General features: G+C 46.0%; 1 protein-coding gene and 1 non-coding gene across 2 annotated transcripts; both read left to right on the forward strand.

The window, feature by feature from the left end:
• The first annotated feature begins 459 nt into the window (after positions 1–459).
• st8sia1 (ST8 alpha-N-acetyl-neuraminide alpha-2,8-sialyltransferase 1) lies at positions 460–75,669 on the forward strand. Its single transcript, XM_078234693.1, has 5 exons — positions 460–641; positions 38,268–38,412; positions 38,927–39,036; positions 55,658–55,750; positions 75,195–75,669. Exons 1-5 carry the CDS (start codon positions 460–462, stop codon positions 75,667–75,669), a joined length of 1,005 nt encoding a protein of 334 aa, XP_078090819.1.
• trnan-guu (transfer RNA asparagine (anticodon GUU)) lies at positions 57,667–57,748 on the forward strand. Its single transcript has one exon. It is a non-coding gene; the product is annotated as a tRNA-Asn (tRNA).
• Positions 75,670–144,179: the final 68,510 nt, after the last annotated feature.

A 144,179-nucleotide genomic window follows, 5' to 3' on the forward strand; every position in this document is an offset into this window, starting at 1 on the left:
GAGTCCACAAGAGCTCCTTTCTCTCTCTCTCTCCCTCTGTGTGTGCCTCTCTCCATTGATGCAGCAGCAGTGCTTCCTGTGATTGCGGCAGATCCTTTGCAAACCTGAGCTGCGTATTTCTGATTTATATATTTAATTCTTTTTTTTTTGCACTGCCCCACATTACTGGCAGCGCACCGGGTTCGAAAGAAGACGGGGGGGTCGGGGGAGAAATCTGAGGCTGCCTTTGTTTCAAGGGACAGCTGTTTATTCTGTGCTCTAACTGGGCATGGGAGCTCTCCCCTTGCGCTGCCCCCCAGATTGCTGCATTGTGACCGGCTTTTCAGAGAGGCTCCATCCTTCAATGAGAGGACAGGGGATCATGTGAAACTGGACCACCACCACCCTCCTGACTCCCCACCCCTCAGCCCCCTACTCCCAGGCAGCTAGCCCCCTCCCCTCCTCTGTCCTGAAGCAGACATGCTGTGGAGGGGGCTCTGCCCCCGCTCCAGGCTCCCTGTCGGGGTGGCCCTGGGTGTCTTTGTGCTCTGCTGGCTGTACGTCTACCCCGTCTACAGGATCCCCGACGAGAAGGAGGTGATCAGCGAGATCTTGCAGCAGGCGAAGTGGAAAAGAAACCAGACAGCCATCGCCGCATTCAGGTAGGACAGGAGACGGGGGGGATGAGACAGGGGACATGGGGGGAGAGGACACAGCAGATGTAGGTTCATCAGTGTACAAATGAGACTGGGGGGAGCAGACGGTATCAGATAAAATAAAATACTCAGTCTGAATTAGATACAATAAAAAATACTCAGTCTGTATTAGATATAATAAAATACTCAGTATTAGATACAATAAAAGACTCAGTCTGTATTAGATACAACAAAATACTCAGTCTGTATTAGATACAATAAAAAATACTCAGTCTGTATTAGATACAATAAAATACTCAGTCTGTATTAGATACAATAAGATACTCAGTCTGTATGAGATACAATAAAATACTCAGTATTAGATACAATAAAATACTCAGTCTGTATTCGAGACAATAAAATAGTCAGTCTGTGTTTGATACAATAAAATACTCAGTCTGTATTAGACACAACAAAATACTCAGTCTGTATTAGACACAATAAAATACTCAGTCTGTATTAGATAGAGTAAAAATACTCTGTCTGTATTAGATATAATAAAATACTCAGTCTGTATTTGTTACAATAAAATACTCAGTCTGTATCAGGTACAATAAAATACTGAGTCTGTATTAGATACAGTAAAAATACTCAGTCTGTAGTATATACAGTAAAATACTCAGACTGTATTAGATGCAGTAAAAATACTCAGTCTGTATTAAATACAATAAGATACTCAGTCTGTATTAGATACAACAAAATACTCACTCTGTATTAGATACAATAAAATACTCACTCTGTATTAGATACAATAAAATACTCAGTCTGTATCAGATACAATAAAATACTCAGTCTGTATTACATACAATAAGATACTCAGTCTGTATCAGATACAACAAAATACTCTGTCTGTATTAGATATAATAAAATACTCAGTCTGTATTAGATACAATAAAATACTCAGTCTGTATTAGATACAATAAAATACTCAGTCTGTATTAGACACAACAAAATACTCAGTCTGTATTAGACACAATAAAATACTCAGTCTGTATTAGATAGAGTAAAAATACTCTGTCTGTATTAGATATAATAAAATACTCAGTCTGTATTAGATATAATAAAATACTCAGTCTGTATTATATACAGTAAAATACTCAGACTGTATTAGATGCAGTAAAAATACTCAGTCTGTATTAAATACAATAAGATACTCAGTCTGTATTAGATACAACAAAATACTCACTCTGTATTAGATACAATAAAATACTCAGTCTGTATCAGATACAATAAAATACTCAGTCTGTATTACATACAATAAGATACTCAGTCTGTATCAGATACAACAAAATACTCTGTCTGTATTAGATATAATAAAATACTCAGTCTGTATTAGATACAATAAAATACTCAGTCTGTATTAGACACAACAAAATACTCAGTCTGTATTAGGTAAAATAAACTACGCAGTCTGTATTAGATACAATAAGATACTCAGTCTGTATTAGATATAATAAAATACTCAGTCTGTATTATATACAGTAAAATACTCAGTCTGTATTAGATAAAATAAAATACTCAGTCTGTATTAGATACAATAAGATACTCAGTCTGTATCAGATACAATAAAATACTCAGTCTGTATTAGATACAATAAGATACTCAGTCTGTCTCTGATACAACAAAATACTCAGGCTGTATTAGATACAACAAAATACTCTGTCTGTATTAGATATAATAAAATACTCAGTCTGTATTAGATAAAATAATATACTCAGTCTGTATTAGATACAATAAGATACTCAGTCTGTATCAGATACAACAAAATACTCAGTCTGTATTAGATACAATAAAATACTCAGTCTGTATTAGATACAATATAATACTCTGTCTGTATCAGATACAATAAAATACTCAGTCTGTATTAGACACAACAAAATACTCAGTCTGTATCAGGTACAATAAAATACTCTGTCTGTATTGGACAGAATAAAATACTCAGTCTGTATTAGATAGAGTAAAAATACTCAGTCTGTATTAGATACAATATAACACTCAGTCTGTCTTACATACAATAAAATACTCAGTCTGTATCAGATACAATAAAATACTCAGTCTGTATTAGATAAAATAAAATACTCAGTCTGTATTAGATACAATAAGATACTCAGTCTGTATCAGATACAACAAAATTCTCAGTCTGTATTAGATACAATAAAATACTCAGTCTGTATTAGATAAAATAAAATACTCAGTCTGTATTTGATACAACAAAATTCTCAGTCTGTATCAGATACAACAAAATACTCCGTCTGTATTAGATACAATAAAATACTCAGTCTGTATTAGATACAATAAAATACTCAGTCTGTATTAGATACAATATAATACTCTGTCTGTATTAGATACAATAAGATACTCAGTCTGTATTATATACAGTAAAATACTCAGTCTGTATTAGACACAATAAAATACTCAGTCTGTATTAGATAGAGTAAAAATACTCAGTCTGTATTTGATTCAATAGAATACTCAGTCTGTATTAGATACAAAAATATACTCAGTCTGTATTAGATATAATAAAATACTCAGTCTGTATTATATACAGTAAAATACTCAGTCTGTATTTGTTTCAACAAAATACTCAGTCTGTATTAGATACAGTAAAAATACTCAGTCTGTATTTTATACAGTAAAATACTCAGACTGTATTAGATGGAGTAAGAATACTTAGTCTGTATTAAATACAACAAAATACTCACTCTGTATCAGATACAATAGGATACTCAGTCTGTATCAGATACAACAAAATACTCAGTCTGTATTAGATACAATAAAATACTCAGTCTGTATTAGATACAATAAAATACTCAATCTGTATTAGATGCAGTAAAAATACTCTGACTGTATTAGATACTATATGATACTCAGTATGTTTTAGACGCAATAAAATACTCAGTCTGTATTAGATACAGTAAAAATACTCAGTCTGTATTATATACAGTAAAATACTCAGTCTGTATTAGATACAACAAAATACTCAGTCTGTATTAGACACAATAAAATACTCAGTCTGTATTAGATACAAAAAAATACTCAGTCTGTATCAGATACAACAAAATACTCCGTCTGTATTAGATACAATAAAATACTCAGTCTGTTTCAGATACAATAAAGTTCTCAGTCTGTATTAGATACAATATAATCCTCTGTCTGTATCAGATACAATTAAATACTCAGTCTGTATTAGATATAATAAAATACTCAGTCTGTATTAGACACAATAAAATACTCAGTCTGTATTAGATAGAGTAAAAATACTCAGTCTGTATTAGATACAATAGAATACTCAGTCTGTATTATATACAGTAAAATACTCAGTCTGTATCAGGTACAATAAAATACTCAGTCTGTATGAGATACAGTAAAAATACTCAGTCTGTATTATATACAGTAAAATACTCAGACTGTATTAGATGCAGAAAGAATACTCAGTCTGTATTAAATACAATAAGATACTCAGTCTGTATTAGATACAACAAAATACTCACTCTGTATCAGATACAACAAAATACTCCGTCTGTATTAGATACAATAAAATACTCAGACTGTATCAGATACAATAAAATACTCAGTCTGTATTAGATACAATATAATACTCTGTCTGTATCAGATACAATAAAATACTCAGTCTGTATCAGATACAATAAAATACTCAGTCTGTATTAGACACAATAATATACTCAGTCTGTATTAGATATAGGAAAAATACTCAGACTGTTTCAGATACAATAAAATACTCAATCTGTATTAGACGCAGTAAAAATACTCTGTCTGTATTAGATACAATAAGATACTCAGTCTGTATTAGATACAACAAGATACTCAGTCTGTATTAGATACCATAATATACTCAGTCTGTATTAGATCCAATAAACTACTCAGTCTGTATTAGATATAATAAAATACTCAGTCTGTATTAGATACAATAAAATACTCAGTCTGTATTAGATACAATAAAATACTCAGTCTGTATTAGACACAACAAAATACTCAGTCTGTATTAGACACAATAAAATACTCAGTCTGTATTAGATAGAGTAAAAATACTCTGTCTGTATTAGATATAATAAAATACTCAGTCTGTATTAGATATAATAAAATACTCAGTCTGTATTATATACAGTAAAATACTCAGACTGTATTAGATGCAGTAAAAATACTCAGTCTGTATTAAATACAATAAGATACTCAGTCTGTATTAGATACAACAAAATACTCACTCTGTATTAGATACAATAAAATACTCAGTCTGTATCAGATACAATAAAATACTCAGTCTGTATTACATACAATAAGATACTCAGTCTGTATCAGATACAACAAAATACTCTGTCTGTATTAGATATAATAAAATACTCAGTCTGTATTAGATACAATAAAATACTCAGTCTGTATTAGACACAACAAAATACTCAGTCTGTATTAGGTAAAATAAACTACGCAGTCTGTATTAGATACAATAAGATACTCAGTCTGTATTAGATATAATAAAATACTCAGTCTGTATTATATACAGTAAAATACTCAGTCTGTATTAGATAAAATAAAATACTCAGTCTGTATTAGATACAATAAGATACTCAGTCTGTATCAGATACAATAAAATACTCAGTCTGTATTAGATACAATAAGATACTCAGTCTGTCTCTGATACAACAAAATACTCAGGCTGTATTAGATACAACAAAATACTCTGTCTGTATTAGATATAATAAAATACTCAGTCTGTATTAGATAAAATAATATACTCAGTCTGTATTAGATACAATAAGATACTCAGTCTGTATCAGATACAACAAAATACTCAGTCTGTATTAGATACAATAAAATACTCAGTCTGTATTAGATACAATATAATACTCTGTCTGTATCAGATACAATAAAATACTCAGTCTGTATTAGACACAACAAAATACTCAGTCTGTATCAGGTACAATAAAATACTCTGTCTGTATTGGACAGAATAAAATACTCAGTCTGTATTAGATAGAGTAAAAATACTCAGTCTGTATTAGATACAATATAACACTCAGTCTGTCTTACATACAATAAAATACTCAGTCTGTATCAGATACAATAAAATACTCAGTCTGTATTAGATAAAATAAAATACTCAGTCTGTATTAGATACAATAAGATACTCAGTCTGTATCAGATACAACAAAATTCTCAGTCTGTATTAGATACAATAAAATACTCAGTCTGTATTAGATAAAATAAAATACTCAGTCTGTATTTGATACAACAAAATTCTCAGTCTGTATCAGATACAACAAAATACTCCGTCTGTATTAGATACAATAAAATACTCAGTCTGTATCAGGTACAATAAAATACTCTGTCTGTATTGGACAGAATAAAATACTCAGTCTGTATTAGATAGAGTAAAAATACTCAGTCTGTATTAGATACAATATAACACTCAGTCTGTCTTACATACAATAAAATACTCAGTCTGTATCAGATACAATAAAATACTCAGTCTGTATTAGATAAAATAAAATACTCAGTCTGTATTAGATACAATAAGATACTCAGTCTGTATCAGATACAACAAAATTCTCAGTCTGTATTAGATACAATAAAATACTCAGTCTGTATTAGATAAAATAAAATACTCAGTCTGTATTTGATACAACAAAATTCTCAGTCTGTATCAGATACAACAAAATACTCCGTCTGTATTAGATACAATAAAATACTCAGTCTGTATTAGATACAATAAAATACTCAGTCTGTATTAGATACAATATAATACTCTGTCTGTATTAGATACAATAAGATACTCAGTCTGTATTATATACAGTAAAATACTCAGTCTGTATTAGACACAATAAAATACTCAGTCTGTATTAGATAGAGTAAAAATACTCAGTCTGTATTTGATTCAATAGAATACTCAGTCTGTATTAGATACAAAAATATACTCAGTCTGTATTAGATATAATAAAATACTCAGTCTGTATTATATACAGTAAAATACTCAGTCTGTATTTGTTTCAACAAAATACTCAGTCTGTATTAGATACAGTAAAAATACTCAGTCTGTATTTTATACAGTAAAATACTCAGACTGTATTAGATGGAGTAAGAATACTTAGTCTGTATTAAATACAACAAAATACTCACTCTGTATCAGATACAATAGGATACTCAGTCTGTATCAGATACAACAAAATACTCAGTCTGTATTAGATACAATAAAATACTCAGTCTGTATTAGATACAATAAAATACTCAATCTGTATTAGATGCAGTAAAAATACTCTGACTGTATTAGATACTATATGATACTCAGTATGTTTTAGACGCAATAAAATACTCAGTCTGTATTAGATACAGTAAAAATACTCAGTCTGTATTATATACAGTAAAATACTCAGTCTGTATTAGATACAACAAAATACTCAGTCTGTATTAGACACAATAAAATACTCAGTCTGTATTAGATACAAAAAAATACTCAGTCTGTATCAGATACAACAAAATACTCCGTCTGTATTAGATACAATAAAATACTCAGTCTGTTTCAGATACAATAAAGTTCTCAGTCTGTATTAGATACAATATAATCCTCTGTCTGTATCAGATACAATTAAATACTCAGTCTGTATTAGATATAATAAAATACTCAGTCTGTATTAGACACAATAAAATACTCAGTCTGTATTAGATAGAGTAAAAATACTCAGTCTGTATTAGATACAATAGAATACTCAGTCTGTATTATATACAGTAAAATACTCAGTCTGTATCAGGTACAATAAAATACTCAGTCTGTATGAGATACAGTAAAAATACTCAGTCTGTATTATATACAGTAAAATACTCAGACTGTATTAGATGCAGAAAGAATACTCAGTCTGTATTAAATACAATAAGATACTCAGTCTGTATTAGATACAACAAAATACTCACTCTGTATCAGATACAACAAAATACTCCGTCTGTATTAGATACAATAAAATACTCAGACTGTATCAGATACAATAAAATACTCAGTCTGTATTAGATACAATATAATACTCTGTCTGTATCAGATACAATAAAATACTCAGTCTGTATCAGATACAATAAAATACTCAGTCTGTATTAGACACAATAATATACTCAGTCTGTATTAGATATAGGAAAAATACTCAGACTGTTTCAGATACAATAAAATACTCAATCTGTATTAGACGCAGTAAAAATACTCTGTCTGTATTAGATACAATAAGATACTCAGTCTGTATTAGATACAACAAGATACTCAGTCTGTATTAGACGCAATAAAATACTGAGTCTGTATTAGATAAGTAAAAATACTCAGTCTGTATTATATACAGTAAAATACTCCGTCTGTATTTGATGCAACAAAATACTCAGTCTGTATCAGGTACAATAAAATACTCAGTCTGTATTAGATACAGTAAAGATACTCAGTCTGTATTATATACAGTAAAATACTCTGTATTAGATGCAGTAAAGATACTCATTCTGAATTTGATATAACAAAATACTCAGTCTGTATCAGGTACAATAAAATGCTCAGTCTGTATTAGATGCAGTAAAAATACTCAGTCTGTATTAGATACAATAAGATACTCAGTCTGCATTAGATACAACAAAATACTCACTCTGTATTAGATACAATAAAATACTCTGTCTGTATTACATACAATAAGATACTCAGTCTGTATCAGATACAACAAAATACTCAGTCTGTATTAGATACAATAAAATACTCAGTCTGTATTAGATACAGGAAAAATACTCTGTCTGTATTAGATACAATAAGATACTCAGTCTGTATTAGACACAATAAAGTACTCAGTCTGTATTAGATACAATAAAATACGCAGTCTGTATTAGATAAAGTTAAAAACTCAGTCTGTATTAGATACAATATAATACTCAGTCTGTATTCGATACAATAAAATACTCGGTCTGTATTAGATTTAATGAAATACTCAGTATGTATCAGATACAAAAATAATGCTTTGTCTGTATTGGATGCTCTTTATTAGAAACTGGTTGCTTTGCCAAAGAATTTTGCCTGACGGTGCAAGGAGTAGCCTGGGCATTTTATACATTATGGATGCAATTGTCCCAAAGTTGAGTCGCATTTCTGTGAAAACGGGAGTAAATCACGCTATTTTTTCAGTTGGAGTTTCAAAATGAATCTCCCACATTCTGTGCACTGCAATGTGCACTCATGTGATTCTCTCCGGTGAAAAGCCACTGTGCTGTTATGTACAGGAGTTCCAGGATTTTGATCCATCGACAGTGGAGGAATGGTGTCGGGGGCGATTCTCCAGTCTCGATTTTACCATCAAGTTGCGCCCCTTTCTGGGCGCAAAAACATGGGACAGTGTGGTGAGAAGCATGATCTGCGCCTGCCTCCACGCCGGTTCCGCATTTACCAAGACCCAAAAATGCGATCGGGACCGCCCCCAAACAGGTGAGGTGGCATTTGTATGCATTTAAATTGACTTCATGGGCCTGATTTTACCATTTTCATTCTAAGTGCCGAATCTGGGTGTAATGTAGATCCGACTGAGAAATCTGCTTTCAGGTGCCCCCGTACGCACTCAGCCATTTCCAGTCCCATTCGCGCTGTGGGTGGGGCTTAGCGTGGCCGAAACGATCGGAGTTCTGAACTGCGCATGCGCAGTTGGAAAAAATTTCAAAAAGCGCGCCCGTGTCAGATCGCTCCCGGGCTGCGGAAAGCGGAGAAAGCGGACCGGGAGCGAAAAGTGGTGGCGATGGTGCACACATACATCACTGCCCCCCTTATCCACCCCCCCCCCCCCTCCCACTACCCACACACATCACTGTCCCCCTTATCCACCACCCCCCACTACCCACACACATCACTGTCCCCCTTATCCACCACCCCCCACTACCCACACACATCACTGTCCCCCTTATCCACCCCCCCACTACCCACACACATCACTGTCCCCCTTATCCACCCCCACACTACCCACACACATCACTGTCCCCCTTATCCACCCCCCCCCCACTACCCACACACATCACTGTCCCCCTTATCCACCCCCCCACTACCCACACACATCACTGTCCCCCTTATCTACCCCCCCACTACCCACACACATTACTGTCCCCCTTATCCACCCGCTCGCTACCCACACACATCACTGTCCCCCTTATCCACTCCCCCACTACCCACGCACATCACTGTCCCCCTTATCCACCCCCCCACTACCCACACACATCACTGTCCCCCTTATCCACCCCCCACTACCCACACACATTACTGTCCCCCTTATCCACCCGCCCGCTACCCACACACATCACTGTCCCCCTTATCCACCCCCCCACAACCCACACACATTACTGTCCCCCTTATCCACTCCCCCACTACCCACACACATCACTGTCCCCCTTATCCACCCCCCCACTACCCACACACATCACTGTCCCCCTTATCAACCCCCCCGCTACCCACACACATCACTGTCCCCCTTATCAACCCCCCCGCTACCCACACACATCACTGTCCCCCTTATCCACCCCCCGAACTACCCTCACACATCACTGTCCCCCTTATCCACCCCCCGAACTACCCTCACACATCACTGTCCCCCTTATCCACCCACCCCCCACTGCCCACACACATCACTGTCCCCCTTATCCACCCCCCCACTACCCACACGCATCACTGTCCCCCTTATCCACCCCCCCACTACCCACACACATCACTGTCCCCCTTATCCACCCCCCCCACTACCCACACACATCACTGTCCCCCTTATCAACCACCCCTGCTACCCACACACATCACTGTCCCCCTTATCCCCCCCCCACTACCCACACACATCACTGTCCCCCTTATCCACCCCCCACTACCCAGACCGATCGCTACCCCTGCCCCCTCCCCTCCCCACCAATCGCCCACAGAGTGGCAGTGGACCCCCTTGCCCCCCACCAGAGATCCATCTGCCCCCCACCACCAGAGATCCATTTGTCCCCCCCCACCAGAGATCCATCTGCCCCCCACCACCAGAGATCCATCTACCCCCCACCACCAGAGATCTATCTGCCCCCCCACGAGTGAGCGATCGGGCCTCCCCGATACATCTTACCCACCTCTCTCCTTCCTCCCCTCCAGACAACGATCTGGCCTCGCTCCCCCCCCCCCCGCCAGAGAATGGTCTGGCCTCACTCCCCCTCCCCCCGAGAGGAACATCTGACTCGCCTCCTCCTCTCTTCGCACCAGACAATGATCTGCCCTCCCCCCCACCACCAGACAACGGTTGGCCCTCTCGCACCCCCCCCCCCCACCCCTGCAGTGATACATCTGATCCACCTCCTCCTCCTCCCCCGCCCCCCCAGCCAGACAACGATCTGGCCTCACTTCCCTCCTCCCTCCCCCAACCAGAGAATGATCTGACCCACCTCCCTCCTCCCCCCCCCACCCCTGATCTGAGTCAGAGAGCCGTTGGAAACACTGAACGTGCCCTTTAGAAGCTGGAGCGTCCCGTTTCACACTTTTATTTAGCAGGTCCCTTACGGCGCGGTTCCGGATTGGCAAACACAGTGGTAAAGGGGGAAATGCTGATAAAGTTGGGCGGGCAGTTCATTAATTCAATTTAAATGCATGCAATTCGGGCTCCAACTAGTGAGGAGGTCAGTGCCGAGCGTCCGACGACTCTCTGCCTGAGATCAGTGGGGGAGGGGGAAAGGTGGAGTACGCTGCCACTCTGCCTGTGATCAGTGAGGGGGAAGGAGGGGTGGGACCCACGATCGGTCTGGGTGACGGCGGTGGTGGGGATAAGGGGGTCAGTAATATTGTGGGGGTGGGGCAATGTCTGTGGGGGCCAGGGAGAAGCGTTATCGGGCCCGGGAGGGATGTGGGTGGGGAGCAGCATTTTATCTTTTTTCTCTGCGCATGTGCAGTTGGAGACGCCGATGGGAGCTGCAGGGTTTTGGGCACGTTAAGCCCCGCCCACAGGCTTGTGCAGCGCAATTCGGAATCGCTGATATATTTTTCAGGCAGAGTGCGTATGGGGGCGCCTCAGAACAGGTCTAAAAGTCAGATCTGAAACACTCCCAGTTTCAAGTCCGCCCAGCACTTCGAATCAAAATGGTAAAATAGGGCCCAGAGTGCCGAATTCATGTGAAAACTGGAGTAATTCATGCTGGTTTTGTTCAGTGGGAGCTCAGAGAAGAATATTCCACACTCGGGGCCTGATTTTACCATTTTCATTCTAAGTGCTGAATCTGGGTGTAATGCAGATCCGACTTGGAAATCTGCTTTCAGGCGCCCCCCCATACGCACTCCGCCTGAAAAAAAAATCGCCAGTCCCATTCGCACTGTGGGCGGGGCTTTGCACGCCCGAAACGATCGGAGCTCTGAACTGTGCATGCACAGTTTGAAACAAATTTGAAAAAGCGCGGCCGTGTCAGATCGCTCCCGAGCCGCAGAAAGCGGAGAAAGCGGCCCGGGAGCGAAACGCGGGAGCGATGGACCCCACACACATCACTGTCCCCCTTATACATCCTCCCCCTCCGCTACCCAGACCGATTGCGATCCCCTGCCCTCCCCCACCGATCGCCCGCTGAGTGGCAGCAGACTCCCCTGCCCCCCCCCGCCCCCCCCCCACCAGAGATCCATCTCACCCCCCCCCACCAGAGAGCCATCTGCCCCCCCCCCCTTCACCAGAGATCCATTTCCCCCCCCCGCCAACAGTGAGCGATCGGGCCTCCCACCCCCCACCAGAGATACATCTTGCCCGCCTTTCTCCTCCCCCCCCCCCCTCAGAGAACGATCTGACCTCACTCCCTCTTCCCCCGACAAAGAATGGTCTGGCCTCACTCACCACCCCGCCCAGAGGAACATCTGACCTGCCTCCTCCTCCCTCCCCACCAGACAACGATTAGCCCTCCCCGCCCCCCCCCCCCCCCCCACCAGAGATACATCTGACCTGCCTCCTCCTCCTCCCCACCCCCCAACCAGACAACGATCTGGCCTCACTCCTCTGCCCCCCAACCCCAGCCAGAGAATGATCTGACCCGCCTCCCTCCTCCCCCTCACCACTGATCTGAGTCAGAGAGCCGTTGGAAGCTCGGAACTCGCTCTTCAGCAGCTGGAGCGCCCGATTCAGACTTTTATTCAGCAGGTTCATTTTGATGCGATTCCGGATCGGCGAACGTGGCGGTAAAGGGAGAACTGCTGATAAAGTTGGGCGGGCAGTTTATTAATTCAATTTAAATGTATGCAAATGGATTTAAATGGCCGTTGCGCCCGTTTTGGGCGTGAAGTGGATCGCCGCCATTCCCGGGTTTCGGTAAAGTGGCAATCTGCGCGGGTGCGGATCGCGTTAATGGCCTCACACCTGACTTTACCACATTTTCGCGCCCGACGCAATGGTAAAATCGGGCCCTCTGTGCACTGCAGAGTGCACTAGAGTGAATCAAGTAAAACATCTGTGGGTGGGGCCTATTCCTGCTGGAGAGGCCGGCAGCATAGCGCTGAGCGGGCCACTGCGCATGCGCTGATCTGCCAGCACCCAGTTAGGTTTACGCGCAGTGGTCCCGCAATCGGGAGACCGGCAGTGTGGCACCACTGTGCATGCACCTATCTGGGCGCTGACAGATTAGTGCATGCGCAGTGGCCCGCTCAGCACTGTGCTGCCGGCCTTACGGGCCATTGCAGATCAGCCCATTGAAATCTGGAGTGAATCACACTAGTGCACTCTGCAGTGCACAGAGTGTGGGAGATTCAATTTAAAATTCCCGCTGAAAAAAACCAGCATGATTTACTCTCGAACTCACACAAATTCGACACTTGGAACTTTTTGGGGAGAATTCCGCCCATAATGTATAAATTGCACAGACTAGCCCTTGCACTGTGAGGCTGAGATCTTTGGCAACACAACCAGTTTGTAATAAAGAGCCCCACGTCTCCGCACATGTGGTTCTCCTTCTGTAACTTGGGTTATTTTTGCACCAGAATTCAAGTTGCCCGAGAGGTAAAACCAGCTGACAATTCATCGTGTATCTCGGAGAGGTTTAGGGCGGCACGGTAGCACAGTGGTTAGCACTGCTGCTTCACAGCTCTAGGGACCTGGGTTCGATTCCCAGCTTGGGTCACTGTCTGTGTGGAGTTTGCACATTCTCCCCGTGTCTGTGTGGGTTTCCTCCGGGTGCTCTGGTTTCCTCCCGCAGTCCAAAGATGTGCGGGTTAGGTTGATTGGCCATGCTAAAATTGCCCTTAGTGTTCTGAGATGCGTAGGTTAGAGGGATTAGTGAGTAAAATATGTAGGGGTAGGGCCTGGGTGGGATTGTGGTCGGTGCAGACTCGATGGACCGAATGGCCTCTTTCTTTGCTGTATGGTTTCTATGATTTCTATGATGTCACTGTGCCTGCCATGGCTAGTCTCGGGGGGGCGGGGGGCGGGGGGGGGTGGATTTGGCACCCTGACTCTGCACCCCTAACCCCCGGAACATTTAATTGTCCACCCTTCTCCTTTATGTCAAAACCACCTAGCTTTTTAGTTGCATAATGTCTCTAATTAAAAGATCAGGTAATAGGTGATAATTGAAGTTCTGCTTTTTTTCCCAGTAAATTAGAGATCTCACATTTAAATGGCCTGCTGAATACATGCATGTCTGGGAAATTTTCACCTAACTCATATTACACGTGAGGTGTCTGTTTCTGGGCCTCTTACAAAAACCTAATCACAGCATCTAGCACACTAAATGAATAAGTTACATGTATGTCCTCAGATACGGAAGCAGTCCATGTTCAAATGCAACACGATCTGGACAATATCCAGGCTTGGGCTAACAAGTGGCAATTAAGATTCACGCCACACAAATGCCAGGCAATGACCATCACCAATAAGAGACACTCTAACCACCGCCCCTTTACATTCAATGGTGTTACCATCACTGAATCCCCTGCTGTGAACATCCTTGGGGTTCCCATTGACCAGAAACTCAACTGGACTCACCACATAAACACGATGGCTACAAGAGCAGGTCAGACACTAGGAATATTGCGGCGAGTAACTCATCTCCTGACTCCCCAAAGCCTGTCCACCATCTACAAGGCACAAGTCAGGAGTGTGATGGAATACTCCCCACTGGCCTGGATGGGTGCAGCTCCAACAACACTCAAGAAGCTCGACATCATCCAGGACAAAGCAGCCCACTTGATGGGCATCACATCCACAAACCAGATCCACATCCCAGGGGGCGGCTCGGTGGCACAGTGGTTAGCACTGCTGCCTCACAGCGCCAGGGACCCGGGTTCGATTCCCAGCTTGGATCACTGTCTGTGTGGAGTTTGCACGTTCTCCCTGTGTCTGTGTGGGTTTCTTCTGAGTGCTCCGGTTTCCTCCCACAGTCCAAAGATGTGCAGGTTAGGTGAATCGGCCATGCTAAATTCCCCCTCAGTGTACCCAAACAGGCGCTGGAATGAGGCGACCAGGGGATTTTCACAGTAACTTCATTGTAGTGTCATCCCCAGTGAGGAGAGTAGTCAGTCATGTGGATTTGAGCCTACTTGTGACTAATAAATAAACTTTAAAAAACTTACTTACATAAACATCCACTCCCTCCACCACCGACGCTCAGTAGCAGCAGTGTGTACTATCTACAAGATGCACTGCAGCAATTCACCAAAGATCCTTAGACAGCACCTTCCAAACCCACGACCACTTCCACCTAGAAGGACAAGGGCAGCAGATACCTGGGAACACCACCACCTGCAAGTTCCCCTCTAAACCACTCACCATCCTGACTTGGAAATATATCACCATTCCTTTGCAGTCATTGGGTCAAAATCCTGGAATTCCCTCCCTAACGGCATTGTGGGTCAACTCACAGCACATGGACCGCAGTGATTCAAGAAGGCAGCTCACCACCACCTTCTCAAGGGCAACTAGGGATGGGCAATAAATGCTGGCTTAAACTAGCAAAGCCCATGTCCCAAAATTGAATAAAAAATATGTGGCTGCAGTCCAGTATTTAAAGGCCAGTCCCATGTTATACTGCTGACCGTACCATACTGTTAGTTGTGCCCCCCTCCTGGCTTCCTCCACCCCCACCCCCAACTAGGAGAGTAGTCAGTCACGTGGATTTGAATGCATGCATAAATTTTGTGCTGGGACTACCCTTCAATATGGAGACCTTGTATTGGAGCAGCACCTCTCACAGCCTCCACAGAGCATTTTACAGCCAATCAAAGTACTTTTTAAGTGTAGTCAGTATTGTAACATCAGAAAGGTGGCAACCAATTAGCACTCAGCAAGGTTCCCCCAACCAGCAATATGGCAATGACCAGATCATCTGTGATCTGTTACAGATAAAAGCAAAATACTGCAGATGCTGGAAATCTGAAATAAAACAGGTCTGCAGAGCATTCCAGCTTTTTTATGTTCTTACTTCATCTGTCATGGAGCTTGGTTGAAGCATAAATATTGGCCAGAGCACAAGAGAGAACTCCCCTGCACCCCTTTGAATAGTGGCCAAATGAGAGAGCAAGCAGTGTTGGATTTCACATCTTAATCGACAGACAGTGGGGGGGGCGATTCTTCCAAAAATGTTCCAAGTGCTAAATTGGCGGGAAAACTGGTGTAAATCACGATTGTTTTTTCAGTGGGAGTTCAGACTCGAATCTCCCACACTTTGCGCAGTGCAGAGGTCACAATCGTGAATATCATTAAAAGCTCGGGAAGGGGGCGGGGCCTATTCACGCGGGTGTCTGACAGTTTCGGCACTCTGCGCATGTGCACCGGCCCCGATCTGTCAGCCTGCAGCTTTCTGGCCAGCTTGTTCGCTGGCCAGCCCGGGACCCCCTCAGTGCTGCCCCTTCCGACACCCCCACGGCCCGATCGTGGCCCCCACGAGCATTCCTGGGCCAGCTCTGACCCACCCCCACATCCCCGAAACCCCCCGATCTCCAGCTCCCTCCCAGCAGTTTTGATCCCCCCCAAACCCCACCCCGGCAGGCCCCCCCCTACGGGAAGCAGACCCCCCCACCCCGGCAGCCTCCCCCCTACGGGAGGCAGACCCTCTCCCATCCGACAGACCACCCCCTGTCTGCCCTGACTGCTGGACTCCCTCCAGCCCCAAATGATCCCAATGGCAGAGTGGCAGCAGGATCACCCACCCCATCGATCGCCCTAGGCACTGCCCCCTAGGTCCTTCCTGGCTCCACCCCCTTGGCACTGCCTGATGCCTGGTGGGCAGTGCCAAGGTGCAGCTTCCAGACATCACCTGCACTTTCCTAATGTGGAAATTGTGGATTGCTGTTCTCCGTTTTCTGAGCAGTGGTTGAATTTGTTGACATTTTTTTTCCTGTGCAACAGAGAGAGATAAGAAAGAGGAAGAGTAACAACTCAAGAACATCTGAATTCCGGGTGGGATTCTCCCAAAAAAAATCTAAGATGCTGAAATCACGTAGAAACTGGAGTAAATCACGCTGGTTTTTTTCAACGGGATTTTCAAAATGAATCTCCCACACTCTGGGCACAGCTGAGTGCACCAGCGTGAATCATTCCAGAAATCTGTGGCAGGGCCGATTCCCACTGGAGAGGCCGGCAGCATAGCGGGCCACTCCGCATGTGCCAATCTGCCAGCACCAAAATTGGCACATGCACCGCAGCCCCGCACTGCCGGTCTTCCAATCGCTGGCCAGCCCCGCGACCCTGCTGCCCCTCCGATTCCCCACGCCCCGATCACTGGCCTCCTGGACATGTCCAGGCCAGCCCCCCCCCCCCCCCGCCACCTGCAGCCCTGACCCCAGCAGGCCGACACCCTGTCCCGGGCAGGTCAACCCTCCCCTGCCTCCGCCTCCACCTCCGCCCCCATCCCGCTGGCCAGCACTTCCCTTCCTCTGTCACTGATCTAAAGTGTAGAGTGGCAGCTGGACCCACCTCCCCCACCAATCTCCCCCCAGAGGCCCTGCCCCAATAGGCCCCACCTATAATAGACCCTGCCCCCTCTGTTCCCATCCCCTTTGCACTGCCCCATGCCTGATAGGCAGTGCCAAGGTGCCTCCTTGGACATTGCCACCTTACCTCTTGGACAGTGCCTGGGGGCTAGGCTGGCACTGTCAAGCTGGCAATGTAAGAGTTTTAACAACACCAAGTTAAAGTCCAACAGGTTTATTTATTAATTATTACCAAATAAACCTGTTGGACTTTAACGTGGTATTGTTAAAACCCTTACTGTGTTTACCCCAGTCCAACGCTGGCGTCTCCACAAGCTGGCAATGCACAGGGTGCGCCCCCCTCCCTTACCCCCGACCTTCTTGGCTCGGGCTGCCAGCTCACCGTTAGTAGTGGCGAGCTGTTGTAAACCCCGCTGGACTGAAACACTCCATGGAGGGGAGGTGGGGGAGAGGTTAACAGGCCCGAAGATTTCAGTCCGGGGCCCGCTAATTGTCAGGGACTGCTGGATACATTGGGCAGCCCTGTGCCGATTTCTGGGAGACCATGGAGACCGTGGTGCCTGGCATGGAGCCTGTGAAACGGCCTCCGCTAGAATCTCCCGGCCCGCTGCGCTACAAAAGCAGCAAAACGGGATTGGAGAATCGCCCCCCCAAGTTCGACTTCTGCCAGCCTTGTAGTCGCATAATTTAAAAAATATGTTTCACAAGATGTTGGTGTCACTGACTAGACCAGCATTTATTTTCCACTCCTATGATACTTGAGTGTCAGGGAGCTGTCTTCTTGAACCACTGCAATCCATGTGGTGTAGGTACACACACAGTGCTGTTAGGGAGGGTGTTCCAGGATTTTATCCTCGTGACAGTGAAGTAGCAATGATCAAATCAGGATGGTGAGTGGCTTGGAGGGAAATCTCCAGGAGGTGGTGTTCTCATGCACCTGTTATCTCGTGCTTCAGCGGTAGAGGGAGTGAATGTTTAAACCATGACAGTGAAGGTGTTGACCAATTTAATTTGAGCAATCAACCTCTATCAATTAATCCACAACAAGCACCGACATGAGGTGAGGAAAAGGTGTGTTGTAAGCTTTGGGAAATACAGGTCCAAAGTCAGCTGTTCCTCCCAAACATGTTACACTTACTCCCATGTTCTGACTAAAATTGCTCTTATACCATATCCCTAACAAAGGAATGTGCCAAATTTGCATTTGAGTGACTCACTGCTAGCTGCTTCAGCCCTTCTTCCAGGGGAGCTTGTTCCATAGATTGACCTCTTATTCCCTGAAATAACACACTAGAAGTTGCTGGAGAGTTGTACCAGAGTAATGACGCATGAGGGTTTGCTCAGTTGGCTGGATGGCTGCTCCATGATGCAGAGCGACACCAACAGCATGGGTTCAGTTCCCGTGCCGGCTGAGGTTATCTATGGCCCCACCTTCTCAACCTTGCCCCTTGCCTGAGATGTGGTGATCCTCAGGTTAAATCACCAATTGCCATCTAGGACTATGATAACTGTAATGTGGAAAGCTTATGGGTTTCAAAGCTATCATTGAGTAAGTGAGTTCTGCCACGAGCTGCGATGATTTACTGGGGCATTTTGTGTCGGTTCTGGACTTTTTGGTTAAGATCAAGCCCAAGATCAGGTCCTTTCTTGTCAGCTTGGACCTTGTTTGTCGCCCTTGTGGGGACCATGAATTGGATTCAACTGGAGTTTGAATTTGGTTTTTGGAGCAAGAAAGGAATGGATTCGGGTTTGCCCGGTCCACTCTGAGCATTGGCTTTATACCATTAATGATTTGCTTGATTAACAGAATTCTCCACCCTGTAACCACTGAGACTGGTCGAAACACTGAGCCAGTGAAGGAGAAACCCAAAGAGAAAATGCTGGAAAATCTCAGCAGGTCTGGCAGCATCTGTAAGGAGAGAAAAGAGCTGACGTTTCGAGTCCAGACGACCCTATTCTCAACTCCTCCATGCCACTCTCACCCCCTCCACTACCAGTCTCACCCCCTTCACTGGAGATGAGCGAGACAGTGGAGGGGGTGAGAGTGGCAGTGGAGGGGTGAGAGAGGCAGTGGAGGGGGTGAGAGAGGCAGTGGAGGGGTGAGAGAGGCAGTGGAGGGGGTGAGAGAGGCAGTGGAGGGGGTGAGAGTGGCAGTGGAGGGGTGAGAGAGGCAGTGGAGGGGGTGAGAGAGGCAGTGGAGGGGGTGAGAGAGGGAGTGGAGGGGGTGAGAGTGGCAGTGGAGGGATGGGAGTGGCAGTGGACGGGTGAGAGAGGCAGTGGAGGGGGTGAGAGTGGCAGTGGAAATCATAGAAATCATAGAAACCCTACACTACAGAAAGAGGCCATTCGGCCCATCGAGTCTGCACCGACCACAATCCCACCCAGGCCCCACCCCCATATCCCTACATATTCTACCCGCTAATCCCTCTAATCTACGCATCCCAGGACACTAAGGGACAATTTTAACATGGCCAATCAACCTAACCCGCACATCTTTGGACTGTGGGAGGAAACCGGAGCACCCGGAGAAAACCCACGCAGACACGAGGAGAATGTGCAAACTCCACACAGACAGTGACCCAAGCTGGGAATCGAACCCAGGTCCCTGGAGCTGTGAAGCAGCAGTGCTAACCACTGTGCTACCGTGCCGCCGTGGAGGGGTGAGAGAGGCAGTGGAGGGGGTGAGAGTGGCAGTGGAGGGGGTGAGAGTGGCAGTGGAGGGGGTGAGAGTGGCAGTGGAGGGGGTGAGAGTGGCAGTGGAGGGATGGGAGTGGCAGTGGAGGGGGTGAGAGTGGCAGTGGAGGGATGGGAGTGGCAGTGGAGGGGGTGAAAGTGGCAGTGGAGGGATGGGAGTGGCAGTGGAGGAGATGAAAGTGGCAATGGACGGGGGGTGAGAGAGGCAGTGGATGGGTGAGAGAGACAGTGGAGAGGGTGAGAGAGACAGTGGCGAGGGGGGTGGGGGGTGAGAGTGGCAGTGGAGAGGTGAGAGGTTATCACACTGGCTTGATATTCAGTAACGTATCTCGGTAATAACTTTGCCTTTGTGGAATGTTTCCTTTTGTATATTTCGTTCGATGTATAGTTCATAAAATCCCTACAGTGCAGAAGGAGGCCACTCAGCCCATCGAGTCTGCACCGACACAGCATCTTACCCAGGTCCGCCCCACCAGCACGGTGACACCATGGTTAGCACTGCTGCCTCACTGCGCCAGGGACCCAGGTTCGATTCCTACCTTGGGTCACTGTTTGTGTGGAGTTTGATTCCAGCCTTGGGTCCCTGTCTGTGTGGAGTCTGCACATTCTCCCATATCTGCGTGGGTTTCCTCCAGGCGCTCCGGTTTCCTCCCACAGCTTTATGAATCACAACCCCATATATTTATCTCGCTAATCCCCCTAACCCACACAATCTTGGAGCACAAAGAGGCAACTTAGCATGGCTAATCCACCGAAACTGCACATTTTTGAACTGTGGGAGGAAACCGGAGCACCCGAGGGAATCCCACGCAGACACGGGGAGAACGTACAAGCTCCACACAGACAGTGACCCAAGCTGGGAATCGAACCTGGGTCCCTGGCACTGTGAGGCAGAAGTGCTAACCACTGTGCCACCGTGCCGCCCCTGTATCTTCTTGCAATGCTGGAGTTTATATAAACATCCACTGTGTTGCACTCCAAAAAGCCAGGTGTTGAAGGATAAAACTGGAGCCAATCTTTATACATACTTTTCGATGCATTGGTTTACAGATTCCTCACTCAACAAACTTTTACTGTAATAAACATGCTAATATCAACACAGACTAAATATTACTAAGTAGGCAATTAATACACTAATCTACAGAAGATGTACTTTCCCCACTGACTAATTAACTGAGTTGAAAGCTCAGTTTATATGTTGCACCACACTCTCGGCAGAAATGTAGCCCTGTAGATCAAATCTTGTAGATAAAATCCCCAACTCCTCCCAGTGATTTAGCGCGCTCCCTTCTCTTTGCCACATTGTGGTGAGTCTTCTAGTGACCCTTTGAAAAGACCCTTCACTCAATCTCCTGAGTTTAATCAAACTGACTTCCAGCAGCAAGGAAACCTCTGGTAACTCCTTGATCTTTAAATCTCTACAAGTCCCATGTCAGGGAATCCATTCCCACCAGCATCCTGCTTGGTATAGCACAACAAGTCTTTTCCCCTCTGTTTCTCAGAGTCTCTCTCTCTCTTTCTCTTTCCCTCACTCCAGGGTCTCTCAGTCAGACTGAGTATGAGAGTCTGTGTCCAGCAAGACCAGTCACACCTCTTTTTTGTGTCTCGGTGTGAAAACTTGCACCTGAGTTTCTGTGACCATTGGACCTGTGGCTCTTTCCTCATGACAATTAAATCACATGGACCTGTCTTTCAGGCTGCACAGTGATTAGCACTGCTGCCTCACAGCGCCAGAGACCTGGGTTCAATGCCCAGCTTGGATCACTGTCTGTGTGGAGTCTGCACATTCTCCCTGTGTCCGCATGAGTTTCCTCCTGATGAGAGAATCATAGAATCCCTACAGAACAGAAGGAGGCCATTTGTCCCATCGAGTCTGCACTAACCACAATGTCATCCAGCCCCAATCCCCATAGCCCCACGTATTTACCCTGCTTATCTCCCTGACACCAAGTGGCAATTTAGCATGGCCAATCAGCCTAACCCGCACATCTTTGGACTGTGGGAGGAAACTGGAGCACCCGGAAGAAACCCACACAGACACGGGGAGAACATGCAAACTCCACACAGATAGTGACCCAAGCCAGGAATCGAACTCAGGTCCCTGGTGCTGTGAAGCAGCAGTGCTAACCACTGTGCCACCATGTCGCCCCGAAAGGTAGATGCAAAATCGGCAGGGTGCTCCGGTTTCCTCCAACAGTCCGAAAGACGTGCTGGTTAAGTGCATTGGCCGTGCTAAATTCTCCCTCAGTGTAACCGAACAGGGGCTGGAGTGTGGTGACTAGTGGATTTTCATAGTAACTTCATTGAAGTGTTAATGTAAGCCTATTTGTGACTCTAATAAATAAACTGTAAAACTAAGCAGCGTTCGATATGACATCACCATCCCCATTCTAGAAATTCTGTTTTACCTTAAATTAAAGAGACGATTTAAAACATAACCATCCTATCAAATTGCATTCCTAACATTACCACCAGTACAGTTAAATACAATTAATATACAATTCACAGTGTTCCTTCTCTTTCTTTAAATACAAATTAGAGTTTATGTGTAAAACCAAAATTTCAAAATAAAACAAATCAAAAATCTCCATATTCTATACTAAGACTGGAATTTTCCGGCCGTTCCTGCCTGCGGGGTTCTCCGGTCCTGCCGCAATAAATGGAGATTTGGCTGAGCGCCAAATTCGCCATCCTAGTTTGCAGTGGGAGCGTGGCATGACCCAGCCAGTAAGATCGCGCCCTAAGCATTGAATTGTGAAACTCTGTGACCAGTCACAATTTCCTCGTATTTGCATATTTGTTTTGCAAAAACAATCCAATGGTTGATTACACAGTATTCGCTCATTTAATCCTAAAGATTTCCTTTCTGGCGTTTGTTTTAAGCCAGTAAGGTAAATCCATATCTGTTTCTCACTCACACCTTTTATAGAGTGTGTGCTATCTCACAAGGGAATAATTAGCTACACAATGTTAGATGGGTCTACTTTGTTCAGGGCATTGATTGTAATGAGTCCTAGTTAAAATATTTGACAAATAGAATCCTACATCCACTATCTCCATGGGAAGCAGTGTTTCAACAGCCAGAATACTTTTAACAACCATTTCTGTTTTATTAGCTTACAAGCTAAAGAAATTGCTCATTTCCACCCATTGTGAAATATTGAAGCATCTACACTTGCGTTTAAAGTTTATTTATTAGTGTCACAAATAGGATTACATTATCACTGCAATGCAGTTACTGTGAAAATCCCCTAGTGGCCACACTCCGGCACCTGTTCGGGTACACTGAGGGAGAATTTAGCATGGCCAATGCACCAAAACCAACACGTCTTTCGGAGGAAACTGGAGCACCCAGGGGAAACCCACTCAGATACAGGGAGAACGTGCAAACTCCGCACAGAGAGTGACCAAAGCCAGGAATTGAACCCGGGTCCCTGGCGCGGCGAAGCAGCAGTGCTAACCATTGTGCCACTGCACTCGAGTCCCCCATCAGGAAGATTAGCATGAAAAGTACTAGTTTCATGTTCATTGGGTCACCTAAGGATAGAAACTTAGGTATTTTTGCAGATTTAACTTTATTTATGTTTTATTTGCCTTTAAAATATTCTCTACTTTAGGGAGGTTTATTGTTGTACTTAACTCAAACACTTCAAACCCTGAGTTGATTGATCAATTAAGCTTCGCAATTGCTCTCTCTTCTTTGGACATAACCTTATCTGTCTGTGATGGCCTAGTATGATCATTTGGGATGGGAGTACCGCTTCTAAATAAGTTTGTTGATTTAAAGCTATTCCAAACCTACTTTGAGGGCCTTGTGGTGCAGTGGGTAACATCCCTGTCTCTGAGCCAGTAGGTCCGGGTTCAAGCCTCACTCCAGAACTTGATGGACATGTTCATAACATGGCTGAACAAGTTGATTATCAGTCTAGAAACCTTTCCAATAAATGTATAGATGCTGCTATGAGCGGGAGAGATTCCTGGTCAGATGTGCTTCATGTGCTTTGGCGTCCCTCGAGTAACCTCTACCAGGAAAAGCGAGCTATGAAAACAGACATATGCGTGTGCTTTGTATACCTCACTAGTCATTTGATGTGGAAAGCTCATAAGTTTAAGACCTACACTGCTTAATATCTAAACCAATATACTTAAAGCAACTTAAAACTTTAGCTTAATTTTGTTAGTAGCGCATTTCTAAAATTCTTCAATACCGTCCCATAAGAAATCACAGAGTCCCTACAGTGCAGAAGGAGGCCATTTGGCCCATCAAGTCTGCACTGACCACAATCCCACCCTATTCCTATAACCCCACATATTTACCCTGCTAATCTCCCTGATACCAGGGTCAATTTAGCATGGCCAATCCACCGAACCCACATATCTTTGGATTGTGGGAGGAAACCGGAGCACCCGGAGGAAACCCTTGCAGACACGGGCAGAATGTGCAAATTCCACACAGTGACCTGAGGCCGGAATTGAACCCAGGTCCATGGTGCTGTGAGGCAGCAGTGCTAACCACTGTGCTACTGTGCCGCCCATCGACATACACCCACATTGGGCGGCACGGTGACACAGTGGTTAGCACTGCCGCCTCACAGCTCCAGGGACGCCGGTTCGATTGTGGCCTTGGGTGACTATCTGTGTAGAGTTTGCACATTCTCCCTGTGTCTGCATGGTTTCCTCCAGCTGCTCCTGTTTCCTCCCATAGTCTCAAGCTGTGTGGGTTAGGTGGATTGGCCATGCTAAATTGTCCCTTAGTGTCCAAAGATGTGTGGATTAAGCGAACGTGCGGGCTTACGGTGATAGGGTGCAGGCGTGGGTTTGGATGGGATGCTCTGTCAGAGTTAGTGCAGGTTCAATGGGACAGATGGTCTCTGTATGCACTGCACTGGAGGGATTCTGTGATTCTATGATCATGATGGAACCTGAACATTTTCCTTTATGATGCCAATAAAAAATTGCAGGATCGGCTTTTAGTTGAACACAGTCTGCTTTCAGCAAAATAGACCTCAGTGAAAACATGACACCCTGAAGGGATCTTTCTGATCAAAGACAAGCTTCTTTTAATTTTATAGCTCTTCCTTTTGCAGCTTCTCTTCTCTAGGAGGTGGGGGATGGAGGGGAAAGCTCAGAAACACTGCTGTCTAAGAAGCATTGCCCTGCAGAAATGTGGCTTTCACTTTGACTAATTTACATGCTGCGATTATGTAACCAATGGGAGGGAAAAATATTTTGACGATTGCTTTTGCAGCTACGATTGTCCACTGTAACATCTGTACCACCCTGTTGCACTTCCAAACCTCGAGCAAGTAGCTTCACTTTAGCCTAATCAATTCTGTCTGCAAGGTCTTTGTCAGTACAAATCCACCCATGTGAAAAAGCTGCTTGAGCCTTATCTCTCCAACTATCTAACTCCATTTGTTTTGCCTCTCTTTAGTTTATCCTCAAGGCGGTGTGGCACAGTGGTTAGCACTGCTGCCTCACACGCCAGGGACCCGGGTTCAATTCCTGAACCAAAACAGTTTGATTTTCATGTTTGATAAGAACATTTTTAAATTTGATTTGATTTGATTTATTATTGTCACGCGTATTAGCACACAGTGAAAAGTATTGTTTCTTGCGCGCTATATCGACAAAGCATACCATTCATAGAGAAGGAAAGGAGTGAGTGCAGAATATAGCGTTACAGTCATAGCTAGGGTGTAGAGAAAGATCAACTTAATATGAGGTAGGTCCATTCAAAGTTCTGACGGCAGCAGGGAAGAAACTGTTCTTGAGTCAGTTGGTACGTGACCTCAGACTTTTGTATCTTTTTCCCAATAGAAGAAGGTGGAAGAGAGAATGTCCGGGGTGAGTGGGGTCCTTAATTATGGTGGATGCTTTTCTGATGCAGCAGAAAGTGTAGACAGAGTTAAGGGATGGGAGGTTGGTTTGCGTGATGGATTGGGCTACATTCATGACCTTTTGTAGTTTCTTGCGGTTTTGGGCAGAGCAGGAGCCATACCAAACTGTGATACAACCAGAAAGGATGCTTTCTACAGTGCATCTGTAAAAGTTGATGAGAGTCGTAGCTGACGTGCCAAATTTCCTTGTAACTGTCTTACTTTCAGGACTTTTCACATTACTAGAGCCTTTCCATTCCCTGTGAACTTCTCTTACAGTGTAACAAATCTCCTGAATTGTAGTCGAAGATAGTTAGAATGCCTGCCTCAGTGCTGTCCAACTGTTCTCCGAGACCTCAGCCTTGATAAAAGCCTATCATGTAACACATTTTACATGCATGGAAAATTGAACTAATTGTTTCTCCTTCTAGAGCAGGAGGGTTACCATACAGAACAGAAGGCAATTTGGGATAGACTAATTGACAGGGACCATGAGGAGCATTTTCCCATGGGAATTGTAGCATGTGGGGCAGGGCAGACCATGTAAAGGTCCGTTGACCTTGGATGGGATTTTCTGGTTTTGGGGAAAGCGCGGCTAGAAAACTCTGCCCCATATCTTCAAAACATCTGGAGTGAATTCCTTGCATGAGCGATGTCAACCTGTAAGGTTGCTGATCAGCGAAGGTTTTACTTTGTGGATGACTGTGTGGTTCCTTTGCTGAAGCTCCATTGCTGAAGGGACTATGAGCTGTGGCATTCATGAGCAAGGAGTTCACGTTTTCACATCTCTCTGCATTCATCATTGGCAAAGTCTCCTCCATTACCATTTCCTGATGTCCCTAATCTCTAGCCATTGCTCTATGGTTTGGTCTATCCCTTTGGTCCTTACTGTGTTATTGTAGAAAGATTAAATCTGGTCGCCAGGTCTGCATAACTATTCGATCCATGACAACTGCTTTGTTAAAGTCACATGTGAAGGCAAGGCTTACAACAAGACAAAACAACATCCTCCGATTATCCTTACCGATTTCACAAATCTCATCATTGCAATGTGAATTTTCCGGTCAAAGTCATCATTATTATCCATCCTTAATTGCCTTTGAGAAGGTTGGTTTCTTGAACTGCTGGAGTACGTGTGGTGCAGGTACATCCAGGATGCTCTTAAGGAGGGAGTTACACAATTTTCACCCAGCGACAGTGAAGAAACATTGATCTCATTCCACATTAGGATGGTGAGCGGCTTGGAGGGGAGCTTGCAGATGGTGGTGTTCCCAGGGGCTCCTCTGGGCGATAGAGATTGCAGGTTTGTAGGATGTTGTTGAAGGAAGTTTGGTGAGCTACGGGGGTGAACTTTTTAGATGGTGCATATTGTAGCTACTGTGCATGGTGCTGAAGGGAATGAATGTTTAAGGTGCTGAATGGGGTGTCAATCAAGTAGGCTGCTTTGGCCAAGATGGAGTCCAACTTCTTTCTTTAGTTAGTGCTATTCAATTCCAAGCAATTGGAAAGTGCGCCTCTTGTGCCTTGTAGATGATGCACAGACTTTGGTGTGTCAGGAGATGAGTTACTCGCCATAGAATTCTCAATTCTTGGCTTGCTCTTGCAGCTATCATATTTATATTTGTACAGTAAATCATAGAAATCATAGAAACCCTACAGTGCAGAAAGAGGCCATTTGGCCCATCGCGTCTGCACCGACCACAATCCCACCCAGGCCCTACCCCCATATCCCTACATATTTTACCCACTAATCCCTCTAACCTATGCATCTCAGGACACTAAGGGCAATTTTTAGCATGGCCAATCAACCTAACCCACACATCTTTGAACTGTGGGAGGAAACCGGAGCACCCGGAGGAAACCCACGCAGACACGAGGAGAATGTGCAAACTCCACACAGATAGTGACCCAAGCCGGGAATCGAACCCAGGTCCCTGGAGCTGTGAAGCACTGTGCTACCGTGCCGCAGTAGTGGAAGCAGATATGATAGTGACTTTTAAGGGGCGTCTGGACAAATACATGAATAGGATGGAAATAGAGGGATATGGTCCCCGGAAGGGGGTTTTAGTTCAGTCAGGCAGCATGGTCGGTGCAGGCTTGGAGGGCCAAAGGGCCTGTTCCTGTGCTGTAATTTTCTTTATTCTTTGTTCTTTGTTCAGTTCCATTTCTGATTAATAGTAACCCGCAGCATGTTGATGGTGGAGGATTGAATGACAAGGGGCGTTGGTTAGATTCTTTCTTATTGAATGGTCATCGCCTGATATTTGTGTGGTGCTAATGTTACTTGCCACTAATCAGCCCAAGCCTGAATGTTTTCCAGGTCTTGCTGTATGTGGGCATCAACTGCTTCAGTATGTGAGGACTGTGAATGGTATTGAACCATGCAATCATCACTCCTGACCTTATGTTGGAGGAAAGGGCTTTGATGAAGTAGCTGAAGATGGGGTGGGTGGCAGAGTAGTTGGCACTGGGCCTCACAGCGCCAGGGACCCGGCTTCAATTCTGGCCTTGGCTGACTGTCATCGTAGAGTTTGCCCATTCTCCCCGTGTCTGTGTGGGTTTCCTCTGGGTGCAACAGTTCCCTCCCACAGACCATAGATGTGTAGGTTGGATGGATTGGCCATACTAAATGTGTGGGGTTACGGGGATCGGACAGAGTGGAGGGCCTGTGTAAGATGCTCTTTCGGAGAGTGGGTGCAGACTCGATGGGCCGAGTGGTCTCTTTCTGCATTGTGGGGATTCTATGGTTAGGCCCGAGGATACTACCTTGAGGAACTCCTGTAATGACAGAGTAAACTGCAGATCAACTGTCTTTCCAAAAATAATTGCTTGTTCATGCTCAATGTCAGGTTTCATTTGTCCCTTTTTCACAGAAGGTATCGATATCTCACTGGAAGCTACAGCAGTGCTGCTCAAACAGCTATTTTACATAGAATTACAACTCTCTTTAGTGACCTCAGTTTGCTGTCATTACCAAATGTAATGTGTAATACATTTATGTTCCTTAACCTCGCACTGATCCTCACTACTTAATTTGATTGGGTTCGTCATTATCTCCATTATCTTCATCAGAATTCTCTTCTTGTCATTTCAAGCACCATGTTTCTTTGCTTTAGGCAGGTTGTTGCATTATGATGCTTCACATTACACCCGAATCATCTATTAACTGGTTCGTGGACATTTTGGGGTTCATTAGCCTATAGTGCTGTTCCAGTTTAATCTTCGACGAACAGAAAGTAGAAGCAGGAGCAGGCCATTCAGCCCTTCCAGAGGGCTAGAATACAAGAGCAGGGATGTACTGCTGAGGCTGTATAGGGCTCTGGTCAGACTCCATTTGGAATATCGTGAGCAGTTTCGGGCCCTATATCTAAGGAAGGATGTGCTGGCCTAGGAGGGGGTCCAGAGGAGGTTCACAAGAATGATTCCAGGAATGAAGGGTTTGTCATATGAGGAGCGGTTGAAAAGTCTGGGTCTATACTCGATGGAGTTTAGAAGGATGAGGGGGGATCTAATTGAAACTTACAGGATACTGCGAGGCCTGGATAGAGTGGACATGGAGAAGATGTTTCCACTAGTGGGAGAGACTAGAACCAGAGGGCACAACCTCAGAGTGAAGGGACGCTCCTTTAAGACTGAGATGAGGAGGAATTTCTCCAGCCAGAGGGTGGTGAATCTGTGGAACTCATTGCCACAGAAGGCTGTGGAGACCAGGTCATTGAATGTCTTTAAGACAGAGATAGATAGGTTCTTGGTCAATAAGGGGATCAAGGGGTTATGGGGAGGAGGCAGGAGAATGGCGATGAGAATCATATCAGCCATGATTGAACGGCAGAGCAGACTCAATGGGCCGAATGGCCTCATTCTGCTCCTATATTTTATGGTCTTATGATCATGACTGATCATCAAATTCAATATCCTGATCCTGCCTTCCCGCCACATCGCTTCATCCCTTTAGTTCCAAGAGCTATATCTAATTCCTTCTTGAAATCACACAACTACTGAAAAAATTTCTTTTCACCTCAGTTCTCAAAGGTCCTTATGCTCAAACTATGACCTCAGGGTTACTTGCTCAAAGAGGTTACACTTTTGTTCAGAATGATGACATTTGCACTTAAGAACATGCACTGTGACAGATATTTCACAACAGCAGAACAAGCTATCTTCCTTGTAACCTAATGCAGCATTACTTAAATTTGAAACAGTCCCTCTTGTATAGTGCAAGCAGCGCTTGACAATGGATAATCCCCAGTGAGAAGCTGTATTTCAAGGGAAACTGAAGAACAGGAAGGGAAAAAAAGAATAGAAGAATATGTGATGATGTTAGATGAAGGGTGGGAGGAGGCTCACATGGTGCAGAAATACTGGCAGAAACTAGTTGGGCCGAATGGCCTGTTTCTGTCCTGGGCGGGATGGTGGTACAGTGGTTAGCACTACTGCCTCACAGTGTTAGGGACCCAGGTTCAATTCCGGCCTCGGGTAACTGTCTGTGTGGAGTCTGCACATTCTCCCCATGTCTGCGTGGGTTTCCTCCGGGTGCTCCAGTTTCCTCCCACAGTCCAAAGATGTGCAGGTTAGGTAGATTGGCCAAGCTAAATTGCCCATTAGTGTCCCAAAATGTGTAGATTAGATAGATTAACCATGGTAAATGTGTGGGATTATGGGGATAGGGCAGGGGGAGAGGACCTGGGTAAGATATTGGTCCTGATTTTACCGGCACTCAGCCCAAGGCTCATAAGATCGCGCCCAAGGCCAACGGAGAATGCCGTTCTGCGAGCCTCACCCGCCCTGATTCTGGAGCGGCCATGCCGGTAAAATCTGGGCCACTGCATCAGAGAGTCGGTGCAGACTCAATGGCCCGAGTGGCCTCCTTCTGCATTGTAGGGATTCTCTGATTCTATGGAATACTTTGCAATATTTTGTAATCTGTTCATTTGTATGTGTTCTGCAAACCAGACTAGTGGTTTGATGCTCTTGCTGGAATGCTTTGCAATCCACCCGCTGTAAAGATGGGATTGTGTGACTTGGCATGTGTGCATTTGTTCAATATCTTTCTGAGTTTTGCATTATTGATTTTTCTGTATAAAGTGCACCCTTTTTAATTACTCCTGTATCTAACTGAGATTGAGGGACAGAGAGAGCTTGAAGGGAAGGCAGATAATGAATAGAAGAGTGATGCATGAGACTGTATTAGCCAGCACACCCAGAACAAGGGTTCTGCGCGACCATCCTTGGGTCATATTATTGTCCAGTGAGATACTGGGGAGTGAAGGTGGTCTCTGGATTACAGAGCACTTGCGAACCACTTTTCTTGGTGCTGACAAATTGTACGGAGATTGGGGGAATCTGATGAAACTACATGTTCCTGTACACCTTCTCACCCTACAGCCAAGTCTAGTCACCTTGGCAATAAAGTTTATTTATTAGTGTCGCAGGTCGGCTTACATTAACACTGCAATGAAGTTACTGTGAAAAATCCCCCAGTCGCCACACTCCAGCGCCTGTTACTGGATTCATTCTCTCACCATTAACTGAGGGAGAATTTAGCACGGCCAATGCACCTAACCAGCACATCTTTTGGACTGTGGGAGGAAACCGGAGCACCCGGAGGAAACCCATGCAGACACGGGGAGAACGTGCAAACTCCACACAGACAGTGACCCAAGCCGGGAATCGAACCCGGGTCTCTGGCGCTGTGAGGCAGCAGTGCTAACCACTGTGCCACCGTGCCGCTTGTCACAGATGGCGGGAAGAGCATGACCAATAATGAGGTCCCTCTTCATTGCCTCCTGGGTCTGCTCCTCGAGTGAGTAACTGAGATGGATGGCTTACTGCCACTTACAATGTTAATGGTGAGAGAATGAATCCTCAAGGATGGTGAAGCTGTAGCCTCCATTCAGCTGCAGGTTGATGAAGCAACAAATGGGACAGTCAGCAGTCAGAATGTGTGATGCCTGGAAGCTGACTGGAACTGGATAAGGCCCAGGCAGTATGGAGGCGTGTGTGTGGTTTGTACCCTCAGGAAAATGCATCTGTGCAGAATAGTAACAAGTGCATTCTGTTTATATTTATCTGAATAGGGGTTTTCCAAACCCAAAAGGAAGTAAAACCATGCGAGTACCTCATGAGTACAGTCAATATACCTACTTTTAAATGCCTTTTTAAGGTAATGTAGCATTTGGCCACTATGTAAATCTGCAGAGTATTGTAGTGTTATGTTATAGGACTCATAATATAGAGATAGAATCCATAGAGTACAGAAGGAGGCCATTCGGCCCATCGTGCCTGCACTGACACAATCATGGCACGGTGGCACAGTGGTTAGCACTGCTGCCTCACAGCACCAATGTCCTGGGTTCGATTCCCAGCTTGGGTCACTGTCTGTGCGGAGTCTGCACGTTCTCCCTGTGTCTGCGTGGGTTTCCTCCGGGTGCTCCGGTTTCCTCCCACAGCCTGAAAGACGTGCTGGTTAGGTGCCTTGGCCATGCTAAATTCTCCCTCAGTGTACCCGAACAAGTGTCGGAATGTGGCAACTAGGGGATTTTCACAGTAACTTCATTGCAGGGTTAATGTAAGCCTACCCGTGACACTAATAAATAAACTTTAAAAACAATTCCACCCAGGCTCTATTCTGATAACCCCACATATTTACCCTACTAATCCCCTGACACTAAGGGGCAATCTAGCATGGCCAATCCACCTAACCTTCACATCTTTGGAGTGTGGGAGGAAACCGGAGCACCCGGAGGAAACCCATGCAGACACGGGGAGAACGTGCAGACTCTGCACAGACAGTGACCCGAGGCCGGAATTGAACGTGGGTCCCTGGCGCTGTGAGGCAGCAGTGCTAACCACTGTGCCGGTTCTGTTCAAATCCAATCATGGCAATTTGAAAACCTGAGTTCCAGTATAAATTAATTGTTTATAAAGCTGTTATTAAAAACCTCACCAATTCACTAACACCTTTAAGGGAAGGAAAACTGTGTCCTTCTTGTTTCAAAGTTTATTTATTAGTGTCACAAGTAGGCTTACATTAACACTGCAATGAAGTTACTGTGAAAATCCCCCAGTTGCCACACTGCGGCATCTGTTCGGGTACACTGAGGGAGAATTTAGCACGGCCAATGCACCCTAACCAGCACGTCTTTCAGACTGTGGGAGGAAGCCGGAGCACCCGGAGGAAACCCACGCAGACACGGGGAGAATGTGCAGACTCCACACAGACAGTGAACCAAGCCGGGAATCGGACCCGGTTCCTTGGCACTGTGAGGCAGCAGTGCTGACCACTGTGCCACCGTGCCTTTCCACATATGGGATGGGCTTATATGTGTCACAGTAGCTAAAAGGGCTTTCCGACATCGGAATAACACCCAAACTGGCATTGCCAGTGCTCGAGAGAACACCCACGTCCACATTCTCAAGAAGGCCGAGTGCTAGGCTTGCTGAGGGAACCAAATTCCCTTCCTAACTCCGTGTGACATCATTTCTCCCTTTCACAGAGAGAAACCACAATGACTGCAGTGGGCTGACTTGAACTGGTGACCCTGATTATCATTCTTTCAGTCTAAACCACACATTTCCTCTATTCATGCTCCCGTCCCTGCCCAAGAAATCAGGAAAAATCTCACCGTGCTGCAGCTTTGCTGTGAAGGGTTGAATTTACTGAAAGATTTTGTACCTAACAAAATGCAGCAAAAAAAAGATTTTAATTGTGAGCATTTTGGAGATCAGACCTGCAAAATTCCAAACTGGGTCAAAAAGCCAAACAGAATATTGGGGAATATTTTGTGTGCATTCCAAACCAGTGGTGTTCACTCCTTTGTGTCTCAGGCTCACAAAGTGTTCAGGAATACTGAAAATATGGCTGTGCCGTTATTCCGGTTCAGAGGAGGTTTTCAATGAAGGATCCTGAATGTTTAAGCAGAATCTTCTATTGACACTAACTGCCGCTGAAATGATATTTTCTGCAGATTGTCATTCTTTATAGACATTTGTCGGCTTTCAGTAGAAAAGTCACAACCTCAAATGATATATGTTGATGAGCAGAAACCCCATAGTACATGAGAATATTTATCCAGGGGTGAAATGTGCACAGACCAAACTGTGTATATGCAATGGATAAGGTACATGCTGGCCTGAATTTTACCCCCACGCCTGCCCCAGAATCAGGGCAAGTGAGGCTCTCGGAATGCAATTCTCCGTTGGCCTTGGGTGGGATTTTATGAACCTCACCCAAGCAAGGTTGTAAAATACCGGCTGTTATTTCTGATCCAGGAGCTAGTAAAAAACATCATTGTCAAGGGGCAACTGATTTATTTTAATTCTTAAAAAATTTTTTAAAGTTTATTTATTCGTGTCACAAGTCAGCTTATATTAACACTGCAATGAAGTTACTGTGAAAATCCCCTAATTGTCACACTCCGGCGCCTGTTCGGGTACACTGAGGGAGAATGGCCAATGCACCTAACCAACACGTCTTTCGGACTGTGGGAGGAAACTGGAGAACCCGGAGGAAACCCACACAGACACGGGGTGAACGTGCAGACTCTGCACAGGCAGTGACCCAAGCCGGGATGTGGGGGTCACTGGGGCCAGCATTTATCTCCCATCCCGAATGCGCTTTGAGAAGGTGGTGGTGAGCTGCCTTCTCGAACTGCTGCAGTCCCTGTGGTGTAGTGTGGCTTTTGCTACCAAATAAACCTGTTGGACTTTAACCTGGTGTTGTTAAACTTCTTACTGTGTTTACCCCAGTCCAACGCCGGCATCTCCACATCGTGTAGGTACACCCACAGTGCTGATAGGGAGGAAGTTCCAGGATTTTCACTCAGTGACATTGAAGGAACGGTGATACAGGTCAGGATGGTTGCGACAGGGAGGGAACTTGGAGGTGGTGGTGATTTCACGTGACCGCTGCCCTTGTCCTTCTATGATACAGGCTGCAGGTTTTGGAGGTGACTTGGTGAGTTGTTGCAGTGCATCTTGGAGATGGTACACACTGCATTAGTGATGGGGGAGAGTGGATGTTTCATAAGTTTTCATTCAAATGGAAACATGCCCCTCCATCATCACCCCAATAATCCTTACAATGGGTGGCACGGTGGCACAGTGATTAGCACTGACTGCCTCACAGCGCCAGGGACCTGGGTTCGATTCCTGACTTGGGTCACTGTTTGTGTGGAGTTTGCACGTTCTCCCCATGTCTGCGTGGGTTTCCTCCGGGTGCTCCGGTTTCCTCCCACAGTCCAAAAGGTGGGCTGGTTAAGAGCATTGGCCATGCCAAATTCTCCCTCAGTGTACCCGAGCAGGTGCCAGAGTGTGGCGACCAGGGGATTTTCACAGTAACTTCATTGCGGTGTTAATTAAGCCTAAATAAATGTTCCAATTACTTTTAAATAAATCAAGTCCACAAAAAAATTAAAATTTTACACTGCCATTAATTATTTAACCTGAATTTTCCTCTCCCCCCCAACATAACTGGGCATCAGGACAGTTAGTGAGAACTTTTAGTTTTTAAACTGGACTAAGCCAGGTGTAGTGTGTAGTGACAATAGTTTCCCAGACTGCCTCCCTCTAAGCAAATTGTCTTAGTTCTTTGGAGGGGCAAAAGGTTTTGAATCGAACCCTTCAGATAAAGTAGAAATTAATACAGTTGTGATGCAGGAAGACATAGTTCAAGAATAAATGGTCAAATAGGCTCTACTCAAATACACCAAGCTGTGTTTTTACCTGGCAAACTGTTGTATCCTGTGTAGGCAGGGCCAGCTGTTCAGTGAACTTGGAGCACCAGATTTTGTAGTAAGTTATAGGTGATTTGGTACTTTGATTATACATTTTGATCCAACATCCTCAAGAAAGGGTTTTATTTTCTGAGTGACTCCTCCTAAAAAGGCACCAGAAGCACAACTTGTAAACCTAAATTATGCCCTCAGACTGCCCAGTTCAAAGAACTGTACTGAAACACACAAGAAAGGAAATGGAGAGCGTAGCATTTTATTTGTGAAACTCTCTCAATGGAGCAAATCAGCGGTAAGCTGAAATTCTTCCAGGGTGTTTGACCAGCTAAAGACACAGCTATGTAGCACAACTATCACAATGTTACTTGCCAGTGAAACAGGGCAACCTGGGGGTCACAGAATCAGAGAACCCCTACAATGCAGAAGGAGATTATTTGGCCCATCAAATCAGCACTGACTCTCCAAAAGAGCATTTTACCCAGGCTTACCTCCTGCCCTATCTCCGTAACCCCATTCATTTACCTTGCTGATCCCCCTAACCTACACACCTTTTGACATTTAGGGACACTTTACCATGGCCAATCCACCTAACCTGCACAACTTTTCACATTTAGGAACAATTTAGCATGGCCAATCCACCTAACTTACACATCTTTGGACATTAAGGGGCAATTTAGCATGGCCAATCCACCTAACCTGCACATCTTCCGACACGAAGGGGCAATTTAGCATGGCCAATCCACCTAACCTGCAGATCTTTGGACCTTGGGAGGAAACCGGAGCACCCGGAGGAAACCCACGCAGACACGGGGAGAATGTGCAGACTCCACACAGACAGTCACCCAAGGCTGGAATCGAACCTGGATCCCTGGCATTATAAGGCAGCAGTGGGCCACCATGGGCCCACTGGGGCCACTGGGCCACCATGCCAGCAAGTCAGGCCAGCTTCTCCATGAGTTGTGTTTCACTGCCTTTCAAAGGAATCATAAATCATAGTCTGGATTTGGGAATCTTTTGAAAGGCTAAGTCAAAAGCCCTTACTCATGTCCCCTTTATGCCAACTTGTACCAACAGATGACTCCCCACCTACCCCCATACCCACTCATATGGTCCATGCCAACTCATGTCACTTCCATGCCAACTCATCTCATAGACACTCTATATGGAACCAGTGAACACACTAGTAACAGTGGGCATGTGTGGAATTGCTTACAGAATACCATTCATAATTTTCTCAAGCAAAAGCTGTTGCTACAACCCTATAAAAGTGTCAACATGCCAGACCTTTCAGGTATCAAGAAATTATTCGCATTTCACACCTCGTTATCATGTGCAAATAAGCATTGTGCCACTGGCAAAAGTGATCACAGGAAAACATGCTTGTTATAATAGCTTAAAGATGTCAATCTTCTCTCCAACTATGTCAACAAAGTATGTTAATCCTTTTATAAAATAAAGTAAATTTATTAGTCGCAAGTAAGGCTGCAATGAATTACTGTGAAATTCCCTGGTTGCCACAGTCTGGCACCTGTTCAGGTCAATGCACCTAACCAGCACGTCTTTCAGACTGTGGGAGGAAACCCACGCAGACACGGGGAGAACGTGCAAACTTCACACAGACAGTGACCCAAGGCGGGAATCAAACCCGGGTCCCTGGCGCTGTGAGGCAGCAGTGCTAACCACCATGCCACCCACTGGGAGCCTGGGCTCTCAGCCAAGCATGCATAATGAGTAAAAGTATCATTCCACCAAGCCATATTTTTATTTAACCTCCTCTGTAGTTTTTTTAAATATCCAATCCATTATCACTACTTCATCCTTCCTTTACTTCTGCACTGGCAGCGTCCTTTCCTCGAATGAAAATACCCAATTAGTACCCCAACCTCCTCACTAACATTTCATTTTGATCCCTAACCAGCCCAACTGGCACAGTGGTTAGCACTGCTGCCTCACAGTGCCAGGGACCTGGGTTTGATTCCCGGCTTGGGTTACCGTCTGTGCGGAGTCTGCGCATTCTCCCCGTGTCATGGGTTTCCTCGTACAGTCCGAAAGACGTGCTGGTTTTGTTCATTGGCCATGCTAAATTCTCCCTCAGTGTACCTGAACAAGCACTGGAGTGTGGCGACGAGGGGATTGTCACAGTAACTTCGTTGCAATGTTAATGTAAGCCTACTTGTGACTAATAATTTAACTTTAACCCTTTCATTGATTGCTTTTTTTATTATTCACGTGTTTATAAAAGGCTCTTGGGTTCCCTTTCTAACTTAGCTGGCCTGAGATTACCTCCATGCCAGGAGCAGAGATTTGTGAAATGTCCTGTTACATCTCCATGTATGATACCTGTTTTCCATTTGAAATGGTTTGTGTTTTGTTGTAGGAGGCTCCTCGAGCAATGTTGTGATGCCCAGCGGTTGTTTGCTGTAACAAAGCTGAACTCCCCCTTGGGAAAGAGCCTCAAGTTTGACGGAGAGTTCCTCTACTCGCTCCCCATCAACAATGAAATCTTCTCCATGTTTCCGCAGGTTAGCAGTCGATGTTTTGACTTCAGCCCTTATTTCAGTCAAAATGTTCTTAGCAAACGAAACAAGCCGGGAACGAAAGTAGATATGCAAGCTGTACATATTTACAGAGATGAAAGTTATCTCAGTTTGGGAAACAAAATGTTCCTAAGGTATGTTTTACGATTGCCAAACAGGCACTGTTCCTCGCATTGTGTAAAATGGATCTTAAATGAAAGGAAGTGTGAGGGAATTTAAACATGACATAGTGAATGAAGCACTTTAAACATGATGTAGTGCATGAACCATTTTATACCTGGTCTGGCGTTTAAGCGAGTTTAAATCTTATATAATGCATGAAGGATCTTAATCGTGGCATAACCTTTGAAGGATCTTGAAACAAAACTAACGTTTTGTGAAGGAAGTGGATTTAGCAATTCTGTGTAAAGCTATCAGGCCTTAAAGACCAAAGGAAACTGATAATCTAACAGGGGGCAGGGTGAATCCAGTGATTGAAAGCAGCTCTCTTTGTTGCTAGGATACACCATTGCAGTTGCCACTGAAGAAGTGCTCAGTGGTGGGAAATGGCGGAATTTTGAAGGAGAGTGGTTGTGGCAGGCAGATCGACAAGGCTGACTTTGTCATGCGGTAAGAGAGCTTTTCAATGTTTCTTGTCTGCAGTTAAGAATTAATTCCTCCTCTTGAATTTTAACTCCAGGCCTGCCTGTGTTTTGTTTCCTTCTGCGCACCCTAAAGTTTATTTATTTTGTGTCGCAAGTAGGCTTACATTAACACTGCAATGAAGTTACTGTGAAGTCCCCTAGTCGCCACACTCCGGCACCTGTTCGGGTACACTGAGGGAGAATTTGACACGGCCAATGCACCCTAACCAGCACGTCTTTCAGACTGTGGGAGGAAACCGGAGCACCCGGAGGAAACCCACGTAGATGCGGGGAGAACGTGCAAACTCCGCACAGTGACCAAAGCAGGGAATCGAACCCGGGTCCCTGGCGCTGTGAGGCAGCAGTGCTAACCACTGCGCCACCGTGCCACCCATTCAATCGGTTTGATGGTCAGAACCATTGAGGTGGGTCCTCCTGAACTATAGTGATAGTGGAGAGGTTGGTGTAGTAATAATGTCACTGGAATAGTAATCCAGAGGCCCAGGCTGTTGCTCTGGGGATGTGGGTTCAAACCCCATCACAACAACTAGGGGAATTTGAATTCAGTTAATAAATTTGCAACATGTAAGACTAGTCTCAGTGACGGTGACTATGAAAATATCATCGATTGTTGTAAAAACACATCTGGCTCATTAATGTCCTTTAGGGAAGGAAATCTGCCATCCTTACCTGGCCTGGCCTACATGTGACTCCAGACTCACAGCAATGCGGCTGACTTGTAACTGCCCTCTGAAATGGCCTAGCAAGCCACTCAGTTCAAGGGGCAATTAGGAATGGGACAATAAATGCTGCCGTTCCAGTGACACCCACATCCTATGAAAGAATTTTTTAAAAACTCTATGCAACTGTCTGGGGGGAGGATTGTATAACCGAATGAATGAAACCCAGCTAAGCCTGTTCCAAACCTCAAATTGGAAGTAAAAGTAGAAATGTCAGAAATCCCCATCAACTCACCAACTTTAAAATCAGCTACGCTGAAATGATATAGGCTGGGGGCAGCCTTAACAAGGTGGGAATGGGACTTCCACCACTCAGACACAGGAGTCTGGCTGGCAGTCAGGTAGTCTGTGCGGCACATGAACGCAGTAGTGACCACGGCTGGGACTACAGCGAGTCGCGGGAAGATTATGGATTGCGGATATCGGACTTTGAACTAAGTCCAGGAAGGGATCACGGACCCTAACACGGAGCGAGATGAGGGTGGGGGAGGGTGAGGTGTAAGAAGCACAAAGGGAGGGTGGAAATGGGCCAAATAAAGAAATAAAAGATGGGCCTAAACAAGGGTTAAATGGAAAAGGAGAATCAGAACAAAACATAGGAGCAGTGGTTAGTAAAATTGTTGAACTCAGTCAGTATGATGCCCAGTCATAAGATGTGGGCTGAATTTTGAGCTACTGTTGAGCTTCATTGGAACAGTTTGACAGGCTGGGGACAGAGAGGTCAGAGTGGGAGTCCAGCGTTTGTTGCCCATCCCTAATCGCTTGGCGTAGAGGGCATTTAAGAGTCAGCGGTGGGGCTGGAGTCACATATAGGCCAGACCAGGTGCGGACAGCAGATTTTCTTGCCTACAGGGCAATGAGCCAGATAGGATTTTACAGCAATCGATGATAGTCTCATGGCCACCATTAGTGAGACTGGCCTTCAAATCAAAATTTTATTAAGTGAATTTAAATCCCACCAGCTATCATGGAATGATTCAAATGAATACCTCTGAGGCATTATCCTGGGTCCTTGAGACTAGCTTAGTGACAATGCTACTCTCACTTTCCTGCGAGCTTTGATTCCATATTTGTCTCAACCAATGTGTTATCGCAAACCTCACTGGTGACTGTCATTCTGGAAATCTGGAAATGTCTTGCTGCATTTTGTCGCAGTCCTCAGGATTGCCTGTACCCTTTGCTTATGAGCGAGTCGCAAATTTTAAAATTATATTTCTGATTCTCCAAATCATGAAGTAAGTAGTGAACAACATGGCTCCTAGAGCCAATCCCTGTGGAATACCCTTCCAATTTTCCGCCAATCTGAGTGACTAACTTTATCCCTCCCTTCCCCCTACTTTCTGTCTTCTGTTTCGTAGCCGGTTTTACCATCCATTATACTATTTGCCCCCTTACTCTACCTTCTCTGGCCTTAGTCATGTGAGATTTCAGATTAAGGTCGGGATTTCCACCGCCCCCCTCTCCCCGCCGGGTGGGATGGGTTTTCCCACAGCAGAGGCGGCTCGCCATTGGTCACCGGAGCCAGTGGCCATTTGTGTTGCCCGCAGGCCATACCGCCGGGGAACCTACCATGGCAGGGAGGGTGGGGGGTGTGTGGTTGTCTTCAGCGGGAGTGGAAGGTGCCACCAGGTGATAAGGGCCAGAAAATCGCAGCCTTCGTCTTTTTTTTGTGAAAAGTTATTAGTTAGCACAATGTCTCGTAATAAAACAGAAATTACACTATTTTGTAGCTTGTACCACAAACAACTAATCAGTGAACCATTTTCCTTGCACGCTGAGAGTTGTCACTTGATTGCAAGTTTCTTTTCATTTTAATTTTTTTTTGTCCCGTGTTCCAACTCTTGCCTCTCTCCAGGAAGGATCATAGAATAGAATCATAGAATCCCTACAGTACAGAAAGAGGCCATTCGGCCCATCGAGTCTGCACCGACCACAATCCCACCCAGGCCCCACCCCCCTATCCCTACATATTTTACCCACTAATCCCTCTAACCTACGCATCTCAGGACACTAAGGGGCAATTTTAGCATGGCCAATCAACCTAACCCGCACATCTTTGGACTGTGGGAGGAAACCGGAGCACCCGGAGGAAACCCACGCAGACACGAGGAGAATGTGCAAACTCCACACAGACAGTGACCCAAGCCGGGAATCGAACCCAGGCCCCTGGAGCTGTGAAGCAGCAGTGCTAACCACTGTGCTACCATGCCGCCCACAAGGAGGAAATGACTCATGCCTAACACCCTGACTCAGTGGGTCGCATTGTCTCTTCTGAAGGTTGTGGGTTTGAGTCTCATTTCAGAGACTTCAGCACAGTATCCAGGCTTGGCATCCCAATGCAGTGCTGAGGGAGTGTTTCATTGTTGGAACCTGTCTCTTTCGGGTGTAATATTAAACCAAGGCCTCGTCTGCTCTCTCAGGTGGACGTAGTCTGTCCCATTCCATTCAACGAAGAGTCATTACAGCATAGAAGGTGGCCATTTGGCCCACCGAGACAATGCTGGCTTTCTAATTGGCCACATTTCCCTTCTCTACCCCTGTAGCTCTGCAGGTGTACTTTCTTCAAGTGTCCATCCAATTTCCTTTTGGAATCATTGATTGGTTCCACTTTCACCACCCTCGTTGTCAGTGGGTTCAAGTTTTAAACCACTCACTGCGTGAAAGTGTTCTTTTTCACACTTCCCCCTGCATCTCCTGTATAAAATTTTAAATCTGTGTCCCCTGGTCTTTGTATGATTAGTTAATGGGAACCACTTTCTGTTGACCTGCTTGTCATAATCTTGTACACCTCCATAAAATCTTCTCTCAATCTCCTTTGTTCCAAGGAGGTTTCCATTCTGGTAAACCTCCTCTGCACCCTCTCAAGGACATTCACATCTTGCCTAAAGTGTGGTGCCCAAAGCTGGACGCAATACTCTAGTTGTGGCCTAACTAGAGCTTTATAAACATTCAGCATAAATTCCCTGCTTTTGTATTCAGTACCTCTATGCGTGGTGCTCAAGATCCAATGACATACTTTGCTACCCACTCTCCGGAAGGGTGGGATTATACACCCTCACTCGGGTGAGACCGGAAATTCCTGCCCGAGGTCAATGGAGATTTCCGTTGTCGGATCCTCGCCCGCGCTGATTCCATGGCGGGCAGGGCGGAAGAGTTGCAGTCAATGTGGCCCACCACAGATCGATGGACGAGGTCCCTCTGTCCCAGCACACTCTTTAGAACCATGCCAGCAAGTGTCTCCCTATCTCTTTTGCAAAAATGCATCACTTTACACTTCTCTGTATTAAGTTCTACCTGCCACTTGTCTGACCATTTTTGTAATCCACCTATGCTCTGTTTTAGTCAATGGTTATCATCCCCAGTGTTTGCTGTTGCTCCAATTTAGATTTCATTGACAAATTTTGAAATTTGACTCCATTCCAATAGTCAAACCATTTATAGATGTCAAAAAAGCAGTGGTTTAGCACTGACACTTGGGGAAGACCACTGCTATATGCTAAATTCTCCCTCAGTGTACCCGAACAGGCACCGGAGTGTGGCAACTAGGGGATTTTCACAGTAATTTCATTGCAGTGTCAATGAAAGCCTACTTGTGATGAATAAATAAAGTTTAACTTTATCTGTTTGAAGGACAAAATAAAGTCAAACAAAGACCTTTCCCAATTGTCACCCAATGAACCTACTGAAGTGTGCATGTAGGTGGACTTCACATGGAGCAGGATCATGTTGGCTATGCGGCAGTTCAATGCAGTACTGTTTAAAGTATATTTATTATTGTCGCAAGTCAGCCTACATTAACACTGCAATGAAGTTACTGTGAAAATCTCCTAGTCATCACACTCCAGCACCTGTTCAGGTACACTGAGGGAGAATTTAGCATGGCCAATGCACCTAACCAGCACGTCTTTCAGACTGTGGGGGGAAACCGCAACACCTGGAGGAAACCCACGCAAACACGCGGAGAACGTGTAGACTCCACACAGACAGTGACCCAAGCCGGGAATCGAACCCGGGTCCCTGGCGCTGTGAGGCAGCAGTGTTGACCACTGTGCCATCGTGCCACCCACTGTTCTTCTGCAGCACTGACTGTGTTGATTGCAATTAGTGCAACCTACTTCTGTGAAGCTAGATTGTCCATGGCGGATTGTAATGAAAATAAATCAACGGCCAGGATGAACATTGACTATGAGATCAGTCATCAGGACATTGCCAGAATCTACTATTAAGGCACTTTGAAAAGCATAGAACAAGTTAGTCTTATTGGAAATAAAAATTGCCCTGTCTATGGGGGAAAAAAATGGGAACATTTTAAAACAGGCAGCTTATTTGCTATTGGCGCCGTTTGAACTTCGGAAGACCGGAAACTGAACTGGAATGGCCACGCAAATACTGTGATCAAAAGAGCATGTCAGAGATGGATTCGAATCCCACCACGGCAGCTGGTAGAATTTGAATTCAATAAAAAATATCTGGAATTAAGAATCCATAAGAGATGTGTGGTTGGTGTGATTAGGAAAGTGCAGAGAGCCAAGAACATCTGAAGGATGGCACAGTCAAAAGTTAGTCAAGGGAAGGAAGGTCAGCAGAATGCTGATCACAGTGCGCTTGATAACATGGAGAAATGATGCAACAGCTACGAGAGGAATCAGGCAACAAACTTCCTCTTGTACATTGTCTGGGAGCAATAAAAAAAATGAAACCAAGATATACCAGCGCAATGGGAGGTGTGGGGCGCAAAATCATTCAGCCAAAGTTCATTAGTCTGCATTGAAAAATCATAGAATCCATCGAATCATAGAATCCTACAATGCAGAAGGAGGCCATTTGGCCCATCGAGTCTGCACCGACTGCAATCCCAGCTAGGCTCTATCCCCATAACCCCGCACGTTTACCCTGCTAATCCCCTGGCACTAAGGGTCAATTTAGCATGGCCAATCCACCTAACCTGCACCCAAGTGGGTGAAGACAAAAGTTGGGAATTGGAAGGGGTACAAAGAGTTCTCTGAAATCCTTCCATTATTTGGCTAACATCGAAAGGGAAATGATTTGAGGCAAGCCTGTCAGAATCTTGCGCTGATGGGCTCAGAGCCTCGAAAGCTTGTGTGGCTTTTGCTACCAAATAAACCTGTTGGACTTTAACCTGGTGTTGTTAAGAATCTTGCGCAACAGAGTGTAGTGAGCAAGCAAGCCTTTCCACAGCTGAGGCACAGGTTGGGAATGGAGTCTTACTTACCTGCAGTTCCCAATGAGAATGGACCCGTTTGCAGAGTTGGGGTATGTTGTGGAGAGATGGGAAAAAGCCAGCACCAAGGAGATGGATATTTTTGTTCAGTTAACAACATGTTGGCAGAGGTAGTGTTGAACAGCAAGTGGTAATGACCTGGAACTCTCCCCGTATCAGGGTAGTGGAAGCAGAGGTGGCCAATGATTTCAAAAGGAATTTGGACTTTCACTTAGAGCAAAATAAACTTGGAGGGCGACAGAGATAGAACAGAAGAATGGGATGAACTGGATTGTGCTGCAGAAAAATCATAAAATCCCTACAATGCAGAACGAGGCCATTCAGCCCATCGAGCCTGCACTGACAACTATGCCACCCAGGCCGTATCCCCCTAACCCAATGTTTTACCCTGTGGGTAATCCCCTGATACTAAGGGGCAATTCTAGCATGGCCAATCCACCTAACTGGCACATCTTTGGACTGTGGGAGAAAACCGGAGCACCCGGAGGAAACCCACGCAGACACAGGAAGAACGTGCAGACTCCACACAGACAATCACGCAAGCCCGGAATTGAACTCGGGTCCCTTGCACTGTGAGGGAGCAGTGCTAACCACTATACCACTGTGCCGCCCCTTTTGGCATGTATTTGATGGTTTCCATCTGTGCCTTAGTGACTCTGTCTGATCAGTTGCTTGAATACAACTAGAATAAGTACATCAATAATTGGCCAGTCATTTAAAAGCATTCAATGGTCCCCAGCCAGTGTAGACTTTCTAAGAGTGTTGAGGGAAACAGCATGAACTCTTGTGAAGTCTGCCAGTGGGGAGCCTCTTTGGGAATGTGTGGAAAAGGCCATACACACATCAAAAACCTCTCACGACCTGCGGTCACCCAGAGTGCTTTTTTGAAGAACCATCACTATGATAATGTAGGAGATAAGGCAGCCAGTTGGTGTACAGCAAGCTGCCACCAACAGCAACGTGATCTGTTCTTTTTTAGGGATGTTGATTGCAGCGACAAGAATGTGACAGACCAGGAGGCCATTCGGCCCATCGAGTCTGCACCATCCAGATCCTACTCCCGTAACCCCACATATTTACCCTGCTAATCCCCCTGACACTAAGGTCAATTTAGCACGGCCAATCAGCCTAACCCACACATCTTTGGATTGTGGGAGGAAACCGGAGCACCCGGAGGAAACCCACGCAGAAACGGGGTGAAAACTCCGCACGGACAATGGCCTAAGCCAGGAATCGAACCCGGGTCACTGGCATTGTGAGGCAGCAGTGCTAACCATTTTGCCACCCTGCCGCCTGAGTCACTATGGGAATGCAGCAAACACCCCACACTAACACTGCAGCTCCGACAAGCTCCACGTTTGGTGTGAGCTCTCCACTCTGCCAGCCTGTCCGACAATTTTCTTCCCATTTACAAACTCAAAACAGAAGCCCATTTCGACTTCTACATCCCCTGATGTACAATCACCACTAGCTCAGAGACTGAAATGAAATGTCTGGAGACCTAGCCGTCTGTGATCTGGACTAGCTACACCATAGCCTTAGATAATTGTCAAAAAGCCATTCTGACCATAATGTAAATAAAACTGATTCAAGCCCCAGCTCTGTTTAGACAAACCAAAAACTGTGTTTCAATTCTCTTCATCCATCCAACACTTTCTGTTAATCATTAAGCAGACTATAAAGGGCCAATTTGTATCTAAGTGACAGGATATAAGTCTTATTTAGTATAAATCCCAGAGTGAAGAGGAGGAAAACATTCCAGAATTACCATAGAATCCTACAGTGCAGGAGGCCATTCAGCCCATCGAGTCTGCACCAACTACAATCCCATCCAGGCCCTATCCCTGTGAGCCCATGCATTTACCCGAGCTAGTTCCCCTGATACTAAGAAGCAATTTATCATGGCCAATCCACCTAACCCACACATCTTTGGACCGTGGGAGGAAACCGGAGCATTCGGAGGAAACCCACTCAGACACGGGGAGAATGTGTAAACTTCACACAGACAGTGATCTGAGGCCGAAATTGAACCTGGGTCCCCGGCACTGTGAGGCAGCAGTGCTAACCACTGTGCCACCGTGCCGCCCCTAATAGATTTAAGGTGATTGGTGGAAGAGTTAGAGATGACATGAGAAGGAACTTTCTCACCCAGGGGGTGGTGGGCTCAGTGACAGCTCTTTAAACCATGAGTCAGAAGATCATAGGCTCAAGCTACACTGCAGAGACTTGAGCACATAATCTAAAGGCAACAATGCAGTGCCGTACTGAGGAATCATCGAATCCCTACAGTACAGAAGAGGCCATTGGGCCCATTTAGTCTGCGCTGACTCTCTGACAGAGTATCTTATCTGGGCCCTCTCCCCACCCCATGCCCCCGTAACCCCACACATTTCCCATGGCTAATCCATCTAACCTACACATCCTGGCTTGGTGGTCATGGTAGAGTGGGGAATATTCCAGGCCACGAGGTTACAGTTTGTGGTTAAGTACAATTCTGCTGCTGCTGATGGCCCACAGTGTCTATTTGAAGTCTATCCCATTTAGTACAGGGGTAGTACCACACAATAACATGATGGAGGGTATCTTCAGTGTGAAGACGGGACTCCACAAGGACTGTTCGGTGGTCATTCTTACCGATACTGTCATGTACAGATGGCAGGTTGGTGAGGATGAGGTCAAGTATGCTTTTCCCTCTTGTTGGTTCCCTCACCACCTGCCGCAGTCCCAGTCTAACAGCGATGTCCTTTAGGATCCGGCCAACTCAGTCTGTGATGGCACTACCGAGCCACTCTTTGTAAGGAACATTGAAGTCCCCACCCAGAGTACATTCTGCACCCTTGTCACCGTTAGTGCTTCCTCCAATTGGTGTTCAGCATGGAGGAGCGCTGCTTCATCAGCAGAGGGAGGATGGTGTGTGGAAATCAGCAGGAGGTTTCCTTACCCATGTTTGACCTGTTGCCATGAGAATTCATGGGGTCCAGAGTTAATGTTGAGGACTCCCAGGGCAATCGCCTCCCAACTGCATGTCACGGTGCCGCCACCTCTGCTGGGTCTGTCCTTCCGGTGGGACAGGCCACATCCAGGAGTGGTGATTGTGGTGGCTGGAACATTATCTGTACAGTATGATTCTGTGAGACAGCTGTTGCTTGACTAATCTGTGAGACAGCTCTCCCAGTTTTGGCACAAGCCCCCAGATGTTAGTAAGGAGGACTTTGCAGGATCTGGTTTGCCGCGATTTTTAAATTCATTCTTGGGACTTGGGCGTCGCTGGTTGGCCAGCATTTATTGCCCAACTCTAGTTGCTCGAGGACAGTGGAGAGTCAACCACATTGCTGTGGCTCTGGAGTCACATGTAGGCCAGACCACGTAAGGATGGCAGATTTCCTTCCCTAAAGGACATCGGTGAACCAGATGGGTTTTTCTGACAATCGACAATGGTTTCATGGTCATTAGTAGATTCTTAATTCCAGATTTTATTTTTAGTGAACTCAATTCCACCCTCTGCCGTGGTGGGAATTGAACCCGGGTCCCCAGAACATTAGCTGAGTTTCTGGATTAGTAGTCTAGCCATAATACCACTTGCCCATTGCCTCCCCATTTAAGGCCATTGTCCTTTCCAGTGCCTAGATTGATGCAGGGTGGTCTGTCCGGTTTCGTTATGTTTTCTTTGTAGTCGTTGGATACAACTAAGTGACATTTAAGAGACATCATAGAAATCATAGAGACCCTACAGCACAGAAAGAGGCCATTCGGCCGATCGAGTCTGCACCGACCACAATCCCACCCAGGCCCTACCCCCATATCCCTACATATTTTACCTGCTAATCGCTCTAACCTATGCATCTCAGGACACTAAGGGGCAATTTTAGCATCGCCAATCAACCTAACCCGCACATCTTTGGACTGTGGGAGGAAACCGGAGCACCCGGAGGAAACCCACGCAGACACGAGGAGAATGTGCAAACTCCACACAGACAGTGACCCAAGCCGGTAATCGAATCCAGGCCCCAGGAGCTGTGAAGCAGCAGTGCTAACCACTGTGCTACCGTGCCGCTAACTCACTGCGCTGCTGGGAGAATCTAATGTTTGGAACCAAGGAAGCCTGGTAATTATACAGTGCCTTTCACGACACCAGGTGTCGATTTAGATCGGCACACTTTCGAATAGTGCCCCTTCTTACCGCAGGCAGAGCACAACACAGCTTTAGCGGGACACCGTTGCCGAGTATGCTTCGCTCCCCCACAGAAGTAACACCGCGGGCCGCCCGGAGCTGCTGCCGTCGTCTGGCCCGAGTGTGAGCACGCCATTACGCAGCATTTCGAACCCGAGGGACGAGGAGGGATTGGCGACTGCTCCTGCCACGTTGTCTCCACGTGGTCTTCAGGATACAATACTAGGCTTTTGGAGGCCGTCTCCAGCATCTCCGCTAGCTCTATTGCCTGGGTAAGGTCAAGGTTACCTTTCTCCAGTAGTTTAAGTTGAATGTACGATGATCCGACTCCCGCCACAAACGCATCTCGGGCGAGGTCGTTCATATTCTGCTCAGCCAACACAGCTTTGCAGTTACAGCCCCTGGCTAGCTGTAGGAGCTCGTTCGCGTATTCCTCCATCGTTTCGCCAGACTGCCGTCGTCGAGTGGCTAAGAGGTAACGAGCGTGTATTTCGTTGGGCGGTTTGATATAACGCTTCTTCAGAAGCTCGAGGGCCTTTGTGTAATCGGTGGCTGCACGGATCGCGAGGTAGACAGTGTCGCTTACCCTCGCATGGAGGACCCAGAGTCTGTCATCATCTGTGGTGACCGCTGCGGAGGCTGCCAGGTAGTCTTCGAAACACTTCAGCCAGTGGTCTAAGGTGTTAGAGGCGCCCACCGCACGTGGATCTAGTGTAAGGCGTTCCGGCTTCAGTAACTGCTCCATACTCTCTTTTTTTCTTCGACAAGAGTTTATTTGCAGCAAATAAAATTGATGCGCGTTATCATACATGAGGCTTGATGCTCAGGAAATAAAGGCTTTTATTTGCTGGAACAAAGCAGCTAACAATTATATACACGATCCCAGACTGAGGGGTCCCAGCCAGAGCAGGGACCTTTATACCTCTCCCAGGAGGCGGAGCCCGACTGGGATGTACCACAACACTACAATACAAAGGTGTAACAACCCCACCCTAACCCCAACAGCAACAAGTAGCACAACCCATCCCTAACCCAACAGCAACATATGTACATACTTGTAGTACTGGCCAGACCCTGGCTCAGTACTATCCAGTGGGAACCAACGATGGTTCACCACACAATGGATGATGGTTTCATGGTCGTCATTTGATTTTTCAAACCCAGATTTTTTTTAAAATTGAGTTTAACTCCCGCCATGATGGGATTTGAACCCAGGTTGCCAGGAGATTATGTTGGGTCTTTGGCCACTGACAATACCACTGTGCCGCCACTCACCCCGGTTCCACCAGCTTCCTTCCTACAGTGCTGCAGTCAAAGTGACCATTTATTAACAGAAGTAGTGGGCAAGTCCAATTATGCAAAAGGGTACGATACCAAATTAACATCAGAGGCTTTTGCAGCTTTAAAAAGAAAGTGGCAATGTAAAGCAACACAGCTTGCTTTGAATAATTTTTGTTTAGTCAAATCATTCCTTACTATTTCCTTCATTGTCAATTTATCAGATGTAACGGCTTTTAATACCCTGTGATAGGGACGGTATTACATATGTGACATTTGCAGGAAGTCACTGTTATACAGAAGTCTCAATATGTTACACTTAATGTTGTGCTATTGTTGATCAGACTTGGACCCTTCGGGATATGTGAGGTTACAAACTGGCTTGTCATTTCATGGTGTAAAGCTAACCAATTTAAACTGGGACAGCCTGTGTCCAATCTTGACATGGATCGTTCTGCTCCACTTCTGAACTTGTGGAGCCTTTTTCCATAGACACCTCAGGCAGGCCCCTTAACTAGTTATGCTCACCACATTTAAGACTTGCCTTGATAGACATATGAACAAAAGGGGAACAGAGGGATATAAACGGTTGGTCTAGAAAGGACAATGTGGTTGGTGCAAGCTTGGAGGGCTTGTTCCTGTGCTGTCCTGTTCTTTGTTCTTTGTTTAGCTAGGCATAGGTGCCAATAAATTTAGCAAAGAACAGGACAGACATTGAGCCTAAATTACTTTGATCTCTTCAGCCACCAACGAAAGTGGAGTTAGAACATAGAACATAGAAAAACTACAACACAAACAGGCCCTTCGGCCCACAAGTTGCGCCGGTCATGTCCCTACCTACCTAGGCCTATATATAGGCTTACTTATAACCCTCAATCCTATTAAGTCCCATGTACTCATCCAGAAGTCTCTTAAAAGACCCTATCGAGTTTGCCTCCACCACCATTGACGGCAGCCGATTCCACTCACCCACCACCCTCTGAGTGAAAAACTTACCCCTGACATCTCCTCTGTACCTACTCCCCAGCACCTTAAACCTGTGTCCTCTCGTAGCAGCCATTTCAGCCCTGGGAAAAAAGCCTCTGCGAATCCACCCGATCTATACCTCTCAACATCTTGTACACCTCTATCAGGTCGCCTCTCATCCTTTGTCTCTCCAAGGAGAAAAGACTGAGTTCCCTCAACCTAACCTCATAAGGCATGCCACCCAATCCAGGTAACATCCTTGTAAATCTTCTCTGCACCCTTTCAATAATTTCTACATCCTTCCTGTAATGAGGCGACCAGAACTGAGCACAGTACTCTAAGTGGGGTCTGAAGAGGGTCTTATAAAGCTGCATCATTATCTCCCGACTCCTAAACTCAATCCCTCGATTGATGAAGGCCAGCACACCATATGCCTTCTTAACCACCTCCTCTACCTGCGAGGCCGATTTAAGAGTTAAATATTGATTTCTTTTAAATGACAATGGATGATGGTTTCGTGGTCATCAGTAGATTTTTAAAACCCAGATTTTTTTAAAAATTGAGTTTAAAATCCTGTGATAGGGATGGTATTACATATGTGGAAGTCACTGTTATACAGAAATCTCAATATGTTACACTTAATGTGGTGCTATTGTTGATCAGACTTGGACCCTTCAGGATATGTGAGGTTACAAACTGGCTTGTCATTTAAACCAATTTAAACTGGGACAGCCTGTGTCCAATCTTGACATGGATCGTTCTGCTCCACTTCTGAACTTGTGGAGCCTTTTTCCATAGACACCCAAGGCAGGCCCCTTAATTAGTTATGCTCACCACATTTAAGACTTGTCTTGATAGACATATGAACAAAAGGGGAACAGAAGGATATAAACAGTTGGTCTAGATAGGACAACGTGATTGGCGCAGGCTTGGAGGGCCGAAAGGCCTGTTCCTGCGCTGTACTGTTCTTTGTTTAATCATAGAAATCATAGAAACCCTACAGTACAGAAAGAGGCCATTAGGCCCATCGAGTCTGCACCGACCACAATCCCACCCAGGCCCTACCCCCATATCCCTACATATTTTACCTGCTAATCGCTCTAACCTATGCATCTCAGGACACTAAGGGGCAATTTTAGCATGGCCAATCAACCTAACCCGCACATCTTTGGACTGTGGGAGGAAACCGGAGCACCCGGAGGAAACCCACGCAGACACGAGGAGAATGTGCAAACTCCACACAGACAGTGACCCAAGCCGGTAATCGAACCCAGGCCCCAGGGGCTGTGAAGCAGCAGTGCTAACCACTGTGCTACCGTGCCGCTAACTCACTGCGCTGCTGGGAGAATCTAATGTTTGGAACCAAGGAAGCCTGGTAATTATACAGTGCCTTTCACGACACCAGGTGTCGATTTAGATCGGCACACTTTCGAATAGTGCCCCTTCTTACCGCAGGCGGAGCACAACACAGCTTTAGCGGGACACCGTTGCCGAGTATGCTTCGCTCCCCCACAGAAGTAACACCGCGGGCCGCCCGGAGCTGTTGCCGTCGTCTGGCCCGAGTGTGAGCACGCCATTACGCAGCATTTCGAACCCGAGGGACGAGGAGGGATTGGCGACTGCTCCTGCCACGTTGTCTCCATGTGGTCTTCAGGATACAATACTAGGCTTTTGGAGGCTGTCTCCAGCATCTCCGCTAGCTCTATTGCCTGGGTAAGGTCAAGGTTACCTTTCTCCAGTAGTTTAAGTCGAATGTACGACGATCCGACTCCCGCCACAAACGCATCACGGGCGAGGTCGTTCATACTCTGCTCTGCCGACACAGCTTTGCAGTTACAGCCCCTGGCTAGCTGTAGGAGCTCGTTCGCGTATTCCTCCATCGTTTCGCCAGACTGCCGTCGTCGAGAGGCTAAGAGGTAACAAGCGTGTATTTCGTTGGGCGGTTTGATATAACGCTTCTTCAGAAGCTCGAGGGCCTTTGTGTAATCGGTGGCCGCATGGATCGCGAGGTAGACAGTGTCGCTTACCCTCGCATGGAGGACCCGGAGTCTGTCATCATCTGTGGTGACCGCTGCGGAGGCTGCCAGGTAGTCTTCGAAACACTTCAGCCAGTGGTCGAAGGTGTTAGAGGCGCCCACAGCACGTGGATCTAGTGTAAGGCGTTCCAGCTTCAGTATCTGCTCCATACTCTCTTTTTTTCTTCGACGAGAGTTTATTTACAGCAAATAAAATTGATGCGCGTTATCATACACGAGGCTTGATGCTCAGGAAATAAAGGCTTTTATTTGCTGTAACAAAGCAGCTAACAATTATATACACGATCCCAGACTGAGGGGTCCCAGCCAGAGCAGGGACCTTTATACCTCTCCCAGGAGGCGGAGCCCGACTGGGATGTACCACAACACTACAATACAAAGGTGTAACAATCCCACCCTAACCCCAACAGCAACAAGTAGCACAACCCATCCCTAACCCAACAGGAACATATGTACATACTTGTAGTACTGGCCAGACCCTGGCTCAGTACTATCCAGTGGGAACCAACGATGGTTCACCACACAATGGATGATGGTTTCATGGTCATCATTTGATTTTTTAAACCCAGATTTTTTTAAAAATTGAGTTTAACTCCCGCCATGATGGGATTTGAACCCAGGTTGCCAGGAGATTATGTTGGGTCTTTGGCCACTGACAATACCACTGTGCCGCCACTCACCCCGGTTCCACCAGCTTCCTTCCTACAGTGCTGCAGTCAAAGTGACCATTTATTAACAGAAGTAGTGGGCAAGTCCAATTATGCAAAAGGGTACGATACCAAATTAACATCAGAGGCTTTTGCAGCTTTAAAAAGAAAGTGGCAATGTAAAGCAACACAGCTTGCTTTGGATAATTTTTGTTTAGTCAAATCATTCCTTACTATTTCCTTCATTGTCAATTTATCAGATGTAACGGCTTTTAATACCCTGTGATAGGGACGGTATTACATATGTGACATTTGCAGGAAGTCACTGTTATACAGAAGTCTCAATATGTTACACTTAATGTTGTGCTATTGTTGATCAGACTTGGACCCTTCGGGATATGTGAGGTTACAAACTGGCTTGTCATTTCATGGTGTAAAGCTAACCAATTTAAACTGGGACAGCCTGTGTCCAATCTTGACATGGATCGTTCTGCTCCACTTCTGAACTTGTGGAGCCTTTTTCCATAGACACCTCAGGCAGGCCCCTTAGCTAGTTATGCTCACCACATTTAAGACTTGCCTTGATAGTCATATGAACAAAAGGGGAACAGAGGGATATAAACGGTTGGTCTAGAAAGGACAACGTGATTGGCGCAGGCTTGGAGGGCCGAAAGGCCTGTTCCTGCGCTGTACTGTTCTTTGTTTAATCATAGAAATCATAGAAACCCTACAGTACAGAAAGAGGCCATTAGGCCCATCGAGTCTGCACCGACCACAATCCCACCCAGGCCCTACCCCCATATCCCTACGTATTTTACCCGCTAATCCACGCATCCCAGGACACTAAGGGGCAATTTTAGCATAGCCAATCAACCTAACCCACACATCTTTGGACTGTGGGAGGAAACCGGAGCACCCGGAGGAAACCCACGCAGACACGAGGAGAATGAGCAAACTCCACACAGACAGTGACCCAAGCCGGGAATCGAACCCAGGGCCCTGGAGCTGTGAAGCAGCAGTGCTAACCACTGTGCTACCATGCCGCCTAGCTAGGCATAAACATGTAAATGAGGTGCAAGGATATTAGTGAACCAGGTGGGTTTTTATGACAATCGATGATGGTTTCATGGTCATCAGCAGATTCTTAATTCCCTTTTCTAATTGAATTCAAATTCCACCATCTGCCGTGGCGGGATTTGAACCCTGGTCCGTGGAACATTAGCTGAGTTTCTGGATTAATAGTCCAGCGATAATACCACAAGGCCATCGTTGGAAGAGGCATGGCCAACACCTGCAGTTGCGTGTGTCCCGGCCCAAGGGCCAAATTCCAATGAAACCCAGGCCTCTCAGTTCAGACACAACACCATGTCTATGCCTGAGAAACAGGCCTTGACCAAAATGTGCCCCGCCACCTTCTAATGAAACATGGATGGATTCTATCTTTGTTAAAGGGTGTGACCAAGTGAAGAACGTGCAATTCTAGATTATAAAACATACTTCAATGTCCTGTTCCTTCTCTCTTCACAGGTGTAACCTCCCTCCTCTATCTAATGAGTACACCAAGGATGCTGGATACAGGACACACCTCGTGACTGCAAACCCGAGCATCATTGTGAAAAGGTAAGGTGCAGTATTCTTGTGGTAACTCAATATTGATATTAACCACCCGAACTATTAATCTTAGAATCCCTACAGTGCAGAAGAAGGCCATTCGGCCCATCAAGCCTGCACCAACGATAATCCCACTCAAGCCCTATCGCTGTAATCCCAAGTATTTACTCTGCTAATCTCCCTGACACTAAATTGCAATTTATCTTGACCAAGGGCAACACGGTGACACAGTGGCTAGCACTGCTGCCTCACAGCGCCAGGGACCCAGGTTCAATTCCAGCCTTGGGTCGCTGTCTGAGTGGAGTTTGCACTTTCCCTCTGTGGGTTTCCTCCCACAGTCCAAAGATGTGTGGGTTAGATGGATTGGCCATGCTAAATTGACCCTGGTGTCAGAGGGATTAACAGGGTAAATACTTGGGATTATGGGAATAGGGCCTGAGTGGGATTGTGGTCAGTGCACACTCGATGGGCTGAATGGTCTCTTCCTGCACTGTAGAGGATTCTATGATTCTATCAGCCTAACCCGCACATCTTGGACTGTGGGAGGAAACTGGAGCACCCGGAGGAAACGTATGGGGAGAACATGCAAACTCCAGTCACCCGAGACCGAAATTGAACCCAAGACCTTGGCGCTGTGAGGCAGCAATGCTAACCATTGTACCACCATGCCGCCCAAAGCAGAATGAGTGAAGGCAGAATCTAGTTTCTCGGTTCTCCTCACTGCACTGCATTGCATCAAGGTTTGGCTGCCTTTGGGTGGATAACACTGATACCAATATCTATACTAAGGAGGACATAGATTATACAGCCACCCTACTCATCAGTACCTTTAATTCTGATCTGAAATGAGTCCAGCAGCAGTTAAAGTACCATGTTATTAATTATGAATATTAATTATGAATATTAATTATGAATATTAATTATGAATATTAATTATGAATATTAATTATGAATATTAATTATGAAGGGGCAGCACAGTGGTTAACACTGCTGCCAGGGTCTGGTTATCACAGCGCCAGGGACACGGGTTCGATTCCTGACTTGGCCCATTGTCTGTGTGGAGTTTGTACATTCTCCCCGTGTCTGCTTGGGTTTCCTCCGGGTGCTCTGGTTTCTCCCCACATTCTGAAAGACGTGCTGGTTAGGGTGCATTGACCCAAACAGGCGCCAGAGTGTGGGCGACTAGGGGAATTTCACAGTAACTTCATTGCAGTGTTAATACAAGCCTTACCTGTGACTAATAAATAAACTTTCCTTTGATGAATCGTCAACCATTTGCAACCAATTCCAAACATTAAGTGATAGATGGCAACCCCAACAATTCAGTGAGAGAAAGTAGTAAGGTGCCCTAGGGGGGCAGTTTCATTCTGAGGAATAGCAATTGCTTATTCATTTGTTAAACAGTGATGGCTGTTGGCACCGAGGTTTGATGTTGTTTAGGTTTTTCTTTTCTCTCGGGGGCCTGTATTTCCATCCCTGTTCTTCACGGAAGAGCAGCTTCTTCCCTGCTGCCATCAGACTTTTGAATGGACCTACCTCGCATTAAGTTGATCTTTCTCTACACCCTAGCTATGACTGTAACACTACATTCTGCGCTCTCTCCTTTCCTTCTCGATGAACAGTATGCTTTCTCTGTATAGTGCAAGAAACACTACTTTTCGCTATATACTAATGCACGTGACAACAAATCAAATCAAGCCAAATTTTGGGAACACAGCAATAGGAGGAGGCCATTCAGCCCCTTGAGCCTGTTTTGTCATTCAATGACATCAAGGCTGATCTGCACCTTAGCTCCAACTATCCGCCTTGGTCCCGGAACTGAGTTACTTGAGTGGGACCAGGACCAGATCAGCCATGATGTTATTGAATGGTGGAGCAGACTCGAATGGCCCACTCCTGCTCATAAGTTCCTTAATCTTTTGTGTGATGAGGTGGCTGAGAGGCTAAGGCGATGGACTGTTAATCCATTGAGCTTTGCATGCATGGGTTCAAATCCCATCCCCGTTGATTCTTCATCTATGGGTGGCACAGTGGTTAACACTGCTTCACAGCGCCAGGGACCTGCGTTCGAATCTCGGCTTGGGTCACTGTCTGTGTGAAGTCTGCACGTTGTCTGCGTGGGTTTCCTCCAGGGGACCCCGGTTTCCTCCCACAGTCCGAAAGACGTGCTGGTTAGATGCATTGGCTGTGCTAAATTCTCCCTTAGTGTACCCGAACAGGCGTCAGAGTGTGGCGACTAAGGGATTTTCACAGTAACTTCATTGCAGTGTTAATGTACACCTACTTGTGACACTAAGAAATAAACTTTGCCTCTGCTGTGAAAGTTTTAATTGATAGCCAGCCTCGCCAGCTTTGTGAGGGAGAGAGTGCCAGACTTCCACTCACCTTTGCATGAAGAATTCACCCCTGAATAGCAAAGATCTGACTGGAAGACCATATCCCTTCTTCTGGACATCCCCAGCACAGGAAATTGATTTCCCCCTATGTTGGAAGGGCAGTTGAGTTAATGTTCAGTTTCTCCGTTGATCCCAATAGCTCAGTTGGTGCAGAGTAGAAGAATCTCTGGTTCAATCGCTCATCTACACTGAGTAAATTGCTGTTGTCGAGAGCGATTATGGGACTCTACCGTTGCCGTAGGTTCCCAAAACTGCTGGAAGTCTGCAGTGATTATGAGAAGAGGTTGAGCATCGGTTGCTATGGTTTCCTGGTTTGCAGACTGCCCAGGATCAGACCTTCCTCCGGTGATTAAGTGCCAGTGGTCTCAATGCTTGAGTCTGAGCTTTGTGGCCTCGGGTCTGGACTGGAGAACGCGAGCCAGACTGACGCTTCAGTGCGGCGCTGAGGGAGTGCTGCACTGTTGGAACTGCTGTCTTTTCAATTAGTAATTAAACCCCGTGAGCTCTCTCAATGGATTTGAAAGAACCCGTGACACTCGGACAAAGAAGAGTACGAAAGGTTCCCTGATGAAGATGTATCCCTCACATATCATCCCTAAAGACAGCTTTCTGGTCACGCTATCGCTCTTTGTGGGAGCTGCAGTAAATAAATTACTTTCCATCCTTCCCCCATTACAACACAGACTGAGTGTACTTTATTAGTTGTAAAGTACTTTGAGTCATTCCAAGGCTGTGATAACCATTACATGAAGACAAGTTCATTCACTTGTTAAAGACCATAGATATAGGAGCAGAATTAGGCCATTTGGCCCATCGAGTCTGCTCTAATTTTCATCCCCAGTTTCCTGCCTTCTCACCGTAACCCTTGATCCCCTTATTGATCAAGAACCTGTCGATCTCTGTCTTGAAGACACTCAATGACCTGGCCTCCACAGCCCTCTGTGGCACTGAGTTCCACAGATTCACCACCCTCTGGCTGAAGAAATTCCTCCTCATCTCAGTTTTAACGGATTTTCCCTTCACTCTGAGCTGTGGTAAATGTACAGGGTTATGGGTAAGGGTCAAGAGGTGTAGTGGACAGTGAGGAAGGTTTTCAAAGCTTGCAGAGGGATTTGGACCAACTAGAAAAATGGGCTGAAAAATGGCAAATGGAATTTAACGCAGACAAGTGTGAGATATTGCACTTTGGAAGGACAAACCAAAGAAGAACGTACAGGGTAAATGGTAGGACTCTGAAGAGTGCAGTTGAACAGAGGGATCTGGGAATACAGATACAGAGTTCCCTAAAAGTGACGTCACAGGTGGATAGGGTCGTAAAGAGTGCCTTTGGTACATTGGCCTTTATAAATCGGAGTATCGAGTATAAAAGTTGGAGTGTTATGGTAAGGTTATGTAAGGCATTGGTGAGGCCGAATTTGGAGTATTGTGTCCAGTTTTGGTCACCTAGTTACAGGAAGGATGTAAATAAGATTGAAAGAGTGCAGAGAAGGTTCACAAGGATGTTGCCGGGACTTGAGAAGCTGAGTTACAGAGAGAGATTGAATAGGTTGGGACTTTATTCCCTGGAGCGTAGAAGATTGAGGGGAGATTTGATAGAGGTGTATAAGATTTTGATGGGTATAGGTAGAGTGAATGCAAGCAGGCTTTTTCCGCTGAGGCTAGGGGAGAAAAAAACCAGAGGGCATGGGTTAAGGGTGAAAGGAGAAAAGTTTAAAGGGAATATTAGGGGGGGCTTCTTCACGCAGAGAGTGGTGGGAGTGTGGAATGAGCTGCCGGATAAAGTGGTAAATGCGGGGTCACTTTTAACATTTAAGAAAAACTTGGACGGGTTCATGGATGAGAGGGGTGTGGAGGGATATGGTCCAAGTGCAGGTCAGTGGGACTAGGCATAAAATGGTTCGGCACAGACAAGAGGGGCCAAAAGGCCTGTTTCTGAGCTGCAATTTTCTATGGTTCTATGGCCTGGGTGGACCTGGGTAAGATGCTCTGTTGGAGGGTCGGAGTGGATGTGATGGGCCGAATGGCCTCCTTCTGCACTGTAGGGTTTCTATGGTATTCACCTGTCATCAGAATCCTGTTTTGCTGCTGTGCTTTGTAACAGTGCTGTGGGGTTTGATTTCCCGGTCCAGTCTGGTATCAGTGCTGGTTTACAAATAGACCAGATTTTGCATGATTATCACAACACTGAGAGGAGTGAACGAGGAGTGTTCAGCACCTGCCAGGGGTACAGAGTAAGATGTGACCTCTCACCCATGACAAGTTGCTCTGTGCTGTGGACATGAAAATGGGGCTGGCACGGTGGCACAGTGGTTAGCACTGCTGCCTCACAGTGCCAGGGATCCGGGTTTAATTCCAGCCTTGGGTCACTGTCTTTGTGGAGTTTGCACACTCTCTCCGTATCTGCATGGGTTTCCTCCGGGTGCTCCGGTTTCCTCCCATAGTCCAAAGATGTGCAGGTTAGGTGGGTTGGCCGTGCTAAATTGCCCCTTAGTGTTCTGGGATGTGTAGGTTAGGGGGATTAGCGGGGTAAATACTTGTGATTATGGGGAACAAGTCTGGGTGGGATTGCCCCTTAGTATCAGGGGGATTATGTGGGGTTACAAGGACAGGGCCTGGGTGGGATTGTTGTCAGTACAGACTCAATGGGCCGAACGGCCTCCTTCTGCACTGTAGGGATTCTATGATAATAAGATAGCAGTCAAAGCCCAAAATGAACACTAATGTCTCGACTATGTTTGTGAGGAATATTAGTTACTCCTGTTAGTCGAGTGATACAATACATAAATACAAGAACTTATAGATAATAATCACACCTGTGTATTCTGTATTTCATTTAACTATTGCAATTAATCATCTCCAAGTGTCGACTGCAGGACTCATTGGAACGTTATAATTTCTTCCAACAGTGACAGCTCTCTGTCAGCTCTGCAGACACAAGGGATGATGGGCAGCTGGACTGGCAGGAGAAGCAGTCCATGTAGGTCTTCTCCCAAACCATAGTTAGCTACTTGGAGATCACAGGGGGATGCATTTGAGGAGGTTCAGGTTTAACAGGAATGTGTTGGATTGAGGTCTCCATGTTTATCTGGACAGTCAACCCCCTGCATTCTATGCAACAAGTGACTGGCAGCACGGTGGCACAGTAGTTAGAGCTGCTGCCTCACAGTGTCAGGGACCCGGGTTCAATTCCAGCCTTGGGTCACTGTCTGCATGGAGTTTGCACATGCTCCCCGTGTCTGCGTGGGTTTCCTCCGGGTGCTCCGGTTTCGTCCCACTGTCTGAAAGACATGCAGGTTAGGTGCATTGGCCATGCTAAATTGCCCATTCGGCCGGAACTCTATCACCTCACCCGCCACAGAATCGGAGCGGGCGAGGGTCCAACAACGGAAAGCTCCTTTGACCTCGGGCGAGAATTTACGACCTTGCCCCACTGAGGCCATAAAATCCCACCCTGGTGTCCCAAGATGTGTAGGTTAGGTGGAGGAGCCATGCTAAATATGTGGGGTCACGGGGAAAAGACGGGAGGTAGTGTTGGGTAAGATACTCTGTCAGAGAATCGGTGCAAACTCGATGGGCCAAATGGCCTCCTTCTGTACTGTAGGGATTCTATGATTCTATGAAGGCAGCTCATCACCATCTTCTCAAGGGCAGTTAGGGATGGGCAACAACTGTTGGCTTTTCTAATGACACTTGTTTGTCTGATTTCAAGAAGAAATTAGAATCAGTTCTTGGGGATAAAGGGACCAAGGGATATGGGGGGAAGGATGGATCAGGATATTGAATTCGATGATCAGCCATGATCATAATGAATGTCAGAGCAGGCTTGATGCGTCGATTGGCCGACTCCTGCTTCTATATTTCTGTTTCTAGCTCTCACAGAGGAAATGCTACAATCACAAAGCTCACCCACACGCTGCAGGGGGACAGTAAATGCATAAGCACCACTTCTCCGCTAACCGTTGCAGCGTGTAATCTCCAGCAGTTCACACAGGCAAGCTATTCACAGTCCCGCACCTCACGTTTTGCAGCGCTCCCTCGATGCTAATTAACATTTTGCTCAGACAATGAAAGTCTGGAGGGGGATATTCCATGTCGCCGACTGAGTATCTCAACAACCCTTCACGCAATCACACACACAAGTGCTGCTGAAATCCCTAAAATTCACCAAACAGTTGCCTTTTGTGTTGTTTGAATGCAAACATTTTTCTTTTGGTGGGGGCGGGGGAAGGGTGTTTGGGGCAGGGAACTAAAGGCATGAATGCCCCCTGCCAACAATTGTTCATCCCTCTTGTTAGTGACTTCAGCCATCTGAGCCAATGCTTATTGATTCGGTTGCGAGGAAAATTCTCGTGTGAAGGAAAACAAGAGCTGGGGATGGGTCAGGGCTGTGCTGAATATTCCTTCCCCTCATCATCTGTCATGAAGCTTTAATCGCTCCGCCGGCAGTCTGACATTGTTTGCTTGACAACACACCTCTCAGTAGCATTGAGAAGGATGGTCTACACCTTAATCAGAAGGGGACCAATATCCTGGGGGGTAAATTTGCTAAGGCCATGCAGGGAGGTTTAAACTGATTCGGGGGGGGGGAGGGATCCTGAGTAGTGGGGCTGAAAGTGAGGGATGCATGGATGGGGACTGCAATGCACGGCATTGCAGAGGTGGGGTGGAGCAGGGTTTGAAATGTGTATACTTCAATGCCAGGAGTATTCGCAATAAAGTGGGTGAACTTGCAGCGTGGATCAGTACCTGGGACTTCGATGTTGTGGCTATTTCAGAGACATGGATAGAGCAGGGGCAGGAATGGATGCTGCAGGTCCCGGGGTTCAAATGTTTTAGTCGAAGTAGGGAAGGAGGTAGAAGAGGGGGAGGGGTAGCATTATTGGTCAGAGATTGTATCACAGTGTCAGAGAGGAGGTTTGATGAGGACTTATCTGTTGAGGTAGTATGGGCGGAGATTAGAAATAGGAGAGGAGAGGTCACCCTGTTGGGAGTCTTTTATAGACCTCCTAAAAGTTCTAGAGAGGTTGAGGAAAGGATTGCGGAGTCAATCCTGCTTAGGAGTGAAAGTAATAGGGCAATTGTTATGGGGGATTTTAACTTGACTAATATTGACTGGAATTGTTATAGCTCTAGCTCGTTAGAGGGGTCAGTTTTTGTTCAAAGCGTGCAGGAAGGTTTTTTGACTCAGTATGTAGACAGGCCAACTAGAGGTGAGGCTATATTGGATCTGGTGCTGGGAAATGAGCCAGACCAGGTGCTAGACTTGGAAGTTGGTGTGCATTTTGGTGATAGTGACCACAATTCGGTTACGTTCACCTTAGTGATGGAAAGGGATAGGCATGAACCTCGGGCCAATGGTTTTAGCTGGGGGAAGGGTAATTATGAGGCTATTAGGAGAGAATTAGGAAACATAGGTTGGACTAGGAGATTACAGGGACTGGGAACGTCCGACATGTGGAGTTTTTTCAAGGAGCAGCTACTGCGAGTCTGTGATAGGTATGTCCCTGTCAGGCAAGGAGGAATTGGTAGGGCTAGGGAACCGTGGTGCACCAAAAAAGTTTCTTTGTTGGTTAAAAAGAAAAAGGAGGCTTATGTTCGGATGAGACGTGAGCACTCGGGTAGTGCACTAGAAAGCTTTAGATTGGCTAAGAGGGAGTTGAAGAGCGAGCTTAGAAGGGCTAAAAGGGGACATGAGAAGACTTTGGCGGATAGGGTTAAAGAGAATCCTAAGGCGTTCTATAGGTATGTCAAGAACAGAAGGTTGGTTAGGGCAAGTTTAGGGCCAGTTATAGATGGCAGAGGGAAGTTATGTGTGGAACCGGAGGAGATTGGTGAAGCATTGAACCAATATTTCTCTTCGGTGTTCACGCAAGGGGACATGAATATAGCTGAGGAGGACACTGGGTTGCAAGGGAGTAGAATAGACAGTATTACAGTTGATAAGGAGGATGTGCAGGATATTCTGGAGGGTCTGAAAATAGATAAATCCCCTGGTCCGGATGGGATTTATCCAAGGATTCTCTGGGAGGCAAGAGAAGTGATTGCAGAGCCTCTGGCTCTGATCTTCAGGTCGTCGTTGGCCTCTGGTATAGTACCAGAAGATTGGAGGTTAGCGAATGTTGTCCCATTGTTTAAGAAGGGGAACAGAGACTTCCCCGGGAATTATAGACCGGTGAGTCTCACTTCTGTTGTCGGCAAGATGTTGGAAAAAATTATAAGGGATAGGATTTATAGTTATTTGGAGAGTAATGAATTGATAGGTGATAGTCAGCATGGTTTTGTGGCAGGTAGGTCGTGCCTTACTAACCTTATTGAGTTTTTTGAGAAAGTGACCAAGGAGGTGGATGGGGGCAAGGCAGTGGACGTGGTATATATGGATTTTAGTAAGGCGTTTGATAAGGTTCACCATGGTAGGCTTCTGCAGAAAATGCAGATGTATGGGATTGGGGGTGATCTAGGAAATTGGATCAGGAATTGGCTAGCGGATTGGAAACAGAGGGTGGTGGTTGATAGTAAATATTCATCATGGAGTGCGGTTACAAGTGGTGTACCTCAGGGATCTGTTTTGGGGCCACTGCTGTTTGTAATATTTATTAATGATCTGGATGAGGGTATAGTTGGGTGGATTAGCAAATTTGCTGATGACACCAAAGTCGGTGGTGTGGTAGACAGTGAGGAAGGGTGTCGTAGTTTGCAGGAAGACTTAGACAGGTTGCAAAGTTGGGCCGAGAGGTGGCGGATGGAGTTTAATGCGGAGAAGTGTGAGGTAATTCACTTTGGTAGGAATAACAGATGTGTTGAGTATAGGGCTAACGGGAGGACTTTGAATAGTGTGGAGGAGCAGAGGGATCTAGGTGTATGTGTGCATAGATCCCTGAAAGTTGGGAATCAAGTAGATAAGGTTGTTAAGAAGGCATATGGTGTCTTGGCGTTTATTGGTAGGGGGATTGAATTTAGGAGTCGTAGCGTTATGTTGCAACTGTACACAACTCTGGTGCGGCCGCACTTGGAGTACTGTGTGCAGTTCTGGTCCCCACATTACAGGAAGGATGTGGAGGCTTTGGAGAGGGTGCAGAGGAGGTTTACCAGGATGTTGCCTGGTATGGAGGGGAGATCCTATGAGGAGAGGCTGAGGGATTTGGGATTGTTTTCGCTGGAAAGGCGGCGGCTAAGAGGGGATCTTATTGAAACATATAAGATGATTAGAGGTTTAGATAGGGTGGATAGTGATAGCCTTTTTCCTCTGATGGAGAAATCCAGCACGAGGGGGCATGGCTTTAAATTGAGGGGGGGTAGTTATAGAACCGATGTCAGGGGTAGGTTCTTTACCCAGAGGGTGGTGAGGGATTGGAATGCCCTGCCAGCATCAGTAGTAAATGCGCCTAGTTTGGGGGCGTTTAAGAGATCCGTAGATAGGTTCATGGACGAAAAGAAATTGGTTTAGGTTGGAGGGTCACAGTTTTTTTTTTTAACTGGTCGGTGCAACATCGTGGGCCGAAGGGCCTGTTCTGCGCTGTAATGTTCTATGTTCTATGTTCTATGACTGCGCTAAAGCTGCCCCCAAATGACCTCCAGGCGTTGAATTGCCACAAATGAATCACACCATAGTGTACATCAAAATCCTGTTCCAAATTTCACTGCTAATTTTTTTTTAGATAAACCTCCTGTTGGGTAAAGAGGCTTTTAATTAATATCTAATTTAATCTGCCGACTCCAGACATGTACACGAATTTACCGATAACCATTGGTAAGAAACAACTTGTATTCACACAAGCACAATGGTATGTCCTCAGCGAGTCTCGCTCTCACTGCAATCAATTCATTCAGCTTTGAAGTACAGTCACTCTCGCTGTGAAGGCAAAGTTGTTTCAGTGCATCAGTGCTGAGAAATTCAAGTATATCTGTTTGTGGGAGGGGTGGGTTTATACGGAGAACAGGCGGAGGATGATGTTGCTAGGGTTTGGAATATTTCTCCTTTGAGGACCTTCATGTTGCATCCTTTTGTAGATTCAATGCGAGGTGAAGCTGCAGTATTATTATCGAACCTCACGGAGTGCGAGAATATTTAATACTGCATAGATCAGCAAGTCTGATTCACGGCCTAGCCAATTTTCCGGTCCTCGAGATGAGTAACGGGACAATTGAGAGGGATGATATGTATTATATATTATTATAGAATCATAGAATCCTACAGTGCAGAAGGAGGCTCTTTGGCCCACCAAGTCTGCACCAACCACAATCCCACCCATGCCCCTTCCCCATAACCCTGCTAGTTCCCCTGACACGAAGAGGCAATTCAGCGTGGCCAATCCACCGAACTCATGCATCTTTGGACTGTGGGAGGAAACCAGAACACCCAGGGGAAACCCACACAGACACGGGGAGAATGTGCAAACTCCACACAGGCAGCCAGTTGGGAATCGAACACGGGTCCCTGGCGCTGTGAGGCAGCAGTGCTAACCACCACGCCACCGTGGTGAGCAGTGCTGCCTCTCGGCGCCAGGGAGCCACGTTCAATTCCGGCCTTGAGCCTGTCTGTGCAGAGTCTGCACATTCTCCCCGTGTCTGCGTGGATTTCCTCCGGATGCTCTGGTTTCCTCCCACACTTTAAGGTGTGCAGGTTAGGTGGATTGGCCATGATAAATTGCCCCTCAGTTTCCCAAGATGTGTAGGTTAGGAGATTAGTGGGATAAATGTGTAGGGTTGCGGGGATTGTGCAGGGTGGACCTGGGTAAGATGCTCTGTCAGAGGGTTGATGCAAACTTGATGGGTCAAATGGCCTCCTTCCGTGTTATAGGGATTCAATGATCCTATGATACTCCTGATATATTAATGGTCTAGATCTTGGTGTGCAGGGCACAATGTCAAAGTTTGTCGATGACAAATTATGAAGAGGATAGTGTAAAGCTTCAGAAGGACATTGACAAGTTGGTGGAGTGGGCAGGTAGGTGGCAGATGAAGTTCAATGTGGAGAAGTGCGAGGCGATGCATTTGGTAGGAAGAACCTGGAAAGACAACATAAAATAAGGGATAATATTCTTAAGTGGGTACAGAAACAGAGGGAGCATATGTGCATAAGTTATTGAAGGTGGCAGGATAGGTGGAGAGAACAGTTACTAAAGCATACAGTATCCTGGGCTTTATTAATAGGGGCACAGAGTACAAGAGCAAGGAGGTTATGCTGAACCTAGACATTAGTTAGACCTCAGCTGGAGTATTGTGTACAGGTCTGGGCCCAACACTATAGGAAAGATGTGAACACATTGGAGAGAGTGCAGAAAAGGTTCCAGGGATGAGAAACTTCAGTGATGAGGATAGATTGGAGAGGCTGGGACTGTTCTCCTTGGAGAGAAGGCGGCTAAGGGGAAATTTGATAGATGTCAAAATTATGAGAGGCCTGTTCAGAGTAGATAGTGAAAAACCGTTCCTGCTCGTAAAAGGATCAAGTATGAGAGGGCACAGATTTAAAGTGATTTGCAAAAGAAGCCAATCTGATGTGAGAAAAGACTTTTCACACAGAGTGGTTTGGGTCTGGAATGCGCTGCCTGGAAGTATGGTGGAGGCAGGTTCACCCAAGGCATTCACTAGGTCATTTGATGATTATTTGAACAGAAACAATGTGCAGGGGTACGGGGAAAAAGCAAGAGAATGCTCCTTTGGAGAGCTGGTGCAGACATGATGGGCTGAATGGCTTCCTTCTGCACTATAATGATTCTGTGAAGTCAATGGGGTATATTGACTTTCAAAGCCATTCGTCCAGTTGGCCAACGCCACTTGTTGAGTGAGACTTTGTGCCAGGAGCACTAACATGTAAAGTTAGCCTCAACTCCAATCTTAGAAGAGGACTCCTTACTTAAGCAGTGGGAAAGACTATTGTCCACATCTTCCAACCTTCATGCCTGACTGGGCTATAAAGATTTAAGGGTAAGCTTTACCATCCTTATTATTATTGGATGGAAGCTCAAATTGTGAATGGAAGATCAAGGGCTGCAGGATGTTTTTTGATTTGATTTATTATTGTCACATGTATTAGCATACAGTGAAAAGTATTTTTTCTTGCACGCTATACAGACAAAGCATACCGTTCATTGAATGTAGTGTTACACTCATAGCTAGGCTGTAGAGAAAGATCAATTTACTGCAAGATAGGTCCATTCAAAAGTTTGTTGGCAGCAGGGAAGAAGCTGTTCTTGAGTCGGTTGGTATGTGACCTCAGACTTTTGTATCTTTTTCCCAACGGAAGAAGGTGGAAAAGAGAATGTCCGGGGTGCGTGGGGTCCTTAATTATGCTGGCTGCTTTTCTGAGGCAGTGGGAAGTGTAGACGGAGTCCTGTGCTAAGGTGCCAAGTAGAAACTTTCTAATGTTTAGTGTCAATTAGTATTAAATGGTCAACAGTTTTTTTTTACTGTAGATCCACACCCACTGCGACGGCATCTTGTTTCGTGTGGAACTTATAAATATAAGAAATAGGCATAATTGCAGATGACATGACCCATTGAGCCTGCTGCACCAACCAGTACTGTATAATACATTATTGAATGAACTTTATTTGCACCTCCCCAACAGAGAGGGCAGCAGAGAGGGCAGTATAGCAAAATGGTCCCAATTTTCCAATACAAATATGATCTTGGCTGATGTTTTGCCTCAATTCCACTGCATATTTCCTGGAGGATTTCTTCACTCTTGTGCAGTACTCAATCATCTTGCAATAATGTTTGCCTTCCTTATTCTTGCTGTACCTTCATGTTAACTTACTGTGTTTCGTGTTCAGAAGGAGCAGCAACATTTCCTCCTTCCTTCTATTGTGATTAACTTTATATTCTATCTCACAGCTTCTTGATCACAAACTTAACCTATCTATATTGCTCTTTGCCGATGTCTTTTTCGAAGAACAAAGAACAGTACAGCACAGGAACAGGCCCTTCAGCCCACCAAACCTACACCAACACATTGTTCCTTCAGAAGGAACTCTTCAAATGCAGACAATAAAAATATAACAGAACTTACTCCAACTTATAAATCAAAGAAAGGGTTTAATAAAGAAAACATCATTACTCCAAATTTGGGGCCTCACTCTGGACCACTCCAAGTTTCCCACAATTCCAAACAGGTTCTTATTTATAGTGTCAGCTGACCATCACATCATTCTGTAATTGGTTCCATGGTTTACTGGGTCAGCTGACCCTTACAGCTTGTTATCATTGGTCACATTATATCAATACAAAGTTGTCACCGGTTACATTCTAACACACATGACATATTTCTAAATGAAAGGCCTTTTGCCTCTACACGTGCCATATCCTGTTATTCCCTGGCGATTCATGTATCTGGCGAGATGCCTCTTACATGCTGCTATTGTATCTGCTTCTACCACCTCCTCTGGCAGTGCATTCCAGGCACTTAGAATCATAGAATCCCTACAGTGCAGGAGGAGGCCATGGAGCCTGCACCGACAATTATCCCACACAGACCCTATCCCCGTAACCCCATATATTTACCCTACTAATCCCCATGACACTAAGAAACAATTTAGCATGGCCAGTCAACCTAACCCGCACATCTTTGGACTGTGGAAGGAAACCAGGGCACCCAGAGGAAACCCACACAGACACGGGGAGATCGTGTAAACTCCATACAGTCACCCAAGCTGGGAATCAAACCCGGGTCCCTGGCACTGTGAGACAGCAGGGTCAACCACTGTGCCACCGTGCTACCCCTACTTACCACCCTCTGTATAAAACCCTTGCCTCTCACATTTCCTTTAAACTTTCCCCCTTTTACCTTAAACCTCTGTCCACTCATAATTGCCATTTTTGCCCTGGGGAAACCAACCCATTCTATCCATGCCTTTCATAATTTTGCACACTTCTATCAGGTCACTCCTCAGCCTTCCCTGTTCAAGTAAAAACAAACCAAATTTGTCCAATCACTACTCATAGCTAATACCTGCCAAACAGGGCGGCACGGTAGCACAGTGGTTAGCACTGCTGCTTCACAGCTCCAGGGACCTGGGTTCGATTCCCGGCTTGTGTCACTGTCTCTGTGGAGTTTGCACATTCTCCTCGTGCCTGCGTGGGTTTCCTCCGGGTGCTCCGGTTTCCTCCCACAGTCCAAAGATGTGCGGGTTAGGTTGATTGGCCATGCTAAAAATTGCCCTTAGTGTCCTGAGATGTGTAGGTTAGAGGGATTAGTGGATAAATCTAGGGATATGGGGGTAGGGCCTGGGTGGGATTGTGGTCGGTGCAGACTCGATGGGCCGAATGGCCTCTTTCTGTCCTGTAGGGTTTCTATGATTTCTATGAACAGACAACAGCCTGGTAAAGCTTTTCTGTACCCTCTCCAAAGCCCCCACTTCCTCTGGTAATGTGACGACCAGAACTGTATGTAGTATTCCAAATGTGGCCTAACTAAAGCGCTATACAGCTACAACATGTCTTGCCAATTTTTATACTCTATGCCCCAACCAATGAAGGCGAGCATGCCATACGCCTTCTTGACCACCTTATCCATTTTAGCTGCGACTTTTAGGGAACTGTGGACCTGCATGCCTAGATTGCTCTGTATGTTAATGCTTCTAAGGGTTCTGCCATTTACTATATACTTCCCTCCTGCATTAGACGTTCAAAAATGCATCACCTCACATTTGTCCGGATTAAATTCCATCTGCCATTTCTCCGTCCAAGTCTCTAGTCTATCAAGATCCTGCTGTGTCCTCTGGCAATCCTCCTCTGCAGCTCCCCCAATCTTTGTGTCGCACACAAACTTACTAATCAGACCACTTACATTCTCATCCAAATCATTTCTAGATATTACAAACAGCAAGGGTGCCAGCACTGATTCCTGCAGAACATCACTGATCACAGATCTCCATTCTGAAAAGCACCCTTCCACCGCCACTCCGGCTTCTGTGAACAAGCCAGTTCTGTATCTACCTTAACAGCTCACTGTAGATCCCATGTGACTTCATCTTCTGCATCAGTCTGCCATGAGGGACCTTGTCAAAGGCCTGGCGAGAGTCCATGTAGACAACATCCACTGCCCTGTCCTCATCAGTCATCTTGTGTCACTTCCTCAAAACACGCAATTAAGTTTGTGAGACAAATCTCCCCCGCACAAAGTCATGCTGCTTATCGCAAATAATTCCATACCTTTCCAAATGTGAGTAAATCCTGCCCCTAAGAATCCGCTCTAATAATTTCCCTACCACTGATGTAAGGCTCACCGGCTTATAATTTCCTGGATTATCCCCGTTGCCCTTAAACAAAGGAACAACGTTGGTTATTCTCCAGTCCTCTGGGACCTCCACTGTTAATAAAGAGGATACAAAGATCTTGTAAAAGGACCCCACAATTTTCTCCCTCACCTCCCTCAGTATTCTGGGATAGATCCCATCAGGTCCTGGGACATGTCTACCTTAATGCTTTTCAAAACACCATTGCTTGCTTTCTCCCGATTGTCAGAAAACTTGGATGTCATTACATTTGTTCCCTTCAGTTAAGTCATCAATATGGATTGTAAATCACTGAGATTCCAGGACTAATCCTTACAGCACCCGGCTAGTAACAGCGTGCCAACCAGACAACGACCCATTTATTCCTACACTTTGTTTTCTGTTTATTACCAAGTCCCCCATCCAAATATGTTATCCCAAATTCGATGAACCCTTAGCCCTTGCACGTGGTATGTTATCCAATGTCTTTTGAAAATCCCAATACACTGCACCCATTGGTTCACCTTTCTCTTGAATGCTAGCAACATCCTTAAAGAAAGATCTAGTAGATTCGTCAAACATGTTCCCTTTGATAAAACCAAACTGACTCTGCCAGATCACATTATGATTTCCTTAGTGCCCTAGTATCACTTCCTTAATAATGGATTCCAGCATTTTCCTGAGAACTGATGCTAGACTAACTGGCCTGTCCATTTCCTGTGTTTTCTCTCTTCCTGCTTCCTTGAATAGTGGTGTCACATTTGCTCATTTTTAACCAACTGGGACTGTTCCAGAATTTGGGGAATGTTGGAAGATCAGAACGAGCACATCCACTATATCTCCAATGACCTCTTTTTGAACCTTATGATGTGGGCTATCAGGTCCTGGGAATTTATCAGATTTTAGTCCATAAGACCATAAGACATAGGAGCGGAAGTAAGGCCATTCGGCCCATCGAGTCCACTCCACCATTCAATCATGGTTGATTTCAACTCCATTTACCCGCTCTCTCCCCATAGCCCTTAATTCCTCGAGAAATCAAGAATTTATCAATTTCTGTCTTGAAGACGCTCAACGTCTCGGCCTCCACAGCCCTCTGTGGCAATGAATTCCACAGACCCACCACTCTCTGGCTGAAGAAATTTCTCCTCATCTCTGTTCTAAAGTGACTCCCTTTTATTCTAAGGCTGTGCCCCCGCGTCCTAGTCTCCCCTGTTAATGGAAACAACTTCCCTACGTCCATCCTATCTAAGCCGTTCATTATCTTGTAAGTTTCTATCAGATCTCCCCTCAACCTCCTAAACTCCAATGAATATAATCCCACGATCCTCAGACGTTCATCGTATGTCAGGCCTACCATTCCTGGGATCATCCGTGTGAATCTCCGCTGGACCCGCTCCAGTGCCAGTATGTCCTTCCTGAGGTGTGGGGCCCAAAATTGCTCACAGTACTCCAAATGGGGCCTAACCAGTGCTTTATAAAGCCTCAGAAGTACATCCCTGCTTTTGTATTCCAAGCCTCTTGAGATAAATGTCAACATTACATTTGCTTTCTTAATTACGGACTCAACCTGCAAGTTTACCTTTAGAGAATCCTGGACTAGGACTCCCAAGTCCCTTTGCACTTTAGCATTATGAATTTTGTCACCGTTTAGAAAATAGTCCATGCCTCTATTCTTTTTTCCAAAGTGTACGACCTCGCACTTGCCCACGTTGAATTTCATCAGCCACTTCTTGGACCACTCTCCTAAAGTGTCTAAATCTTTCTGCAGCCTCCCCACCTCCTCAATACTACCTGCCCCTCCACCTATCTTTGTATCATCGGCAAACTTGGCCAGAATGCTCCCAGTCCCGTCATCTAGATCGTTAATATATAAAGAGAACAGCTGTGGCCCCAACACTGAACCCTGCGGGACACCACTTGTCACCGGTTGCCATTCTGAGAAAGAACCTTTTATCCCAACTCTCTGCCTTCTGTCTGACAGCCAATCGTCAATCCATGTTAGTACCTTGCCTCGAATACCATGGGCCCTTATTTTACTCAGCAGTCTCCCGTGAGGCACCTTGTCAAAGGCCTTTTTGAAGTCAAGATAGATAACATCCATTGGCTCTCCTTGGTCTAACCTATTTGTTATCTCTTCAAAGAACTCTAACAGGTTTGTCAGGCACGACCTCCCCTTACTAAATCCATGCTGACTTGTCTTAATCCGACCCTGCACTTCCAAGAATTTAGAAATCTCATCCTTAACGATGGATTCTAGAATTTTGCCAACAACTGAGGTTAGGCTAATTGGCCTATAATTTTCCATCTTTTTTCTTGTTCCCTTCTTGAACAGTGGGGTTACAACAGCGATTTTCCAATCCTCTGGGACTTTCCCTGACTCCAGTGACTTTTGAAAGATCATAACTAACGCCTCCACTATTTCTTCAGCTATCTCCTTTAGAACTCTAGGATGTAGCCCATCTGGGCCCGGAGATTTATCAATTTTCAGACCTTTTAGTTTCTCTAGCACTTTCTCCTTTGTGATGGCAACCATATTCAACTCTGCCCCCTGACTTTCCTGAATTTGAAAGAAGGAAGGCAGAATCAGATGTGAAGGTTCTACAGTTAAATAAAGGTAATTACAGGCGCATGAGGGAGGAACTGACAAAAATCGACTGGAAGCAGAGCCTAGTGGGAAAGACAGTAGAACAGCAATGGCAGGAGTTTCTGGGAGTAATTGAGGACACAGTGCAGAGGTTCATCCCAAACAAAAGAAAGGTTATCAGAGGGGGGATTAGGCAGCCATGGCTGACAAAGGAAGTCAGGGAATGCATCAAGGCAAAAGAGAGAGCCTATAATGTGGCAAAGAGTAGTGGGAAGTCAGAAGATTGGGAAGGCTATAAAAACAAACAGAGGATAACAAAGAGAGAAATAAGGAAGGAGAGGATCAAATATGAAGGTAGGCTAGCCAGTAACATTAGGAATGATAGTAAAAGTTTCTTTAAATACATTAAAAACAAACGGGAGGCAAAAGTAGACATTGGGCCGCTCCAAAATGACGCTGGTAATCTAGTGATGGGAGACAAGGAAATAGCTGAGGAACTTAATAAGTACTTTGCGTCAGTCTTCACAGTAGAAGACATGAGTAGTCACATTGATTTCTCCAGCACTTTATTTTTTGCTAATATTAAATACTTTTGAATCCTTCACTCTCTTAGACCTTTGGTTTGCCAATATTTCTGGTAGGTTTCTTTGTGTTTTCTACTGCAAAGACAGACACTTAACGGCCGGAATTTTACTCTTCTGCCCACCACGGGAATCGGAGCGTGAGAGGGGCAGACCTTGGAAAGGTCTGTTGACCTCAGACAGGATTTTATGGCTTCGGGACAAGCGAGACCGTAAGATCCCACCCAACATCTCTGTTAGTTCTTTATTCCAATGACAGTAACCGATAAACACTACCTTTAATGTAATAAAACATTCCAGGGTGCTTCAGAAGAGCATTATAAAACAAAAGCAATACTAAACCACATAAGGAGATATTAGGTCAGTTGACCTAAAGCTTGTTGAAAGAGGCAAGCTTTAAGAAATGTCCTAAAGGAGGAAGTGAGCTAGAGAGCCGGAAAGACAATTGCATAATTCAATAGTTCACCACATCAACCTGTTTGACCCTTTCAGTAAACCTTAAAATACCTGGAAGCAGTAAAGGCGGATAACCCACGATGATGCAAATATGTGTTTTATAGAGAGCTAAATGGTTGGCGCCATTCATTGTTACCTGTCAAATCGATGCTTTCATAAAAGTTCTCCCATCAGTTAACAAATTAGTCGTGACAACTCAATATTTCTATGATTATCTTTCAGATTTCAGAACCTCCTGTGGTCCCGGAAGTCCTTTGTGGAAAGTATGAAGGTGTATGGTCGCAGCTACATTTATATGCCAGCCTTCTCCATGAAGACAGGGACAGATCCTTCCTTCCGCACCTACTACACCTTGTCTGACTTCAGTGCCAACCAGACCATACTCTTCGCAAATCCGGATTTCCTGCGCAATGCGGAGAAGTTCTGGAAGAGCAAGGGAATCCATGCCAAACGCCTGTCCACAGGCCTATTCCTCGTCAGTGTTGCCTTGGGCCTCTGTGAAGATGTGACCCTTTATGGATTTTGGCCATTTTCAATGGACCTGCAAGGAAGGATAATTAGCCACCACTACTATGACAATGTGATGCCTTTTTCAGGCTACCATGCCATGCCGGAGGAATTCCTACAACTCTGGCTGCTGCATAAAAGTGGCATATTAAAGATGCAGATTGGCAAATGTGAGGAGGACGTGAAGTAGCCATCGTTGCCGAAGAATAAAGATGTATAACCTACCGGTTTCTGGTTCATCCCTTGGGGAATAATCTACTGACTCGCACAGACAAGACATTTCATTTTGGTACAGAACAATACCCTCAGAGAGAAATGGTGACTGAGAACGAAAGCCAGAACATTCTCTCTTCATTACCACAAACTGTGAATGCATTTACTGGAACAAGTGACGGAGTGACCCTGATCCTTATTGACTTGTACTTCCAACACTTGACCTGCACTGTGCATGGAATATCATGTTGAAAAAAAGTATAGAGAGACTGCTAGAGTTGAGGGACTGTGTCGATTTATACCATTTTAGGACACACCCATAGTTAATGAACAAGTAGACTGCCGGAAGCCCATGTTTCTCAATGATTGCCTGTAAATATTGTCTTCAGTTGCTGTTGAAAGATTCCCGAATGAACGTGGAAGCAGTTGATAGAAAGATCGCCATTGAAATAGGATTTGTCTTCTCAGTTATATTGGCTCCAGACTAGATCTTCTTTTACTGGCTTTTGTTCGTTGACGGGATTCTATTTGCAAGCATCAGTGTTAAGGAATTAGCTTTGTACTTTCTTTTTGAGCCAGATAAATGAGTCAGTCTCAATCAGTTTTTTTGCCTTAACTTTGCAGACACAGAATAGGCTTTCATCTCTTGTGTTTTGCCTTTTAACTTTGTTGTGTGTTTTCATTGTGATTTCCATTTCACCCCTATCCAATATGCTGTGGCCAACAAAAAAAACAGTTGGGTTATCTGACTATTTCCCACACTGTGAGGATTCAGTTTGAACGTATAAAAGTGGACGAAAATCCAATTGGAGTCATGACTGACACACATACTGACAGCAGTTGAATGCAATCATTTACTTTATAGACTAGACATGGCTGAAGGTTTTTATTTGGCTAATATATCCTCAGGCTTGAAACTTTAAACAAAAGATCTTTGTTGCACCTGTCTCAAGCGCAGGAAAAGGTAAGGCTTTAATTCTGACGTGGAGACAGTGTGTCCTTCAGATTCTTGTAACCAGAGCCACATTGGGAGTGAATTGCTCCTTACAAGTAGCAATAGTACGACGTACATTTTCAGCAAATCGTATTTCAGGCCAAGGACGTAGCCACTTGCTTCATATCATGCCGTGGATTTCTATAGCTTTCCTGTTTTGTTCCTGTGGGAGTTTTGTCTTTGCTTTCTGCTTGGGTATCTTAGGTTAACTGAGGCTCGTGTCCAGAATGCTGGGGAAGAGAGAAGCCTGGTGTCAATGTTTTTTAAATGTGTTTTCTAACTCAGGTTTTAAACTGTTTCCGATACATCACTCCTTCAGTACCAAATTTTCTTGTGGCAAAGTTTTAGTGACAGTGTATTATTTGAAGCAAATTCATGTCAAATCCTGGGAAAATAACAGGACCCCAACCCCCCACCCCAGAAGCGTTTGTTCCAGTTAGTCGAATTACTTTGGGCCCATTTTCAGAGTTTCATTGCGATATTTTGACATCCATCTCTTTGACTGCTTTCGAGTGATCCATCCAAGCTAAGCTGGGTGTGACAGATACCTTTCCGAGGAAGTCTCGATTCAAAGAAACATGTTTTGAACCTGCTAAATTGGCGAACAGTTTTGTACACCAGTTCAAGGGATAAGGTGATCCAACGGAATGAGTTCACTTACCACGTAACATGGAAGGAGTGAACTCAGTGAAAACTGGGATCCCATTGCAGTCTACGCACTTAGACAACTGTTCATGGTAGGGTCAACACTGTGTAAACAAGCCAGGGGATCTTCAATTTGGAGTGCAAATAGAAGGAATTAGCAATTCGGATAGGCGTAAGTTTCAATCCCAGGAGTTGGCTCTGAGTGCTGTGTTTTTAACCCGGCGGCTGGGGTTTGGCCATGCTCCACGTTGATACTTTTTGGCTTTAATAAGTGAGCTGGAGTCAGGCCATTGGAGAGAGCAGAATGCTTCACTTCCAGGGCAAAGGTCAATCCCATCCTATGACAGTATGTTAATCACCGAACACAAGTTGATGAATGGTCGGATGGAAATTTCTGACCCAGCCGGGGCCTTGTCTATCAGAGTGGAAGACATCCATCAGAAGAAAGTCAAAAGGAAAAAGAACCTCTACGTTTAAATTCAAAATGTGTAGCCACCAATTGTGACCAAAATGTTTAAAGCAAGTGAAATGTACTGCCTGTGAAGATTACAAACTCAGCTGGGTGGATCGAATAATGTTACCACAGATAGTAAATGTTAGAAGGGTACCTGTGGATGTGTTGTCTATGAAATGCTGTGGCGACCCGTCATGGGTTATCCTGTCAAAACTCTCTGTACGTTCCTTAAAAATTTTAGAATAGGTCTCGTAGAACTCTAGTGGAAGAATTACATATCCTGTGGGGTTTTGCTGATTTATCTTGTTAAGCAGGGTAGTCTTTAAACTTTGTCAGATATTTGAAAAGGGTGAAAGCAAACTCTGCTCAGCCATGTCCCCACCCCCCGCCACCCCATTGCTCATGTAGCTGCCTAATAGCCAAGCAACTGCAAACTCCCTCAGTGGGACCAAGGGACTTCAGTGCTTTACTAAGGTGCATACCAGCATTTCTCTGTGTGCTGAACTTTATTGTTGTATGTTTTTGTTTTAAAACGGGGCAATTAACAGTGTTATGTGTGCTGTGTGCACAGTATTGTGTATATGCCAAATGTTACAGCGGAGACTACTGTAACAATGAGAATATTTCAGCTAGCTGGCCTGTTCATTTACCACGAACAGCTGACATGATTTCACCTGATTTCATATTTGGCTACCTCAGGTATGTATTTGACTACTAGCTGCCTTAATTATTCTCCCAACTGAAAATGAAAAGGGACGGAAATCTGAGAATTAAATGGACAGAAGATAAAAGGGCAAGATTTGAATTGATTGATCTTTCTCATTGTAGTCCAGTTAATTTATGCCATGTTACAACCATTCGCAAACCCTCTTTATTTTGTTACCCATTCCAGTAATATGAAAGTTCTTGGTGATAATAGAGGCTGAGCCCGATTGGTGAAGTCGAAACCAAAACACAAAGCTTTTCTTTATGGGGACTTTTCTTTATTGAGACTTTGGTCTCACAGCTCTCCTCCCACACGGCCAATGTCCCAGCAGTCCCCTATTTGTCTGGGCTTTCGAGAAAAAAGCAATAATCAGTAAACTAAATGAACAATTACGAAGGGTGACAGCCCTGATGGGGCACTGTAACAAAAATGGAACTTTAAAAGGAATTTTTACTTATTAAATTAAAATGGTGTTCCCCAACACTCACGCCTTCAGCGTCCCCGTGGAGCCTCCTGTACCATAGAATCATAGAATCCCTACAGTACTGAAGAAGGCCATTCGGTCCATCAAGCCTGCAATGACAACAATCCCAACCAGGCCCCATTCCTGTAACCCCACATATTTACCCTGCTAATCCCCGACAATTTATCATGGCCAATCCACCTATATGTGCTCAAAACATTTAATTAAACAATGCCCCTCACCTGTGCATCCTAACAGTATACTTAACATTGCATTAGCACCCGGTTCCTCTTTATGAACAACAGGGTAGTTGCAGACTGGTTCTACTTTGCAAAAGAGTGACTTCTGAGCCCACTAGATTTATTGGAGGTGTCATTTGAGTCACTCCTTTTATAGTAGATTCAAAATTCTATTTTTGTTTTCTTAAACATGGGAGCAAAAAAAAGTGGATCAAATTTATTTCCAGTTTTGATGAGTCCCTTCACGTTTGAATAGATTACGGCATATCTTACTGGCTCAGTTAGTTTCACAACAGAAAAATACCATACTGGAAACTGACATTGGTTCACGCATAGATTAGTGACCTTCTCATCATGGTTTTCAGTTTAGGCTGATGGAGCTTTGGTCATCGTAATGCTTTTGCTTGGTATGTCAGAAATCAGGATTGTATTTTGTTGAGTTGGTGAAAGCCTTGTTTGCACACACTGAAATCAATGGAACGCCGGACAAAATCTGAGATGGATGTCCAGCTATTGGGCAGAAGACTATTTTTTTGTTCTTGAATGTCACAATCGCTCTCTGGTTGTTAGCATTTTTAAGTGTAGCATGTGGATAATAACAAGATTGCAGAATTGCATGAAGATATAATTTGTTAATATTCTCCTCCTGTTCATTCTGTCTTCTGTTTTTTTTGTTGGTTTTGTTTCTGGAACAAGAAGCCCCCTTTTTGCGGCTTGGATTGTTCACGATATTTGTGTTGATGTGGTCTTTTAAGAAGTATGTGCACTTGGGATTACAGCTGGAACTCCACATGCAACCGGGTTGAACACTTCATATCTGCCACTGGTTAAAGTACGCTGCCGGGATGGGGTGGGGGAGGGGGGGAGAGGGGGGAGGGTGGGCTGTTGTACTGGATGTGAACATATTTCCAAAGAGAGACGCCACACTTAGCTGTGTGCAAAACCCTCTGAAAGAGAAAAAATTTCTTGCTGTTGCAAGGTTTTATTGGTGTCTGATATTTTACATGGAATGTCACTTGTAACAAAATAGTCCTTGACAAAGTTTAATTTAAATGGAAGAACCTTTATTTCAAAGCCAATGTCTCTATTTTAATACTGTTCATTCATGAATCCAGGCTTACGACCATGCCTCACATTCAGCCAGCAGCCCTCAAAAAGGGCAAGATTTTCTAACTTCATATCTGAGGGTCCTGTCGGTCTGGTAACTGACTGAGTGCAGTGTTATTTTGTGGACATTCAGTACATGGGTGAAGATTTTTCCAAGTCTGAGCCTTGGTCTGAGGGGTTACTGGGAGTTTGTTAAGGAACCCATCCCATTTTCCTGTTTAATTACAGAGGAGGAAAGGCCATTCAGCTTACTTTGTTGACTCAGAAAGATCCTACTTTCCCCCGTTATAGCGTTCAATGGTTAAACTGACCCTGGGTGTTTTGCCTCCACTATTTCCTGCGAGAATTCTGTTGGAAAAATTTCCTGACTTTTGATCTAAATTTTGCTTTTTACCAATTTTGACCCATGTTCAACTTGTCTAACTTCTGCAACTGAAAGTAATATTCTAAAAGTAAAGTTAATGTTTATTTATTAGTCACAAGTCAGCTTATGTTCACACTGCAATGAAGTTACTGTGAAAATCCCCGAGTGGCCACACTCCGGCGCCTGTTCGGGTACACTGAGGGAGAATTTAGCATGGCCAATTCACCTAACCAGCACGTCTTCGGACTGTGGGAGGAAACCCACGCAGACACGGGAAGAATGTGCAAACTCCACACAGACGGCGACCCAAGCCGGGAATTGAATCCAGGTCCCTGGTGCTGTGAGGCAGCAGTGCTAACCACTGTGCCACCGTGAGGAGGCTATTCAGCCCGTTGAACCTGTCCTTCTGTTAATTGAGATAATGGACAGGGTTTTACGGCCTCCCTCGTCCCAAAACCGCAAAATCCCACCCGAGGTCAGTGGACCTTCCCATGGTCCGCCCCTCACCCACTCTGATTCCCGTGGCAGGCAGGGCGGTATAATTCCGGCAAATGACTCATGTTTGTCCTAACTCCCATGTTTCCACCTTCCCTCACAAAAGCTCAGCTTGTAGATTTTCTATTGATCCTCATCCTCAAGAGCATTTTTGGGATAGACACCGGAATTCTACTGCCCCACCTGCCACGGAATCGGGGTGGGCAAGGTGTGGACAACGGAAATGTCCGTTGTCCTTGGGAGGAATTTTCCGGTCTCGCTCGAGCAAGCCATAAAATCCCACCCAGAGAGTTCCAGATTTTAACTATCTTCTGTGCAGAGAAGTGCTTCCTGACATCACCCCTGAATGGCCGGTAGATCAAAATTTAATGTTGTGGCCCCTAATTCTGGACTTTAGCTATCAAACACTTGGATCAGTTTCTACTCCCTGCTCTGTTGCTGGAGGAGCTACTTCGTTTATTCCAAAGGCGTTTGAAGGCCCATGTTTGTGGAGGGAGGAACTTGTCCATGAATGAGCCATGCATACCCGCGGTAATGTTACTAAAAGGAGACGTGTTGTTGAAGCTTTTCATCTTGCACCCCCTGGGACAAATGCAAGGATACCAAAATCTTGGACCTTCACCACAATGTGTACCACAAGTTTGAAATTTGATATTCTTCTATTTGTCCTGTTGAGTGCCAAACAAAAAGTTTTGGCAACGCGTCTTTCATTTCAAGTTCTGTATGATCAAGCAACTGTTCAGAAATGTTACTCTCAGTTACTTCCAGGCTCACACCTAGCAGTTCATGACACAGTGTACACCGGTACCCACGCGAAGAGGTGACTTACAATCCAACTCCAATGGATCTCAGCTCAGCGCAGTGGCTAACAATGTTTATTGACTAACTTTGTAATGAGAGTTTTTATGGATTCAGAATTCTTTCTGGTTTAGGCCTTGTAGCTGTCGGTAGGCCCCGTGTTGTGTCAACATGCAATAAATTTCTGCAACTTATAAAGTGTGATTTTTGTTTGTCGAATTTCTTGACTTCATATCAAATAATTAAACAGAATGCACTGCATGGTAAATGGCTATTTCACCCAACTACTCGGTGATGATGTTTATGCTCCATAAGAATATCCTATCCTATTCCTTTCTCCTTCCTGTACTTATCCGGCTTCTCCTTAAATGCATTTTTTAAAAGTTTATTTACAAGTGTCACAAGTAAGCTTACATTACCACTGCAATGAAGTTACTGTGAAAATCCCCCAGCCGCCACACTCCGGCGCCTGTTCGGGTACACTGAGGGAGAATTTAGCATGGCCAATGTACCTAACCCACACGTCTTTCGGACTGCGGGAGGAAACCGGAGCACCCGGAGAAAACCCACGCTGACACGGGGAGAACGTGCAAACTCTACACAGACAGTGACCCAAGGCAGGAATCAAACCCGGGTCCCTGGTGGTGTGAGACAGCAGTGCTAACCACTGTGCCACCGTGCCGCCCTAATTCACCTCGAACATTCCATGTGGTTGGGAATTCTGCATGCTCACCGCTTTCTGGGTAAAGAGGTTTCTTCTGAATTCCTCACTGGTTTGATTAATGACGCTCTTGTATTTGCGATCTCTCGTTTTTCACTTCTCCACCACATCTGTCTATCCTAACAAATCCTCTCATTAGTTTAAAGACCATTTTTGTGATTTGGTGAGGAACTTGAAGGTGGTGTACCTATGCGTCTGCTGTCCATGTCCTTCTAGGTGGTAGGGATCATAAGTTTGGAAGATGCTGTTGAAGGAGACCAGGCTGCTCAGCATACTCCCAAGTGAAGCCCAGCTAAGGTTCTGTACCAGTATAACTTGCCCGTCTTTCAATTGTACCCCTCTGGAAATGAACCTCTACTTTGTTCAGGTTTGTTCTATACAAAAGGGGCAAACAATCCTCCACCTTCCCGCCAACCTGCTACCATGCTAACCCCAATTCACAAAATATCTTAGTACATTGGCTTTCCAATGAGGAACATATAAAGAGGGTCCCATATAATCCCGACAGTGCAGAGGCAGGCCATTCAGCCCATTGAGTCTGCACCGACTCTTCAACAGAGTATCCCACACAGACCCTAACCCTGTAACCTCATGTATTTACCCCACTAATCCCCCTAACCTACACATCCTGGGACTCTTAAGAGGCAACTTAGCATGGCCAATTCACCTAACCTGCAGATCTTTAGAGTGTGGGAGGAAACTGGAGCACCCGGAGGAAACCCACACAGACAGAGGGAGAATGTGCAAACTCCACACAGGCAGTTACCCAAGTTGGGAATTGAACCTGGCGCTGTGAGGCAGCAGTGCTAACCAGTGTGCTACCATGCCGCCCATGTTGATTCCGTGGTTCTTGTTGAACCAGAGGTCAACGCTGCTGGAGCAACAGCAACACATGCCCCCAAACAGGAAGAAGTTCTGGTGGATTGCCATTGAGTGACTTGTTGGAGAATATAGATATGGGGTGGAGAGGATTAGTCTGGGAACTGTTGCCCTCTCCAAGATTAGTTTCACCAATGATGCTTCATGAGCATGAACATGAGCAATGGATACCTAGGACCCATGGAATCAAGCAAATGACTTCATGAGTACAGCTGAGCCATAGGGCTGAACTTTAGGCTGGGGGCTGGGTCCCCATTCTGCAGCGTAAATGTCAGAGATGCACCCACCCCGGTCTCCCGCCCCATTTATTAGCTGTCGAGCCATTAGTTAGCTTAACATTGATCTTCTGCCCCCATCCAGATGGTCCCGCCTCTAACAGCTCCTGGTCTCTAGGACTAGACACATTCCCAAAGGGAGCTGCAAAGGAAGCGGACATCAGGGGATGCCTCGGGTCTTGCCTAGTATAAGTTGCCAAGCTAGGGCAAGAGGGATGGGGCTGGGGTGGATAGGCAGGGAGGAGGGGAAATGCTAAGATGTGGAATACATTGGAAAGGGGAAATCCTCCAATAGGGCCTGAAAAGGATGCACCATCCTCTTTCCTGGCCAGCGATCTGCCCAGTGAAATCTGGTAGGCATGCACAATGAGGACAGTAGAACAGGATAGCCTCATTACACAGGCCTGGCTAAGAGCCCAGATTCATAAAGGGATTTTCTCAGCAGGGGTTCTGTTTTGGCAGCTGAAGGGAACTGTTGACTCTATTTGATTGACACCTTTAAGTGGGTATAATAATTTGTTTTTGTGTGATCTCTTTTGTCAGTGCTCCAATTTTTATTTAGACAAGATTAAGATGAAGTGTTTGAAGCCTCTGGCTATTGTTATTTTAATGGTCTGATCAACACTTTTATAGGGTTGTAGGAATATAAAGTTTATTGTAAAAGAAGATTTATGAATGGGTGTTTTTTTCTGAGCAGTTAAGACATGTTATTGTTACTATAGGATTCCATGGTCTATATATCATGTATACTGGGTGATGAGCATGGAAGGGCTACAAGTTGGTATGGAGGGTACAAGAGGCTATGAGGGCTGGGTGCAAGAGTATGAACTGGCATGGAGGGTATAAGGGCTCGCAGGGATGGGTAGGGTGTTGAGGAGTGAGGGCTAGAGGTCCTGACAGCCTTTAATACAAAGGAGACTTTAACTAGCCCCCCCTGGTGCTCAGGACCCTGCGGTCATCTCCAATCTGCCCCTGGAAGCAGAGTTCCCAATTATATTCTGCACCATTCCTCACCACACCTCATCCCCGAGCGAAAATCGCACCATTCTACCCATCTCAGTAACGAAAATGTCTCGGTATCTGACTGCAGTAACTGGAACCCCCCCCCCGGATGTACAGCCACATAAAAGTTTCTATTCCTTTACAAATAGTTTATTTAACAGTATAACATTCCCCATTCTTAAAAATAAAGAGCTGCTGTAACTGTCATGTAACTGTCCCAATAATGATTTTAAAATATTATCTCGACTAAATATTGACGATTGATTATTATAATTAAACTGTACACCTTATGCAGCTTTTATAGATTGTTTTCTCAAAGTATTATTTGTGGTATTGTTTGGGTGGTAAAATGCTGTGCTTCTTCTTCTGAATAAAAGCAGCATACTGGAGGCCTTTGACCTGTCAATATTTCTCCTCAAGCTCCATATCACAGTTCTGCAGCTTATGTTTCTGTTGCAGCCTCTCTGAGCTCCTTTCCTCATGACTCCTTTCCACACCATGACTCCTTTCCTCCACCAGTGTTTCAGCTTCCTGCTGTGTCCGCTTGACCTGGCTTCTTGCATTTCATATTTCCTCTTCTAAAGCCAGCAGTGTTTCTCACAGTTTGTTACTGGCCTCCAGTAAATCATTCTCCAAACTGTGAGGTGGTGCAAAGCTGCACTTAGCAGTTGACTAACTTTCCGTCTGAGATCAGTATTGCTCTACTTTTGCTCAATCTTTTCCAATTTGAAGTGTGCGCAGACCTGACATTCGGGACACACTTGGCATGTCTCCTCTGCTAACTTGTACAACATGCAGTTTTGCTTCTGTATGCTTTTTTTTTGTATGCCCGTTAAATCTAGTTCAGACCTCAGCTTTTCCAGGCCAGTGGCTTTATTCTCTCGCTCTAACTTTTCATCTTGGATTTCTGCAAATCTTCTTTATCTTTCTTTCTCTCTCTCTCTCTTTCTCTCTTTATTTCTTTCTTTCTTTCTCTCTCTTTCTTTCTCTCTCTTTCCTTTTCTTTCTTTATCATCTTTAGGGACGGCACAGTGGCACAGTGGTTAGCACTGCTGCCTCACAGCACCAGGGACCTGGGTTCGATTTCCAGCTTGGGTCACTGTCTGTGTGGAGTTTGCATGTTCTCCCCATGTCTGCATGGGTTTCCTCCGGGTGCTCTGGTTTCCTCCCACAGTCTGAAAGACGTGCTGGTTAGGTGCATTGACCTGAACAGGCGCCGGAATGTGGCGACTAGGGGAATTTCACAGTAACTTCATTGCAGTGTTAATGTAACTTGTGACTAATAAATAAACTTTACTTTAGCTGCCTGGACTTTTCAAAATAGCTCTCTTCCCATTTCTGTCAGGAATTCTCTGTATCTTTCAATATTGGCCTTGAGAATCTCAATATCTGATTGCAATCCATTCATTCGCCTTTGCACGTTATCTCTCATAGCGATAGAATTTACCCAATCTGAAGTTGCCATAGTCCTAGATGACCATGGGCTGACTGATGGAGATTTGACCCAAGGATCACCACTCCTCAGGCGAGGGGCAAGATTGAGAAGGCATAACCTTAGTCTCAGTACAGGAATTGAACCCACGGCTATTGGCATCACTCTGCATCACTAACCAACTGTCCAGCCTACTGAGCTAATCAACTCCCCAAGCTCTGTGACCTTCTGATCGGAGGACATTTTTCAATGGGTGCGCTACCTCCAACTCTCAGTGTCCTTTCCTTCATCTCATGGTTTACTGAGATAATCTATAGTTCTTCCACCCCAAGGTGGCAGGACCATCTATTTCAGTGACATAGAATATACAGTGAACAACTTATGTTTTGTGCGTTATTCCTAGCCATTGAATCTGTTTTTAAAAAATTCTTTCAGGGGGTGTGGGTGTTGCTGGCTAGGCCAGCATTTATTGCCCATCTCTCATTGCCCTTGAACTGAGTGGTTTGCTGGACCACTTCAGAGGGCATTTCAGAGTCAACCACTGTAATAACTAAGGAAGGATGACTGGAAGTGAACAGTATTTATTGTTAAACACAGAGGACATGATTGTACCACCCATTCATGCCACACTCCCACCGCAGCAAAGATGGAAAATTTGGCAGCAAACAGATCTCCATTCACTGCAGTGGGATGGGAAAATTCCGCTGGCGTGAATGGTTGGAAACTTCTGGCCAGAATAAAGCCACGACTCTGTGTTGTTTATATTGATGACCACGCAAAATACTGTCATGGTGAGTAACAAACTTTTCAGGCTTAGAGATAGTAAGGCCTTGTATCAATTTATAAACTCCAACTAAATCAAAAATCAACCTTATCTAAAGATTGTAATCCAATAATTCTTAAACGCTCCTCACAAGGTATTCCCCTCATGCCTTCCATTTTCCTGGTGTGGCGGCACCCTGGCAAAGCGGTTAGCACTGCTGCCTCACAGCGCCAGGGACCTGGGTTCAATTCCTGGCTTGGGTCACTGTCTGTGTGAAGTTTGCACATTCTCCCCATGTCTGTGTGGGTTTCCTCGGGGTGCTCTGGTTTCCTCCCACAGTCCGAAAGACTTGGTTAGGTGCATTGGCCGTGCTAAATTCTCTCTCAGTGTATCCGAACAGGTGCCAGAGTGTGGCGACTAGGGGATTTTCACAGTAACTTCATTGCAGTGCTAATGTAAGCCTACTCGTGATTAATAAACAAATAATATAATACATCTTTGTGCACTCTCTATAAGCTGTATATCTCTCTGAAAGTGTGGATGGAGACTCCAGATTTGGCCATACCAACTGCTTACAGGGTTTCAGGTAAATGTTGACATCCTGACACAAAAAGGATATGTTCAGCATTCATAATACATGTTCTTCCCGCTGTACTGCCTGAGCCACTACTTGTGACAGTCACACCCAAATCTTTTTCAATAGTTTAATGTGCTAAGGCAATAGTTTATCGCTATCATACCGTGAATTAGGATTATTCTTTCAATATCGTTACAGATGCCTATTCAGTTGCTCTGACTCTGAGTTCATCCTTTTCCATTCCCACGTGATCTTCATGTATCTTCTGGAGAAGTTTTTCCTGCATTGTTTTGGATATGATCATTCTGGATCTGTCCAGCTGAACACCATCTTCTAGTGAGACATCACCTCTGGTTAGACCAGTATGGAAGGGGGTTTTAGGTCAGCTAGTTAGGCAGATCTTTAGATTTTAGTGACAGTTTAGTGTGAAAGGGTTAAATGACTCCACCTAACAAGATAATGTTAACAGTTTGCTCATATGTGAAAGCAATAACAGTATTAAACTGAGACATGATTCTTAAATGTACTTTAATATATAAATGTATTTTTAATATATAAATGTATTTGTTGCCTCAGTCAAAAATGCAAATTCTGCAGAAATAATGATAAGGTTCAAAAGTTCAGCGGTTAAAAGTCCATTAGTCAGCAGAATGAACATTATGGGCAGAATTTTACTGGCCACGTCCGCACGAAGTTCGTACGATCCTGCCCGAGGCCTATGGAGAATGTCGTTCTCTGAACCTCGCCCACCTCCAGAATCGGGGTGGGCGTGCTGGTAAAATTCCGTCCTATAAATTTTAAATCCCGGGACAGTTATTGAAACATAATCTATCAAATAGAGACATCGATTATGCAGACATGAAAAAGTGTCTTTCTTATGGGCCTGGGGGAGATGCTTATCTGAATATCTTCATAATGCGCTCTATGGGAAAGGAACAGCAGTAGGAGCGTCCCGAACAACATAGCAACCAGGAAGTGGGCATAGCCAGAGGGAAGATGCCCAAACGGACAAATAGAATATCATTATGTCAAGTAGCATATTGCAATTGGCTGAGGTAGTCTGTCTTGTACTGGACTGACATGTTAACATGGAATGAAATTGAATCTAAACTAATTAGAAGGTGTATCTTTGATAACAAGGTATAATTGTACTGTATTTTGGCTCAGTGCCTCAGATCTTTGGACGGGGTCTTGTAGAACTGAACCAGAGCTATTCGGCCATCTGAAGGCCTCCCATGTCCATAAGTTAATGTTTGTTAGTCTTGTATGATTTTCGTGTTTTAAATAAATTTTAGTTGCGTCTTTTGAAGAGGCTTTGCCTTTGCGAGTTTTTTAAAGTAATTTTTAAAAATTTCAATAAGTTTGGCCACCATCGTAAAGAAATCTCCACTTCCACCGGCACCACCAGATTGTGTCTTCTCCAGGTCACCCCAGGCCACTTGCTGAGAGAGAACCCGTAACTCTTCAACTTAGCTGCTCTCATCTCTAAATTCATTACGTTTTGATGGTGTTATGTTCACTAGGTGATGGATCTTTATACCAGATCTTTTATTTCATGTTTCCCCTGTAGTAAAAAGCAGAGATTGGGTATCTTCCAGTACCTTTTCTCTGCTGGCGTCCTGGTATTTCTTAGCGCAAACCTGCCTCTGAAACCTCAAAAGTAATTTCTGTAGATTGTTGGTGTCCTGCAAAGATTCTTCTTGTAGACCTTATCCAGTAGATGATGATCATTCTCCGCTATGATATTTCTCCCATAGAGGTATGTATAGAACTCCTCACATCCATATACCACTGCCAAAAGCTCTCTTTCAGTGTGCTCTTATCTCAGGTTAAAGCTTTGGATGTGAATCCTATTGGTTCTCTCTTTTGTACCAGATCACAGTCCTTTCGTAGATGCAGCTACTCAGGGCGATAGATTTCTCTTAATTGGCATTTGGCAGATTTGTCTCCTTGCATACTATCATAGAATCATAGAACCCCTACAGTGCAGAAGAAGGCTATTTGGCCCATCAAACCTGCACTGACCACAATCCCACCCAAGCACTATCCCCGTAACCGCACGCATTCACCCCGCTAATACCCCTGACACTAAGAGGCAATCAACCTAACCAGCACATCTTTGGAGTGTGGGAAACCGGAGCACCCGGAGGAAACCCACGCAGACATGGGGAGAACGTGCAAACTCCACACAGACAGTGACCCGAGGCCAGAATTGAACCTAGCTCCCTGGCGCTGTGAGGCAGCAGTGCTAACTGCCGTGCCACTGTGCCGTTCTTTGAGTTTGTTGAAACTTATCTTGTTGACTCTGACCACTAGTACTCAGCATCTCTCATCAGCTCTCGTAGGTTTGCTGTGTGCTCTGACACATGAGGAATGAGAGAACTCGTATGCTGGTCAAGCCAAGGAAACTTCTCAACTCTTTCTTGTCTCTTAGAGCTTCCATCTCAGAGATAGCCTGCGTGTCTTTTCATAAGAGTATTCACTGCACAAAAGGAGATGCAACATTCTCCAAAGTCAGTTGATACACTAAGTCTCACTTCCTCAGCCTCAGCTGGAAATTCGGTCCCAGATTATCATCATGATGGAGGGCCTCTTTGTTGTGAAAGATTTTTGAACAGTAAAGGAATTGAGGGTCATGGTGAGCGGGTGGGTAAGTGGAGCTGAGTCCATGGTGGAATAGGTTCGAAGGGCCAAATGGCCTACTCCTGCTCCTAGTTCTTATATTCATCTTTTGGGAAAGGTAAGCTGCCCTTTGGGATTGTTAAAAGTAAGCATGATTGTGCATAAAAAATACATAAACACATTGGAACTGTCAAACTGTCAAGAAACTATCAAAAGATACTAGGTGAGCTGGTATAGAAGGGTCTTGGAAAAGGGTGGTGGGTGGGGGGCATGGGTTGGCATGATTTGACACTTAAGGGCCATGGTGATGTGGGGGGGCAAAGGAAGTATGTATGAGGGACCATTGGGACTGGACAGAGGGGTTGGCAATTTGGGTATGAGGGAGCCATGACAGGTTGGTAAAGGAGCATGAGCTGACAATATAATCAGGGATTAGCTCCCTGTAAAAGGTACGTGTAATGATCACAATGTCGGAGCCCTGGTAGCCAACTGTAAGTGGTTGATCCGCACTGCGGAGTCTAATGCCTTCGAGAGAGAAGGGGAGGGAGGGGAAAGAAAAAGTTAAAAAGAAAACCTTGGCTTCACAGTTAGCAGAAATCCGGCGTGAAGATGAGGGCGTGTGTACATCAGCTGTGGCACTCAGGGATCCTCAGCTGAGCCAGAAAACATTAGGACGTCTTAAGAGGCGACCACGCGAAGGACATTTCTATCGATACATGGGAGTAATGTAGTTAAGGACTTGAATGCCCTTGCTGTGTTTCAATAGAATAAAGCATTTGACCAGAACTGGCTTGATGTTATTTATAACTCTTGCTGAATGGAGCTGATTCATCTATCTACTTATCACCAACTCCTCTTCATTCTGTCTCATTAGACTCTCAGATCAACACTGGTCAGATAAATCTTGAAGTGCTTAGTCTATAACAGTCTGGGAATTCATTATTTAACAACAATAGCCTCCTAATAATGCATCTGCTTGAGCATGCTGCTGTGTCTCAATGTTGCACTCTCTTGTCTTTGAGTCAGAACCCAGGTCAAAAACATCAGAGAAGATTTGCATTTATATAGCCCCCTTTCCCAAACACAGCATACCCCAAAGTGCTTTACAGCCAATGAAGTCCATTTGGAGTGTAATCACAGCTGTGATGCAGGAAATGTGGCAGTCAATTTGTACACAGCAAGATCCCATGAACCACAATGTGATAATGATCAAATAATCTATTTTTGTTTTTGTTTATTCATTTGTGGGAATCGTGTCGATTCCAGATTGGCGAACGCGGTGGTAAAGGGGGAAGTATCGGTAAAGTTGGGCGTGCAGCCCATTAAGAATATTTAAACGCTTGCAAATGCATTTAAATGTTTCGGGCCTTGGTAAAGGGGGAACCAGCGCGGAGGCGGGCACGGATCACGCTACTCACCTCACGCCTAACTTTATCAAGTTTTCACGCTGGAAAACAGACGCAACTTGATGGTAAAATTGGGCCCACATTGTCTCACACACACACGCAAACTCACACACACACACACTCACACACACGCAAACTCACACACACACACTCACACACACGCAAACTCACACACACACACGTAAACTCACACACACACACACACTCACGCACGCGCAAACTCACACACACACGCAAACTCATACACACACACACACAAACGCACACACACACACATACACTCTCCCTCTCTGTCACAAACATTCACACACTCTCCCCTCTTTCTCTCTGTCACAAACACACACACATTCTCACACACACACACACGCTCTCACATACACACACACTCTCCCCCCCTCTCTCTCACACACACACAAACATTCTCTCTTTATGTTTCATGCTGTAATAAGGAATGTAAGCATGACATTAATAGAAAGGAAATGTAGCATGTGAATCAGTCTCAGTTTCACTTTTATTCTGAGCAGAGCACACACACACTGCTCTGATGTCTTCAAGATTTATACCCATGTGCAACTGTTCTCGTATACCGTGTCTAAATGAACGCATAATGTGTTTATCTAATCCATTGTGATCGATTACTGCTCTGTGCCTCATATAGTAAATCAAGGCTGATTATCATAGTACAACATGGTGATCAGTGATGGTCAGACAGGTGGCAGCAAGATTAAGTACAGTTTTAATAACGTGGTGAATAGATTTAGATCATGCTACATGGCATGAGAAGACCCATGACGTTTTGTCAGACCGCAACACATTTGTAGGATCAGAGTGTGCAGAAAATCTAGACTGTGAAGAGAGTTTCTGGTGAAACAGTGATTTGATTCGATTTGATTTATTATTATCACATGTAAATGGATACAGTGAAAAGTATTGTTTCTTGCACGCTATACAAAACATACCGTACATAGAGAAGGAAAGGAGAGGGTGCAGAATGTAGTGTTACAGTCATAGCTAGGGTGTAGAGAAAGATCAACTTAATGCAAGGTAGGTCCATTCAAAAGTCTGACAGCAGCAGGGAAGAAGCTGTTCTTGATTCTGTTGGTACGTGTCCTCAGACTTTTGTATCTTTTTCCCAATGGAAGAAGATGGAAGAGAGAATGTCCGGGGTGCGTGGGGTCCTTAATTATGCTGGCTGCTTTGCCGAGGCAGCGGGAAGTGTAGACAGAGTCAATGGATGGGAGGCTGGTTTGCGTGATGGACTGGGCTTCGTTCACGACCTTTTGTAGTTTCTTGTGGTTAGTGCAGAGTTAGTGCTCTTTTAGGGGCTGGTAAACAGACAGATCCCTCAGGGTAAGGTGACAGTGCATAGCCTGCCAGTTCGGTGAGCAGAGTAGCACATTGAGAGGTTTGGCGCCAGGTTAGCTCTGCCAGGGGAGGTGTGTGATCAGGGTGTGGGGTGGATCAATAGTGAGAGAGTGAGAGTCAAACATTAAAAAAAACCATCATAAAATTTGGGCCAAAGCAGATTGTGATTATAATGGATTGCTTCAGGATTTGCTAACAATAAGTTGAATAAAAACAAGAATACCCTTACTCCATAATGCATTCCCACAAAAACTCACCTTCATGGCTGGAGCTTTGGAAATATGGGAGCAAGTGGCTAGAGCAACATTCATCTCAGGTTCCAAAGTAAAGTTTATTTATTAGTCACAAGTAGGCTTACATTAACACTGCATTGAAGTTACTGTAAAAATTCCCTAGTCGCCACATTCCAGTGCCTGTTCGGGTACACTGAGGGAGAATTTAGCGTGGCCAATGCACCTAACCAGCACATCTTTCAGACTTTGGGAGGAAACCAGAGCACCCAGAGGAAGCTCACGCAGACTCAGGGAGAACGTGCAGACTCCACACAGACAGTGATCCAAGCAGGGAATCGAGTCTGGGTTCTGGCACTGTAAGGCAGCAATGCTAACTACTGTGCCACCATTCCACCTGGTTCTATAGAAGAAGGAAGGTCAAAGGAATACTTTCAAAATGTCCTTCCCATTAGGATGCAGCTGGCCTACTATCCGAATTCAAAACATTTAAACAGCCTACAGAGCTATAGGGTGCATCTGACCCAGACAAGCAAGCTATAAACATTCAGCTAGCAATTGGGAATGAAGGTCCACACAGGCTGAACACATCAGGGTGAACAGGAGAGGAGCTAAAGGATCTCTTAAAGAAATGGACTACATTGGACGACCAGTTTAGAATCAGATTAAACGTCACATTGAGTGTTTAAACTTCAGGTCATTTCCATAGCAATCTACACAATCCACAGATCACTTCATCAGCAGAGTAAATAGTCTCACAACACCAGGTTAACGTCCAACCGGGTGTTTGAGACTACTTACTGTGCCTACTCCAGTCCAACGTCAGCAACTCCACTTCATCAGCAGATGCAGAGAATTGTTGAGTTGGCGATTACATTCATGAAAGTATTCCAGCTCTATCTGTTAGACAAGTACAAAGTATATAGTATCAAAGAACTACTCAAGGATGGATATGAGGATAAAATGATCCTCGCAGGTTGACAAAGCGGACAGGTGTTTGGTACAATTCCAATTGTTGATGCACCCATTAGAACATCCAAACTCGCGAGGTGTAGCCTTCTACATTCACTAAGGAAATGTCCAGTTTATCAATTCTACAAGACACGTGGGAGAAAGGACCATTGGCAGCTCCAGGGCACTAAAGCAAAGGCTGATCCAGCTACAAATAGCCATGAACTGATCCCCGCACACTGCACACAATAGATACTTTCAAGCAATAAGAGTGGCCATCCAGTATCCCATTAGAACCATACACATGAGGTGATTAATAAACCAGAAAATGATGATGGCATGCCCGACACAACGAAGAACAATGAACACACGTTTCACACCTTCAATCTCATGGAAACCATAGAAACAATCACAGTGTCCAAAGCATTTGTCAAGGTTAGAATGATATACCCTAAGAAAGTTGGCAACTTGATTTGATTTATTATTGTCACATGTATTAGTATACAGTGAAAAGTATTGTTTCTTGTGTGCTATACAGACAGAGCATACCGTTCATAGAGAAGGAAACGAGAGAGTAGAGAATGTAGTGTTACAGTCAAAGCTAGGGTGTAGAGAAAGATCAATTTAGTTTGAGGTAGGTCCATTCAAACATCAGATGGCAGCAGAGAAGAAGCTGTTCTTGAGTGAATTGGTATGTTTCCTCAGACTTTTGTATCTTTTTCCCGATGGAAGAAGATAGAAGAGAGAATGTCCGGGGTGCGGGGGTCCTTGATTCTGCTGGCTGCTTTGCTAATAAAGCGGGAAGTGTGGACGGAGTCAATGGATGGGAGTCTGGTTTGAGTGATGGATTGGGCTTCGTTCACGACCCTTTGTAGATTTTTGCAGTCTTGGGCAGTGCAGGAGACATACCAAGCTGTGATACAACCAGAAAGAATGCTTTCTATGGTGCATCTGGAAAAGTTGGTGAGAGTCATAGCTGACATGCCAAACTTCCTTAGTCTCCTAAGAAAGTAGAGACGTTGGTGGTCTTTCTTAACTATAGTGTCGGCATGGAGGATCCAGGACAGGTTATTGATGATAGGGCGCCTAGAAACCTGAGGTTCTTGACCATTTCCACTTCGTCCCCATTGATGTCGACAGGGGCATGTCCTCCTGAAGTCGATGAGAATCTCCTTAGCTTTGTTGACATTGAGGGAGAGATTATTGTTGTCGTACCAGTTCACCAGATTCTCTATCTCATTCCTGTACTCTGTCTCGTCAGTGTTTGAGATCCAACCCACTACGGTGGTGTCGTCAACAAACTTGAAAATCGGGTTGTCGGGGAATTTGGCTGCACAGTCAGAGGTGTATAAGGAGTATAGTTGGGGGCTGAGGACACAGTCTTGTGGGGCACCGGTGTTGAGGATGATTGTGGAGGAGGTGTTTGCCATTGTAACTACTTGCCTTTGGCCAAGATTGCAACAGGGGCAAGTGCTACCTCTGTGAATTCTAAAACACAATATTTTTTATTCATTTGTGGGACATAGATGTTGCTGGCTGGCCAGCATTTATGACGCATCCCTAGTTGCCCTGGAAAAGATGATGGTGAAGCTGCCTTCTTGAATCGCTGCAGTCCACATGCTGTGGGTTGACCCACAATGCCGTTAGGGAGGGAATTCCAGGATTTTGATGCAGTGACTGTGAGGGAACGGCAATATATTTCCAATCAGGATGGTGAGTGGCTTAGAGTGAAACTTATAAGCGGTGGTGTTCCCGTGTATCTGCTGCCCTTGTCCTTCTCTGGATATATGTCCCTCGTATCCACTCTATTTGGACACTTTATGATTTTATGCACCTAAATTAAGCATCTCCTCAGTCTTCTGTGTTCTGGAAAGTACCAACCACAGGCTATCCAATCTGTTCTCCTGTCTAAAATGATCGATTCTTAATCGCATCCTTGTAACAGGTAAAGTCATTACGGTTCCAGATGACGACAGACTGCTGTGCCTGCTGAGGGGCGGGGGAGCTGGCTGGTGGTGATTTTAACCTGAAGATCACCACATCTCAGGCTGGGGGCAAGGTTGAGAAGGCAGGGTCTTTATGAATAACCTCAGCTGGTACAGGAATTGAACTGGCAGTATTAGCATCACTCTGCATCATGAGCCAACTGCCCAGCCAATTGAACTAAACAAGGGACCTCATACTGAGCCCTTTGGAATTACACTGGAAGAAGCCTAACACTCGTTCATATTTGTTTCCTGCTTCTGAGCCACTTTATGATCCAATTTTCTACTCTGCTTTGGATCCCATGGGTTTTGACTTTTCTGATCAGTCTGTCATGGGGGATTTTGTCAAAATTCTTGAAGTGAAAATTTTTGAAAATTCAATGTAGACATAGAGGTTCATAGCATGGAAACAGGCCCTTTGGCCCAACGTGTCCATGTGCCCCCTTTTTTTTAAACCACTAAGCGAGTCCCAATTGCCCATGTTTGGCCCATATCCCTCTATAGCCAGGTAAATATCTAAACGCTTTATAAAAGACAAAATTGGATCCACCTTGACTACTACCTCTGGCAGTGTTAACTGATGTAGATGCGATCAAAAGCTCTACCCTCATTGACCTTCCTGGTTACATCCTTAAAAAATTCCACCAAGTTAATCAGGAACGACCTTCCCTTGGCAAGTCCACACTGACTGTCCTTGATTAATCTGCCTCTTTACACATGTTGAAGTCTTCTGTCCCTCAGATCTTTTTCCAGTGATTTCTGAGGTTAGGTTGTCTGGCCTATAATTCCTCAGCCTCTTTCTTACTTCCTTTTTGAACAACAATACCACATTAGAAGTCCTCCAATCCTCTGACATGAGCCCAGTAATTAGAGAGATTCGGAAAATAAGGATCAGAGCCGCTGATTTTCCATCACTAGTAGCCTGGGGTACGTTTCTTCCGGTCCTGAAGATTTATCCACTTTCAAAGATGCTTAAACCCCTTAATATTTCCCCTGCGACTATGCTTGTTCCATAATATTACACACGCTTTTTCCTTAATTACAGTGTCTGCATCGTCCCACTCCTTTGGAAGTACAGCAGCTGAGAGTTCATTAAAAACCATGTCTGTGCTTTCCGCCTCCATGCACCAGCGACCGTCTCTAATTGGCCCTACCCTGTTTTTAATTATCTCCTCATACTCTTTATAAATTCATAAAACAACTCTGGGTTTTCCTTTACAACAACAGCAGCAGAAAATGCTGGAAAATGTCAGCAGGTCTGACAGCCTTTGTGTGGAGAGAATGGAGCCAACGTTTCAAGTGTAGACGACCCTTCGTCAGACCTGCTGAGATTTTCTAGCATTTTCTGTTTTTGCTTCAGATTCCAGCATCCGCAGCATTTCATTTTTATCTGGGTATTTGTTGATTTTACTTGTGATTTTTTCCCCCTGTTACCAACAACTGCCCCCCCCCCTCCCCAGCAGGGATGGCACGGTGGCACAGTGGTTAGCACTGCTGCCTCACAGCACCAGGGACCTGGGTTCAATTTCCCAGCTTGGGTCACTGTCTGCGGAGTCTGCACCTTCTCCACGTGTCTGCGTGGGTTTCCTCCGGGTGCTCCAATTTCCTCCCACAGTCTGAAAGACGTGCAGGTTAGGTGCATTGGCCGTGCTGAATTCTCCCTCAGTGTACCCGAAACAGGCACCGGAGTGTGGGGACTTGGGGATTTTCACAGTAACTTCATTGCAGTGTTAATGTAATGTGACTAATAAATAAATTTTATACTTTGCCTCTGTTCTGAATGTGTTAATTGATAGCCAAGCTTTAAAATTTGTTTTCCTAATTTCCTTTTTAATTTCACCCCTACATTTCCTCAACTTCTCTGAGCTTTCTACGCTATTGAGTCCTTAAGCTTTCCTTTCGTGTCTTATCCTACTTTGTATGCTCTATGACGTCTGTGGTGTGGGGATTCAGTGGTGGTCTAGATTTGGAAGTTCCGGCCTTTTCCTCTGTGGGTACATTCTATTTTGAATCCTTTCTACCTCTTCCTTCTCTGTCTCCCATTCTTCTGACAATTATTTACCTTCAAGTACCTGTTTCCAGTCCATGTTTTCCAGATCACATTTGGCCTGAAGTCCCACTCCACTCCTCAAGAACAAGAATCAAGTCCAGTGCCGTACTGATTTGATTTGATTTGATTTGGTTTATTATTGTCACATGTATTAGTATACTTACTGGGCTACATGATACTAAATGAGTCCAAAGTACTTATTTAGTATCTCAGCCACAGCCTGATAGTTGTCAAGTTATAATAAGCTAGCATTAGTGTGCAGCAATTCTAAGTACTAATTACATTTATTCACATATGAAATGGAATTGGCAACTTTTCTGAGGCCTCTGTGACATATTTTTATGAAGCAGAATCTGCAGCTAACCAAAAGAGATAAATCTGTGACCTAAATCTCTCACCGAAGGTTTACCCAGTTCTTGATTTGATTTGATTTATTATTGTCACATGTATTAGCATACAGTGAAAAGTATTGTTTCTTGCGCGCTATACAGACAAAGCATACCGTTCATAGAGAAGGAAAGGAGAGAGTGCAGAATGTATTGTTACAGTCATAGCTAGGGTGTAGAGAAAGATCAACTTAATGCAAGGTAGGTCCATTCAAAAGTCTGATGGCAGCAGGGAAAAAGCTTTTCTTGAGTTGGTTGGTACGTGACCTCAGACTTTTGTATCTTTTTCCTGATGGAAGAAGGTGGAAGAGAGAATGTCCGGGGTGCGTGGGGTCCTTAATTATGCTGGCTGCTTTGCTGAGGCAGCGGGAAGTGTCGACAGAGTCAATGGATGGGAGGCTATTTTGCGTGATGGATTGGGCTACATTCACGACCTTTTGTAGTTTTTTGTGGTCTTGGGAAGAGCAGGAGCCATACCAAGCTGTGATACAACCAGAAAGAATGCTTTCTATGGTGCATCTGTAAAAGTTGGTGAGAGTTGTAGCTGACATGCCAAATTTCCTTAGTCTTCTGAGAAAGTAGGAGCTTTGGTGGGCTTTCTTAACTATAGTGTTGGCATGGGGGGACCAGTGCAGGTTGTTGGTGATCTGGACACCTAAAAATTTGAAGCTTTCAACCATTTCTACTATGTCCCCGTTGATGTAAAAAGGGCATGTTCTCCACTACACTTCCTGAAATCAATGACAATCTCCTTCGTTTTGTTGGCATTGAGGGAAAGATTATTGTCATCGCACCAGTTCACCAGATTCTCTATCTCATTGCTTTACTCTGTCTCGTCATTGTTTGATGGAGTTCTACACTGTCAGAGATGCCAGCTTTGAGATGAGCTATTAAACCAAGGCCACACGTGGCTACTCAAGTGGATGCAAACAATCCCATGGCACTATTTCAAAAATGGGCAGGTGAGTTCTCCCCAATGTCTAGGTCAACATTCACCCCTCAACCAATCCTGCAAAAACAGTGGATCTGGTCTTTATCACATTGCTGGCTTGGAGAACCTGCTGTCCATAAACTTGGCTGCTATGTTTAGACTTGACTACACTTCAAAAGTATTTAATTGGCTGTAAAATACTTTGGGCTGCCTGGTGGTAATAGAAAGCGCTATATATATGCATGTCTTTAATTGTGAAGTTGCAATTTCCCCAAATTTAAAATATTTACTCCATGTCTACCTTTGTCCTTTTCCATAATTACTCTAAATCTAATTAAATTATTATCATCACCCCTTTACCCCTTTTGGGATGAGCACGGCCATAATGCTTTAAACCAGACGTTAACATTTGCCAGTAGCTGAAGAGGGGAGGACACCATCCCATGACACTGCAGTATTCATGATCTGCTCCCCACACATGTAAGCAGTCCACTGCTCACCTCTGTAATGGCTCCTTTACTATCCACCTTAAATTGGTTTCCTCTGGTTCTTAACTCTTACACCAATGGGAACAGTTTCTCCTTATCTACTCGGCCAAGACCCCTCATGGTTTTGAACAACTCCATCAAATGTTCTTTCAACTTTCACTCCTCCAAGGAGAACAGTCCCAGCTTCTCAAACCTATAAATGAAATCCTTCAACCTTGGAACCATTCTCGTGCAGGTTTGGTGCAGCTAGGTACCTTCCTGTTCTTCCTGAGGTGCAGTGTCCGCAACTGGATGCAAGAGCTAGAGTTTTACCATCGACGACATCATAGGGCGGCACGGTAGCACAGTGGTTAGCACTGCTGCTTCACAGCTCCAGGGACCTGGGTTCGATTCCCGGCTTGGGTCACTGTCTGTGTGGAGTTTGCACATTCTCCTCGTGTCTGCGTGGGTTTCCAGGTGCTCCGGTTTCCTCCCACAGTCCAAAGATGTGCGGGTTAGGTTGATTGGCCATGCTAAAATTGCCCCTTAGTGTCCTGAGATGCGTGGATTAGTGGGTAAAATATGTAGGGATATGGGGGCAGAGCCTGGGTGGGATTGTGGTCGGTGCAGACTCGATGGGCCGAATGGCCTCTTTCTGTACTGTAGGGTTTCTATGATTTCTATGACCTTGATGTTGGAGCGTAAGATAAGTGCTGAGCCCTGACTTGCCAGCGGTGGCATTACCTTCACAATTTTACCACAGTCGCCATTTTAACTTGCCATCTATGGCCCTGTTGTCCTCTGACAGGGCCTCCCGATACTGCTGACCCAACCAGAGGGCTGCAGGATCTCCAATCCCTGACCATGGCGCTATCATAGAATCCCTACAGTACAGAAAGAGGCCATTCAGCCCATTGAGCCTGCACCGACAACAATCCCACCCAGGCCCTATCCCTGTAACCCCATGTATTTACTCCTCTAATCCCCCTGACGTTAGGGTCAATTTAGCCTGGCCAATCATCCTAACTGCACATCTTTGGACTGTGGGAGGAAACCGGAGCACCTGGAGGAAACCAGGGGAGAACGTGTAAACTCCACACAGACAGTGACCCAAGCTGGGAATCGAACCTGGGTCCCTAGCGCTGTGAGGCAGCGGTGCTAACCACTGTGCCACCGTGCCAACCTTGCTGGAGCCTCCAGCTCTGGGGGGACTAGACTGCCATGGTGAGGCAACCTCTATTTGACTGGTGGCCTACCCAGTTCTCTCTTCCATTCCCCAGTGACAGTCCATCTAAAAGAATAAAGAATTTGCTACAGTTAATGCTCAGGATAACACATTCCTCTTTACAAAGAATAAAAAAAATTAGGAGTGCAGCACAAATGTCCTCTTACATCAAATTAATCAAATGTTATTTGGATTGTGGCCAGTATTCTTCACTGTAAAGTTAAAGGAAAATAATCCTTGAGGTATATTTAAACATAAGAATAATTAAAAGTTTGGCCTCGTGCCAAATAAATCAGCAAAGCAATCAGTGTCATTGATGGAGCTTTAACCGTGTTTGTCTCTGCATTGTTGCTGTGCAATTGCAACATTTTCTACTTTTATTTAAGTTCATGTCAATGTTCTGAATTTTCCCTTTTGTCTGGTGAGATCTTGGCCACGAAGGTTTCACATTCCATCCCTCGATTCACTTCCTGGGACCTGCCTTGCTGCGGCCGCTCTCTGGGAAACATGGATTCATCTCACTGAATGGTGTTGACGCCAACCGAGCCGTGGCTGCGATTGTGACAGCTACCTTGGGTTCACTGTGCAAGACGCCACCAGAATGGTCCCACTGGGGCAGGATCTCCAGAGGGTCTTCGGCTATGTTGTGTTAAAAGGGCGGCACGGTGGCACAGTGGTTAGCTGCCTCACATGTGCCAGGGACCCGGGTTTGATTCCTGGCTTGGGTCACAGCCTGTGTGGAGTTTGCACGCTCGCCCCCTGTCTGTGTGGGTTTCCTCCCACAGACTAAAAGATGTGCTGGTTAGGGTGCATTGGCCATGCTAAATTCTCCCTCAGTGTACCGGAACAGGTGCCAGAGTGTGGCGTCTAGGGGATTTTCATAGTATCTTCGTGGCAGTGTTCATAAGTGTTCATACTTGTGACGAATAAGTAAATAATAATAAAATGTTGGCATTATTAAATGTCTTTCTCATAGAGCATTCCAAAAGTGACTGCACTCTATTAGTACATAATTGCTGTAAAGTGCTTTGGGATATCATGAAATATGGTTTATTAATGCCAGTATCTTTCTTTCGTTGTTGGAGTTCGACCAGTTAGGCTTCATCTAGATTTCAACTATCTGGACCCTAAATTCTGGAATATCCTCCCTAATTTCCCTCCTTCTCCACCTCTCATCCTACGTACAAACATATGAATTAGAAGTAGGAATAGGCCCCTTGAGCATGCTCCACCACTCAATAAGGTCACGGGCTGATCTGATGGTAACTTCAAACCCACATTCCTGCCTTCCCCCATAACCTTCCACCCTGTTGTTAATCAGGAATATATCCAGCTCTGCTGCAAAAATATTCAAGGACTCTGATCGGAATTCTCTGGCTGTTCACTAGTACAGCTCAGCCTTCAACACCATTATTCCTATGAAACTCATCTTTAAACTTCATGGCCTGGGCTTCGGTTCCTCCCTCTGCGAATGGGTGCTGAACTTTCTAATCCACAGACCACAGTCAGTAAGGATAGGCAACGACACCACCTCCACGATCATCCTCAACACCTGTGCCCCACAGGGCTGTGTTCTCAGCCCCCTACTATACTCCTTACAAACCTATGACTGTGCGGCCAAATTCCCCTCCAATTCGATTTTCAAGTTTGCTGATGACACCACCGTAGTGGGTCGGATCTCAAACAATGACGAGACAGAGTACAGGAATGAGATAGAGAATCTGGTGAACTGGTGCGGCAACAATAATCTCTCCCTCAATGTCAACAAAATGAAGGAGATTGTCATTGGCTTCAGGAAGCGTAAAGGAGAACATGCCCCTGTCTACATCAACAGGGACGAAATGGAAAGGATTGAAAGCTTCAAGGTTTTAGATGTCCAGATCACGAACAACCTATCCTGGGTCCCCCCATGTCAACACTATAGTTAAGAAAGCTCACCAACGCCTCTACTTTCTCAGGAGACTAAGGAAATTTGGCACGTCAGCTATGACTCTTGCCAACTTTTACAGATACACCATAGAAAGCATTCTTTCTGGTTGTATCACAGCTTGGTATGGCTCCTGCTCTGCTCAAGGCAGCAAGAAACTACAAAAGGTCATGAATGTAGTCCAATCCATCACGCAAACCAGCCTCCTATCCATTCACTCTGTCTACACTTCCCCCTGCCTCAGCAAAGCAACCAGTACCGCACCCCGGTCATTCTCTCTTCCACCTTCTTCCGTCGGGAAAACGGTACAAAAGTCTGAGGTCACGTACCAACCGACTCAAGAACAGCTTCTTCCCTGCTGCTGTCAGACTTTTGAATGGACCTACCTTGCATTAAGTTGATCTTTCTCTACACCCCTAGCTGTGACTGTAAACACTACATTCTGCACTCTCTCCTTTCCTTCTCTATGAACGGTATGCTTTGTCTGTATAGCGCGCAAGAAACAATACTTTTCACTGTATACTAATACATGTGACAATAATAAACATATCAAATCAAATCAACTCAAATAGTGGAGGATTCTCTAGCCCGGCCATCAGTACACCCCGTCATGGGTTTGCCAACGCCGTGCGGTGGCTACAATGGGAAATCCCACTGACCAGAAGATCCCACTGCCTCTTGCTGCTGAGAAACCTGCTGATGGGAGGCCGGAGAATTCCAGCCTCTGCTTCCATTGCCTTTTGAGGAAGAGAGTACCAGGGACTCACGGCGCTCTGGGAGAAAACGTTTCTCCTTATTTCTGTGTTAAATGAGCAACCCCTTATTTTTAAAGAGTGACCCCCTTTAAGACATTGCCTCATACTTCTCTCTTTGACCATGTTTTTTAATACATCCCAAAAACATGGGATGTATTATCCCAATAATACATGTGGTTTGCTTCTAAATTTGTCTGATAACATCCACACTAAGGGCCCTATTTTGCCATTTTGATTCTAAGGGCTGGGCAGACTTGAAACTGGGAGTGTTTCAGATTCGACGTTTAGACCCGTTCTCCGCCCCCCCCACACGCACTCTGCCTGAAAAAGTCACGCTGCAGAAGCCTGTGGGCGGGGCTCAATGTGCCCGAAACCCGGCAGCTCCGATCGGCGCCTCCAACTGCGCACGTGCAGAAAACGAAAGATAGAATACGCCTTCCCTGCCACATCCCTTCCAGGCCGGATAATGCCTCCCCCTGGCCCCCACAGACATTACCCATCCCCACAACATTACTGACCCCCTTATCCCCTAACCCACCTGCCACCCAGAACGCTCCAAGGCCCCTCCCCCTTCCCCCACTGATCTCAGGCAGAGTGGCAGCAGACCCCCCCCTTTCCCCCACACTGACATCAGGCAGACAGATCCGCCCTCCCCCTCCACCCTACACATATCAGGCAGGGTGATCCCCCTCACTCCGCACCCCGGACCCTCCCGCGCAAGGCCCCAATCTCCTCTGGACTCCGATGGCTGTCTGACACCTCCCCCTCTCCCACCTGTCCCCAATCATTGAAGCACTGATCCACCTGCCCCCCTCCCCACCCACCCTCCCTCCCCCCCCCTCCCCCCCGCCCTGCCCATCAGCACACCTGCAAGTGGTCTCTTGCCTTCCCCTCAATGCTAACAAGCAAACTGCATAGAACTTGCTGGAATGCTCGGCCAAACTGCCTGCAGCTGATCTGCCCTAACGAGGGGCAGCTCCATTAAAAACTCAGGAATGGACAGGCAGACAGGCATTCCTGCACAAAATGTGCGCACAACCAGCCCCCCGATTCTCTGAGGGTGACCTGGGGAGGCTGCTGGATGCAGCACAGATGAGGCGGGACACCCTCTTCCCCCCAGGAGGACGCAGACCCAGTGGGGGGCTGATGGAAATGCAGGCTGGGAGGAAGTCGCTGCCTCGGTCAGTGCCAGGGCACTCGCCCCCCAAACCGGGAAGCAGTGCTGGAAAAAACTCAATGACCTCATCCGTGCAGCAAGGGTGAGTGCTGAACCCCATCTTGCATCTTCCCCCAAATCTCCCCCAGATCCTCCCATCCCCAGCACCCTGCATGCTTCCAGCTCCTGACTCCCAAGCACCTCCTTCCTGCCCCCCCAAGAGCCCCACTGCGCTTGCTCTCTAAGGGCCACCAACTGATATTCTGCAGGAGTCACGCCATCATTTCTTTCATGGCTCCTTCTGTCTCCACAGGAGAAGACCAACCATGGCACCCATAAGAGGGCAAAGACTGGGGCTGGTGAGCCAGACCTGTGGGTCCTTACTTCCTTTGGAGGAGCGGGCGCTGGAGCTGTCAAGGGAAGGGGAGATGCGCGCTGTCAGTGACAGCATTGTCGGGCTGCCGTCAAGACGTGAGCACCTGTCATTCCGCCACTCACTTTGAGGCAACTTCTCAGGGGCACGAGTTTCGGGTGCGAGGGGCAAGGTTTAAAGGAGATGTACGAGGCATGTTTATATGCACAGAGAGGGTAGTGGGTGCCTGGAACTCGCTGATAGGGGGAGTTCGTGGATGCAGATACGATAGTGACCTTTAAGGGGCATCTCTACAGCTATGTGAATGGGATGGGAATAGAGGCATATGGTCCCCGGAAGGGTAGGGGGTTACAAATCAAATGGACAGCCTGGTCGCTACAGGCTTGGAGGGCCAAAGGGCCTGTTCCTGTGATATAATTTTTTTGGTGCTTTGTTCTATGTTCAATAGAGAAATGTGATTCACGTGTTTGGCATCCCGGATTCCTCTCCCTCCCTTGCACTTAACCTTGTGTCCTGTGTTGCAGGGACAGATCCGGACGCCCCGGGGCCTTCTGGACTCCAGGCCTGTACTGCAGCTCCCACCATCCTGCTCCAGACAGCTCAGAGGAGTCGGAGGATATGGGTGAAGAGACCTCCGAGGGTGGCACCGTTTTGGCATCAGCTGCCACCTCACAACTCACCATCCCAAATACTGACACGTTGGTGGGTCCAGTTAGTGGTGAGGCTTCTGGGTCACTCTCTGGTGAGCACGACACATCTGATAATGTACGTCGGGTGGAGGAGGGAACGTCTGAGGCCTCTGGCATTCGGGGGCCTGCCGGAGGCGAGGACTCAGCTGGCCCCAGGCTACATGCTGGGCCTCTGAGATCACTTCTTCCTCAGCTGCTGGAGATGCAGCAACAGAGCCAGGGAATGCAGGAGGTGCTGACGGCCACACTGGACCGACTGCGAGGCTGTTGGGAGGAGTCCCAAAGCTTTCAGGTGGACCAGCTGTTGCCTGTCTTGTGTGCTTCCCAGGCCAACACTGCAAGGGTGGTGTTTGCAGTGGAAAGCCTGGGGCAGGGGATCCTCACCATGAGTGGCAGGCTCCAAGCGATGGCCGAGTCACAGCAGGCCACACCGCAGTCCCAGAGGGCCGCGGCTGAGTCACAGCAGGCCACAGCTGAGGGACTAAACAGGATTCTTGGGGTGCTGCGGCCCATGGCTGAGAGACTCGAGAGCTTGCAGGAGACCCAGCGGGACAGCTCTGAGACGCAGCGGGCTATGGCTGCAACCTACGAGAACATGGCCCAGTCGCAGAGGGCCATGGCTGAGGAGTTGCAGAGCATGGCCCAGTCTCAGAGCGCACTTGCTGTGGCCGTTGAGAGGTGGCCCCCGACTCAAGTGGCCATCGCAGAGGGCTCGACTACCATGGGTAGGACACAGGTGGTCCTCTAGGACTGGCAGTGCCAGGTAATCCGGAGCTTCTGGAGCTCACTGCAGAGGCACTGCCGTCCCGTGAAGTGACCCAGGAACCCACAGGAACCCCAAGGGAGGAGGAAGGGCTCGAGCCCATGCCGGGGCCTTCCAGGCAGGAGACTGTGGCTGTGGCTACACCTTCTGACTCCCCCCTTCTTGACACCGGGGCATCTCAAGGGCAGAGGGATGAAGAGGGTGTCATGGAAACATTCCAGACACCTGGAAGCAGGCCAGGGCCCTCAAAGTCCAGAGCCTCCGGAGGACACCCGCCTCGCGCATCACAGGCAACGGAATGAGGTAGGCAGCTGGCCCCCTCCACCTCCGATGTACATCAGAGGTGGAGGGGGAGTCACTGAGACGTAGTGGTAGGCCACGTAAGGTTAGGAAGTTGTAGCTGCACTGAGATGGCAGAGGTGAAGGGCTGCACTAGTTAGAAAGATATTTAAGCACCTTAACGCTTTCTGTTCACAAGGTTTTATGTTAGAATGTCTTATTTAAACACCTTTATTGCAATTAAATGTTTTTTCACCACCCACCTGTGACTAATTTATCTCAGATTTGTCTCGAACAGGAATCCTCTTCCATTGATGATCGCCGGAGGGATGAACAAAGAACAATACAGCGCAGGAACAGGCCCTTCGGCCCTCCAAGCCCGTGCCGCTCCCTGGTCCAAACTTTTGTATCCCTCCATTCCCACTCCGTTCAGATGGCTGTCTAGATAAGTCTTAAACGTTCCCAGTGTGTCCGCCTCCACCACCTTGCCTGGCAGCGCATTCCAGGCCCCCACCACCCTCTGTGTAAAATATGTCCTTCTGATATCTGTGTTAAACCTCCCCCCCTTCACCTTGAACCTATGACCCCTCGTGAACATCACCACCGACCTGGGGAAAAGCTTCCCACCGTTCACCCTATCTATGCCTTTCATAATTTTATACACCTCTATTAAGTCTCCCCTCATCCTCCGTCTTTCCAGGGCGAACAACCCCAGTTTACCCAATCTCTCCTCATAACTAAGCCCCTCCATACCAGGCAACATCCTGGTAAACCTCCTCTGTACTCTCTCCAAAGCCTCCACGTCCTTCTGGTAGTGTGGTGACCAGAACTGGACGCAGTATTCCAAATGCGGCCGAACCAACGTTCTATACATCTGCAACATCAGACCCCAACCTTTATACTCTATGCCCCGTCCTATAAAGGCAAGCATGCCATATGCCTTCTTCACCACCTTCTCCACCTGTGACGTCACCTTCAAGGATCTGTGGACTTGCACACCCAGGTCCCTCTGCGTATCTACACCCTTTATGGTTCAGCCATTTATCGTATAGCTCCTCCCTACATTATTTCTACCAAAATGCATCACTTTGCATTTATCAGGATTGAACTCCATCTGCCATTTCGTTGCCCAAATTTCCAGCCTATCTATATCCTTCTGTAGCTTCTGACAATGCTCCTCACTATCTGCAAGTCCTGCCAATTTTGTGTCGTCCACAAACTTACTGATCACCCCAGTTACACCTTCTTCCAGATCGTTTATATAAATCACAAACAGCAGAGGTCCCAATACAGAGCCCTGCGGAACACCACTAGTCACAGGCCTCCAGCCGGAAAAAGACCCTTCCACTACCACCCTCTGTCTTCTGTGACCAAGCCAGTTCTCCACCCATCTAGCCACCTCCCCCTTTATCCCATGAGATCCAACCTTTTTCACCAGCCTACCATGAGGGACTTTGTCAAACGCTTTACTAAAGTCCATATAGACGACATCCACGGCCCTTCCCTCGTCAACCATTCTGGTCACTTCTTCAAAAACCTCCACCAGGTTAGTGAGGCATGACCTCCCTCTCACAAAACCATGCTGACTATCGTTAATGAGTTTATTCCTTTCTAAATGCGCATACATCCTATCTCTAAGAATCTTCTCCAACAACTTCCCCACCACGGACGTCAAGCTCACCGGCCTATAATTACCCGGGTTATCCTTCCTACCCTTCTTAAATAACAGGACCACATTAGCTATCCTCCAATCCTCTGGGACCTCACCTGCATCCAGTGACGAGACAAAGATTTGCGTCAGAGGCCCAGCGATTTCATCTCTCGTCTCCCTGAGCAGCCTTGGATAGATTTCATCAGGCCCTGGGGATTTGTCAGTCTTTATACTCTCTAACAAACCTAACACTTCCTCCCTTGTAATGGAGATTTTCTCCAACGGTTCAACACTCCCCTCCGAGACACTCCCAGTCGACACATCCCTCCCCTTTGTGAATACCGACGCAAAGTATTCATTTAGGATCTCCCCTACTTCTTTGGGCTCCAAGCATAATTCCCCACTTTTGTCCCTGAGAGGTCCTTGGGATTCTCCTTAATCCTGTCTGCCAAGGACATTTCGTGACCCCTTTTTGCCCTTCTAATTCCCCGTTTGAGTTCTTTCCTACTTTCTTTGTACTCCTCCAGAGCTCCCTCCGTTTTTAGCTGCCTGGACCTAACATACGCCTCTCTTTTCTTTTTGACCAGTCCCTCAATTTCCCTGGTTATCCACGGTTCTCGAATCCTATCCTTCCTATCCTTCTTTTTTACAGGCACATGCCTGTCCTGTAGCCCTAACAATTGTTCCTTAAAAGACTCCCACATGCCAGATGTGGATTTACCCTCAAACAGCCGCTCCCAATCAAGAGCTGCCAATTTCTGCCTAATCCCACTAAAGTTAGCCTTCCCCCAATCCAACACCTTACCCTTGGGACACCACTCATCCTTTTCCATCACTATCCTAAAGCTAACAGAATTGTGGTCACTATTTGCCACATGTTCCCCTACCGAAACTTTGAAGACCTGACCGGGCTCATTTCCCAGTACTAGGTCCAGTATAGCCCCCTCTCTAGTCGGGCTATCTACATATTGTTCCAAAGAACCCTCCTGTACGCATTTTACAAATTGCTCCCCATTCAGAGTCCCAGCTCTCAGCAATTTCCAGTCTATACCAGGGAAATTGAAGTCTCCCACTACAACAACCCTATTTTTCCTGCACCTATCCAGTATCTCCTGACATATCCGTTCTTCCACTTCCCTTGGGCTGTTGGGGGGCCTGTAGTATACCCTCAACATAGTGACTGCGCCCTTCCTGTTTCTAAGCTCCACCCAGAGTGACTCGTTACACGACCCCTCTGAATTGCTTCATGCTGATGTCAGTTGGGAAGGCCCCTCAATGCTGTGTCACTGAGAAAAGGAAGCCATTGGTTCCCCAGACCCCACGAGCGATTCCCTCCCGTCCCCCACCCGCCCCAGGGCCCTGTATGGGGGTTTCAGATCCCTTACCCACTACGCAGACGTGGGCCCAGGTGCCAGCGTGCATGCGGAGCTCAAGTAGGAGTCAGACTAGTTTGCACCAGGGCATCATCATAATGGTGCTTAGCGAGTCGTCATTACCCTCCTGCCTGCCAAAGGAACAAGCTAACACAGCGTACCCAGACCCACCACTCTGTGTGACAATGTTACAAGAGATAGAAGGAATTTGGGGGGAGCGGAATGGAACCCACAGACACAAACCCCTGGCGACTGGATCACCTGGTGATCAGGGCCTCCCTTGCTGCCCTTGCATGCCTCATTTGAGCTCCCAGCCCTCCAGCGCCTGGGTGATGTTCTTCAGCATGCTCTTCCTCATCTTCCTCCTCCTCCTGCTGGTCACCCTCCCCAGCGATGTCCGCCTGGTCAGACTCCACGTCCTCCTCCTCCTCCAATATGTCACCTCTCTGTCGAGCCAGATTGTGCAGCACACGACCACAATGCGGGAGGAGATCACTGGGCTGTATTGGAGGGCCTGCCAGATTGGTCCAGGCACCGGAATCGTATTTCGAGGAGTCCAGTGCGCCTCTCCACTATCACGCGGGTGGCTACATGAGCCTCATTATAGCGGGTCTCCGCCTCACACACAGGCCTCCACATAGGCATCATCAGCCATGTCGGACGCACATAAGCCATATCACCCACAAACCACCCCCGCAGCCTGGGCTCCTCCTTGAATGCCTCTGGGATGTCCGAGCTCCTGACAATGAAGCTGTCGTGCACACTACCTGGAATGTCTTGCGCATAATATCCATGTCACGGTCGCACACGAGTCGAACATTCAGGGAGTGGAACCCCTTTCTGTTGATGAATCTCCGCGGATTCTGTAGGGGGGCCTTGAGGGTGACGTGTGTGCAGTCAATTGTCCCCTGTACGTTAGGTATCCCCACAATGATTGCAAACGCTGGAGCCCGGGCTTCCCGATGGGCCTGATCCAGGTTAAATTTGATGTACAGCCCAGCCCGGGCATACAGGGCTTCTGTGACCTGCCTGACACAGGTGTGCACAACTGACTGGGAGATGCCACAGACATCTCCGCTGGGGGTCTGGAAGGAGCCAGTCGCATAAAGGGTCAGAGCGGCCGTCAATTTGTCAGCCACCGGGAGTGGGGTGCCCCGCATCTAGGTGCCGGGTCCTGCAACAGGTGGCACAGGTGTTGCAATGTCTCCTTTCAGAGGTGGAGACGTCGGCGGCACACGGTGTCCGACATGTGTTCAAATGACACTCATGCACCGAACCGCCGGGGTCTCTGCTCCCTCCTTCTCCTGCACCCTCTCCCCCACTCTGGGTGAATGGTGGCCACCTCCTGCCTCTGGTGTTTGTCTCCCTCTACTCCTACAAGTGGTAAGGCCCAGGCCTCCCGTGCCCTCAATTCTTCCTCCAGCTCCTCCTCCTCAGCTCCAGCAGCAACCACAAGAGCAGCAAGATCGATCGGTTGCATCGCAAAAGCCATCTCGTCACTCTGAAGGAGGGATGGGGAGATGGGGAGGAACACATGTAGAGGTGAGGGAATGCTGCTTGCCTCTAGCACATCTACAATCACAGCTCTCCCTCCCAATTCCCCCAGCCACATGCACCCCACAATCACAGCCCCCCCAATTCCCCCAGCCACATGCTCCCCACAATCACAGCTCCCCCCAATTCCCCTCGCCACATGCTCCCCACAATCACAGCCCCCCAATTCCCCTCGCCACATGCTCCCCACAATCATAACCCCCCCAATTCCCCCAGTCACATGCTCCCCACAATCACAGCCCCCCCAATTCTCCCAGCCACATAGATACACTGATACATAGATACATAGCCACATTGGAGGATAGCGAATGTGGTACCATTATTTAAGAAGGGTAGCAGGGATAACCCGGGAAATTATAGGCCAGTGAGCTTGACGTCCGTGGTAGGGAAGTTGTTGGAGAGGATTCTTAGAGACAGGATGTATGCGCATGTAGAATGGAACAATCTCATTAGTGACAGACAGAATGGTTTTGTACGAGGGAGGTCGTGCCTTACAAATTTGGTGGAGTTTTTTGTGGAAGTGACAAAAACGGTTGACGAAGGAAGGGCCGTGGATGTCGTCTATATGGATTTCAGTAAGGCATTTGACAAAGTCCCTCATGGCAGGTTGGTTAAGAAGGTTAAGGCTCATGGGATACAAGGAGAGGTGGCTAGATGGGTAGAAATCTGGCTTGGCCACAGGAGACAGAGTGTAGCAGTCGAAGGGTCTTTTTCCGGCTGGAGGTCTGTGACCAGTGGTGTTCCGCAGGGCTCTGTACTGGGACCTCTGCTATTTGTGATATATATATAAATGATTTGGAAGAAGGTGTAACTGGTGTGATCAGCAAGTTTGCGGATGACACGAAGATGGCTGGACTTGCGGATAGTGATGAACATTGTCGGACAATACAGCAGGATAGAGATAGGCTGGAAAATTGGGCGGAGAAATGGCAGATGGAATTTAATCCAGATAAATGCGAAGTGATGCATTTTGGAAGAACTAATGTAGGGGGGAGTTATACAATAAATGGCAGAGCCATCAAGAGTATAGAAACACAGAGGGACCTAGGTGTGCAAGTCCACAAATCCTTGAAAGTGGCAGCACAGGTGGAGAATGTGGTGAAGAAGGCATATGGTATGCTTGCCTTTATAGGACGGGGTATAGAGTATAAAAGCTGGAGTCTGATGATGCAGCTGTATAGAACGCTGGTTAGGCCACATTTGGAGTACTGCGTCCAGTTCTGGCCGCCGCACTACCAGAAGGACATGGAGGCTTTAGAGAGAGTGCAGAGAAGGTTTACCAGGATGTTGCCTAGTATGGAGGGTCTTAGCTATGAGGAGAGATTGGGTAAACTGGGCTTGTTCTCCCTGGAAAGCCTGGAGAATGAGGGGAGACCTAATAGAGGTATACAAAATTATGAAGGGTATAGATAGGGTGAACAGTGGGAAGCTTTTTCCCAGGTCGGAGGTGACGATCACGAGGGGTCACGGGCTCAAGGTGAGAGGGGCGAGGCATAACTCAGATATCAGAGGGACGTTTTTTACACAGAGAGTGGTGGGGGCCTGGAATGTGCTGCCAAGTAGGGTGGTGGAGGCAGACATGCTGGCATCATTTAAGACTTACCTGGATAGTCACATGAGACGTCTGGGAATGGAGGGACACAAATGAATGGTCTAGTTGGACCAATGAGCGGCACAGGCTTGGAGGGCCAAAGGGCCTGTTTCCTGTGCTGTACTGTTCTTTGTTCTTTGTTCACATGCTCACCACAATCACAACTACTTATAAGGTTGAGAGGCTGCATCAGTGCAATTTGCAAGGACTTTGTGCACATCCTTCAGCTGGAAGTGAGCTGAGTGCACTAGGACCCAGAAGCACTGCAAGACCCGAGGTTAGTGCTGAGACCCGAATCCGTGCTACAAGTCGGACATCGGATACCGTGCTGAACAACAGCCCCCCACCCCGTCACACACTCGCAGAGCCGCCACCGACCCAAGAAACAAAATGGCCGCAACGAAAGGACACCCATGAGCAGCGGAGAGCCATCGGATGCTACGCACTTACCTCCTCACTAACCTTCACTGATGGAGTGCCCGGATCAGACTTTTATGGAACATATCTCTTTTGCGCTGATTCTGGATGGGCGAACGCGGTGGTAAAGGGGGAAGTGTGGGTAAAGTTGGGCGTGCAGCCCATTACTTCAATTTAAATGCATTCAAATGGCATTGTGCCCGCTTCGGGCACGGTCCCGATTGCGTCCATTGTTGGGCCTAGGTGAAAGGGGGAACCGGCAAGTGGCGGGCGTGAATCGCGGTACTCACCTCACGCCCAACTTTACCAAGTTTTTGAGCCTGAAAATGGGCGCTACGCGATGGTAAAATCAGACCCTAAGTGTCTTTGGGATGTTTTACTATATTAAAGATTCAAGTTGTTGTTGCCCTGGTTTCACAGCAACACTCTGTTCCTGCAGCTCTTGGTCTCTTGTTCAGCCTCATTTTCTTCATTACAACGTTGGTGTCCATGAGTCAAGTGGTTAGGCCCCTGAGCTCTGCAACTCCCTCCTTAACTCTCTCTCATTCTTTGGGATGCTCCTTGAAACCTACCTCTTTTACCAAGCCTTTGGTCACAAACCTTAACGTTTCCTTCCGCCTCAGTCTCAGTTACTATTGTCTGATACCATGCTTAAATTCCACTTTGGGATGCTGCCCTGCGTCATGTAAATGCAAGTTGTTGTTGTAGAGCTTTGTAACAAGATTCGGCCTTTGCACATTTAACCGGGAATGCTCCTGTCTTCGAACAGTCTCAGCTCAATGTGTTTGACAAGGAAATTGTTTCCCCCGACAGCTCTTCAGTTGCTTGGTTACCTCTGGAAAGGAGATTTTTGTTGCAGTATAATCATAGAATCCCTACAGTGCAGAAGGAGACCATTCGGCCCATCGAGCCTGCACCGACAACAATCCCACCCAGGCCCTCTCCCTGTAACCCCATGTATTTACCCTAGCTAGTCGCCCTGACACTAAGGGGCAATTTATCATGGCCAATCAACCTAAGCTGCACATCTTTGGACTGTGAGAGGAAACCAGAGCACCCGAAGGAAATGCACGCAGACACGGGGAGAATGTGCAAACTCCACACAGACAGTGACCCAAGGCCAGAATTGAATCCAGGTCCGTGGCGCTGTGGGACATCAGTGCTAACCATTGTTCCCCCGTGCTGCCAGAAAGAATGTATGCTGGAAAATGATTAAATAACCGTAACCGGACAGAAACAAAACAAGTAAATAAAAGGGCAGGGTGAAAAATTAGGTTAATAGAGCACACGGTAGAATAGTTACAGCACAGGAGGCCATTCGGCCCATTGAGTCCAGTCTGGTTCTTTGACCCACTTCATAGAAATCACAGAAATCATAGAAACCCTACAGTACAGAAAGAGGCCATTCGGCCCATCGAGTCTGCACCGACCACAATCCCACCCAGGCCCTACCCCCATATCCCTACATATTTTACCCACTAATCCCTCTAACCTACACATCTCAGGACACTAAGGGCAATTTTTAGCATGGCCAATCAACCTAACCCACACATCTTTGGACTTCCTTTCTTCTAGACTTGCCCCAATTACTTCTCTTTGTAAAGCCACAATTGAATATGATTTGATTCATTGCAATCACCCTCGACATTCTGCTGGCACTTTGCTACAGATTTGTTTACTCAATAACTAATCTCAATTGCATTATAATTACTCAGAGGCACTGACCTCAATTCCATTATGGGATTTAACAAGAGGAACAGACAATTTTCCTTTTGTAGACTTGACAGAAGACAGAGAAGGTCATCTTCTCCCTGGTTCTGGTGTCATTATGTTGGAGAGTGTCTCGTCAGGAAAACAAGTTCACTTCTGTTGGCCTACATGATGTAACTCGGTTCAAAACCCTTAGAGGGCCAGCGCTAGCGTTTATGTGCTGAGATTAATAAAAGGGTTTATTTTTCATGCTTGGTCACTGTCGGTGCATTGTCAATTGTATAAAGATCAGACATTTGTCATCCATTTCGTTGGCATTTTTCCTGAGTTTCTCAATCTCAAGCATGCTTTTGAATCCAGGCCTTTGGACTTTGTGCATTTCGTAGCTCCATACAATGGAACCTAATTTTATGGCCTTGTTACGGCAGGGGACGCACCTGGAAAACGTGGCAAACTATCCAAAAGCCCAGTGACTTCAGTGGGAGCGGAACATCCCGCTGGTGAGAAGGGGCAAAAATTCCACGCTTGGGAGAAGTACAGAAAATGCATGATGAAGCCGTCATTCACTGCGAACATGTACAATCCGATCCAAAGAATTGACTGAATACTAGAAAAGAACTGCCAAGTCCTCCAAAATCTCGAAAGAGCCCTAAACACAAGTAAGCTTAAAGAAAGATTTTGATTCCTACAGCATTTCATGACCCCAGGACCTCCCTGAGTGATTTACAGCCAACATGAAGTTCTTTCCAAAGTGTAGTCACTGTGGTGGGTGCATAACATGGCAGCCAATTCATGCACGTAAGCTCCCACAAAGCAATAATGTGATAATGAGCAGATAATCTGTTTCAGTGTTGTTGGTTGAGGTGATAAGTACCCCTTGCTTCGCCCCATACAAACATAGAATCCTACAGTGCAGAAGGAAGCCATTTGGCCCATCAAGTCTACAACAAACACAATTTCACCCAGGCCCTATCCCCATAACCCCATGCATGCACCCTAGCTAGTCCCCTTGACACTAAGGGGCAATTTAGCATGGCCAATCCATCTAATCCGCACATCTTTGGACTGTGGGAGGAAACCGGAGCACCAGAGGAAACTCATGCAGACACGGGGAGAATGTGCAAACTCCGCACAGACAGTGACCTGAGGCTGGAATTGAACCTGGGTCTCTGGCGCTGTGAGGCAGCAGTGCTAACCACTGTGCTACCATGCTGCCCCGTGCTTGATGTGAAGTGGTACCTCTCATCCTATCTAATCAATTGCCTTTCTCTAACAGATAGAGATGCCTATTGTCAATTGTGGACCATGGTTCACCATGACTAACTAACTTCAGTGAAAACCATAGAAACCATAGAACCATAGAAAATTACAGCTCAAAAAACAGGCCTTTTGGCCCTTCTTGTCTGTGCCGAACCATTTTATGCCTAGTCCCACTGACCTGCACTTGGACCATATCCCTCCACACCCCTCTCATCCGTGAACCCGTCCAAGTTTCTTAAATGTTAAAAGTGACCCCGCATTTACCACTTTATCCGGCAGCTCATTCCACACTCCCACCACTCTCTGTGTGAAGAAGCCCCCCCTAATATTCCCTTTAAACTTTTCTCCTTTCACCCTTAACCCATGCCCTCTGGTTTTTTTCTCCCCTAGCCTCAGCGGAAAAAGCCTGCTTGCATTCACTCTATCTATACCCATCAAAATCTTATACACCTCTATCAAATCTCCCCTCAATCTTCTACGCTCCAGGGAATAAAGTCCCAACCTATTCAATCTCTCTCTGTAACTCAGCTTCTCAAGTCCCGGCAACATCCTTGTGAACCTTCTCTGCACTCTTTCAATCTTATTTACATCCTTCCTGTAACTAGGTGACCAAAACTGTACACAATACTCCAAATTCGGCCTCACCAATGCCTTATATAACCTTACCATAACACTCCAACTTTTATACTCGATACTCCGATTTATAAAGGCCAATGTACCAAAGGCACTCTTTACGACCCTATCCACCTGTGACATCACTTTTAGGGAATTCTGTACCTGTATTCCCAGATCCCTCTGTTCAACTGCACTCTTCAGAGTCCTACCATTTACCCTGTACGTTCTTCTTTGGTTTGTCCTTCCAAAGTGCAATATCTCACACTTGTCTGCGTTAAATTCCATTTGCCATTTTTCAGCCCATTTTTCTAGTTGGTCCAAATCCCTCTGCAAGCTTTGAAAACCTTCCTCACTGTCCACTACACCTCCAATCTTTGTATCATCAGCAAACTTGCTGATCCAATTTACCACATTATCATCCAGATCATTGATATAGATGACAAACAACAATGGACCCAACACCGATCCCTGCGGCACACCACTAGTCACAGGCCTCCACTCAGAGAAGCAATCCTCCACAACCACTCTCTGGCTTCTTCCATTGAGCCAGTGTCTTATCCAATTTACTACCTCCCCATGTATACCTAGCGACTGAACCTTCCTAACTAACCTCCCATGAGGGCCCTTGTCAAAGGCCTTGCTGAAATCCAGGTAGACAACATCCACCGCCTTCCCTTCATCCACTTTCCTGGTAACCTCCTCGAAAAACTCTAATAGATTGGTCAAACATGACCTACCACGCACAAAGCCATGTTGACTCTCCCTAATAAGTCCCTGTCTATCCAAATATTTGTAGATCCTATCCCTTATCACACCTTCCAATAACTTGCCCACCACCGACGTCAAACTTACTGGCCGATAATTTCCCGGATTTCTTTTGGAACCTTTTTTAAACAACGGAACAACATGAGCCACCCTCCAATCATCCGGCACCTCCCACGTGAATACAGACATTTTAAATATGTCTGCCAGGGCCCCTGCAAGTTCAACACTAGCTTCCCTCAAGGTCCATGGGAATACCCTGTCCGGTCCTGGGGATTTATCCACTCTGATTTGCCTCAAGACAGCGAGCACCTCCTCCCCTTTAATCTGTAAAGGTTCCATGGCCTCCCTACCAGTTTGCCCTATTTCCGTAGACTCCATGCCCGTTTCCTCAGTAAATACGGATGCAAAAAAACCATTTAGTATCTCCCCCATCTCTTTTGGTTCCATACACAGTCTACCACTCTGGTCTTCAAGAGGACCAATTTTATCCCTCACTCTCCTTTTGCTCCTAACATACCTATAGAAGCTCTTTGGATTTTCCTTCACTCTGTCTGCCAAAGCAACCTCATGTCTTCTTTTAGCCCTCCTGATTTTCCTCTTAAGTAGCTTCTTGCACTTTTTATACTCCTCGAGCATCTGATGTGTTCCTTGCTCCCTGTACATTTCATACAACTCTCTCTTCCTCTTAATCAGTGTTACAATCTCCCTCGAGAACCAAGGTTCCTTATTCCTATTTACTTTGCCTTTAATCCTGACAGGAACATACAAACTCTGCACTCTCAAAATTTCTCTTTTGAAGGCCTCCCACTTTCCATTTACATCCTTACCAGAGAACAGCCTGTGCCAATCCACACTTCCCAGATCCCTTCTCATTTCATCAAATTTGGCCTTTTTCCAGTTCAGTGCCAAGACATTATTTTTACCACATTGGAAGCAGTACAGCAAAGACTCACTGGATTGATTCTTTTACATCCACCTTAGAAGATACTTTAGGGGTTTTACATCTCATTCAAAAGCTGGCACAGGTACTTGACAGTCAGGGGTGGAATGGAAACTCTAAGAAAATATATTGGCGGCATCATTTATAAATCTACTATTATGCTGTTTTCCTATGTACTAATCATCTGAGCCCCAAAAGTCAGTAACATTATGCTTTTTAACTGAAGATGGCAAGTGCTGATAGGCATTTTATTTTGAATCATTGGCCTTTTTTTAGTCCAGCTGGAAAATCATTATGTAACAGTTTACTTATTCCATTCAAAACTATTGAAAAGATGAATTGCCGAAAACTTTACTTATTTCTGACTGGGGGATAGTACATGGAGGGGTCACTTCTTTTCTTGATTTATAATTATAACCTAGACCAGGTCTACAGGGCACAATTTCAAAATTTGCAGATGACACAAGACTTGGAATAACGAGAGATATTGTGAGCCTAGTTAAAAAAAAAGGAAGCATTTGTCAAGGCTAGGAACACATGAAGCAAGTGTGGAATGCAAGGAAAGTAGAAAGAAACTTAACCAAGGAGTCAGGAGGGCTAAAAGGGGTCATGAAAAGTCATTGGCCAGCAGGATTAAAGAAAATTCCAAGGCCTTTTATACGTATATAAAGAGCAAGTGGGTAGCCAGGGAGAGGGTTGGCCCAGTCAAGGACAGGGGAGAGAATCTATGTGTGGAGCCAGAGGAAATGGGTGAGGTATTAAATGAGTACTTTGCGTCAGTATTCACTGAGAAGGACTTGGTGGATGATGAGTCTGGGAAAGGGTGTGTAGATAATTTGGGTCCTGTTGAGATCAAAAAGAATTGGGGGTCTTGAAAACCAAAAAGATAGACAAGTCCCCAGGGCCTGATGGGATATATCCCAGAATATTGAGACAGGCAAGGGAGGAAATTGCTAGGGCCTTGAGAGAAACGTTTGTATCCTCACTGGCTACAGAGGGGGTCCCAGAGAATTGGAGAATAGCCAATGTTATTCCTTTGTTTAAAAGGGGTAACAAGGATAATCCAGGTAATTACAGGCTGGTGAGCCTTACGTCAGTGGTAGCAAAATTATTGGAGAAGATTCTTCGAGACAGGATTTATTCCCACTTGGAAATAAGTGGACGTATTAGTGAGAAGCAATATGGTTTTGTGAAGGGGAGGTCGTGTCTCACTAATTTGATCGAGTTTTTTGAGGAAGTGATTAAGATGATTGATGAGAGTAGGGCAGTGGATGTTGTCTACATGGACTTCAGTAAGGCCTTTGATAAGGTCCCTCATGGCACACTGGCACAGAAGTCGAAGTTGCACGGGACCAGAGGTGAGCTGGCAAGGTGGATACAGAACTGGCTCAGTCATAGAGGACAGAGAGTATCAGTAAAAGGATGCATTTCTGAATGGAGGGCTGTGACAAGTGACATTCATCAGGGATCACTGCTGGGACCTATGCTGTTTGTAATATATATAAATGATTTAGAGGAAAATGTAACTTGTTTGATTAGTAAGTTTGTGTAAGATGACACAAAGGTTGGTGGATTTGTAGATAGTGATGAGGATTATCAGAGGATACAGCAGGATATAGATCGGTTGGAAACTTGGGCGGAGAGATGGCAGATGGAGTTTAATGTGGACAAGTGTGAGGTAATGCATTTTGGAAGGTCTAATACAGACAGGAAATATACAGTAAATGTCAGAACCCTTAAGAGTATTGATAGGCAGAAGGATCTGGTTGTACAGGTATACAAGTCACTGAAAGTGGCAACGCAGGTGGAGAAGGTAGTCAAGAAGGCATACAGCATGCTTGCTTTCAATGGCTGGGGCATTGAGTTTAAAAATTGGCAAGTCACGTTGCAGCTTTATAGAACCTTAGTTAGGCTGCACTTGGAATATAGTGTTCAGTTCTGGTTGCCACACTACCAGAAGGATGTGGAGGCTTTGGAGAGGGTACAGAATAGAGACAGGCTGGTGGAATGGGCAGGCATGTGGCAGATAAAGTTTAATGTCGAGAAGTGTGAAGTGATCCATTTTGGTCAGAAGAAGGAGGAGAGGAATAATAAAATAAAGGCTCCAATTCTAAAGGCAATGCAGGAGCAGAGGGACCTGGGTGTGTCTGTGTATAAATCATTAAAGGTGGCAGGGCAGGTTGAGAAATCAGTTAATAAATTATATTGTATCCTGGGTTTTATAAATAGGACCATAGAATTGAAAATCAGTTCAGTTATGAAGCTTCATGAAACATTGGTTCAGCCTCAATGGGAACGATGAGAAGGTTTTAGAAGCTTAAGTTTAAGTTTGTTTATTCGTGTCACAAATACTTAAACTTAAACTTCTAAAAGGTTGCAGAAAAGATTTACAGGGAATGTTCTGAGGATGAGAGACTTCAGTTGGAATGATTGGTGATGCTGGGGCAGGGCTCCTTGGAGAGGGAAAGTTAAGAGGAGATTTGTTAGATGTGTTCAAAGTACTGAGGGGTCTGGATGGAGTAAATGTCCCCATTGGCAGGCCGTCGCTAACCCTAAGGTGATTAACAAAAGAAGCAGAGGCGACATGAGGAAAAATGTCTTTATGGAGCAAATGGTTTGGATCAGGAATGCACTGCCTGAGTGCGTGGTGGAGACTGATTCAATTGTGGTTTTCAAAAGGGAACTGGGTTATTATCTGAAGAGAGAAAATCTTACTGGGCTACATGGAAAACATCAAGGAAAGGAACTAGCTGAGTTGCTGTTTCAGAGAACCAGCATAATAACAATGGGCTGAATGGCCTCTTTCTATGCTGTAACCATTCTGTGTTTCCAGTATAGATACATTGAATTTGATTTGATTTATTATTGTCACATGTCTTAGTATACAGTGAAAAGTTTTGTTTCTTGTGTGCTATACAGACAAAGCATACCGTTCATAGAGAAGGAAACGAGAGAGTGCAGAATGCAGTGTTACAGCCATAGAGAATGATGTTTTTGAAGCACAGAATGAGAGCAAAAGATAGAATTAGAAGGTATGTTGGGCACGGTTTGCAAGAAGTCACCTCACTCCAGCGCCATCTTGAAAGTAGAAAAAAAAGAAAGGAAGTTGATAAACACATGAGGAAGAAGCTGAAGGTTACCCTGATAGTGTGATCCCAAAGGGTGGGAGGAGGCTGGTGTGGAACATAATCATCAACATAGATGGGGAGGGTCAAATGGCCGGTTTCTGTGCTGTACATTCCATGTAAAGCTACCAGCAGAGAATACAAACACTATACTGTGTCTCACATCCTCAGGCCATGACAGCAAGAATTAATGTTCAAAAGGGAAAATATCAGTAAAATACTGATGTTGCTTTAGTCCATGGTAACCTTGTGCTTCAAAGACCCTGAAATGCCAGTTTATTAGAAAGCTATGTGCAGCGAGTTGTTTGGTCAGTATTTTTTTAACAATGGCTCAGCAGCAACAGTGTAAAGCACGGGACCCTTTTCTTGGAAGGCAGTACAGCACAAGCTCACCAGATTATTCCTAGATGGGAGGGTTTTCCTATGACAAGAAGCTCAGTAAATGGGACCTGCGCTCTCTGGAGTTTAGACGAATGAGAGATGATTTCATTGAAGCATGCAAGATTGGCACAATGGTTAGCACTGCTGCCTCACAGAGCCAGGGACCCGGGTTCGATTTCCGGCTTGGGTCACTGTCTGTGTGGAGTCTGAACATCCTCCCTGTGTTTGCGTGGGTTTCCTCTGGGTTTTCCGGTTTCCTCCCATAGTCCGAAAGACGTGCTGGTTAGGTGCATTGGCCATGCTAAATTCTCCCTCAGTGTACCCGAACAGGCGCTGGAGTGGTGACTAGTGGATTTTCACAGTAACTTCATTGCAGTGTTAGTGTAAGCCTTACTTGTGACACTAATAAATAAACTTAAAATTCTGAAGGGGCTTGACAGGATGGATAAAAAGGTTGTTTCCCTCTGGTTGGGGTTGCTAAAGATGGGGACACAGTCTCAGGATAAGAGGATGATCATTTAGGATCGAGGTGAAGAGTAATTTCTTCACTCTGGGTTGTGAATCATTGGAATTCTCTACTCCCAAAGGTTGAGGATGTGCCATCCTCAACTATATTTAATACCAAGAAGGTCAAATCTCACGAGGAATGTGGGGAGTGGCAAGAAGGTCGAGGATGTAATTACACTAGAAGAGTAGAATGGATGAATATGGAGGATATGTGGGTGTGAGGAGTGATGAGTTTAAGGATACATGAGAAGGCAGAGTGAATTAGGGTGGGGATACACACAGCAGGATTTTCAAAATTCATTCATGGCACGTGCGACTCACTGACTAGGCCAGTATTTATTGCCCATCTCTAATAGCCCTTGAGGAGGTGGTAATGAGCTGCCTTCATGTACCCTGAATTCCAGAGTTTTGACCCAGTGACAGTGAAGGAACGGTGATATCTTTCCAAGTCAGGATGGTGAGTGGCTTGGAGGGGAATCTCCAGGTATGGTGTTCCCATGTATCTGCTGCATGTATCCTTCTAGTTGGTCACATTTGTGGATTTGGAAGGTGTTGCCTCTGGTGGCTTGGTGAGCTGTTGCAGTGCATCTTGTAAAAGGTGCACACTGCTGCCACTGCTAATCGGTAGCAGAGGGATTGAATGTTTGTCGAAGGGGTACCAATCAAGTGGGCTGCTTTGTCCTGGATGGCGTCAAGTTTCTTGAGTGTGGTTGGAGTTGCACTCGTCCAGGCAAGTGGCGAGTGTTCCATTACACTCTTGACTTGAGCCTTGCAGATGGAGGCTTTGGTGAGTTAAGAGTTGAGTTGCTCACTGCTGGATTCCTAGCCTTTGACCTGCTCTTGCAGCCACAGTATTTATCTGGCTAGTACAGTTCAGTTTCTGGTCAGTGGTAACCCTCAGGACGTTGTTGGACAGAGTAATTACTGGGCTACATGATACTAAATGAGTCCAAAGTACTTATTTAGTATCTCAGCCACAGCCTGATTGTTGTCAAGTTATAATAAGCCAACATTGGTGTGCAGCAATTCTAAGCAGTAATTACTTTCATTCACATATGAAAATGGAATTGACAACTTTTCTGAGGCCTCAGTGACATATTTTTATGAAGCAGATCCTGCAGTGAACCTTCCAAACAAAAGAGATAAATCTGTGACCTAAATCTCTCACCGAAGATTTACCCAGTTCTTGATTTGATTTGATTTATTATTGTCACATTGTATGTAGTGAAAAATGTTGTTTCTTGCCCGCTATAAAGACAAAGCATACCGTTCATAGAGAAGGAAAGGAGAGAGTGCAGAGTGTAGTGTTACAGTCATAGCTAGGGTGTAGAGAAAGATCAACTTAGTGCAAGGTAGGTCCATTCAAAATTCTGACGGCAGCAGGGAAGAAGCTGTTCTTGATTCGGTTGGTACGTGACCTCAGACTTTTGTATCTTTTTCCTGACGGAAGAATGTGGAAGAGGGAATGTCCAGAGTGTGTGGGGTCCTTAATTATGCTGGCTGCTATTCCGAGGCAGCGGGAAGTGTAGGCAGAGTCAATGTATGGGAGGCTGGTTTGCGTGATGGATTGGGCTACATTCATGATCCTTTGTGGTTTCTTGCGGTCTTGGGCAGAGCAGGAGCCATACCAAGCTGTGATACAACCAGAAAGAATGCTTTCTATGGTGCATCTGCAGAAGTTGGTGAGAATCGTAGCTTACAAGAGTTCTTGCTTGTCAAGTATTTTACCTCATTGCAAAACTTTAGTATAAATGAGTCAGATTGTGTTTAACCTCTGGGAGCCTGCGCAGTGAGCTCGCTGAGAAACTCGCAAGATAGGAAAGCAGTAAACAGCTAAGAAGCAGCTATTGTCCCGGACACAGAGTGTGAAAGGAGTAACTCATAATGGAACTGTCTGCATCACACTCCAGCAGAGAGTTGTCTGAAAAATATGACTGGGGTATAAAACTGCATCCTTCAAATGGTGGAAAATGTGAGAGATCGAATTCATATGCAGACACATTGTTAAGCGACAAACCAACCACTTCCTGAGGAAATGAGGTGATAGCTAAGTTGTCACTCAGGTTCCTTGTCAATCTTTAAGTTAACCTTCTGCAGGGAAATCCAGGAGCTGACAAGAGAAAGTAAAAACTGTGTAAGCATAGAGCAATGCAATGACATCTTTCAACTGCCACAAACAGCTCTTTAAGTCCCGGTGTCAGTCCGGTGAATCTATGCTGTACTCCCTCCATAGTCAATATCTTTCCTGACCTTAATCCGAAAATTCATTGTTTTTATTTTTTTGTGGGCTATTGGCACCACTGCCGAGGCCAGCATTTATTGTCCATAGAATTATAGAATCACTACAGCGCAGAAGAAGGCCATTCAGCCCATCAAGCCTGCACTGACAACAATCCCACCCAGGCTCTATCCCCGTAACCCAATGTATTTGCCCTGCTCGTCCCCCTGACACTAATGGGCAATTTTGCATGGCCAATCAACATAACCTGCACATCTTTGGAGTGTGGGAGGAAACCGGAGCACCCGAGGAAACCCACTCAGACACAGGGAGAACTCCACACAATCACCTGAGGTCAGAATTGAACCCGGGTCCCTGGCGCTGTGAGGCAGCAGTGCAAACCATTGTGACACTATGCCATCCCATCATTAATTGCCCCTTGAGAAGGTGATGGTGAGCTGTCTTCTTGAACCCCTGCAGTCCCTGTAGTGTAGGTACACCTGTGGAGATGCCGGTGTTGGACTGGGGTAAACACAGTAAGAGTTTTAACAACACCAGGTTAAAGTCCAACAGGTTTATTTGGTAGCAAATGCCATTAGCTTTTGGAGCGCTGCTCCTTCATCAGATGGAGTGGAAATCTGCTCTCAGACAGGGCACAGAGACACAAAATCAAGTTACAGGATACTGATTAGAATGCGAATCTCTACAGCCAACCAGATCTTAAAGATACCGGCAATGTGAGTGGAGGGAGCATTAAGCACAGGTTAAAGAGATGTGTATTGTCTCCAGACAGGACAGCCAGTGAGATTCTGCAAGTCCAGGAGGCAAGCTGTGGGGATTACTGATAGTGTGACATAAACCCAAGATCCCGGTTTAGGCCGTCCTCATGTGCGCGGAACTTGGCTATCAGTTTCTGCTCAGCGACTCTGTGCTGTCGTGTGTCGTGAAGGCCGCCTTGGAGAACGCTTACCTGAAGATCAGAGGCTGAATGCCCGTGACCGGTGAAGTGCTCCCCCACAGGAAGAGAACAGTCTTGCCTGGTGATTGTCCAGCGGTGTTCATTCATCCGTTGTCGTAGCGTCTGCATTGTCCGCTCGACAATCACCAGGCAAGACTGTTCTCTTCCTGTGGGGGAACACGTCAGCGGTCACGGGCATTCAGCCTCTGATCTTCGGGTAAGCGTTCTCCAAGGCGGCCTTCACGACACACGACAGCGCAGAGTCGCTGAGCAGAAACTGATAGCCAAGTTCCGCACACATGAGGACGGCCTAAGCCGGGATGTTGGATTTATGTCACATTATCAGTAATCCCCCACAGCTTGCCTCCTGGACTTGCAGAATCTCACTGGCTGTCCTGTCTGGAGACAATACACATCTCTTTAACCTGTGTTTAATGCTCCCTCCACTCACATTGTCCGTATCTTTAAGATCTGGTTGGCTGTAGAGATTCGCATTCTAATCAGTATTCTGTAATTAATTTTGAGTCTCTGTATGCTCTGTTTGAGAGCACATTTCCACTCCATCTGACGAAGAAGCAGCGCTCTGAAAGCTTATGGTATTTGCTACCAAATAAACCTGTTGGACTTTAACCTGGTGTTGTGAGACTTCTTACTGTGTACACCCCAGTCCAATGCCGGTATCTCCACATCATGCTCTGTTTGAGAGCAGATTTCCACTCCATTTGACGAAGGAGCAGCGCTCTGAAAGCTAATGGTATTTGCTACCAAATAAACCTGTTGGACTTTAACCTGGTGTTGTTAAAACTCTTTCTTTGATGCTGCCAGACTTGCTGATCCTATCCACCATAATCTGCTTGAGATCACACACACACTTATGCTCACAATCTTGTGCAGTACTGATAGAGTTCTGCTCTGTCAGATGCTTCTCAGCTGGAATGTTAAACAGAGTAACTGTCTGTCCTCACAGATAGATGTAAAAGATCCCCTGGCATTTTTCAATAAAGATGTGGAGATGCCGGCGTTGGACTGGGGTAAACACAGTAAGAAGTTTAACAACACCAGGTTAAAGTCCAACAGGTTTATTTGGTAGCAAAAGCCACACAAGCTTTCGGAGCTGCAAGCCCCTTCTTCAGGTGAGTGGGAATTCTGTTCACAAACAGAGCATATAAAGACAGAGACTCAATTTACATGAATAATGGTTGGAATGCGAATACTTACAACTAATCAAGTCTATAAGAAACAAAACAATGTGAGTGGAGAGAGCATCAAGACAGGCTAAAAAGATGTGTATTGTCTCCAGACAAGACAGCCAGTGAAACTCTGTGGGAGTTACAAATAGTGTGACATGAACCCAATATCCCGGTTGAGGCTGTCCTCGTGTGTGCGGAACTTGGCTGAGTCGCTGAGCAGAAACTGATAGCCAAGTTCCGCACACACGAGGACGGCCTCAACCGGGATATTGGGTTCATGTCACACTATTTGTAACCCCCACAGAGTTTCACTGGCTGTCTTGTCTGGAGACAATACACATCTTTTTAGCCTGTCTTGATGCTCTCTCCACTCACATTGTTTTGTTTCTTAAAGACTTGATTAGTTGTAAGTATTTGCATTCCAACCATTATTCATGTAAATTGAGTCTCTGTCTTTATATGCTCTGTTTGTGAACAGAGTTCCCACTCACCTGAAGAAGGGGCTTGCAGCTCCGAAAGCTTGTGTGGCTTTTGCTACCAAATAAACCTGTTGGACTTTAACCTGGTGTTGTTAAACTTCTTACTATTTTTCAATAAAAGCAGAAGGATTCTCCTTGACGCTCTGACTAATATTTATCCCTTGAATGAAACCTAATGTAGATTAACTGGTTATTTATTTCATTGTTGTTTGTGGGAGTTTGCTTTGTGCAAATTGGCTGCTGTGTTTGTTACATTGATATGGTAACTGCATGTTAAAAGTACTCCACTGTTTGTATGGCCGTGAATGGTGCCCCCATCACGAGGAGGCTGCCTGGCTTTCTTTTAATTCCTTTAGGTAGCTTTCAAGGGCTTAAAGAAAAGGAATGATTCAGACCAGAAGCCATTAAAATGCCACAGGGTAAGAAGGCTGCTGGCTGAGTCAGCTGTCAGCAGGGCAGCACGGTGGCACAGTGGTCAGCACTGCTGTCTCACAGCGCCAAGGACCTGGGTTCAAATCCCGGCTTGGGTCGCTGTTTATGCAGAGTCTGCACGTTCTCCCCGTGTCTGCGTGGGTTTCCTCCGGGTGCATCCGTTTCCTCCCAAGTCTGAAAGACATGCTGGTTTCACAGCTGTCCGTTGGAAGGTTGCAGAACAAAATGGTGGTAGTGAGAAGGAAGGAGTAGCTATCTCACAGAAAACCTGCACTGGTATAAAGGGGACAATTTGATTGGTAGGATGTGACACATGATGTTTCCAGGCATCTCTGCTGATTCAGCATTTCATAATTTTATTATCTCTCGCAATGACATTCAAACCTTGAGTTCAAAGCCTCTCGTTCCGCATTGTTTTCTCTGTGGCAACTCCTTGGCCAATCAGAGTGGACTTGTAAAACCAATCAAAATCCCTTTTCTCAATTTTTGTGATGATTTGAAATTTGGCATTCTTATGTTTGACCTGATGAGTGCAACTTGAAAAACTTTGACAATGTGTCTCTCTTTTCAGCAATATTCAAGTTCTGTCCTACCATGTGATTGGGTGAATGAATCGATAGTTTCATATCATGTTTGCGATTTCACTAAGCGAATGTAATAATTTTGACTCAGCAGCTAGGTGTGAAACAACCCGGCCGCAATTTTCCAGTTGTTCACATTAGCGGTATTCTCCCGCTGCAGCGAACGGAGATTTGGCTAAACACCAAATTCTCCAACCTTGCTTGCAACGGTGATAAGACCATAAGGCATAGGAGCAGAATTAGGCCACTCGGCCCATCGAGTCTGCTCTGCCATTCGATCGTGCCTGATATATTTCTCATCCCCATTCTCCAGCCTTTTCCCCATAACCCCTGATCCCCTTATTAATCAAGGACCTATCTAAATCTGTCTTAAAGACACTCAATGACCTGGCCTCCACAGCCTTCTGCGGCAAAGAGTTCCACAGATTCACCACCCTCTGCCTGAAGAAATTCCTCCTCATCTCCATTTTAAAGGATCGTCACTTTAGCCCGAGGTTGTGCCCTCTGGTTCTAGACGGGGTGTGAATGGCCAGAAAATCCCCGCCTTAACAGTTACTTACAACATGCTATCTTATAGAGTCTTGTATCTTTGTGGCTGTCAGTCAGTCTCCAGTATCGATCTGAAGCAAAAGCCCACGCTTGCTTGTGTGAAGCCCCTCCCTGGTCCCCTGATTGGTTTTCCCAAGTCATGTGACCCTATCACCCAATCGTGCCTTAAGGGGGCCAGACACCAAATCCAGATGGTAATTTGTATAGATGAGGGCAGGAATTTACAAAGGGAACTGGGAAAAACTACATCAGGCAAAGTATCTGCTGTGGTAGTGTAATGGTGAAGAAGCCCCTTGTACATGGGCAGCACGTTGGCAAAGTAGTTAGCACTGCTGCCTCATGGCGCCAGGGACCCAGGTTCTATTCCGGCCTTGGATCACTGTCTGTGTGGAATTTTCACATTCTCCCCGTGCCTGCGTGAATTTCTTCCGGGTGCTCCGGCTTCCTCTCACAGACCAAGGATGTGCAAGTTAGGTGGATTGGCCATGCTAAATTGCCCCTAAAATGTGCAGGTTGGGGGGATTAATGGGGTAAATATGTAGGAATTTGGGGATAGGGCCTGGGTGGGATGATCTGTCAGAGAGTCGGTGCAGAATCGGTGGACCGAGTGGCCGCCTCCTGCACAGTAGGGATTCTATTTTGTATACATTTAAATATTTGAAGAGTGCCCCTGCATAGTGCAGTCAACCACCCAGTCACCTAAAGTTCCCTCTGTGTAAGAGCAACGCTTCTTGACAGAGGCATAAGGATCATCTTGATGCCCGGGCTACTTCAGTGTTAATATGTGAAGTATGTCTGATGACATCTTTCTATAATGATTCTCGCATTCAGACAGGTCACACAAATATGTGCTTGTGCAACTAATGCCAGCTTTCCGGATAAAATTATAATATTTAAAATAGGGACCGTAGCCAGTTTTGACATAATAGTATGCATCTTTAAAAGCCTTTGTTTACTTGTTTAAAAATAAATTTCCAAGTGGTTAAATGTGGGATTGTGTTGTGTGAGAATGAGTCAAATGAAAACAAATGTGTGCAGTTCTGGCCACTGTATCATAAAGGATATCGAGGCACTTGAGAAGATTTACAAGAATATGCCAGGAATGTGTGGGTATACATATCAGAAAATGGTTATCAGGCTGAGAGGCAAACTAATTTTTAATTTTCCTCAGGTTTTTGATGAAGTGGTACAAAGAACAAAGAACAAAGAACAGTACAGCACAGGAAACAGGCCCTTCGGCCCTCCAAGCCTGTGCCGCTCCTTGGTCCAACTAGACCAATCGTTTGTATCCCTCCATTCCCAGGCTGCTCATGTGACTATCCAGGTAAGTCTTAAACGATGTCAGCGTGCCTGCCTTCACCACCCTACTTGGCAGCGCATTCCAGGCTCCCACCACCCTCTGTGTAAAAAACGTCCCTCTGATGTCTGAGTTATACTTCGCCCCTCTCAGCTTGAGCCCGTGACCCCTCGTGATCGTCACCTCCGACCTGGGAAAAAGCTTCCCACTGTTCACCCTATCTATACCCTTCATAATCTTGTATACCTCTATTAGATCTCCCCTCATTCTCCGTCTTTCCAAGGAGAACAACCCCAGTCTACCCAATCTCTCCTCATAGCTAAGACCCTCCATACCAGGCAACATCCTGGTAAACCTTCTCTGCACTCTCTCCAATGCCTCCACGTCCTTCTGGTAGTGCGGCGACCAGAACTGGACGCAGTACTCCAAATGCGGCCTAACCAGCGTTCTATACAGCTGCATCATCAGACTCCAGCTTTTATACTCTATACCCCGTCCTATAAAGGCAAGCATACCATATGCCTTCTTCACCACCTTCTCCACCTGTGTTGCCACCTTCAAGGATTTGTGGACTTGCACACCTAGGTCCCTCTGTGTTTCTATACTCCTGATGACTCTGCCATTTATTGTATAACTCCTCCCTACATTATTTCTTCCAAAATGCATCACTTCGCATTTATCCGGATTAAGTTCCATCTGCCACCTCTCCGCCCAATTTTCCAGCCTATCTATATCCTGCTGTATTGCCCGACAATGCTCTTCGCTATCCGCAATTCCAGCCATCTTTGTGTCATCCGCAAACTTGCTGATTACACCAGTTACACCTTCTTCCAAATCATTTATATATATCACAAATAGCAGAGGTCCCAGTACAGAGCCCTGCGGAACACCACTGGTCACAGACCTCCAGCCGGAAAAAGACCCTTCGACCACTACCCTCTGTCTCCTATGGCCAAGCCAGTTCTCCACCCATCGAGCCACTTCTCCTTGTATCCCATGAGCCTTAACCTTCTTAACCAACCTGCCATGTGGGACTTTGTCAAATGCCTTACTGAAATCCATATAGACGACATCCACGGCCCTTCCTTCATCTGGAGAATATGTCCTCTTGTGGGGAAGAGCATACCTAGCGGCTATTAATGTAAGATAGTCACTGGGAAATCCAATCAGGAATTGAGAAGAAATGTCTTCACCCAAAGAATCGTAGAATCCCTATGGTGCAGAAGGAGGCCATTTGACCCATCGAGTCTGCACCGACCATCCAGGTCCTATCCCCTTACCCCCATGTATTTACCCTACTACTCTCCCTGACAAAAAGGAGCAATTTAGCATGGCCAATCCACCTAACCCATACATCTTTGGACTGTGGGAGGAGACCTGGGCACCCAGAGGAAACCTGCAAACTCCATACAGACAGTGACCCAAGGCCGGAATTGAACCCAGGTCCCTGGTGCTGTGAGGGAGCAGTGCTAACCACTATGCCACTCCTCAGAAAGAGGAAAAAGGAAAGAATGAATAGGATGTGGAATTAACTATCACAGGGAGTGAATAGTGGAGATGCAGAAGGGAAAAGCAGTCAGTTTAAAGTTTGTTTATTAGTCACAATTAGGCTTACATTAACACTGCAATGAAGTTACCGTGAAAATCCCCTAGCCGCCACACTTCGGCCCCTGTTCAGGTACACTGAGGGAGAACTTAGCATGGCCAATCCACCTAACTAGCACATCCTTTGGAATGTGGGAGGAAACTGGAGCACCCGGAGGAAGGCCACGCAGACACGGGGAGAATGTGCAGACTCCGCACAGACAGTGACCCAAGCCAGGAATCAAACCCGGGTTCCTGGCGCTGTGAAGCAGCAGTGCTAACCACCGTGCCACCGTGCCACCCAGTCAAATATATGAGGGAGAAGGGAATAGAGGATTGCAATGATAAGATTTAAATAAGACAGATGAGTTGAGGCTTGTGTAGAGCTTAAACATGTAGCGAATGAATATAGCATACAAATTAGGAGCAGGTAAAGGCCACTTGGCCCTTTGAGCCTGCTCTGCTATTCAATAAGATCATGGTTGATGTGCTTGTAACCTCAACCCCACATCGCTGCCTACTTCCAATAACTTTTCACCCCCTTGTTAATCAAGAATCTATCTCGTTCTACCTTAAAAATATTCAAAGTCTCTGCTTCCACCCACTTTTGAGGAAGAAAGTTCCATCCTCTAAGAAAAATTTTATTTCCTTACCGCTGTCTTAAATGAATTATTTTGAAACAGTTGACCCTGGCACTAGATTCTCCCACAAAAGGAAATACCTTTTCCACATCCGCCCTGTCAGGACCCCTCAGGATCTAATGGGCTGGATTCTCCGACCTCATCCGCAGCTGGGATTCTCCGGTCCCGCTGAAGTGAATGGAGATTTGGATGAGCGCCGAATTCCCCGTTCTTACTGGCAATGGCGGTGGGATGTGAACAGCTGGAGAATCCCAGCAATTATGTTTCAGTCAAGTCGCCTCTTACTTTTCAAAGCTTCAGCGGATACAAGCCTAACTTGTCCAACCTTTCCTTAGATGATAACCAGCCCATTCCAGGTATTAACCGAGTAAACCTTGTCTGAACTACATGGTCTGATTGGGTCGTAGTTTGAGGATAAGGGGTAAACCTTTTAGGATTGAGGTGAGGAGAAATTTCTTCACCCAGAGTGTGGTGAATGCATGGAATCCATTACACAGAATGTAGTTGAGGGCTACATTCAACTACATGTCTAATTTCAAGAAGAAATTAGATGCAGCTCTAGGGACTATAGGGATCAGGGGATGTGGGGGGTGGGGGGGGGGGGGGGGAAGGTGGGATAGGATATTGTCTGGAATTTTACTGCCCCACCTGCCACTCAATCAGAACGGGTGAGGGACAGACAATAGAAAGGTCCGTTGACCTCGGGTGGGATTTTACGGTTTCGGGACCGGCGAGGCCATAAAATCCCACCCATTGAATTTGATGATCAGCCATGATCCAAATGAATCTCGGAACAGGCTCAGAGGGCCGAATAGCCTACTCCTGCTTCTAGTTTCTATGTGTGGCCTGTTTCTGTGCCATATATTCAATGTAATCCAAATGGAAGACTGACAATGGTCTCCATACAAACAAAACAAATCTAGGGATGTGCAAATATCACAACGACGACATTAAGCATTACATTTTCCATATATCCCTCAGCCATGAGGGTGGTGGGGTGGGGGGGGAACATTTCCATGGAGATGGGACTCCCAAAGAGTGGTGTTAAACAGGATATTTTTCCAATTGGGTCTGGTCATAAATAGGGATGACCAGATTTCTTATAAAGAACTGTCCCTAAAATTGGTGTTTGCTGCAATCTTACTGAACTGTGAGAGTTGGTGCTAAGAATCATGAGTAGTTCCATCAGCACTGTAGAAACAACTGACCTTTACTGTCTGATTCAGTGACCCAGCATACCCATGCTTGCCAGGGTTAATGTGACCTTATGTAGCTGGCCAGGATTGAAGCATCTTCAGAAAACAGTGGGGAAGAAATTTCACAGCACTTGGCTCCTGGCATGAAGTTGACAATGTATATCCGAATCTCGATCTGAATTGGGCCTCGGGCCTCTGTTTAATAACCTGAGCAAGCTGCTGCCATCTGTCCGATGTCCCAAACCCACAGGCAGCTGAAGAGCTAATTTCAGGCCTTTCGCTCACTGACAAGGCCCAGCAGGAATGGTATGGAGGTGAGGTAAGCCCTCCTGCTCCTCCTAGCTGGAGGCGGCACGGTAGCACAGTGGTTAGCACTGCTGCTTCACAGCTCCAAGGACCTGGGTTCGATTCCCGGCTTGGGTCACTGTCTGTGTGGAGTTTGCACATTCTCCTTGTGTCTGCGTGGGTTTTCTCCGGGTGCTCCGGTTTCCTCCCACAGTCCAAAGATGTGTGGGTTAGGTTGATTGGCCATGCTAAAAATTGCCCCTTAGTGTCCTGAGATGCGTAGGTTAGAGGGGTTAGCGGGTAAATATGTAGGGATATGAGGGTGGGATTGTGGTCGGTGCAGACTCGATGGGCCAAATGGCCTCTTTCTGCACTGTAGGGTTTCTATGAATCCATTGGTGGATTGATCTCTCTGACATGATCCCAAGAGGCAATAATGAAGATTGGTCAATTTTGGAAGTGTGATGTTAATCATTCTGTAACATAATGAGTCAGCTTGTGTCCTGCAAGGACCTTTCTGCTTGCCACTGAATGAAACTTATTTTGACACTGACTCCTGGTTAGGCTGCAGGATCTTTGATTTTTTGCTATTCCCAAGAGGTGGGAATTGAGGTGAGGTTAGTACATGGGGATAAGTTCCTTACAAATGGGGAAAGGGCATATGGATCTGAGCACCCATTCTCGGAATTATAGCACATGAGTTTTCCTGCCCTTCCCACTGGCGGGATCTTCCAGTCCCATCCCGTCAATGGTGTCCCCTCGCTGTGCATTGCCTGGCAGCAGAGGGTGTGGAGAACGCAAATTCCTGGAGACATTGGCGGAGCTGGAAAACCCCGCCACCTGCCAATGACAGACCATCTCTGCCACCGGAAAAAATGCCTTGGGGGGAGGGGTCAGGAAAATCCGCCCACAGAGTCTTACTGCACAGAAGGAAGTCAATTGTCCATTCAATCAGTCTCTCTCCCAATCTCTTTCCTTATAGACCTGCCATTTAATTTGCCCTTTCGAGGGTATATTCAATTCCCCTTTTCAAGTTGTTATTAAATCTTCTTCCATCACCCTTTTAGATGGAACCCTTAGAATCCCATTGAATCTTACAGTGGAGAAGCAGGCCTTTTGTCCCATTGAGTCTCCCTAAGGTCATCTTACCCGGGCACACAACCCTCATTATCCCCATAACTCTGTGTATCTCAGGACACTAAGGGGCAATTTAGCATGGACAATCCACCTAAGCTGCACATCTTTCAGACTGTGGGGAGAAACCAGAGCACCCGGAGGAAACCCACGCAGACACGGGGAGAATGTGCAGACTCGCACAGTCACCCAAGCCAGGAATCGAACCTGGGTCCCTGGCACTGTGAGGCAGCAATGTTAACCATGGCATGGCACAGTGGCACAGTGGGTAACACTGCTGCCTCACAGTGCCAGGGACCTGGGTTCGATTCCTGGCTTGGGTCACTGTCTGTGTGGAGTCTGCACGTTCTCCCCGTGTCTGCGTGGGTTTCCTCCGGGTGCTCCGGTTTCCTCCCACAATCCGAAAGACATGCTGGTTAGGTGCATTGGCCATGCTAAATTCTCCCTCAGTGTACCCGAACAGGCACCGGAGTGTGGCGACTAGGGGATTTTCACAGTAACTTCATTGCAGTGTTAATGTAAGCCTACTTCTGACACTAATAAATAAACTTTAAACACTGTGCCACTGTGCTGCCAGTGCATTCGAGATTCTAATACCTTGCTTCAATTCTCCTCACCTTCCATCCAATACTTCTCCCGGTTATCTTAAGATGTGTCCTGTGTTTGTCAACACTCTTTTGTCAGTGGCAAGAACTTCTTCTTATATTCCTCTCCCAAAACCATCCATACATCTGAACAGCTTGATTCAATCTCTCCTTGACCATCTCTGCTCCAAGGGGAACAATCCCAGTTTTTCCAGTCCACATGACTGAAATTTCTCATCTGCGGTACCACTCCAGTAGGCCTCGTTATCCCCCTTTCAAGAACTTGATGTTCATCCATGGCGCCCAATTTGATGCCATCTGCAAATTCAAAATGCTTGATTCTAAAGTCTTAGGCCGGAATTCTGCAGTTGTTCCCTTGTTCGCAGGTTTCCCGCCGGCATGGGGTGATGTCAATAGGAATTCCCATTGATAGTGGCGGGACCATGGAATCCCATCGCTAGCAAACAAGGTGCTACCTCCTGCCGGCGGGAAGCACGTGACTGGAAGGCCGGAGAATCTAGCCTATATTGCTAATCTAAACTATGAACAATGGAACAATATTTCAGTGTGAAGTCTATGCACGAGTCCTGTCCGGAAGCATTTTTTACTGATTATCTTTTCAGAGCACAATTGAAAAGTAGCAAATCCTGCAGGGAAAATGCGAAGGAGGAAATGTTATTAAACCTTTCCTTAGAATAAATAATAAAGGGCGGTACAGTGGTTAGCACTGCTGCCTCACAGTGCTAGGGACCTGGGTTCGATTCCCAGCTTGAGTCACTGTCTGTGCAGAGTTTGCATGTTCTCCCCGTGTCTGCGTGGGATTCCTCCGGTTTCCTTCCACAGTCCGAAAGACATGCTGGTTTGGTGGATTGGCCATGCTAAATTGCCCTTTAGTGTCAGGGGGACTAGCTAGGGTGAATGCGGTTATGGTTATAGGATCTGGGTGGGCTTGTGGTCAGTGCAGACTCGATGGGCCGAATGGCCTCCTTCAGCACCGTAGGGATTCTAAATATTACAGAACCATTAAATCCAGCTGAGTTTAATTCTTGGTGTTTCACTCCACTTTTTTTTTCTATTTTTCACAGCATATTATCTGTGTTAATAATAGATTTGAGCTGAAGCTAAGTGTGCAGGATTTAGAATGCTCCACAATCACTACTTTCGCAGGCTTTGAGCTGTTAGTCCATCTTAATGTTTGCTGTGAGCAATTTGTGCTAATCGTGTAGCTGAATGCCTGATTCAGGCTGTAAAATCGGAGAGGCTGCCATCACTTAAGGCCAGTTTGTGATATTTAAAATCAGTTTGCATCTTTTGAAAAGGTGGTGTTTTTTGGCAGTAGCAGGTGTTGGAATGGTTTACAGAAGGGCGTGCGATTAAGAGCCAAACCGAACAAATTGAATTGAATTGATTTATTATTGTCGCATGTATCGAGATGCAGTGAAAAGTATTGTTTCTTGCACGGTATACAGACAAAACATACCGTTCATAGAGTACATAAGGGAGAAGGAAAGGATAGGGTGCAGAATGTAGTGCTGCAGTTACCAATAGGGTGAAGAGAAAGATGAGCTTAATATGTGATAGGAACTTTCAAGAGTCTGATGGCAGCAGGGAAGAAGCAGTTCTTGTGTCAGTTGGTACGCGTTTTCAGACTTCTGTATCTTTTTCCTGAAGGAAGAAGGCGGGTGAGAGTGTGCCCGGGGTGCGTGGGGTCCTTGATTATGCTGGCTGCTTTTCTGAGGCAGCGGGAAGTGTAGATGGAGTCTATGGATAGGAGGCTGGTTTGCGTGATGGATTGGACTTGAATGGGATAAGGGTTTCAAGAGGACCAGAACTGCCAGATCTAAACCATTGGGATGTGTGGAAGTGGATCTGTCTGCATCTCAGCATCACCACTCAATTGTTCAGGAAGATAGCACTGACTGGGCATAGTCACCCGGTAGTGTTACATTCAAGGCATGCACTCTTGTGTAACATTAATGATTAAAGTACCAGTGATAAAGGAACATGCATTCATTGCACCGTTTGATGACTGTCCTCACTGGTTGCTGAGATTTGGCGGGATAATAATGGGAGTGGGGGTGTCAGAAACCCATGCATGCACTTTAATCTAGTACTCGGTGCTATGTCACAAGCCTTTTAACTGTTGTGAATCCCCAGTATATGTTTACCTGTGTATGTGTGTGCAACTGTGAATGAACTGAAGAGACTGAAAGGGTATGGGACGTGACCATGTGCATGAGTTTAAACGTAAAACCACCGATGAACTAGTCCCATATAGTTACATTTTATAATACAATTCAGTTTGGAAGTTTGGTGGTTCAGGCGGCAGGCGTGCTGGTTGTTCTGGGACTGACTGTAAGTCTGCCACTGCCTCCGGCAAGCCCCTGTGCTATCCTTGTTCCTTTCCTTGGCTACAGGTCACTCATCCCCAGTGTCTCGTCACCTGCAGATACATTCCACTTCCTGCAGACTTCACCAACTTCAAACAGTGATAGAAAACTCTTTGATAACGTCAACAGCAAAGAATAGAAATCAGTCAGTAACTATCCTAAAATGTATTTGACGATCTCTTTAAGTGGCACAGGTGCGGGGGGGGGGTCATTCCTGCTGTGAGGGCGTTAGCTGAAGTGTTGGGGTCAAAGAGAGCAGTGACGGCCTTAATGCAGTGTCGTGGTGGCCGTAATGTTGTTCCACAATGACTCATGCCGCAATCTAGCTACTCTGCATCTTTCGGGCACACATTCCCAGTGCCCGCTCAAATGCCCTTACCAGATTGGCAGGAAATACTGGGAAGGCTCAGCAGGGCAGCATCTGCAGAGAATTCTGTGATGCTTCATTGGAATTGGAAAAAAAAATACAGATGTGGCAGGGGTTGGTTTGATGTCCAATTTGACAATACCCTGCTCTATCTCAACAACACCTCCCTCAACCCCGACATTATCTCAGATTTGTCACATGTTTGTCAACCATCCAGCGTCCTGCATGAGCTGAAGTTTCCTCCAATTAAGTATTGGGAAAACTGAAGTCATTCTTTTCTCTGGCAAACAGACAGGTATTGGACGTGTACAAGGGATCTACTGTTACCAGAGCCACTTGAAGGTTAGGCCAGTTGGGGAAATCAGTCACTTCTCTGCACACAGCACTGACTGTGACTCTAGAGTCCAGCTGGGAGATTGCTCATTGGTGAGTAACACTATGAGTCACTTGGCACCAATGCACAACTCACAGCGATTCTTGGAGTCAGTGCATTGGGAGAAATTCAGATGCAGAAAAGCATAAGCAAGCCATTGTCTTTAGTCCCTGTGACAAACTTCATTCCGAACCACCCGACTCCCAGACACTGTTTTGAGACTAAATTAGACCATTCCCAATCTAGGCATCCTATCTGATGCTGAGATATGTTATAAGAACATAAGAAATAGGAGCAGGAGTAGGCCATCTAGCCCCTCGAGCCTGCCCCGCCATTCAATAAGATCATGGCTGATCTGACGTGGATCAGTACCACTTACCCGCCTGATCCCCATAACCCTTAATTCCCTTACCGATCAGGAATCCATCCATCCGCGCTTTAAACATATTCAGCGAGGTAGCCTCCACCACCTCAGTGGGCAGAGAATTCCAGAGATTCACCACCCTCTGGGAGAAGAAGTTCCTCCTCAACTCTGTCTTAAACCGACCCCCCTTTATTTTGAGGCTGTGTCCTCTAGTTTTAACTTCCTTACTAAGTGGAAAGAATCTCTCCGCCTCCACCCTATCCAGCCCCCGCATTATCTTATAAGTCTCCATAAGATCCCCCCTCATCCTTCTAAACTCCAACGAGTACAAACCCAATCTCCTCAGCCTCTCCTCATAATCCAAACCCCTCATCTCCGGTATCAACCTGGTGAACCTTCTCTGCACTCCCTCCAATGCCAATATATCCTTCCTCATATAAGGGGACCAATACTGCACACAGTATTCCAGCTGCGGCCTCACCAATGCCCTGTACAGGTGCATCAAGACATCCCTGCTTTTATATTCTATCCCCCTCGCAATATAGGCCAACATCCCATTTGCCTTCTTGATCACCTGTTGTACCTGCAGACTGGGCTTTTGCGTCTCATGCACAAGGACCCCCAGGTCCCTTTGCACGGTAGCATGTTTTAATTTGTTTCCATTGAGATAGTAATCCCATTTGTTATTATTTCCTCCAAAGTGTATAACCTCGCATTTCTCAACGTTATACTCCATTTGCCATATCCTCGCCCACTCACTCAGCCTGTCCAAATCTCTCTGCAGATCTTCTCCGTCCTCCACACGATTCACTTTTCCACTTATCTTTGTTCTGGCCATATATTTGTTCTATCACCATGACTACCTACTCCCATATCTGTAACATCACCCAACTGCATTCCTGTCACAACTTGTCTGATGCCGAAACCATCCTCCCTTTGGAGTCTCTAGACTTATTGTATTTCACTACAAGCCTAGCTAGTCTCCTATTTTCCACCCTCCTCCAGAACTCATCCAAAAATCTATTGTCCGTATCCAAACTCACGCCAAATCCTAATCACTGTGCTCATTGACTAACACTGGCTCCTGGTTCGGCAATGTCCCCATTTTAAAATTCTCATCCTTGTTTTCAAATCTCTCCATAGTCTCCTCTTTCCCTATCTCTATAATCTCCTCCAGCCCTACCATTCTGTGTGATATCTGCATTCTTCCAATATTGTTATTTGGCCCTGCCTCACAGGAACTCTTTCTCCCTCGGGCATCTTATCCATCCTCACTTCTTTCTATGTTTCATTGAGCACCCTGCCTCCAGGGTCCTCAATGAACACATTTTGTAAAATGTACACATTTTCACCCTTTTGCTATTGTTTTAAATAATAAATTCAGAATTTACATGTGTAACTCCCCTTGGAGTGCAATTAGATTGAATATTTAGTTCAGTAATAAAACTGGAGCATCGGATCACTTTGAAAAAAACCTACCTGCCAATTTACCCCAAAAAGACGCAAACTAAATTCAGCAACAACTGCCTATTATTAATGGCCTCCTGCTGAAACTTATCTGTAAGAGTTTTAACGACACCAAGTTAAAGTCCAACAGGTTTATTTGGTGGCAAACAAACTTACCTGTGCAGACTGTGCCTAGCATCTGAAGAGTGTGGCCCCAGCCAGTTACACCCACAATAGTGTTGGTCTTATGATTAAATACAGTGGTGTTGTAAAAAATGTAAGGTGGTTGTTTTCCCGTGTTCTCCAGTGGCATTTTCTGTTGACTGATTTTCACTGTTGTTCTTGTTACATCTCACAGAGAAAACACATCACGTAAGTTGGAAGTGAATGCCGCTTGTAGCTGTATTCAAGAGCAAGAAGTCACTTTTCTTTTCAGCTTGTATTTGGAATCATTCATTAAAAGAAGCAACAGAACTAAAACATAGCTTTGGAATCACCCTCTTTACTGGAAGATGTCTCTCATATCAACGCCTACAGTATTTGCGAGTTTTAATTGCTACAATTTTACAACCATCTGCTCTAGAACAGGCTATTGCAGCATTCTCTCTCTTCCCTTCACACTGTAACCCTAATAATCTCAGGGTGGGGTACGGTTTCACAAGTGCTGGGATTCCTTCTAGTATCTTGTCTATGGGACCACTATCATAGTGGGCATTACCAGCCTAAAGAACTGAGCCAACACAACTGGGGTGAGTGTTCTGTTATTGTTCTGGGCAGCACAGTGGCACAGTGCTTAGCACTGCTGCCTCACAGCGCTAGCGACACGGGTTCAATTCTGGCCTCGGGTCACTGTGTGGAGTTTGCACATTTTCCGCATGTCTGCATGGGTTTCTTCTGATTTGTAACCCCCTACCCTTCCGGGAACCACATGCCTCTATTCCCATCCCATTCACGTAGCTGTAGAGATGCCCTTGAAGGTCACTATCGTATCTGAAACTCCCCCAGCAGCGAGTTCCAGGCTCCCACTACCCTCTCTGTGCAAATAAACACGCCTCATACATCTCCATTAAACTTTGCCCCTCGCACCCGAAACTCGTGTCCCCGAGAAGTTGCCTCAAAGTGAGTGGAGGAATGACAGGTGCTCACGTCTTGATGGCAACCCAACAATGCTGTTGCTGACAGCCCACACCTCCCTTCCCTTGACAGCTCCAGCGCCCGCTCCTCGAAGGGCATGAGGACCCGGAGGTCTGGCTCACCACCTCATGTCTTTGCCCTCTCACGGGTGTTATGGTCGGTCTTCTCCTGTGGAGACAGAAGGAGCCATGAAAAAAGGCTTGACTCCTGCAGAGTATCAGGTGATGGCCCTTAGAGGGCAAGTGCAATGGGGCTCGTAGGGGGATAGGAAGGAGGTGTTTGGGGATCAGGAGCTGGTAGCATGCAGGGTGCTGGGGATGGGAGGATCTGGGGGAGATTTGGGGGAAGATGCAAGATGGGGTTCAGCACTCACCCTTGCTGCACGGATGAGGTCATTGAGTTTTTTCCGGCACTGCTTCCCGGTTCGGGGGGGGCAGTGCTCTGGCACTGACCGAGGCGGCGACTTCCTCCCAGGCCACGTTTCCATCAGCCCCCCTGGGTCTGCGTCCTCCTAGGGGGAAGAGGATGTCCCGCCTCGCCTCTGCTGCATCCAGCAGCCTCCCCAGGTCACCCTAGGGGGGCTGGTCGTGTGCACATTTTGTGCAGGAATGCCTGCCTGTCCGTTCCTGAGTTTTTAATGGAGCTGCCCCTCGTTAGGGCAGATCAGCTGCCGGCAGTTTGGCCGAGCATTCCAGCAAGTTCCATGCAGTTTGCTTGTTAGCATTGAGGGGAAGGCAAGTGAACACTTGCAGGTGTGCTGATGGGGAGGGGGGCGGGTGGTGGATCAGTGCCTCAATGATTTGGGACAGGGGAGAGAGAGGGAGGTGTCACACAGCCATCGGAGTCCGGAGGAGATGGGGGCCTTGTGTGGGAGGGTCTTGAGAGTGGGGGTGAGGGGGATCACCCTGCCTGATATCTGTGGGGTGGAGGGGGAAGGGTGGAGCGCCCTGCCTGAGATCGGTATGGGGAAAGGGGAGTCCGCTGCCACTCTGCCTGAGATCGGTATGGGGAAAGGGGAGTCCGCTGCCACTCTGCCTGAGATCGGTGAGGGGAAGGGGGGAGGGGCTCAGGATCATTCTGGGTGGCAAGTGGGTGGGAGATAAGCGGGTCAGTAATGTTGTGGGGGTGGGGCAATGTCTGTGGGGGCCAGGGGGAAGCGTTATCCAGCCCGGGAGGGATGTGGCAGGGGAGCCGCATTCTATCATTTTTTTTCTACGCATGCGCAGTTGGAGACTCCGATCGGAGCAGCAGGGTTTCGGGTGTATTAAGCCCCGCCCACAGACTTGTGTAGCGTGATTCGGAATCGCTGATATTTTTTCAGGCAGAGTGTGTATGAGGGGGGGAGGTCCTGAGAACGGGTCTAAAAGTCAGATCTGAAACAATCCCAGTTTCAAGTCCGCCCAGGACTTAGAATCAAAATGGTAAAAAAGGGCCCTTTACTTCCAGTTTGGTGTGTGTGTGTTTGGCCCTTGGCATCTCAACCCAGGAAGGTTTGATTTTAATTTGATTTATTATTGTCACATGTATTGACATACAGTGAAAAGTATTGTTTCTTGCGTGCTGTACAGACAAAGCATACCATTCATAGAGAAGGAAAGGAGAGAGTGCAGAATGTAGTGTTACAGTCATAGCTAGGGTGTAGAGAAAGATCAACTTAATGTGAGGTAGGTCCATTCAAAAGTCTGATGGCAGCAGGGAAGAAGCTGTTCTTGAGTCGGTTGGTACATGACGTCAGACCTTTGTATCCTTTTCCCGACAGCAGAAGGTGGAAGAGAGAATGTCCGGGTTGCGTGGGGTCCTCAATATGCTGGCTTTGCTGAGGCTTCATTTTGACCTTGGACAGTGTGCAGTGTAGATTCAACGTAACTCATATTGATACAGCCACTTTAACAAAATGAAACTTTGCACTTCACACGAGTATT

The sequence above is a fragment of the Mustelus asterias genome, chromosome 19, assembly GCF_964213995.1.
Source record: "Mustelus asterias chromosome 19, sMusAst1.hap1.1, whole genome shotgun sequence".
NCBI lineage: Eukaryota > Metazoa > Chordata > Chondrichthyes > Carcharhiniformes > Triakidae > Mustelus > Mustelus asterias.

Excerpts from the sequence above, each read along its gene's own strand:
- st8sia1 (XM_078234693.1), top strand. The coding sequence starts at position 460 with ATGCTGTGGAGGGGGCTCTGCCCCCGCTCCAGGCTCCCTGTCGGGGTG. Across the intron at positions 39,037-55,657 it reads AAGGCTGACTTTGTCATGCG|GTGTAACCTCCCTCCTCTAT; the intron begins GTAAGAGAGCTT and ends CTCTCTTCACAG. Across the intron at positions 55,751-75,194 it reads CCGAGCATCATTGTGAAAAG|ATTTCAGAACCTCCTGTGGT; the intron begins GTAAGGTGCAGT and ends ATTATCTTTCAG.